The sequence below is a fragment of the Ornithodoros turicata genome, chromosome 2, assembly GCF_037126465.1.
Source record: "Ornithodoros turicata isolate Travis chromosome 2, ASM3712646v1, whole genome shotgun sequence".
In the NCBI taxonomy this organism is placed as follows: Eukaryota; Metazoa; Arthropoda; class Arachnida; order Ixodida; family Argasidae; genus Ornithodoros; species Ornithodoros turicata.
In genome coordinates this window covers 85,535,042-85,679,220 of record NC_088202.1, presented here as the reverse complement: position 1 = coordinate 85,679,220, position 144,179 = coordinate 85,535,042, and the positions used below count along the sequence as shown (strand labels likewise).

The 144,179-nt window shown below is 46.3% G+C and overlaps 2 protein-coding genes across 4 annotated transcripts; one reads left to right on the top strand and one right to left on the bottom strand.

The window, feature by feature from the left end:
- Positions 1-53,264: 53,264 nt before the first annotated feature.
- Positions 53,265-53,855, top strand: LOC135384843 (uncharacterized). The gene has a single exon (XM_064614027.1). It carries the CDS (start codon positions 53,265-53,267, stop codon positions 53,853-53,855), a length of 591 nt encoding a protein of 196 aa, XP_064470097.1.
- A 6,188-nt stretch (positions 53,856-60,043) lies between these two features.
- LOC135385651 (fasciclin-1-like) lies at positions 60,044-135,186 on the bottom strand. Of its 3 annotated transcripts, XR_010420461.1 has the most exons (14): positions 134,924-135,186; positions 86,569-86,707; positions 79,391-79,485; positions 77,671-77,852; positions 76,673-76,805; positions 76,355-76,502; positions 75,195-75,378; positions 74,761-74,917; positions 74,318-74,462; positions 72,399-72,546; positions 67,231-67,402; positions 66,959-67,067; positions 60,913-63,447; positions 60,044-60,702 (listed from the first exon to the last, which is right to left on the bottom strand). XR_010420461.1 is itself a non-coding variant. In XM_064615103.1 (13 exons), exons 1-13 carry the CDS (start codon positions 135,026-135,028, stop codon positions 63,248-63,250), a joined length of 1,917 nt encoding a protein of 638 aa, XP_064471173.1. In that variant the 5' UTR covers positions 135,029-135,186; the 3' UTR covers positions 60,044-63,247. The 3 variants fall into 3 exon arrangements, 2 of the variants coding, with proteins under 2 accessions (XP_064471173.1, XP_064471174.1); XM_064615103.1 differs by having other exon boundaries at positions 60,044-63,447; XM_064615104.1 differs by lacking the exons at positions 86,569-86,707; positions 134,924-135,186 and adding an exon at positions 80,521-80,597 and having other exon boundaries at positions 60,044-63,447.
- Between the last annotated feature and the right edge of the window lie 8,993 nt (positions 135,187-144,179).

Genomic DNA, 144,179 nt, shown 5'->3' with positions numbered 1-144,179 from the left:
GCTCCGAAAATGTGGTGTTTCCATTATTATTATTTTTTTCCTTTTTCAATCCCTACTGTAGCTTTAATGGGCTCGACAAATTTATGTGAATGACGAGGATAAGGTTCGAGCTACAGGTTTAAAAGCGTTGTGTGGTACATTGGCGTAACATATAACCCTCGTTATAACGAAATCGATTTTTCGAATTATTGCTGTATTCAAAGTTTCATGCAATCAGATATCAGCAACATGATGTTAGTCATTCCAAAGGAATCAGGCGATTGGCTTATATGTTTTCGGAAACGTTGCAATAAAGAGGAGGGAGGGCAAAACGTCAAGTCGGATCAACGGTGAAAAGGCAACGAAGACCGCGCACTCCCGATTATTCGAAGTACATTGCCAGTCGACTCCATTTAGTGCGATCTGCGTGCCAGTGAAACCCTGTTGTGTAGCAGGTACTGTGGTGCCTTTTAAAATGTCAGTTAAAATGCTGGCTAAAGTTTCCTTACAACGCTGTGACGCTCAGCTACGTTTAGACTGAAGAGGATATCTTACAGGACAACATGATGTTGCAGGCATTGGTAATAGAATAAAGGACAGCACTAAATAGGCGTTGAGAATATGCGCCGTGCACCGAGTGGGCCAGACTGTCAAGATTAACACGTGGCATGCTGGAACACTACGCTGTAGTATATATAAAAGTTCGTAATATGCACAAACTCCTCGTTACTTGCTATACACCATGGAAGTTCGTTTCAGAAACGGGCCGCGAGCATAATACTGACGGACCCACGATCGCTCAACACTAAATACTGGTATCCTTAATTAGCATATACAGGACGATTATTTGGAGCCGGTGACTTGTACTTGTAGTACATGCTTATTCAAGCCATATTGGCTGTGGCTGTTAAACTTCATGGCTGCGACGGACAACTCAGACAAAATAGACCTCTCGATGCACTTACAATGAAGTACTAACACAATGTTGACAGCAAGTACTTCAACATGGTCCACATGTGTACAACGCATAACAGGGTTTTACCCTGTAATGCCCTACTCCGTCTGGCTGACCTTTCCTTTTCTCTTTTCTTAATACACATATCCCCCCCCCCCCTCTATACTCGTGTCGGCGTGCCTTGCTCAGCGATTGTTCAATGCAGATAGAACATTGTTTTGTCCACATATAAAGCTCTGAAGGATATTCAATACTGGTAAATTCCGAAGTGATTGGGCGTCACAGCGCAATGTTATTATGCGAAACGTACGAATCCCGTGTTCAAAACAATCAAAATGGCGGTGTTGCGAAGAGAAGTTGACGTTTTTACCTAGACGCACAACTCCGAAGCGATTGTTATTGCTGACTGTTGTTGTTCTTTACTAGTTAGTAGTTGATTCGAATATGATAATGGGAATCTCGATCAGGGGTATATGTTTATTGAAAAAAGAAAGAGAGGAAAGGTTAGTCAGGCGTAGGTCGACTTGCTATTCCTTTAAAAAAAAGAAGAAACAAACAAAAAAAATGCCACGCGTGGCACCAGCAAGAAAGGCGAAGGCGCGATTTCACAGTTGAAGTGTCAGTGGTGTTTGTAGTATGCCTGTGTACAGGGTGTCCCAGAAAACACGCCATTAATTTATAATAAAAAAAACTACCGACGCCTAGAATCACGCGGTCGAAGGCATTTGTTCTTACTAGGTTTTTGCCCCCTTCTGATGTGAATGTCATCTAACTTCAGTTATATTATGTCACTTTTACGAACAAATATAGGAAATTTGCCAAGTAATCGTCACTTTCTAAACCCGGAATCTCACAAAATTGCTTGGTCCCTGGCCACATCCAGCACACCAACGCTCTGCCCTCAAGGCTCTTTTCGCCTTTCTGGACACCACAAGACTTGGATCCTTATTGTGAAGGGGCTCATTATTTCATTCCCCGCATCACCACCAGCAATGGGGCAGAGTATCGCCCCCGGCGATGAAACTCCCGAGCCATCATCCCGTAATAAAGTTGTTGTTGTTGTTTTTTTACCCGCACCAATGTGAAGCGCGTGCTGAATTCACTCAAGGTCATGATAATTGACACGGATATTGAGCAGCTACAGCACTGGAAAAAATTGCAGAACATCATACGCTTCGGAGCTCCTATAACCTAGCGCTTGATCACGTTTTGCGCGCCCTCGCTCTCAGTCCGACGAAAGCAAGTCCTACGCAGTGTCCTCCACGGATGCGGAGCTACTTGGTCTGCTCGCCGCTCTGCGGAATATCGCTGGATCTGTGCCTGATGCGTGGGTCGTTCTCACAGACAGCAAGGCGTCTTTGGCATTCCCGTCAGCATACCACCCGAGCGTCGTGAGTGATCTGCGTACCAAGGTACTTCAGGAGTACGCCCACCTCTCCTCGGTCGGCCACCGGGTGCCTTCAGTGGGTACCCGGGCATACAGGGCTACACGGAAACACCTGTGCTGACGCGGCTGCGAGACGCGCCGCGCTTGATGCGGCCACGCCGGTGCCCCTAAGCGGTAACCGCATACGACGATTTCTCGACGAAAAAACGGCCAACTTCTCCACCGGCATGACAACTCGACGTAAAAACGGCGGGATGAACCGCATGCACAGATTTCCACTGCGGCGGACGGTGGCTTTCCTAGCGTGCGTTTCGTTAGTCCGTGTTAAATTTTGACTTTAAATTAACTGATAAATATTTTGCTACACATAGAAAAGTTATAGTGACACACAGAATAGTTCTTGCGGTCAATGCATATTCTCGAAGCAAGCGCTACAAAAGCGCCCTCAGACAGCAGCGAGCGGACGACAGCATCCTTCCCTCTTCCCAGGTTAGCCATACGGGCATCCCAAATGCCCGCCACTGGTCCGGCACATCCGCTCGTGGAACGACAGCGCGTGGAGCGGTCCTATTGGCTGCCGTCGAGCGGCCGCTTCCGCTCTTCGCCGAATTTTTCTGTCCACCGCTGTCGTCGAGAAATCGGTTAAGTTCCCATTGCTCGCTCCGACTCACCGGAAAAACGGTGACGGTGGCCGTTTTTCCGTCGGGAATTCGTCGTATGCGGTTAGCGCTCTATACTGCCGCTCCGGGTGTCTGCGTGTCGCCTGCTAATACGGCGTCTCTGCGACGACGGCACCCGCCAGTTTCTTGTAGACGCTATCCGACCTCGTGCATTCCTGCAGTCCATCGACCCCTCACTGGAGTTTGTCATCGGCTGCCGCTGTACTTGCGAAGAGTCCCTTCTACATTGTATTCGGCTGAACGTTGCCCTCACCCGTTCACTCCTGTTCAAAATGAGCCGCGTCCCATTTCCCACTTGCCCCTGCTGCGCCGTAGAAGACGATACCTCCCATCAGCTCCTCCACTGTCAGCGTCACCATCATCATTGGGCCGTGCTCTGGCAACACCTCTCAGAGCTTGGGTGCACGGACGGACGGACGGACGGACGTTTCCCTCGCAACACTCCTTGGTCCTGTGCAGCGAGCCAGCCAGTCGAGTATAACAAAAGCGGTGATCCGCTTTCTGCGTGATACGGGCCTCCTCGGCTCCCTGTGGGCCAGGTTTTTTTTTTTCATTTCTTTGTCTTGTTTTTATTTTTATGTATTTATTTATGATTTTTATGTTTTATTTCTTTCTGTTTTGTTTAGGGAATAGCAAGCTGGCGTGCTGCATGGCTGACCTTTCCCATTTTATCTTTCCTTTTCCCTTTTTTTTCTGCCAATAAGTCCCCCCCCCCCACACACACACACAGGGATAGAAGAAAAAGTGAGCCGAAAGATGCCAAGTGAATCTTTTCATTTTCTTGCTTCGGTACTAGATAAAACAGGCATGGTTTATCGCATTTGGCTTCTGCTGGGATCATGCCTTCCCTCCCCCCATTTCTAGAACTGTCACTTTTTCTACTATCCCTGTGCGGGCTGGGTTTAGCTCGACATCCTTTCGTCGGACTGATCAAGGCGCGCGTGATGAAGCGCTAGGTTGTAGGCGCTGCAGGTGATTGTAGGTGTCGTAGTTTTTTAATTACAATTTAATGACACATTTTCGGGTACAGCCTCTATAGAGTGTATTCAACTGCGTCACGTTGTGACGTGTCATGCTCGTAAGCTCTTCTCACTGGTGGTCACTTTTCGTGGTAGCGGCACTGGAAGACGACAAACTGTGCGATTTTTCAATGCGGCCCCTATAGCTTTCGTAAAAGAAAATGGGAGAACGACAACGTCGACGTGTCTTCGGGATAAAAGAAGGAGATGAACGCGACCGGATTTCGAAACACCATTCTAGGCTTCGTTTTCGAGCACACGCTTGGCAGCTGCGCCGAAAAAGTGACCACGACCATGACGGCCAAGCGCATTCGTTCGACCTCATGTGAATATTCCCTATAGAGGACATGAATTACACGATACATTCTACGTCGTTTTTGTTTTGTTTTGTTTTGTTTTTTCATTCGTACAGTATTTATTCGAAGAGGCGAACTACTCAACAGCTCAATGGGTCTCACAGGACCAGTTCTTCTAGGCTCTGAGTATCCTAAGGCTTCCAGCTAACTCATAAAACACTCCTTGGTGAAGGGCAGCTAATGAAATATTTTGACGACTGCGGAGACCTGCCTTAAGGTAACCACGTCTGCAGAGCATCTTCATCTGAATTTCGTCTGCATCGCGTGCAAGCGTAGATCCCTCATGCATATGATGCAAACCGTGTATCTAATATTCTTGGGCTTTAACACTGGTCTCCTTTGCATGCCTTAGGTAGACTCAACTCATATCGTGACTTTTATGCCTCGTGTACTGACATTATCTGGTCATGAGGGGCTTATGCGGTGGCTGTCAGTTTGTGCTAAGGGTGTTAGGCGGCGAACGTAGCTTTGGGAATGCTAAACCATCGACTTCGATCACATTCACCCATCACCTACTCAATTCATATCACATATTGATCAGCGTGCCCTGAAGTACAAAGCCACAAATGAAGTGGCGAATTTCCTGATGTGATGTGATAAAAAAAAAAAAAACTGACTTATCGTCACTCCAGGCATTTGTTGTTGTTATGTTAGATAGTGGTGCGCGGGTGCAACATGTGCACAACGGCGCCCAGACACCCAAGAAAGGGACTCAGAAATGAAGATCTCACACACTGTGAAGTCAAAAACGGTAGCCTTACCCCCATAGTAGCAATGTAATTGGGTGATGTTCTCTATGATACGATGTCCGGCACAATAATACGGCCCCGTATTGCTCTGCGACTGTGTTGCTGGGATGTAGCAAATACAATTACACACTTCACGGACGGTTCAAGGACCATGACCTAGTACACCACGGGAGAATGCGATTGGCTCAGAGCGCCATCTCGAATGTCCTTTGTGCATTCAGGTTTCCAATTACGCTCAGGAGACGACACGGCAGCATGCAGGAACTATGGTGGCTAGATGAATATTGTCTGGTGTGAGGGGCGCCGCAGCCGAGGCGGCCCGTTCGCGGAAGACGCCGTCAGGTGGCGCGCCAACACGGATGTATGCGAAGATTCTCCCGAACGCTCCCGAAGCGCGTCTGCTGAACGGGCCGTTTTCGCCCGTGTGGCCGAGAAGTGGAGCGGAGGAATGGAACGGTGAGAGGTAAATATCAATGGAAAACAAAACAGTAATGGTCATAGCTTAGAACACATTGAAGATCGCTTATTCAAGCATGCAAAGGAACAGGTACTCAGCTTTGTAGTCCCATGCGTAGCTTGGACGTGACAAAGCTGATGGCAATCATCCTTTTCAACTTTTGTATCTCTTTTATCAGGTATTTTCTTTATTCATTCTTACTTTTAGCACCTTTTTATTTTTTTATTTTTTTAATGTCACAGCAACAAGGCCGGTTAATCTTGCTTTTTGTTCCTCGATGCATAAAGTTTCCTATCAGTCAATGAAGACACGATCATCTCCAAATTTCAACCTGGCAATGCCAAAACAAGATTTATTATACACAGCAATAGCAACAACCTGTTTCGTCCCCTCATCATGATATATATGTACATACATATGCACACAATGAAAACAAAGAACATCTGTAGCGAATCTGAATGCTCACATAAGTGTATTTACTGGAGACGCGCCTCCTTTGAAGGTTTCTGCTTTTTGCTCGGCTCTGCGCAAGAACGGTTAATGCCCTTTACGGGGAAGTGCATTCTCATCTCAGCATAGAATTTTACAATGTTCATAATGAGATATTCACTATGGGTTTGACAGCCAACATTCTCAAGGCTTCGCCTAGCCAGTAATGGGAAAAGTACCTCAAAATTATGCTTAAAGTAAAGTACAAAGTACCTGGCGTCATTAATACTTGAAGTACAGTACAAGTACCCAATGCCAAATGTAGTTCAAGTAAAGTACAAAATACTAGGCAAAGTACTTCAAGTACTCTTGAAGTACATTGAATTTAATTTGTATCACATTGCATTTCACTGTTTGGTATATGTGTCTTGTTTGTTTGGCAAAACTGTAGCGAGCATTTTTGACAAATGCTCTAAAGCTATAAAGTCGTAGGTTAATTGCTAACCCGTGAATATGAACTTCATCAGATGACATAATTTGCAGCTACATGTAAGAGGTAATGGGTCATCTGGGCTGTGATTGTGCCTAGTGTTGTATCCGGTACTAATCCTCTGCTATAACAGGCTAGGAAATTTCAAGGGGGAAAAAAGTACAGACCAATGGAGATTATATATTTCTGGGCATTCCATGCTGCTTTTTGAAATACAACATGTTTAAAAAAAGAATATGACGAAAGTAAAAAAGGATGAAGCACAATGTAAGCCATTATTTTTATGCGACTGTGATCTGCAGCAATGTAATCCATGTGACCAATTAAAACACAACGTAAAATGTCAAAAATGAAAGCATGTGTGTCTTTCAGAGTGTTCAGCGTGTAATGCGATCACACAGTGTGATATAAAATGATTATTAATTGCCAATGAAGGAAACAACATAAAAAAGCATAGAACCCTGCATTGGAAGAACTGAAACGACAATTGACCAAGTCATTGTGCTGCCGGTTGCAGTGTCATAATGTGTGGATGTCTGTGCATTCCATTCGTTTTACATAGTCATAGAAGTGTTGATACTGTTTCAACGTTCCAAGCCGCTTAACAATGAATTTGCTTCAACAAATATGCTTTTTAAGAGCACAAAAATCATTTTTGGTAAAATGTCAGACTGGGACTCTTAGTACTGCATCCCACTAAAAGCATTGATAGGCATTTGATGAGCATTTTTGATACTATTTAGTGACTTTTTGTCTGGAGCCCAAGTTTGTGTACTTAAGTACTTAATGGGAAAGTACTTGGAAAAAAGTACTTTAAGTACGGTACAATGTACACGGTTTAAAATGTACTTAAAGTAAAGTACAAGTACACAGAAACGTACAAAGTACTACTTGAGTACTTGGTATTCATCAAGTACTGCCCGTCACTGCCCTATCACATGCCATGACTTCTAGTAGGCTGTCTGCATGCCCTTTATGACATGAGAACAACATTGTGAAGGTATCTTCAAGTTTGGAGACAAGCTTGAAGAGCGTTTCTGAACAGTATCGTAGGCCCCCTGTTGAATTCGTCGTTCATGTACGACGACAGATTGTCTGCGCTCTGTCCGTTTTTGCACGCTGCTTTTTCTTCACAGGGGCGTCAGACGTCTGCTAAAGGTTCGCCATTCCACAGAAACAGTGCACAGCCCACGAGAAAGTAAAATAAAGCACTTCAAAGACGCGACAGCGTCGCTATCCCACCCTCTGATATGTGACGGACGAAAGAACTCCGCCCGGGGACTAGCCAGAGCGCCCAGAAACTAGCATACATCCGTGGAGCAGCGCGCCTGGTGGCCGTCTTCCGCAAGAGTCCCGCTCCGTCGTGTAGGAGGCTGTGTGCGCTCCTCACACCAGACAATATTCATCTAGCCACCATACAGGAACTGCATCACGACGTGTGACATTTAAAAAGGAGCTGACATCACGCGACCTTATCTTCACACCACTGATGGAGACAGTGGAAATAGAGCAACCTGGGAATTGTATAAATAGGTCACCCATTCTCCCTCCCCTTCGGGAGCTTTTGGGTATTTGGGTATGGGGTTTCTGTGTTTGAGAACTCCTTGATGGTTGTCTACTTGTCCCGTGTCTCTTGGGTTCCGTTCTTTAATCATCATGCACCAGTTAGCCTGCGCCCTCTCCCTTTCGTCAACTGAAAAACAGATCATATTTTTAGCTTTTCTTCTTACGTTCCCACATATGTTGCTGAAATTGGCTCCTTCACCACATCGAGGATTTATCACATGAAGCTTATCAAAATACAGTAACTTAGTGGCCTTACGTGAAGAGACAACTATGATCATGAGCAACGCCACAGTGTTGATTAGTTTCGCCCTTGTGAGCGTTCTGTAACCCCCCCCCCCCCCCGAGAAGAGTTTTCTCTTTGTGCTTGTATGGTTGCCTTCAGCATCCTCCTCTTACGCATCAGTTTTCACTTCAGCACATTTGATATATGGCGAACAGGCTCTCTGTAATCCGGGCCGACGCTTTCTTTTCTTTTCTTTTGCAATGGAACCTTATGGCTCATCTCCAGTGGCGTCTATGACATATTTGTTTGTTCGGTGCCCTTCGACAAGGATTTCTAGTTTCCGTGTCGTACAATTCCGCCGTCGAAGGCGCTTCGCTGCTGCCTTTGTAAGCACGATTGCTTACGAAACGGTGTGTGTTTGTTGTACAACAAAGCGCGCGTGGCTGGTGGCGATGGTAGCGTTGTATTGTCGAGCGGTGAGGCCAACAACAGCAAGCCGGTGACCACCAGCACCACCAGAGGCCTGCCTGCCGATGTGGCAGCATGGTGCTCAGGGAGGATCATGTGTCCTGGGCCGACTTCCTATGGAACTGTGTCGACATTTATTTTACAGCATCTGAGGAAAACTCAACAAAAAAAAAACAAACAAAGAAAGAAAAACACCCAGACATCTATGCCGGTGCCGAGATTAGAATAATATATAATACTTTACGTCGCGAGACAACTGTGATCATGAGCGACGCTACAGTGGTCGGGTCTGCAGGTTAATTTTGCCCACCTGAGGATTCTTGAACGTGCGCCGAAATCTCGACACACGGCACACCACATAGCGTCCCTCGCGGCAGACGACGTGCCTGAGCAACCTGTACCCTTCCACCAAGTTGCCACCGTCCACGGCCGGGTTTGGACCCGCGATTTTGAGATCAGCAGGCGGACACGCTACCGACTGAGCCACCGAGGCCGGCCCGAGATTAGAACACGGTTCACCTCCCAGTCTCTGCATGGAAAACAATCATGTTAGTCACAAGACCACGGGGGCTGGTCAGCACGTGTGGAAGCTGGAAGGACGGCTCTTATTGGCAGGATAAGTGTCCTTCGTCATTCGTTGCCGTGACAATAACGTATTCGCACCCCGTAGCTCCATGTGACAGAGATATGCTACTTTCTACTGGGGGAGGAGGAGCTCCGGATGTCCTGACCTCCCTCAATTTCTGTCGTTACATAGAGCTTCAATTGACCTAAGCAGTGCAGTAGGATGCTGTGCAACACATGCCCCCCCCCCCCCCCCCACACACACACACACCCTCCGAACAATCCTATGGGCTGTTATTCGGCACAATATCTTCGATGTTGTTCGCCTCGCTACCTTCTTCAGTATCAATGATCCCTTCGATCCTTTCGAACCACGGCGAGCAGTTTTCATCTTCACCACCACCACCAGTACTAAAGCTGCCTAGTAGCAAGTTTTAGTACATCGGAAGGGTGTTCCTGATAGCAGTTCCGAAAACAGGATAAGCCAAACGCCCTGATTTTCTTTGAGGAGCTTGGATTTAATAACTTCGTTTATCGTATCGTTTTCGTAAAGTTATTCCGATGTGCTAAACTCGCTAATTGCCTCCAGCACTTCCGATACGGATAACAAATATTCCGGTTAGCTGAGCTATGGATTGGCTAGACATGACTGTATCTGTTTTGCTGTACCGGCGCCAAGAAGTTTGGGAGTCGCACCCTGGTGTTCACTGAACGAACCGTGTCATGGGGATATTCCCGGGCAGTATTCGTATATTGCATTGCGTATCAATGCATTGCACGTGTAAAAGGCTGTCTAGCGTTGATCCTTCCTGCTAACGATGCATGACGAAAACGACATACGTGTTCCAAGTATGTCGCATTTTCATTCCAATATGGCAGTTTTTACTGTAAGTGACAGTAGCGAAACCGAAACAAGGATCCCCACCAAGGGGCGGCATAGTTTGATACATATAAATAGTTTGAGACATATAAATTGCTAAATTTTGCTATGCAAATGAACCGAAACCGAAACCACGCAATTCTCGAGCGCAAAAGGAGCGACGACCTTTCGTGTCGGAGGGCCACGTGTTTTGTAACGATGGAACCAATTGGAATAGGCGCTGATCTGATGTCCAGATAAAGCGCTTTCCACCGAACGCCATGTCGTTTCTGTGCTCGATCACTCGTAGCTCTGCTTTCGGCTCATTTATTCGGCAAAATAGTATACCAATTTATATCTCCTCAAAGGACGTGCTCCTTTAAGGATATTTAAAGAAAACAGGGTGGATTCAAATAATGATTGCTTCCAGTTCCGTTGTCTCGCATTTTCCCGACGAACAACAACAGATAAATTGAGCGGATAGTTGAGAAATGGGCATTTTCCAGAAAACACCCAATTAGAAAGTAAACAACTACATTGTCTCGACTCAGAAACCCTACGTCTCTAGAAGCCAGGGGGGAGGGGCATCGGCCCACTTTGCCCCCCTGTGACGGCGCCCATGCACACGACCCTGCACAACGCTAACGCAAGACAGCATCCGCATCCAAACGAGCCTTTCAGGCTACCTCCGATTCAGCTTGGCGGCGCCGTCTCGCAGCCTCAGCCTTCTTTCGCCGCCGCACCTTCGCACAGCTTTCATAACCCATGGCGCGCCAACGAAGACACGTCTGATCTTGTCGATCACTACAGCTGCACTTCCGGCGCGTCGCAGTCTTCATGCGCTCTCTCCTTTCCTCCCTCTCTCTCCACTCACTGCGCATGCACGCATGCCGCATTCCGCGCATGGCTACAGATAGACCACGCCGCGATTCTTTCGTAGCGAGAGCTCTAATGCTAACGCATAAAGAATGAATTTTAGGCAGTTAGTCGCCCAGTAGTTGCATGCGCTTTTCCACAGGATGCATAACCTGCCCGCAAAAAATGGCATCACTGCTACTCTAACTTACAGCTTTCTGTTTTTCTATATAATCTGTAAAGAATGGAAATACACCCTCCACAGCCGTGACTTCTGGAACCACCGGATAAGTAGCTATAAGCACTGCTTCCTGTCTGATGGATATGTTTTATCTCTGTCATTTCCTCGAGCTCCCGTCATAAGTACCAAGTGCGCGAAGTGTTATGAAACAACGAGAACAGCTAATGGAGCACCATACGTACGCCCACAAGATTCCGACTAGTGGTCTTCGTCTACAACGAAAAGCATGCAGGACGCAGAACACTGCCTTACAAACGTCGAGGCCAAACGGTGTAGTTTCCCTCTTTACGAGCTGCTTTCTTTGTTTTCTAAAACTCTGTTCACGCATAAAAACCGCCTCCCACACAGTTGTCTGGGATGAAAGAGATGCTCAATTGAATAATACGGCGCTTTTACCAACAAACACCAGAGCCGCGTGAGCCTTGAAATTCGCAACATGTTTCCGCTGTAACGTTGACACATCTTCAACGGGGTCATGAGGATTTAGCGAATGACATTTCACTTCAATAAGTATACAGGTAACGAAAGTACAATCGGGAGAGTAAAACAGAACGAACACTACGTATGCTTCCACGGTCGTTCATATACGGCGAGTTGAGTTTATTTTGGGAAAATAGAAAAATGTGGTGAGATGAGGTTAGGCATATAGGAAAGAAAATTACGGAGATGTAGAAACATGTGGGATGCATTAGCATGGTATTACTTTACTTCTGCGTCACACTCATGGGAAGGTCGAGAGAAGACAGCAACCAAGAGATATGTTCAAAGTTCTATACGGAAGACCTCCAAACATGTCCAAAAACTTACGTACATTAGCATATTTATTATACTGCTGTTGGTAACTTGAGGTATCGAAAGGATTGCGTAATAAAGAAAAAAATGCGCGCGGTTTCCGTTTCGCGGCTCATTTGCATAGCGAAATTCGGCGATCGATATTTTAACTTACGTACTCGTTTTAGTACCTTTTAAAAAATCGAAATGCATTTAACGAGGATTGTCTCCCATTCCGCTATCTCACTTTTGCACGAAAGCCCCAAATAAAAGAATGAAATATTCAATTGTATGTAATTCATTAGTCATCTAGTACTTACGTACTGTCTTCGGGAGGATATCCGTCTGGCCGTATAACACTCATGAGAAAACGGTATATATCCTGCTTTCATAGTTTGTTTTTCATACAAAATCTGTAAAGAACAAAATTCCCTGCGTATTAGCCCCTTTCCTGTAAAACATAGAATGCAAGGTCACATACATTGATTTTATATTATTCCACATTTGTAGCAACCCTTTTAACCTCGAAGTTGAACATGCGCAAGTTTAAGTAACGATTTTTGGCGCTATGGCGCACAACATACTTACTGGACATCACCACAAGGATTTCGAGAAGAATGGGGATTTATTGTTACGAAGCATGTAAGGAACATGGGTTCTTACAGGTAGAGTTAATTTACCAAAATGTGACAAATATGTGTAATACGTGTGACAATACGTTTAAATGAAAATATATTCTACTAGGTTAGATCAGATGAACAAGAAATATGTTGAGTTGTTAGTCGCGGTACGACGTAGTCAGGACTGACTGGATTCCGGGAAAAAAAATGGTGTGAGAAGAAAGGGTCCCGGAAGAAATGGTCCCAGTTGGCATGGGAGAAAAAAATAGTCCCGTGCCCGCTGATGGTGCCCCTAGACTGCTTCATGTTAACGAGTTAGCCTCGTTTTAGAGCCGATGTTGCAGTTTAGCGGGTTACGTTTTAAAGACAAAAGGCATGTTCTTTGGTGCAATGTTCCAGTTTTGGTATAGGGGAGGACTGGCGGGACAACAGCCGGTTTCCATACCCAGTATGGCCACCTTGTATTATTCGGGAATATCTGCACGTATTTTACATTGTCAACTGTATCTCTTAGAAACCTAAACTATGGTTTTGTGAGCCGTGAAGGGCACAAATGTAAGGGAAATGGAAGGGTAATAGTTTTCAATGCAAACATCAAGTAGACCAAGTACCTCTCACCCGGTTAAGGTAAGAGCATCTGGGCTTGACATTTAATTGGTGACCTGCATTGGGATTGGTGATGCACGTTTTGTGGTTTAACTCAAGGCGATCATTCTACGACAAAACCATTTACTTATAAAGCGTTGGTGCTTTACATCACTGATTATTGTTCAGTAGTGCAGTTTTCCGAAGCAACCACCACAGTGACCGATGTCGAAGCGGTACAGAAAAGGCAATCCGTTTTGTTAATAACGGGTATTTCCGTTCTGGTTCTCCGTCTCGAATGTTACAATTACAAGAAACTTTGCATTTACACAATGAATGTAATCGTCTATTTTGATCTCCAATATCGCAAAGTATGTACTCGAAAGTCTTGTATCAGTTGTTGCGCAGTATGTGTCAATATACATCCTAATCCAATGTATGTAAACGGATTACCAGTTCATCTAGGATAACAGCCACCAGAAATACAAAGACGAAAAGAATCTTCCAGTGTAAAGCTGGAACCGCATGATGCGTATTTCCGCGCGAAAACGTGCCGTATGGTACGCTTGGCGCAAAATTTCACGCGGAGAACCGGTTTCTAGCGCGTGCTCGAGGACACGGACTGCGTTTTTATTTTGACGCTGTATCCACGTTTGTATGGTTGGCATGGCAGGCCAAACGCTTGCCATACTTCAAGATAACGAAAGGTAGGGGAAGGCCCTCGCTGTTGGGATATTAGGACTAAAGAATATAGAAACGTATTGAAGAAGGCCATGTGGGAAGAAATTGCAACGCCACAACAAAACAACAACAGATGCCCTAGGTACGTCTGCATATCGCGGACTGGATGTTTGAATATCCGCCCATATAGGAAATGGCCTGTAGATCCTAGGTATATCCACTGGAGATCCAGGAGAGACGTATAGGTTTTAGAGATGGGTTACTCAGCGTTCTGTGATACCGGCGCCGTGTGTGCACCTGGCGGAACCAGTTCAACATTTAACCTTTGTCTTGCTTCCTAATCTCTTCTTCTCGCACCGAAATCTCTTTCCTGTAGCAAACAAATGTTTCTGTTTCTCTTTTACTGTATATGTTTTACTATGTCTTGCACTGCTGGTGCATATTGCACATGACTGGCAGGTGACACGGGTTCGACACGGCTTCCTGCTGTCCTCTCTCCACCTGTCCACGTCTGTACGCCGCTCATAGCCACAGTTGCTTCGCGGCGCTAACACGAAATAAAAAAAATATTGCACATGTAGTACTGGCAACACTACGTGATTTTTTTCTCTCAGCGAGTTCCCCGTTTCACGACGTGCACTTGACCCCCGCCCTATGCGGTTCCAACTTGACACCTCATCTTCTTTCACGCGTATTCTCATAGAAGAAGGAAATCAAACCGAAACATAAGTCATCGTTGAAAGATGAAAGTCACTGAAAAGGTTAGCCAGCTGTAGGACTCGAACCCACATCTTCTGGATTACCAGTCCAGGGTTCTACCAATTGAGCTAAGCTAACACGCCTTCTCAGCGGCTTCCAGGGTGCGTCATGGTGCGAAGAGACAAACCAGTCACTCTCTCTCACTCATCCTCCTTTCACTCTTACATTTTTGCGCACTCATACACACATTCATACGACAGGGATCGACGCAAGCGCCTTCCAGCCTCAGAACATCAGTTCTCTCATGTTCAAAAGTCATCGTATTTTGTAGAACGCTATGTATTTCGCTAAAAACGCGCCCCCCCCCCCCCCCCATTCTCAGAAGCGATTTTCACTAAAGCGTAAGAGGTCGGTATTTTCCCTGTGGCAGTATTTTCTAATGCGAGGCTTGCTAAATTATAAATCTCTAAAACGAGCTTCACTCTCCTGCCTCTCTTTTTCCCCCCATATATTCCGACACAGCAGCCCAGAGGCACCATCGGAGAGCACGGGACCATTTTTTCCTACCATGCCCGATGGGACCGGATTTTTCCGGACCGTTGCCATTTTTCCGGGACCATCCCAGATAGAGGAAGCCAAACTCAAGGAATAAACATACGAATGTGTCAAGACCTTAAAAAAGGGAATGAGGAAAATATAAATTGACAGATGGCAGCCTGAACAAATCTCGCGTGAGTTAGTAGAGCACTAAATACATGTCCGATGTCAGCAACAAGAATGAAAATAAGCTCACATCCCAAGCAGGACAGTACCTTGTCCCAATATTGGCTGGATATCGGCAGTTCTGCCAATACTGGACCAGTATCGGACGAGTATTGTCAATATCCAGCAAATGTTTCGCCAAGATGTTAGCAGCCAGCGTGAACAGGTATTACATCTTCACTCACTACAGCACACATGATTGTCATCGGCATTGATCATATAACGCATTCCAACCTATTACTATAATAGTTTGACGCGAAAATTGTCCGCTTCCTGGGGTTTTTCAAGTGAGAGCCCAGTGTAAACTTGAAACATGCTTTCCTTCAGAAATTCAGTCGCCGCGGATTCATCGAAGGAGATATATATCACCACTAATATCCACCAAACCATTAATATCCCTGAGATATCCCTACACAATCGCGAACGTCCTGAATATCTGGATATCTGTGCGATATCCTTCAACGACATTTGCGTTATTTACGCCAACAAACAACAGATGCCCTAGGTACGTCTGCAGGATATCGCGTACTGGATGTTTGAATATCCGCCCATAGGAAGTAGCCTGTATCTACTGGAGATCCAGGAGAGACTTATTGATTTTAGAGATCCAGTCAGCAGGCAATCACATTATAAAGACGATAACCTGAATTTACAACACGGTACTTGCCAGGAAGGGATGTCAGGAATGTTGTTAGGCATGCATTGACTCGATGTAGATGGACAGCAATTGCGAAGACGCATCCTCGCCACCGTTACAAACGTTTTCCGCACCTCTATATTTAACAAACGTGCCCCAGCAATTTGTATTTCAGTATACCCTCACTCCAGTTTGCAAATAGATGTTACTACGGGATTTCCCCAGTGCCCAGGTGAGGTGTATGGGGTACGGCACTTATGCTGCTCACACAGTATTGCTGTACTGTGATGAATCTTGTACTGCCACAAACCAAGCCACAAAAACGTCTATTGATATATCTCATCAGAATGTGTAGCATCCCACTGGATAGCATAGGACAACAAATAAACAATATATGAGGCTTAATATTTGTCGTTCTTTCTTATTCAAGTAAGAAAATTATGCAATTTTAAAGAAAAAACATGGTTTAGCAATGTCCTCTTTATGTCTCAAATCCTGTCACTGACGTTCCATGGATATTCCTGGACATCAGTTATGGGGTAAAAGCATATTCCCTCGGATGTCCCATGATGATCCCTAGGCTCTCTGAGAAGTACCCAGGGATATTCTAATATCCATTTTCCAATATTCCATGAACGTCCCTGGGACGTCTACGGTTTACTCATTGGGTTTACTGTTTATATTATTGTCAACTGTCGAAATTTCACAGTGTCACTTCCGTCCATATTTGACGCCACGACATATCTCCAGGGGTCACTGGGCCTAACAAAGGCAGATTTGACAAAGTGACATTAATTGTGCTTTCGAATGACCACATGTCTCTATTGCGGGTTTTTCCGGAAGAAAAATTGCTCAGTTTTGTTGTGTTCCTCTGCAGACTGCCACGTATTCCCGAACACAGTGATCATGAACGGATACAAGAGGTACCTGGGTGGCTTGGCTTTGGTCTGCATCTTACTGCTCGCACTCGACGCCACTCGGGCCGCTGCTCCTTACGGAGAGTACAACGGTAGGTTTTCCTACACGTGCGTCAAGTTCCAATAATGCTCCCTTTAGCTGGCTTCGAGTACCTGACTGATGCCACATGGAGGACTAGGGCGCTATGGTATCCACATATGGAGTCCACTAGACGTGGAGTGTACTTGACATCATCCCGAGGTGTGGTAGGTTCCACGGCCCTCAGAGTAACAAAATAAGGATTTTAAAAAGAGGGAGAAACCATAAATGCGCACAAGTTTGATACACTACGGCTTTCTAAATTCCTGGAGACATCACGTGTAACTAACGCCTCTGAGTGTGATGCGCATTAGAGTAAAAAGAAAAAAAAAACGCATGTCGTGACGATGAGTGGCGAAAAGTTTGGTCAAGTGGAAGATCATTGCTCTATCGTATAATAAACCCCATAAGGCATTCACATTCTACACAAAGACGTGAACTATACATTCTTCCTGCAGGGAAGAACATCATTAGGGCGTTATCCTAGAACCGCAACCCTATCCTCCATAAATGCGATGCCCGTCCTCCATTGATTAAAGCAGTTCATTAAATAGAGACGACTGTTGTGCCTCGAGGCTAAAATAGATAAATAACAATCGGAAACAACCGTCATTGCCCCCAAGGTCCGACATCTCATTTTATTCCGGCGACATCTCATTATCTCGTGCTCCGGAGTTCTGCAGGCAGTCGCGATCCAGGATGTCTCTGGGTAGAAGAGGGGGGGGGGGGGGGGGTGCGGCCTTGGATGGCACGCAACACACGCTACCTTAGGTAAATTGAAGTCCTACTAGTCCTAGTCCTACTAGTAAATTGAAGTCCTAGGTAAATTGAAGAGAAAAATGTACAATTTTCTTCCCACCTCTTTAGAGCTCTAGTGCCACTACATTTCTACTCGAACCAATTTTACCTTTTGGGTATAACTGCAGAGTAGAAACTGTCGTTCTACCAGCTTGGGTAGGAAATTCTAACATTTTTCTCTTAGAGCAAACGTGAGAGAGAGGAAAAAGGGAAAGGGACGCCGCCGCTTATACCCGCGGAGGAGAATAAGCGCGTGGATTGGCCCGAAATGGTAGAGGTAATGTCGTTCTGCCAGCTTGGGTAGGGAATTCTACCTTTTTTTCTTAGAGTGTACGTGACGACAGCAATTGAGGGGTGGGATCAGGACATCCGCACCCCCCAAATCCGCGCCCCGTCGCGACGAAGCATCCCGCTCATGTTCGTCAAAACAAAGTGTCATTCTTTGAACTATTCAAAACAAGGTCTGGTGTATACGCGATTCCATCTGCTGTTCATACGCAGCGTGCACGCGATCGCTTTCCCATGTATTCACACGACCCACATCCGTACGGAACATACCAGTGGAGGAAAAAGCCAGTACCTGCTCCCTGAAGGAGGGGTGGAATATGAAGATTTATTAAAGAAAAAAGGTGGGTCCGCCGCCTCCTTCAGCAATCCCACGGCACTAAAATATGCACGTTTGGCTCCTTTTTTTTCCTTTGCTCTAATAAATATACCCCCCCCCCTCCCACGGGAAGTATGCAATATATGCACGAGAGCACTGCGCACATTGCACACGGCACATCGGCCTTGTCGTACGGAATACCTTGTGGCTGAGCCGTGGGATATTTCCCACAGATAGAAGAGCACAAAAATAGAGAATGCTATGACATTTTGTGCATCTTACGCGGGAGTATTCTGAGGAACCGCGCGTGATTATACGGCTATCGGTGTATTCTATAACAATGATTCCAGTACGGGTACCAACATTTTTTGGGAAAGTTTTCCTTTTCTTCTTCGCTGGATATAACAGCGAAGTCAAGACCCACGTTGTCAGGCGTAAGCACTTCAAATGCGACACAAATAACATTCTCTTCGAAACTTTCGAATTCAGTTTCGCAATCACCAGGTGCAACGGAGTACTTATACGCAACCCACGTGCATCATCGAGTGAGGTCACTTGCATGGAAATCGAGCCAATGCTTCGCACTCGTGCTCGGGTAGCGGCTCTAAATATTTAAACGCGTTTGTTCAAAGCGCAGGTACGCCGAAAGAAAATGCACCCATTCCGGGACCATGTCTGCTTCAGTAATTTAATTCCGGACGAACTAGATTGGGGCGAGCTCCTACACACTGAAACCGAATCAATATGGTCTCCAATGTCCGTTTAGGGGCCTATTCGTCCAGTTGTTGTCAAGCCATGTTGTCTTCGTTCCTTTCGGGTATCAGTGGACTCCAGAATTCAGAGGTCCGGACCTACAAGTTCCTAAACTATGCAAAAACACGTCCAGCAAATACGTTTTTACATTTTGCGTTCTCAGTCCCACGAATAGACGATTTCAGGAAATCCCAGTGTTCCTTGCACACGCGTTGCATCCTGGGAGATTACTGTCACGAGGAAGGGAGAACAGTCATTCACCCCCGTTTTGTTCTCGCTTACCTTTCTCCTCCTTACTGATAAGCAAGTTCCCATAGTTCAAAGCGGTGCTAAACTCTCGGGGATTTTCTGAAGTCCTCTATTATTTTGATGACGATGATGACGCCTGGGATGTTGCATCGCCACAGGGGATAGTGTTTCCCATTGCTAGCGGTAATATGGCGAAAACATGAACCTGACAGTGAGGACAAAAGTCCTACACATTGTCCAGAAAAGTTAGTGATGCTTTTAGGGCGGAGCGTTGGTGAGCTGGATTTGGCCATGGACCAAGTAATTTACTCATAGCGAGGGTAATTTACTCTAAGTAAGTACATAAGTAATTTACTCTAGATGGTCTTGGAAGGTTGATAGTGCAGGCGTTGTAGAAGGGTCTGTTCCAGATTTTCCAAATGACCGCAGCCGGCCTCATGAGTTAATATATTAAGAGAAATATTATGTTCAGTTTCTGCTGCACGTCAATGATAACGGGGGTCAGCCTTCGTCAAGCTACGGCTTTGTAGCTTTTTGCCTGCAGCTTCCTCCAAGATATTCAGTTCAATTCAATTCAATTTATTTTTCCAGAATACAACCGCGGATGGGCTCCGGGACTAAAGGCTGCGCGCCTGACGATGTTCCGGAGCCCACACTGTCCATACAGTCATTCAAAAGAATTTATAACTCAAAATTCAAATAAAAATGAGACACACCAGTTAATGCAATGTAGTGTAGCACACAATGCATGGAAACACACACTATGTGGAGACATCCACAATATGTGGAAACGCAGCATTCATAATAACAGTTACACGTCAATAAAGTCGCATTATTGGCAAAATGAAGTTATTAGTCATTATGTTAACACCCGTCGTGCTTCGTCCCGCGAGTACCCTTTACGCACCGAAATGTTTCGCATAATATTCTTTAATTCTGTCACCTGCTCCCCTTTCGTGGAGTAACACTTGTTTTGGCGCGTTCGTCGTGTGAGGAACAGGGGGCGTCCTTGGGCGTTTGGAATGGCGATGATGCAGTATGTGCGTGATGGCACATAGTGCATCTATACTATACTTGATGGAATACCCTTCCCTTCCCTGACAAGTTGTTCATAGAACAATTAAGAACAGCACACGAACAGTGGTTTTCATGCAGTAGTTGCATCGTGGCATCTTTAGCTCGAAGTCAGCAGACACAACCGCCGCCTCTGAATCGCATTAGCAATCAATATCTGGTAGAAGTAAACCATGTATCAATCCCAGTTGATTGCGCCCAATAATCCGAAAGCATTTTGGCTGAGCGGCACACGGGTTGTTTCTAATACCGTGTGATGCAACACGATAGGTTGTTACGTTTACAAACAGCGTCTGTTTGTAAGCGCTTGAGTGTAACAAGGAGCAATAACAAATGGTGTTTACTCAAAAGTCAGTTATTCCAGTGTTTCGCTACATTAAAAAAAAAAAAAGAATTTGCCTTCTTTGGCTAGTGTGATCTGCTGTTAGAAACAGACGGTACGCGTGATCAGTGTGTAAAAAGTAGATTTAAAGGGACGGTCGCATTCGCGAACTGATCTATGAAACCTATACCACTGTGTTCGGCAACGGCCAACAGTCTACCTGGCTGATTTTGTATTTAGTCCTTCACGCGATCTCAAAACGTGTTTACCCTACGAAGGGAAAGCTGTTCTTGAGTAAAAAGGGGCGAATCAAACGGCGACACAGAAGAGCTCTATCCTGCAGCGTGCGTGACCGACTTCATACCTGCTTCACCCTTTACGGATGACCAGCACATCCAGAATGACGGTGGTGGCCCATCCAGTAAGTGAGCAACAGAAAGGCACGATTTCTTGACAAACGTGGCAAGAGTTCGTCCAGTCGGAGTCCTCTGGTCCTCTGAATGAGCGACAGTGTGGTGAGGATATCTCTTCGCCTCGACTTTCAGCGTCAGAAAGGTTAAATAATTGAAAGAATTGCCCGACAATAGCATATGTATAGGTTACACTCAAACCTTTTTTTTTTTTTTTTTTGCTGGTGACATGATGAACGTTTCAGTGAGAATAACTCCCTTTAGTGACAACAACAACAACAACAATAAATGAATGAAGAAGTGATGATGACATGGGATGTTTCCCCGTGGTAGCTACAGGACACTACCCCATTTCACAGTGGTTAATATGAGAGGATGAATTATGGTGAGAATGAAGCAACGACAGGTCGGAGTTCTGTTTAGAGCTCTTCAAGGAGTCCAGTGGCCTGCATGAAAACAAAAAGGGAGCGAAGAGCCCGGCACTGATGTTCAGGGGAGCTCCATGTGCCAAGTACTTTGGACAAGCTGAATGGTCTATGGTCGAGGAGTTCAAGTTGGCGTCGAAGTACCCGGCGTTCACACGTGTACCGCTCACAGTCCTCGATGATATGGGGGATCGTAGCTGGGGTGTGGCAAGCTAGGCACAGCGCCGTGTTACTGTAACCCAGCTTAGCACGGAACGCAGGGGTGAAGGCGACGTTGAGTCGTAGACGCCGCAGAAGTGCCGTAAAGCTGCGAGGGAAGCCACCTGGCATCCTAAATGATAATGACGGGTCCACTGCATGGAGGAGCGACCACTGAGTGATGTCATGCAGCCATTGCTGGCGGGCCAAGGGTGACACCAACGCAGACAAGTAGGAGCGCCTATCCCCGTTGGAGAGGATAATGGGCAGGGCTCTGGAGATACTGTGGGCCGCAGCAGCCGCCAAATCTGCCTCTTCGTTGCCCTGAATGCCGGTGTGGCCGGGGACCCACTGTAGGGTCACCCGGTGTCCCTGTTCGCCGAGAACCTTGAGCGCCGTCAGGATGCTAACAACCACCGGGGCCAACGAGCCGCGGATGCCCATGGTTCCTACACATTGCAGGGCTGATTTTGAGTCGGTGTATATCACCCAGGAACGGGGAGGGTACTTTGAGACAGACTTTAGAGATAACAAGATGGCATACAGCTCCGCAGAGGTCGACGAAGTGCGATGTGACAGGCGGAACCCACATGATAGTGACTCCTCCGGTATGACAAAGGCAGCGGAGGAGCCATCCGACGTAGACGAACCATCTGTGAACACAGCCGTGCGGCCTCTGTAGTTTGTATCCATCATTTCCAAAGTAGACTGCTTGAGAACCGAAACGGGGATCTGGCTCTTAGGCCCCAGGAGGCCAGGGATGTGTGTCGAGAGGGATGGGCTCGGCAGTGTCCATGGTGCCACTGAAGGGGCGGTCGGGGCAACAGTGAAGCCAGGGATGTTTCCAGATGTTGCTGTAACACATAGCGAGAGTTTACTGTTCTTCCGCCAACGTAGCTTTTGAACCAGAGGATGACGCCGGTGGTGAGCGAGCAACCGTAGGTAGTGTCGGATGTTTCTCTTCGGCGGAGGACATCGATGGGTATTTCTCCGGCGTCGGCGATCACCATCCGTGTCTCAGCGCTGCGCGGGACACCAAGGCACGTCCGCAGGCTGCGTGCCAGTGTACACCGAAGCTTGTGGTCAGACGTGGCTGATATACCGTGCAATACGGGCAAGCTGTATAGCAGGGAGCCGCGAACCAGAGTTTTGTGGAGCACAAGAAGATCCCGCTCAGTGCAGCCCCAGCGCACGCCGGCTAAGTGGCGAACCCTTTAGTGAAGCATATATAGTTAAGCGTTAAATTCGAGTTAAGTGGCTGTTGATCTCGCTTCAAGTGTTAATCGGCGTTGGTAAGGCCGGACCTGTAATGCTTCCTTCGTTTAATTTCTTCTAGCTGACCTTTTAGTGCGCGCCTCGTCACGAACATTGCACAAACTACTTATCGTAGGAATAGCGTTGTAATAATGGTGCCGTGATGTTACCCGTAAGGTTTGTATGCCTCTATAGTAGGGCGACACAGTAGCGTTGTAGCATGCACATTAGTGAGTTTTAGTATACCGTACGCTATCGCCTTTGCGTATGTAAAGGATAGCGTTGGTGGTTCTGCGCACGCGCAGAACATACAGAGAGCTTTGCGCATTGCGCTGAACCGTCACGCTATCCTTTACGTACGCAAAGGCGACAGCGTACACGTTATACTAAAACTCACTATTGTTCCATCTCGATACCGCGCTGCATACTGAACGTAAAGCTAAACGAAAGATCACACGATATGCTAGTGATACCTCGTGATCGCTGCCTTATCAGTGCCCCATTCAGCCCTCTCCTGTACGGTCAGCAGCTTATAGACGTTACGAGCTTTCACTACTTTCCCTATTGTCTCCTTCAGAACTTTCGTGAACAAACAAATGTGACAGTGAAACATAAACCGTGCGGTAGAGTAACTAATTGTTTAGACGTCCGACTTGTAAGAACATACTTTTATCGAAGTACTGCCTACGAACAACACCATCGGTACACGAGTTAGTCCTTCGCTCATTAAGGCCGAAACATGTCGACACCAAACGCGCAGAAAGAGCAATGAATAACTTCAGGCAGCGCGCGGTTTACCAGCAGCACTCAGACGTCCATGTTCCGTTAGGGAAGCAAGCAGGAAGGTATTCTGTTATGAAAGCAAAGCAAACACGCAGAGAGCACTTAAAAGGAGGTGACAACTGTCCAGTGGTCAATACTCCTGAGCCCATGCTTACTACTTTGATCGTCTCTTACGGCGGGTCTACTGCAAACACGCACATAATCCATATAGGTGCTTCGCCCGCGGGCTACGGCGTCTATAGTCAGGTAAACCCCATGAGGGTAAATGCTACATTATCAAACGAACATATGCTGGCAGTCTTGCAGGGAAAGGTATGCGTAATGCGGCCTTCGAACTGGTCGCGATTTATTCCAACTAGAACAACATTGCGTGAATTGCAAATTAGCAGAACATTCAATAAATGTCTTTGAGAGCACGACTCAGTATAGAAGGATGGGAATACGAAAAAACTAAACAAAAAGCGGCAAGAGATTATACAGAGAGGTTGGTCACAAAAGTAAATTTGTAACCCCCTTGGAGTTACTCTTTGAATTGCTTTGCACTACTTTGGAATTCAACTTCATTTTAAATCCGGGATTGATTGATTTTAAAAGAAAAAAATGGAGATGGTAGTCTCGAGTCACTCGGGACTGGCTACTCCAGGACGCGTTATTAATACAAGAAAGGGAAACTACACTAACCTCGACGCTTTGAAACGCTTTGAAAGAATAAATGAGAACATTATCACCGAGCTTGTCACCAAAAGCGAAGTCTCAAGGCACTAAAAACAAATCCGGGATCATTTTGACGATGTCCACGATTGTTATTTATTCACGAAAGACAAGAGGTGACATTCACCAAATTTCTGCGACGCTTTTGCGCAGCGTCAATTGAGGCAGTGTTTTTGCTAAGCGTAGACTTATAGTCGTTTCATTTGTCCTTTCAGTAAATGTTTCCATATTTGTACTGCGTTCCTCAGGGAAGAATTATGAAGTTATGCATCAAGATTATGTATTGAAATAAACGTAACCCGGTATAACTCAATTACTTATAAGAGCAACCGTAAATAAACTACGATTTTGTGATTGTAACTGCACTTCAATTACCTCTTAAAAGTATAGTTTCTGCAGTCTGGTCTATAGTGTTGGGATGGGATTTCACGACTCGAGTGGAACACGAGTGGGGACTCCAGTGGAATACTGCAGGGTACTGATGACGCATCGTGATGAATCGTGACGCATAAGTGGAATAATTACGGGTCCTTTAATTTCTAGCACAGGTTTGGATGACATACAGTCAGTGGCGTAGCCACGGGGGGGCTAGGCTACCTGCCACGGACCGACCCACGGAAACCGTGCAAATCCGAGGAGAAAATAATATACGGGGGTGGGGGGGAGGGGGGTGACAGTGCGACGGTCGCGAAAGTTCTTACAGTTCATGGCGTCTAAGCAGCGCTCTTGAATGGTTTTCAAAGTATGATCTTTTCAAAATCCTTCCAGTCTCGTGGCACCACCTCATTGGACATGACAGCCTATACATGTAATCGTATTGTGCGCGTCCAAATAAATTATTTTCGTTCTGTTTTTTTTTTTTTTTTTTTTTGCATTTTGCGGCGTGCACGAGTAGTGTGTGTTGTCGCACCCAGGATCAGCGGGGTGGGGGGGCGAGTTTTCGTATCGAGCCCCCCCTATCTTGGAGGTCTGGCTACGCCACTGCATACAGTCCTTTGTCCTTATATAGCCCTCTCCGAAGCACCCTAGTAGAGGACGCATTATCTCCTTCCTTGCGCGGTGCAGTGAGGGGCGGGGGATACGTTTATTGAAAACAGAAAGGGAGGAAAGGTTAGTCAAGCGTAGGCCGATCAAAAAACGACACACACACACACACACACAAAGGGGCCTTAGAGGCTGGTCGAGAGGCCGGGGGCATGAAGAAAGTTCAGGAGGGTAGTCTTAACCGCCGTTGTGCAGGACTGGGCCAAGCAGAATGGCCGAAGAAGCGTTGGGGTGACCAAGTTGTCGCAAATGGCGTTGGAGACGAGTCGTTGAGAGAGATACCGGTTGCAGGATAATAGATAAGGCTTAATGTCGGCTTCCACGCAACAAGTTGTGCAATTGGGGGAGTTCGTCTGGCGCATTTTATACGTGTTGGAGTGAGGGTGCGCGTGCAACATTCATTCGAAGACGATGGAGGAGTGACTCTTGAGCTCTATTGCAACGGCAGGTAACAGTAAAGCCATGCAGGGGGTCAATGAGACGTAAGAAGTGATCATATGAGGTGGAGTTCGCTCGGAACTGCCGGATACGGACACAGCGCCAACGGCGAATGTGCAGGAAACAGGCAGGGGTCGTTAGGGCTAGAGGGTAGCAGGGAGAGCTCTGGTAGATGTTGCGAGTCTCGCAATTGTGTCAGCGCGCATGTTACCAAGGAGCCCTACGTGCCCCAGGATCCACTGAAGCGTCACAGAATGGCCAGTGGCCGCGAGTTGGGTGAGAGCTTGAAGTATGAGGGCGTGGAGAGTGCATATTGTGCTGGGGCGAAATGAGAGCAGTAGATCCAGAAGCCTTGCTGTCAGTCAGAAAAACCCACTGTGCAGCCGGCAGGCCGAGCAAGTGCTGTAAAGCCGACAGGACAGTGCAGAGAGGGGACTTTGATTGAGGGGACGCCTGTGAATCACACGCCGCAGCAACCGTCACAGTAGTATCCCAGAGGGGTATCGTCAAGCGTCGAACGGCGTGTGTGGCGCCGTGCTCGTGAACAACAGAAAAACAAAACGAAAAAGAAAGACTGTTGATCACAGGTGTCGGTTTAACTTCTATGATGAGCAACACAAACGACGAATAACGGCTTCCCGCAGAAATCAGGCGACCCAACCAGCGTACGGGTTTGTATCCATGGTGCGTGTCGAGTATGGATTGGATGCTATGTGCAGGAAATGTAGCAAAAACCTGAAAACTGTTATGGCCTCTAGGAAAGATAAGTACACACGTCTCCTTCAAGGTAACGTGGAGCACTCACTTGGCAAATATACCGTCTGGAGTTGCGACAAGCAACTTTTTCTACAACGTTAAGCAGCCAAAGGCATGCATTTCCTGTTGATCATCAAGGTTTCCTGCTTCGGTTATTCAGTTTTGTATGTCTAAGCTTGGTTTCGTCCAGGATTAAATAAATCGCCTGGAGCTACGCGTGACGACTGCGCATAAAACTGTACTGAGCTTCTTGTTTGGGGAGAACGTAAAAAAGGCCTCGTCAGACCGCATACTAAATCACAATGGAAAGCAGTAAGTTATGAAGAATGTTTTGATTGATACGCAGAGACAGAGCGCTGAGGGGACACACACACAAAACAAAAAACGCGTACAAGAAACTTCAGAGTTACTGCACAGATGTTGTGTATGCGCGCTGTCTCGGTTTTATCACAATCCCTCGATACCGTCCTGGAATCCCGGGATTGAAATAATGTACTGGGATTCTCAACACTAGTCTGGTAATAGTCGCTTTGGACCGCGAAAGGGGATCCTTCTTAGATGTGAACAGTGATCGTGGCGGCGTTTCCATCTTACGGAGTTATATGTGCGACCACTGCTCAGCGCAACAGAGTTAGCCAGGGGGTAGTCTATGTGCATATCGATATTTCTTGCGCCACAGCATTGTATGTGAACGATAGTTATATGTATGTGTCCCGCAATAATTAATGCAACACTCTCTTGTTTTTTCTTGCAGACATGCGGGACTTGTACGAGCTGCTGCTGAACAACGAACAGGCATCCCGCTTCGCCCATACCATGGAGCGGAAAGGCGGCCGATCGCCCTCACTCCGACTGCGCTTCGGACGCAGAGCAGATCCAGCGCTTACCGATGTCTACTAGCACTCCGGCGCTGATCCACATACCCATTCCCCACGCCTTGGTACCATTGGCAGACTGAGTCAACTAGACCACCATAACTCATTGACGGACATTCCTTGTAGCACAAGTCCGATTCCGTCACATCCAGCTGCGTTCATTCACGCTTTCAGGATGCGGCTTCCCCGTAGAGCTTTTGCAAGGCCACACATGACGCGCGGAAACAACTTGCGTCGTGTCATTTTGTGCAATGTTTTCTTTTTCGTGAAGATATGTCATGTACAGCAAACGCAGTTTAGTCACCAAATATATAGTTCTTCACTACCAAGCCAGGTTTCTACGCCATTCTCACAAAAAGTGCGAAGCCTTCTTTAGGACTAATGCGGCTGATGAGTCAACTCGTTATTTCACTCTCCCCAATCAGAACAATAAATTAATGTTCTACAGCAGATGCCGAACGAGTTCCCATATGCGTGTACAAGCCAGTACGAGTTCTTAACGGACATACGGTAATGTTACATGGGTTACAAACGCGATTCATTTCAAAATTAACAAAAAAAAAAAGAATGAGAAATAGTGACAGAGTACTAGTGGCAGAGAGTAATAGTGGCAGAGTGGCTCTACGAAGCTTATGAGATTGCAGGTTATTCGTCAAACGGCCCCGTATGTCATCACGCAATAAAAAAAAAAGAAGAAGATATGTGTGAATCTCATGCCGAGCAAATGAAAAACACCTGTAACACAACCACGACGTATACGACATACAATATAATGCGTAACATTTCTTCGGTAATACGTGTAAATCATGTAGAAATGTTCTGTGCTTGATGTCGTATACTCCCAAAGCGTAATGTACATGGTTGTGAATTAACAAGTTATGATCGAACATTGGACAACTTAAAGACTATTAAAAACATGAGAAAGAAAGGGACAGATTCGGTGAAGATAACCTTGACTTTTATTTCTTTCTTGTCTCATGCAAGGAACGCGATCTCATTGACACATCAGCTCGTCCCAGTAATAAGCCCAATTCTGCCGTCAAAAATGCTCTTCTGAAGCCCTTGTTTTACGAGCTCCACGACAAAGCCAAACTATGGCAACGACTACCTTTCACACCGTGTAAATGGAAATGCGCAGACGGAACACCGCCACCATATCAGGCATCTTCTGCGTGCATTTCTTTCCTGTCTCTTTCTTTACCTTTTTCCTCTTTTTTTTTTCTCCAAAGCTTGGCAGGTCCTGATAGAGCGTGTTTTAGCAGTCGCTTCATTCTGTACCATGTAAACTACTGATTAAACCTCTTGGTGGGGCACGAGTGACATGTGTCTTGTCTGCTTCATTCGAGCTCATAGACCACCCGCTGTTTGCAAACAGTCTACCTCACAACGCCAGATGTCGCGTCCCGTCGTTGGCAAAATAAAACCACGTGCGTTGGCAGCCGCCGATCACATGAGTTGTTTCGGGTGGTGGATGCCATTGCGCGAAGGAGATACGAAGGAAAACTTCATGAGGGAAAACTTCATCAATACTACCCTGACCTTGCACATGAAGTTTTCCTTCGTATCTGCTTCGCGCAATGGCATCCACCATCGGAAACAACTCATGTGATCGGTAGATACTACCCTGACCTCATATTTCTCCTATTTTTCTTTTCTAATTCCAACTCCAACTCCAACTCTGACCTCATCTCACCCCCCCCCCCCCAAAAAAAAAAAAAAAAACGCGAAAACCACAAAGTTACACGACGACAACAACCACGTGCGCTTGTTTTTCCAACGATCCACTCTTTCCCAATCTCGTGATATCTTGATGTGACCTGCCGCGTGGGGGGTCTATTCAACACATCCAAGATAGCAGAAGCAACTCCTACTAGATAACAGAAGGCCTGCGTTCTACGTCACACACGGAGGCCTGCGTGAGCCTTGCGAGCTGCTAAGAGCTTTTCTCTTGTTCGCTCTTTCACTGACGTCATAGCAGCATACACAGCACTTCCTATGTGACGCTGTGTCACGTGGGCGCAGGCATTCTGCTATCTAGGAGGCGTTGGGAGGAGGCCTGCGCACTACGTCACACAGGGAGGCCTGCTGTTACTACTGTTGATGCTGCTATGTCGTCAGTGAAAGAACGAACAAGAGAAAAGCTCGAAGCAGCTCGCAAAGCTCACGCAGGCCTCCGTGTGTGATGTAGGGAGCAGGCCTTCTGCTTATCTAGGAGGTGTGGGTTCTTTCAACGAACGAACATGAAACGAACGAACGAGACGCAACAAAGTGAACGAGGTGAAGCTGGAACCGCATGAGGCGTGTTTCAGGGCAGGAAACCGCAAGCCCGTGAAACGCACCGGCGAAAACACGCGTGCAAATCCGCATGGGTGAAGTGCAAGGCGTGAAATGGGGAACTCGACGAGAAAAAAGATCACGCAGTGTCGCCAGCAGGTGTGCAGTATGCACTAACGCGAGACATACTAAACCACATACAGCAACAACAAAATATTTATTTGCTATACACACAAAAATGGGAATGATGATGTGGTGAGTCATTCTCCGCCGTTATGTTTGCTATACACGAAACAGATTTCGGTGTCAGAAGACGCGATTATGAAGCAAGAAGGTTAAAGGAAAATGGTTAAAAATTGGGCTGTTCGGGGATTTTTATCACTTTTAAAGGTTAAAGGAGCACTGAGGTGACCCCCAGTTTTTTGTTTGTTGTTGTTTTTTTTTTTTCGGTGAGGACGACGCACTCCAGCTTTCAGAGTACCACTAGCGCCACGGCTCGGCACTAGCGGGCGTAACCCACCTGCAAGTGCGGCACTTCGCCTTCGTTTGACTCCATGTCGGCGGGATAGAGAACATCAGCTGAAGTTCGTGCTAAACAACCAAAGGAATATATTCCTGCGTGTTCGGGTGTACTAATAACGAATGAGGGCCTGCAACGCTGTTCCACGTATGCATTTAATCCGAGACCGAGCGAAATGGACAGAAAGCAATGCTGGATAGCCGACGAGATAGAAACAGAAACTACTACATTGCTCAGGGCTCAGGTCCGAATCCACGTGGAAAGTGCAATACCGGGCATCAGGATATGTAACATGCTGAGTACTCGAATACGCGTGGCACTCCAACCATCTACGGACGACATTTTTCATGTGTGCTGTGTACTCACAAATCTCCAATGACCGACACCCCGCCATGTGGAAGGATCAAAACATGCCTATCATTCTTGCCAAATGTCCATTATCAGTGATGAAAATTGTCCCAGTATGAAATAAAATCATTAACCCTGGTAAATTACGGCAATTTGAAGCTATAAATGCTTAAACATCCGGGTTCTACTTACCACGAATAAAGTGCAGACCATGATGGCAGATGATCCCAAGCTTTTATTCTTTTCAGGTGCTAGGTTAAGCTGTGGTGTTCTAATGTTGATACCTAAGGTGATGTGGCACCGCAGCATTCAATCGATAACATATTGCAAGGAATGTTGGAAGATCATAGTACACAGTGATTAACTTGGAATCAGTACAAAGCAGAGATGCGGCTATGAAATCGACTCAGTATTTAAGAAGCTGGAACATACATAAACAATTTGCAACATATATCAATATCAATATATATCAATAAATATATCAATATAATATCAATATTGTTAGGTTGAGACTGGGATATAATGCGTTAAAGGCTCGTCAAGGAATGAATCCGCGAGGGACGTTACTGTTCTGTCTCTATACCTGCCGCCGGCTTCAGCCTTCAACACAGACAGTCTCGAAGAAATACTTCACTCTCTACCTCCTTCCTACGTGCTCTGCGGGGACTTTAATGCCCACAACGTTATTGGGGGAAGTACGCGCTCTGATGCGAGGGGCCGGGAGTTAGCGTCTCTGTTTGCGCGTTTGGATCTGTCCCTCCTCAATGATGTGGGTCCCCAACATTCAGGCAATTCAGGCAATGTGCCTGTCTTCGTGCTTCGACCTTACGGCAGTGTCTTCATCTAGCGCGGCGCTTCTCGTGGCAAGCTAGTGTAGAACTCCTTGGCAGCGAACACCTCCCTGTGCTGTTTAGTATTCGTGGTGCGCAGCGCTCTTCGCATACACGCTGCATCAAGAGCTCCGACTGGAACGCCTATCGGTCCACACTAGAGTGGCCCTCAGAGACCAGCAGCTGGACCATCCGACTTCTTCCTTCTTTGCTGAAGTCGTAGCAGATGCGATGACTCGCTCCACAACGGTGCGCCGTGTCCTCATCGCTTTCTCAGCTATTGCTGCAGAGTGTGAACGGTTGCGTGCTATTCGTCGTCGGGCTGAACGGAAAGCTCGTCGTTCTGGTCGCCCGTGTCACATCGCTGAAGCGCGACGCATTCAGAAGGCCATACAGAGACACCTGGACAACCTCGCCAGAAACCGTTGGCGGCCTTTGCGAGCTCTCTGTCTTCACGGACGCCACTTTCCCGAATATGGAGCATACTCAGGGCACTCTCCGTACCTGTTGCTCAACGGCGCCCTTTTTAAGCACTCGCGCTAGCAACCGCACGTTCGGAAATCGACGTTGCAAACCAATATTGTACCCGTCTATCGACAGCTTGGATGTCACAGGGATCGTCAGCTCGTGCCATCCCGGTTGTCCTGGAATCCTCACAGGAGCAATCTCTGGATGTTCCGTTCTCCTTCATGGAGTTTGAGGCTGCGCTAAGGAAATCACCCCCTCACATTTCTCCTGGGCCTGGCTCTATTACGTACAAGGCGCTCCAAAATCTGCCCTTCCATGGCCGACACGCCCTCCTCAGGCTCTACAATGATTGCTGGCGGGATGGTGTTTTCCCAGCAGAATAGAAGAATGAGATGATAGTGCCGCTCCTGAAGCCAGGCAAGTCTCCGCACGCCATTGATCCCAATCGCCCTCACCAGCTGTGTCGGGAAGGTTATGAAACGGATGATATCCGCACGACTGGACTGATATTTTGAGACTCCCGATTCTTCCCTGAGGCCTTGGCTGGCATCCGGCAAGCGCGATCTGCAATGGACAATCTCATCGATCTCGTCTCCTCTATCTAGCAAGCAAAGTCTGATGGGCTCCTAACTGCCGCTGTCTTCCTCGATGTGGCGAAAGCATGCGACAGTGTTCTCCACAATGTCGTTGTTGCATCGCTTCAAGAAGCTGGTGTGGGCGGCTGTTCCCTTGCCTGGTTGCAAGCCTTCCTCTCCGACAGGTCTCTTCGTACGCACAGCAGAGGGTGACAGTGCCAACTACTCTGTGTATCGTGGAGTTCCACAGGGAAGCGTACTCATCCCGCTACTGTTTAATGTCATCCTGGCACACCTCCCTTCTCTTCTGCCCAAGCATACCCATATCACGATCTATGCTGATGACATTTGCATATGGACCTCTGCAACGCGCCGCGATGCCATCCAGCGTCGTCTGCAACATGCCTTAGACCTTATCGAGGCGCATCTTGCTGGCCGAGGGGGGGGGGGGATTTATTGGCAGAAAAAAAGAAAAAGAAGAAAAGAAAGGGGAAAGGTGCTGGCCGTGGGTTGTCTGTCTCGCCGGCTAAGACAGTAGCTATGACACTCACGCGCCGCTCCTTCTGCAAATACCCCCTGCTGCTAGCTGGCTCTAGACTGAACTGCGTCTCGCACTATCGTATCTAATATCTACTGTAATGTGCTCCGGCACCTCTGTGGATCCACATGGGGCCCGTCCTGTGCTGACCTCCGTCGTGTACATTGTTCCCTGTTGCTTGGCATTACGCGCTATAGCCTGCCTGTCCTGTATGGGATCTCCAACACTCACGAGCGGGAGCTGCTCAATATTCAAGCCCGAAGCCTCCGCCTTTGTTTGGGAGTGCCAAAGACTATACGGAAACTTTCTATGTTTTGACGGAGGCACGGGAGCCATCGGTGCTTATTCTTCACGATAGTGTCGTCTTACACGCATACACACACTATCTTGCCCGCCATCCCGCTCATTACCTCTGTGACATTGCGCAACGTTATCCCGCATCTGCATTCGGTCAAGCTATTCTTCGTTTGCGAGGCAACATCCCCTCAGCCTCGGCCCGGACCTCCTATGCGCCACCCATGTGGACACTTCACTACCCTACTGTACAAACGTCCATTCCAGGTCTTAGGAAAAAGAATGCCGTACTAATAGTTGTTGCCTTTCGTCGCAACGTGTGTTCTTCTCCTTCTATCGCCTCGCTTCAGGAGATGTTGCCTGCCGAATGACCTTGCACCACATCCACAGCCACCATCGGCATCGAACCCAAGTATACACTGATGCTTCAGTCTCTCTTGTTGGGTCGTCTGCTGCCTTTTGCATCCCAGAGGAGGAATTGAGCACGGATTCAAACTCTTTCTTATGTCATCTGCCGAGGCCGAGGCATTCGCACTACTGGCCGCTTTGAGACACGTCTCCTTGTTGGCGCCCAGGGCCTGGACGATCCTCACCTCATCTGAACCTCATCAGCGACACCTAAACCACAGTCATCGCCCTGCACTCCGAACTTGTATCCCTGGGACACGGCGTGGTATTCCAATGGATTCCGAGCATGTCTGACTTTCTGGCAATGATCGTGCTGACGCTCTCGCTCGGCAAGCCCACGACACTGAGCAACCAACTGTCCTTCCCCTTGCGCTCTCTATGTGCCAGCCGAAAATCCGCGGCTTTATTGCTAACTGCACGCAGCTCTTTCAGCAAGAAGCGATACGCACCAATGCCTTCCTTAAATCCATTGACCCGCTAATGACACATGCTGTGCCTGGCCGCATCCGCGCATCGAGGAATCGTTGCTTCATCGGCTGCGGCTGAATGTGGCACGAACTCCACTCCTCCTCTTTAAGATGAGCCAACATCCATAACCTCTTTGCCCACGTGTCATGTAGGAGCTGACGTGCCACACATACTCCTTGCCTGCCAGCGGTACGAAGATCACCGGTCCCGTCTCCGACGCCGTCCCGCTCATCTAGGCTACCGAGAGCTCGCGGTACTACTTGGCCCTACTCAGCACGCTGAAGTCACGTCGGCGCTGATACGATTCCTTCGGGAATCTAAACTCTTGTGCACTCTTTGATACCTCCTATACGACTGTCTGCACAACGATTAGTGAAGAAGCTGCCTTTTTCTGTATTTCTTCATAATTTTCTGTGTCTCTGCTGCTTTTATCTTCATTTTGTTTGTTTGTTTACTTTGGGGAATAGAAAGCCTATATCGTGGCTAGCCTTTCCCTTTTGTTTTCCTTTTTTTTTGTCAGCATTAAACATATCCCCCCCACCCCCCGCGAGGGACGCGAGTGAAGATCAAGGTTACGAATGTGACAATGCAGATGAGGCTATTACCTCCGCATAATATGATAGTGTTGCTTTGGAGTTAAATGGAAGGAGAGCATCTAACATATTAATATGTGTTGTTCAATTTAGACTAGCCGATGCAAATCAGCCTTTATAACTTGAGCACAAGTTCAGAGAGTGTGTTCGTCCTTTTCTAGCACTATGTCCACCTGCTGCTTTACTGAGTAGGAATATAAGTGGTAATATAATAGCTACGTCTGACCCGAAGATTTGTTCTTTTACATTATAAACGCGCCCAGATACCAGTATCTCCTTCGCTTTTCGACATTGCCGCTTGAAAAATCATTTACCTAGGCGCCCAACAACGCGCAAACATGTGCGAACGATACCAATCAACCGACATATATGCCACAGGAAATGTTTGCACATATTTCCCGCAAGAGGCGCTGCACGCCAAGGAGCACATATTTCCCGCAAGAGGCGCTGCACGCCAAGGAGCACCAGCGCCGTTTGTGAAGCGCGTCGTCCCTATAAAATGAGTTCCTGCGAAAGAACGACGAGCGTACGTGACCTGCAGAGCGAGCGCGAGGGCTCTTTTTCGCATACCTTTGAAAAAATCCTTTTCCTCGTGAAAAGAGCGCATCGCCGAACGAGAAGAAGAAAGCATGCTGGTGGGCACTATCAGATTTATCAGCCTATCAGCCGACGCGTTTTTCCCGCTTCTTGCTAACCACAGCAACATATAATCTCGAACCGGTCTTCTCGTGACGTCACATGTTTGTAAACTGAATGTCGTCTATGTATACACCCAATGCGACGTTGCCTCTGCCGAACTGCGCGGAACGTGAGCAGAACTCTTCCAACCCCATGCGACGGATTCTCGGCGAGCGTGGTTGGTTTGGTGACGCGTCGGCTGCCTACTGTGGACGCGGTGGCTACATGTACGCACATAGTAGTTGCATTGTAGCTATACTGACAAAAACACGCATTGTAATCTGTTTCTACTTTCGTAAAACTACGAGCAGTCAAGATGTGCGTCCTCTTTTGTGCATCTGCGCGCCCCTGAGGCGCTTCTGGCTTCCCCTGGTTCCAGCCAGTTACCTTGTTTCTGGTCCTGCTGCCACTCGCTTGCTTTGCGTTGCGATATTATGTAATCACGGCAACATAATCAGACTAAGTATACATGACAGAGGCGATCATGTGCTGGGAGCACGCAGCAATAAAATATGACAGACAGCTATTTATTATTTTCACTCGTAGGTATCTAATTTCAGTCACGCTCAAGTAACCAAGACGTCAAACCGGGACTCATGTAATCAGTCATCGTATGCGCATGAGACCATGAAGAAAGAAGGCACACCCACGAAGCGTACTGTCAAACAAGCTTATTGATTCACCATACATCTTGTTTAAAAGCTCGCTCAAATTTTCTTTCTTTGTCGATTACACCATCGACAGAAACGGGCGCCAATCGACCCCGCTCTTCGAAAAGTATAAATACATTTGCTTAAACGTGTAAATACACTTACGAGTTGGTCCGCGAATTTTGTCCAGAATAAATGATGCGTCACGTCTTTGTACTTCTCCATCTTCACGTTCCAAGCGTTCAACCTCGAACACCTCGAATCGAACAGCCATGTTTCCTGTTTATGTGCAGTGCTCGCCGTGCCGGAGGGAGGGCGGTCACGTACAGTTCCCTTTCGCTGCTGACTGGCTGGCCCGATTCCGCTCGCGTACGTCACTGCCGAAATTTCTATCCCGCCAGATATGAGCGTTTCAGCTGTGCGCCTATTGTTCTGCCGTTCGGTTGCATTCTCGGCGCACGCCAGACTTGTACGTATTTGGAGTATTGTATTCAAAATACTGTATTTTAAATACAATTTGCGGTATTTTGGTACTCTACTCAATACTTTTTGTGTTGTGTATTTGTACTCTATTTAAAATACATTTTGTGGTACTTTCTACTCAATACTCTAATTACATATTTTGGATCTCCCTCTCAAACTTTCTGTGTCTCGTCTTTCCATTATCTTGCGTGTTCAGTGGAAATTACCTGAGTCTCTCGGACTTGACCCGGACATTGGCCCTTCTTGGAAGTCTCCATTTAGAAACTGCCCAGTGTGTCCTAATCCTTGGCCACTGAGGGTTCTATTATGTGTGCCCTGACGCGGTGGTAGCACCCCGATTCGTCCAAATGTTTATTTCGTCCAAGTATTCACAACGTCCAAGTACTCAGCACGTCCGAAAAAAATTGGACATAGTGGGCATTGGACGAACTGAACCAAAGGGGGGGAAACTTGACCAACCCGTCCAAATAACCGTACCGTCCAAACGCTTGTTTCGTCCGAAAAGGGAGGGGGATCTCCAAATGCGAGTGAACAATTGCTTCGTTTACGATTGAAGGTAGGATTTAAACATTCACAGCCAAAGATGCGATGCCATACACCAAGTAAAACGAAAAACAAATGCTCAGCCTGCTCTGTTTATTTATTTTTCTTTCTTTTTTTTTTCATTCCAACAACTGACTTATTAGTTGAAGGTAAGATTTAAACATTCCCACTGAAAGATGTTATACACCGAGTAAAACGAGAAACAAATGCTCAGCCTGCTCCGTTTAGTTGCTTTTTTTTTTCTTTGAACAACTAACTTTTTAGTTAGCATGGCCCAGCAAGTGGGACATGCGCTGCAGGTATGCCTTGATAACATGAGCAAACTGCTCTGTTACGTCTGTGAAGGGTGCTTCGTTTCCCAGCATCATTTCCCCTGAGCTGTATTTTCCGTACGCCCATGAGGAGGAAGAGCGAGCCTCTTGTATCGTCTCCTGCTTGGCGAAGCCCCGTTCAACAGCAGCCGAATGCGTACCTGCAAATGGCAGTAAGAGGCATGAATACAAAGAGAGCAAGCGAGGAAGTATATATGCTATGTTCTATTAATTATCATGATCAGGGTGTCTACCAAACTGCAGCCTTCAAATTCCCTGACTTTTCCAGGTTTTCCCTGACTATTTCAAGCAACGTCCCTTACAAAAACAAAAGGGAACTTGGTTCCTCGTCCTACGTTTTGATACAGGACCCTCATAAAATTGACCATTTATTAAGTATTAGTGAGGCTATCCTACTTTTCTGCCTTAGAACTTGTCATACTGGTGAACTGCTACTCGCGTGCTGCGGCATCGCCACTCAACCACCGGTCGGCACTCGAGATCCACCAGGCATCATCACGGTACTTGTCTGCGATTTTCCCAGACTTCAGCTGCTTTTTGGCCAAATTCCCTGACAATCCCCTGACTTTTCCAGTTACTTCAAAATTCCCTGACAATTCCCTGTTTTCCAGGTTGGTAGACACCCTGCATGATGATGTTCTCTGATTATGCGAATTTGTTGCTTACCTGGTTGTGCTTACATTGTGTATGGTTGACTCAAATTCGACGAGGAACTTCGAAAACGTCATGTGGGGTTGGCTCTTGAATTTCATGCGCAGCGAATTATGCCACCCTTCGGCGTGATTGTTTGTGCGGAGATCGTCCTCATCCGCAAACTAATTCCAGAGATGAACGTTGGTAAGCCACTGCCGCTCGAAGTAGTCTACGTAAAGGCAAAGGACCGCAAGTTTCCTTTCAGATCCCTAGATGTTTCCAAGAAAGATCACTGACATTGGGAAACGCGGTACGTAGCGAGAACACAGTTATAGAAAACACTCACTGTAGGTCAGCGGTCCTGTGAACGGGTTTGTGTTTTCTGTGATTCCCCGTTTGGTCGATAATCCATTTGCTTTCATGAATACAGTCACCTGCCATTCACCCAGTGTCAAAATGGCCTGTGCTTTCATGAATGCAGCCAGGCAGTCGCCTGCCGAAAGGAGCAGAGCCTTTGGGAATTCCCGCATTTGGACGAAACGGGCTATTGGACGGTACGGGTATTGGAAGTTTCTCCTCGCCTGTTCATTTCGTCCAAGTGTTCAGTACGTCCGATTTTTTTCGGACGAATTAAATATTTGGACGTTGTGAGCACTTGGACGAAATAAACGTTTGGACGAAATGGGGCGTAACCCTTTTTGGGACTTATGTTTAGATGACTCCTAGTCCTATCACACAGCGTAGTGCGCGGGGTTTAGGTGATTCATGTCACATAGCGACGGCTTGCCGCATTGAGCAGTGACCGGTGACTTTTTGCGCTCAAGGATAAATAGTATCTTAATTGTATTTCAAATACTTTTTGAAGTATTTTGTACTCTATCTTAATTACTTTAATTTTTATGTATTTATACTCTATCTTAATTACATTTTAACGTTAGTATTTATTATCTTATCTTAAATACATTTTTGAGTATCTTGTACATGTCTGGCGCACGCTCCGACGGGACGCACACCGGCAGAACTTCTCTTGAGGGGCAAGTTGAAGACTTCACTCGATGGAAAAATTGAGCAGCGAAGGCCCCCTCCATCAGGGTTGTGAAAGAAATCATTATTTTTATGAAAAAAATCGAAAAACCTGATTTATTTGATTTAGATTGAATTTCTCTAAATCAGTTTTTTAACCTGGCTTTTTGTTCGAACCATGTCAAGGTTGATGGAACGGAGACCACTAAGAACATGGTGGAAAGTAGCGGTTCTGAGTCTGAAACACACAGCAGACGAGCACAACACGAACCTCAAGGTGCCTAAAATGTCAGTTCCCTCACCTCCCTTCTTGCTCCTCATCCTCTATCCTACCGGAAAGCGTCCGCTCCATGGTACATAACGCGCCTGCTACTGATGTTCCAGTTGGTATAATGGAGGACTATCAAGATCTCGCATCTACATAAACAACGAGAATTAGCCGAGGCAGGCTACAAACATGGACGGCACCACAACCACATATAAGTATCTACATCTACGCCGCAGACCCAGCCTCCTTGTCCGCTTCAACATGTTTGATGCCATAGCTACAGGAGAAAGCAGCGCTTCGCGCGTTATCTCTACACTCGGTAATCCTCAAACCCTTGGACGTGGCAATAAGAACGATAACTAGACGAAGGAGAGCCACGGTGTTCATGTTACCGCCGTTGCGGAATTGATATCAACTAATGAATAATCTGCTCACTCTACAGTGGAGTCGTTATTCTGTGCTTGATGGAGTACGGATGTACATGCACTTTCCTTCTCGGGCTGGTGCCCGAGAAGGGCACACACTTAATACAATACACTCCTTAATACAATACACACTTAATATAATACACACTTAATACAATACACTCCTTGGTGTTCGGGTTGTGAAATACTTGAAGTGCAACAACAACACATAAATTAATGATAATGAATGGAGAAATTCATCAGCAACACTGGTGGTCTTAGCCAGCTACTTCCCTCAATTATGCCACCTCAAAGATATCTGGAGAATTTATTGCAGCTGGTGATCTCCATTCGAATCACGTTATATGGGGAAATATAACTGATGTACATGGCCGTGCACCGCGGAACTGGTGGAACTGGTGGTGGTGCTGGTGAAAGGGCTCGCCGTTGTCGGCCTCACAGAGGTAGGCAACGTCACGACTGACGCCTGGGGAATGTACGTCCTGGGCCGACTTCTAAGGGAACTGTGCCGTTATATATGTCCGAAAGCGTCTGGAACTGGATTTCCCAACATGGCGCTTCAATATCCAATGACGGAAAGCCCACCGACGTTGCCTGCCTGAGCGTGGTCGACTACGGCAAGCAGTTCCATCACCACCACCACCACGGAAAGCCCACGTTCCTACGTCGATCTGTATACGCTGTACTGGACCTCACCTTGTGTTCCTCTCGAGTTCGGCTGTCAACGTGGAAGACAGTCTACTTAAGTACGAATGGCGATCACCTCTTTGTACGTGTATTTTGAAGTTATCCTACCACGATTAAGGTGTCTATGCAGACCTATTATAATCGCGTCCTTCACGAGCAGAAATTGACATCCCTGTTTTGACACGGTGATGACCTTCAGCAGGGAACCGGGCGGAATATGCCCTTTGTGCTATCTCTTGATCAATTGAACAAGCTTTGCTTCAGGGTAGCGACACTCAGTATCACTGGCGAGCAAGAAAGGCAAGGAGAGGCCATTTTGTTTCCGTGTCACCCTAGCGTCACCAAACGGCCCTCACGATGCCATCTATCGAGAGCGCTCCGAAATGTTGCTCCTGCTGCAAGTAGCTCACCAATGTAGATACATTGACAGCCTTGAGTTCACCTTGACCTCGTTTGGGACGGGCTCGTGGACAATACATAGATAATGCCGCACGACAATCACACATAAGCTTTCCTTACCCACAGCGTCTCCACGGCGAGCATTGTTGCATTAGCTGTCTCTGCTCCTCAACTGGAAATGGTGCTGCTGTGGAGCAGAAACAAAATTGCTTCCCTGGTCGCCTGTGGAACTGAGTGTCGCTAGTCTAGTGAAGCGCTCTTCGTCAGCGCGTGCCACACTGGTGGACTGATGACTGTACAAAAGTCTACAGACGACCGAAGGCAACCTGGAAACAAGTGCTCGTCATCATGCACTTCTGGGAGCACTTTCAGCCCCCTCAAGGCTGTCTTCAAACGCACGGTGGCCGCTGCAAAATTTCATAATGAGTTTCATAATGAGCGGAACATTTTTCTACCTCAAGTAGCAATTGGGCTGGTTGGTACATATCCATTGCACTGCGGCGAAGGAACCGGAGGCCACGAAAAACACAAGCGTCAGGAAAGACAGGGCTTCCTGTGTTTTCGTAGTCTCCGGTTCCTTCGCCGCAGTGCAATAGGCTATGTCGAAGACAAACCTGCCACCTGAGACGTGTGCGCCGATGGAACTATGACCGGCGGTTGCGTCATACCCATTTTACCACCGGCGCGGCGGCGTCAGCAGCGCGAACAAACACAAGTCAAAAACAGCACAAAACCGCAACCTACTGTCATCGCTATCGGTAAATCGGCGAATACGTGCGTGTGCGAGATGTATTTACGTCGTGCCTTAAACTTGAACAGTTTCCGTATCGTTACAAACAGACAAAAGCAAATCCGACTTCGCGAGAGGGCTGCAATGCGCGTTTTCGCATCCGAAAACAGGTGCGAAAAGGTCACAGGGGTGGCATCCAATGTATTGCTCCATAGACGAAACCGTGCACGCCGAACACAATTCATCCTGGACAGGTCCTGGTCGCACGTCACAGCAAACGTCAGCGCACACGTTACCTTAAAGATGGCCGCGTCCGTGATCGGCGGCCAAACCGTTTGTAAACAACGAGTCTGTTGTTTCTATACGACGTTTTGGATTTGGACGTCTTTCGACTACGGTAATTATCTTTATCCGATAATCTCGCAGTAAAACGTTGACGCTGGGGCCACAACGACTAACTTTCCGGAGGGTATAGCTGTCGTTAAAGAAGCTCATCCAGGACCACGAGGTGGGTCTCACTGTCGGCACTAGAAACTTGTTCGAAGAAGCTTTGGCATTCAGGGTCTTGGCATTGGAGATCACGTAGAGACTGTCCCGACTGCGTGAGAGCACATGAAAGAAGCGACAGATAGACAGCAACTCACGCAAAAATTTGAGCTGGAATCCCAAGTAGATCTACTTGGGTTCCAACTCAAATTTCTGCCTGGAGCTACATTTTGACGAACCGGACGGTGCTGGACTGTGAATTCGAACTCGACAAGACATTTCTCGTCAAGTATGCGACTGTCCAGTTATCGGTGATCAAAATGAACTTCTTGCCAAAGAGGTAATTGCGGAACTTAAGTGTGATGGTTCAGAGAACAGCTATGCATTCCCATACGTTGCTATGCAACAACTTGCGCTCATCTGGAGTGAGGCTTCTGCTGCATATTCGATTACCACTTCCTGGTCGTTTTGTGCTTGGGAAAGAACAGCACCAACTGCTGCACCTGAAGCATCTGTAGAGACAGTTGTTGGGGCTTTGGGTTCGAAATGATCCAAGAATGGGGCTTCGGTCAGTGCACGGCGAAGAGTCTGGAAGGCTTCTCCACACTGTTCTGTCCAGGCGAAGTCAAGCGACTTGATCAAGGTTTGAATTGAAGCTGCAACCCCGGAAAAGCTGGGAATTAACATGCGGTAGAAATGTGCGGCCTGGACCCATGAAATGACTTCTTTCTGTGTACGTGGACGGGGGAACCGGAGCATAGCTTCCACTCGGTCCGGGTCTGGCTTTTTCCCTTCACTGGAGAGAACAAATCCAAGGAATCTGATGCTGGGGAAGCCAAAATAGCACTTGTTTAGCGAAATTTTCAGGACATTATACTGCAAGAGATGAAGGACTTCATCGGAAGGCTCTTGAAGGTGCCAAAAGGAGTCAGCATAGATCAGAATATCGTCCAGAAAAGCACGGATGCCATGCTTGCTAGTATGAGGCTGGAGGTCCTGAAAGACAAACTGCATGATACGTTGAAACGTCGACAGGGCATTTTTCAATCTGAATGGCATGCGAGTCCACATAAAAGTGTCACGGTGGGTAATGAAGGCGGCCTTTTCATAGTCCTCTGGGCGAAGGCTCACTCGCCACTAGGCGCTTTTTAAGTCAAGGGAAGCGAAGAACCCACATCCGGCAATGTCTTGGATGATGTCATCCACATGAGGCAAAGGTTGGACAACACTCATAGTACGTTCGTTCAAAGGCACATAGTTCACACAAAGTCACTTTGGGTTGTGACGACAACGACGGGGAACGCTCAGGGGCCTGTAGCATAACGTATAATGTCTTGAGACAGGAGTTTCTTTGTCTGTTCCTCCAGAAATTTCGGTCATCCGGAGCGTAGCGGTATGGGCTGCGGCTATAAGGCGTGCTATTAGGAAAAAGGTCAATTCGATGTTCAATACCCGTGTAGTGGCCTATATAATCTTCATGGCAGGAGAAGACTTGATGACGACCTGCTAAGATGGAAACTTCTGACTGTTGGCCTGGCGACAGATGAGCTCCGATTGCGACTGGTGGAAGCTCACTATGAATTGGAACTGAGATAACACCGGTGGGTTAGGCTGAAGGCTGGGGTATAGTGTTGGTCTGAGTCATGTTGAAAGGTACTTCCTGGTTGAAGGCTTTTCAGGGAGGTTCCTGCTCAGAAGGCAAGGGATCCGTTTGTAGACAGTCTTTAGGAATGGGAGCACCAGAAGTACAGGCAAGGGAAGAACCTTGGAGGGACAGCATTTGCCACCCGGGGTGCACCCTTGGGACGTGTTTGTACGGTACTGCCAGAGAAGTCATGCTGTAAGTAGGTTGGCATGGATGGCTCGAAAATCAATCGAGCTTTGGCATTTTCGAACCAATCTTCACCAATGATGAAGGGAAACACATTGTTAGTTAGAACTACTGCTTTGACTAAGGCAGAGACGTTTCCGATTGTGATCTCAAGGATGGCAGTACCTGTGGGCAGCACTGAGGAACCATCTACTACATCCAGAGGAGGCTGGGTCTGTGGGAGGACCATGTGGGCGGGAAGAAGCGATTGGGACACGAGAGTGAGCTTGGTGAGTGGCATCCGGGAATGCGTCATGTGTACCAAGGCCTGTGATGGTGGCCTCAAAGAAGGAACACTGTAGCTGGGAGCCATCGGCTGGGTGCTGGACTAGTGAATGCTGGATTCCCGAGGTAGGGATCCGTTGGTCGATGCTCCATGTGAGGGCGCAGTCTGGCTTGGGCTTGAAGGACTATCACTATAGTGGACGCTGGATTCCCGAGGCAGAGAGCAGAGATCCGTGGGTCGACTGCGCCATGTGAGGGTGGGGTGATGATGGGAAATGGAGTGATGATGAGAATGATGGATGTTAACAAGGCTGGAGACACTACATATTGAGCTGGCTACATACAAATTGAGCTGGCTACATATTGGGCGTGATATTGGCGAACAGGAGCGTGCGTCCGCACGCGAGGCAAAGCAGCAGAACAACACTGGCAAGCCGCGGGGGAGAGGGCGAGACTTGGCACCGGAGCCAGTCCTCCTCAGGTAACCGAGGATGCGGCTGTAGAGTATGTACCACAGCGCCAATCTACAACGTTGCAAGCTCATTGGACCAGACTGTGTGCGCGCCCCGATTGGTCGACAACGTTTTGAAATCGTATTTTGTACGCGCGCATGTGTGTGCAGCGTCCCGGCGGCCGTTTCAGCAGTTTCAGCATAGTTTCGAAATAGCGCGCATCGGTCGGCACGGCGTCCGTCCTCTTGCGTTCCGTGTTTCGGTGATGTCAATCGGCAGGACAGTTTGTGATTCTACGCGTGTTGTGCTGTTCCTGGGCACGAGTATTATCCCACGTACAGTCTACCAACTACGGAACTGGAATGCTTCGTGGGTTGGAGCGGTTGGAGAGTGAAGAACGCGTTCGGGCGCCGTTGGATTTTGAGGCCTGACAACAAAGACAGGATTACGATTACATGCCACACAAGTGCCTTCCGCTCTGCAAGCAACGAAAGAAGATGCTCATCATAAAATCGGCCGGCAAGGCGTCCTCTTGTGTTCCGTGTTTCGATGATGTCAATCGGCAGAACTGTTTGTAGAAGTGTTCCCTGGTTTATTCATGCGTCGATGTGATTCAACGTGTGTTGTGCTGTTCTTGGACACGACTATTATCCCACGAACAGTCTATCAACTCCGGAACTGGAATGCTTCGTGAGTTGGAGCGGTTGGAGAATGAAGAACAAGCGCGGGCCCCGTCGGATTTCGAGAGCTGTGTTCGTTTTGCTTCAAGTTCGAACTTAGTTACAGTGCGCCAGCAACGCAGTGGACTTTGTATTCACAGTGCACCCATGTATCAGATCTTTGAATCAGTGCTTTGTGTCAAATAAATATTTCTTTTAGCCAAAAGAAGCTTCAGTTATTTTGAATATCGGGTAACGGCGGTAGGCGTGAAATCCGATAGAAGTCGATGGTAGCCAGAACCGGTCGAAAGGTCAGCCAAAGTTAAGGCTCCTGATTGGCCGACTGGCATTGCATATTTTCTACAACAATGTCCTCTCATTGGTCGTGTGCCCAGTGTTGTGTGAATTATCTCAAACTATGGGCTCAATGGGAAGCTGTTGGAGCCTGCCGGAGCACCGCAAGTGGTAAGCGGGAGTAGAAGGTACTACGCTCACAGCACGCGGAGCGCGCCGGCTGGCCGGAAACAGGGGGGTCGGACTCGCTCAAAAAAGCGTGACCACACGGGAGCTGCCATCCGTTGGTCATGGAAGGCGTTGCCTTCCGTTGGCTGCTTCATTCCGCTAAACTTGACGTGCTCGTTTTTCTAAATTCATCACTTGCTATCTAAATTCGGCGTACTATGCGCGTATCTCATACGTACTCGTTAAACAAATATGCAGTGAATGTTTTCCCAGTACATCACTTGCTTGTGTGCTGTCGTTCATTCGTCACTTTATTGTCACGAAACTTGACAGACCAGAGCATGGAATGGCGGGCGATTTCGTTTTTGCCATTTCCGGTTCCCGTTGGTTCGCAGAGCAGCATGAAAATGGCGGTTTACTGTGTGTATTCATCTTTGTAATACTGTTGCCTTCGGAAACACATACCTACATTCGTTACGATGGGTAACGATTTATTGATTTCGCTCGCAAAGCACACAAACGCCACATCAACATGCCATAGGCGGTAGACATCTTCATCTGTGTCGGTGGAAAGCAAAGGGGTGGCGGTGTCGCAGGTAATCTCATAGATACGATTCACGTTTATTATGACGTTTACCTTGTGATTCTGATCGCACTACTCAATTCCGCACGTAACCCGAAGATTCGTACGTACTCAACGCAATTACACGGCATGCCTAGCATCCTACGGTGGACGTCGTTCCCTCCATTGGCTCGTTCCCTCGTTTCTCATCCCACATGACTTCACCGGGTTGGCAACAAACGGAGCAGCTCCGCTGTAGTTAGGGGGCTAAAATTCGTCCACTAACACTGTCCATGACCAACGGATATCTGCGCCCGTGTGGTCACGCTCTGGGATAGGAGAATTCCATTGACGGCGCGCCAAGTATACGTTCTCTAGAGTCTTCCTATATTAACTCTATTGCCGGAAAGCTGTTTGTTGACGCACTTGTGGGAATATCGTTGTGCGCATGCGCGTAGCCAGGGGCGCGTTCCTGGTCATTTCATAGCTTCGCGAGTTCGCATTTGCTCAGTTTGCGCCGCGTGGAAAGCCGTAGAATGGTCAGAGGCGTGTTCACAGCCACGTCGCAGATTCGCAAGCTTGCGTTGACTCCGCAAATCGCCATAGCAACAGGCGTGCCATGTGGTACGCTTCGCGGGTTGAGCGCTAAAGAGCCGTTTCCTGCTAGCCCATGAGGCTATGATCGCCGGCGTTGGGAGAGGAGACTGAACGGCACGAATAAGTTCGATGTAGATTCGTTTGCGTTCGAAGTAAATTTTTATGTGCTCTTAAATAAGGAAGGCATCGCCCATGACGGCCCAGTGCGCAAATTCCGCACTCATAACGATGTCTTCGCTACCATGTGGCGGAAAACGAACAAAGAGAGCATGGTGACAAAAGTATTCCGAATGAATACTGTTGGTGCTGTGTTAACACAACCCAAGTACGCTATGTGTCGTGGACAAATGACACGACTTAAATATCAATCCTGCATTACATCTTTCATGCAATATTTTCGTGAAGCTTCAGGTGGTGGTGGTGGTGGTTCAGAGATCGCGAATAAAACACAAGCAGTCAATGGATAATAAATGTAGAATTCAATGCTTTTTTCTCCACGCGCTCTCGTGCTGCTCGGCGTGGAAAATGTCACTTTCACTGTCAATGCTCCAAGACGGTTCCACGGTTGGCGATGGCACGCGCTCTAGTGCAGCACAACTGTTGGCGACGGTGATGAGCAAGTACAAAGCAATGGTCTTTTCTTACTTTCTTTTTTCACTTGAACTATGGCTATGACCATGGCCATTGGACAGCCTGTGGCATAGCACTAGCGAGGGCGGAGCAAACGCGAACTTGCGAAGCTAAGAAGTGGCGAGGAACGCGACCCAGTGGAAATTGCCGACCATCGGTCAGTGGTGGGTTTTTGGTCGGCAAACGACTTCGTCGGCCACTGCACCTTGGACCAACGTAGGTCTAATATATCGCTCACGGTGCTGGTTGGCAAACGGGCGTTGCGGGCGTGCTATTGAGAGCTCGGCATAATAAAGGCGGGCCAATGTCTGCCCTGCCCTGCAAACAAACTCGAAAACAACGCATCTCCTACTCGAAGAAAAAATAATAAATAAAAGGCGCCGGCTTTGTAGTTCTCCGAATTCAATGTATCCCAATCAATTTCTTCCGCTTGCAAGATTATTTTGAGGCAATGAAGATTGACTTCCGATCGCCCTTAGTGGATCAGTCGATAGCGTGCTGGCTTCCTGAGCTCAAGATCGCGCGTTCGATCCAGGTTGAGGACGGTAGCAATGTGGGCCTTCGCTTCGAATACCTGGTGTCTATGGTTTCGGTTGCACGTTAAAAAATCACAGGTGGTTGCTGTCCTACCCTCCGGCACGTGCCGCATATAGCTACACAAGTGTCGGATAACCCACCTTACTTGTGAATCTACTTCCAGTTATTAGCAATAGTGAATCAGTTTTGTGAGAGCCAAGGCGTGTTTTATTTAATTGTTATTCTCGAGTAGCGATTTTATGCCTCTATGACGGACACTAAGCGAACACAACAGAACGGCATCGGAAGCTGCATGGTACCGTACTGCAATGGAATCAAAGTACCACATAACCATGGGCACTGCTCCTTACTACAAATGATCCGTAGTTGGCCCATCGTTGCTGTTAATCCTTGGGCCGCTGTCTAGCCTACTAATGGCCGGCTACTGCCCAGACTTCATTCTACAATGGCCCTGTGTTGGCCCCATGTCGTATAGGTCGATCTGCTACATTGGCCCAAGGTCGGGCGCAGTGTCAGGCCAATGTCAATCGCCAAGCTTGGCCCAACTTGTTTATTTCTTCTTCTTTTTTTTTTTTTTTTTCAAGCACGGCCCAACGATTTTTAGGTCGGTAGCATACGTCAGCCCGGCATTTTGCCGACGTGTTTTTCCCCTTGGGAGGTTGCTGGCTTCGTCAGACAAGCTTTGAGTAGCGACACGGTTTCTGCATGAGGCCATTTTCGTCCATGATCTCACGTGGAGGTCCCAAAACAGCAATAGCGTGAGTTCTTGGGAAAACTCTGTGAAGCAGTTTCGGTTGGCATTCCTGACGTTTGATTGGAAAGACGTGTCAACGTGTCCTCAATGAAATGTAAAAAAAGGGTGTTTATCGAACGTTTAAAAAGTTCAGATTGCAGTCGTTTTCTGGGCAGCGCGGCCTGTCTTTTTTTGCGTCTCGTTGAAAAAGTACGCCTGGCTGAAATAGCGTGTCACGTTGAAACACGTGGATGAAAATAAACCTCTGCCTGTTTGTAAACAAATGACGTCATAGTGTTCGACAGCGCCACCAATTTGGTAGAGTTGAACTACGCTGGAAGCTAGGAGCGAACAAGGTCACGCCCGAAAGCCACGGTCTTAAAGGAGCATGAGAATCATTTGGAACGTACATTTTTCACCGCTTGATATGAAGATACTACTTTCATAAACTGTCACACAAAATGTTTCCTTTGAAAAGCGCGAATTTCCTGAGAAAATTAGTTTGCAAGAATGCGCTCCGCGGCGACAGTCTCCCCCAAGCCGAGTCTGGCGTGTGGTGACGTCAGGCGGCCGAGCACTTCATTGGCTGCCCGAAGCGTCGCGTCCCGCCAGAATCGTCTGCTAGCTCCGGAATCGTGGCGACTTACCGACTGACCAGCTCCGGTGGCGCAGCGGTAACGCGTGCGCTTGGAGAATGGGAGGTCCGCGGTTCGAATCCGCGGGCCGGCTGTGCCGTCTGGGGTTTTTCCTGGGTTTCCCTCAGATGTGTAATAGGCGTATGCCGGCAGTTCCCCTGAAGTCGGCCCATGGACGCAGCTATCCTCCCCTCGAGCGGATTCCGCTCGGTCTTCCACTTCACCCTTTCCTCTCCACCACCTTTCCCTTCCCGAGAAACATGCCGCCTAATCAGGCAGGCAGACCTCTCGGGTTCCTCCCAACGACACTCCTCCTCCTCCTCCTCCTTACCGACTGAGACGCGTTGCTATTTATTTGCGTTTGACATTCACTTGCCTTCTTTCATGGTTTTGTCTCTACGTTTCGCATAAACCAAGACTTCGGGCAGTGTAAAAGGTGTGGCTAGGCCTCTGTGTTGCCGAGACGGCCCGGGTTGAGGTGGGTCGTACGCGGTTGTGGTTTCTGTTCCGATTGTGCTGAGGTGTCTTTACTTAGTGAACAGTATTGCGCCTGTGTGCAGCATATATATGATACGACTAAATACATTCCTGACAGTTAGAGATTTGTTCCATGTGCCACTGTTGTATGCTGCATATCACCATTAAAAAAAAAAACGCTTATTTAGCCATGGGTTTTGGGGTTTCCCACAGATCGCGAGCAGATGAGCCCTACTGACTTTACTTTGGTATTCATGTTGTTGTGATTGTGGAGATGTTGCGCTCCTGGTATCAGTAAGATATGGTAAGTGCAATGTTACACAGCTATGCATTCATCGGTCCGCTCTTTCGCCTCGAAGATGCCAGTGTCTATGCGGTTCAGAGCCCATGGTGTTGACCAAACACGGAGAAGTCAGGATGGTCGACGACCTCTTCAAATGAGGACAGTGGTTACTGCGCCGCATCTTCATGACTACGCATTTGTAACCAAGAAGAAGCACTATATTTCAATCCGAATGTTTGTTCATACTTAGCAGCATCCAGTCTCGTGTGGTGAAATCGAAGCTGGCGGAGCTTAGGCTCCAACTCCATAAAAAGTTTTGTCAAGAAGAGCAGACGTGTCGCCTGTAGAGTGTTCAGTTCATCACCTGTCCTTTCCACGACGTCCGATGAAAAACAACTCTTCCTGCTCGGTCGGCTTGCCGGCGCCGTACAAATCGCAAAAAAGAAAAGAAAAGACGGCGCGGCCACATGACGTCAGCGGCTGGCAGCCGAGACAGGGGGCATTTCTGCCGCGAGATTCAAAGCTCCCTCGCGCGCCAGGATTGTGCGCTACGCTCTAACTTTTTGTGCGAATATGTATCACAGGGCTCGGAATCGTAATTTCTACTTCTCCCGTCATATTTTATTCCGATCATTTCCATGCTCCTTTAAGGGGATTACGATGGTCTGTAAGGGACGCGACCTTCGGTCCTACTTTTCTTTCAATAGGAAGCAGCGAACAAGTGTGCATTCGAGGAACTCATCCCTTCCCTTCCTTTCCAATTTGTTTCGGTTTCAGTTTGTTTTTCCAACGTGATGACGACGTTTCTCGGGTACAAGTCTATTGGAGAGCCAACCCGACAATGGAAGCCGAGAAAAGGTTCCCGAAAAAAACGTCCCCAGCAGAAAGGTCCACGGAGAAAAGGCCCCCTCAAGAGTCCGTCCCATATGGAGTTATATTTTATCGCTTGTAATTTGAATCAGTGACTGTTAGAGCGCGAACTTTCATGTCGTTTTTTTGAAATTGTTGACATGGTTTTGTACTTGAGCGCTTAAAACACCATTCTGGTCCAAACCTGTGGGACTGAGTAGAAGAGTTCCGCAGGAATGTAGCAAGTAGGTTGAAGAAGAAACAGCAAAAGAAAAAGCAGCGTGGAACTTTCAGCTACCGCGAGCATCGAAAGAGGGGAATGTGCTGCAGCGACGACCACCTCGGACTCGACAACACGCATATTTTGGATTTTTCGACGCATTATTTTTAAACTGTTCTATCGGATAACTATCTATCGGATCGGACGTATGTTCGCTTCCTAGTTCTGGCTGTTAGCTCTATTCCCTGAACCAGGTCCCAACGGCCAGATGACCTAGGACTCTGCCCTGTCAGGTATATTGGCCATTGCCACAAAGAGCATCATGATCCGGAACCCTTGAGCAGGTCAGATTATCGAGGCCAGAATACACATCTTTCTCCCATATTTGTATGAATAGTCTCGGTAATTCTAATATAAACGAACTGCCGTTTTAACGAGTATGACACGCATAGGATAGGATATACGTGGGGCCGGAATGATTCCCGAGCGGAATGGCCATAGTACGAGGACGTGAGATTCTGTGTATTGGGTGCCATGCTTTCATAGCAAGTTTGATATCTTCATATGCAATATCTTTAGAGATTTCAGTTCATACTTGCATATATATTTCAGGAGCTTTTAGTGCACGATTATACGCACTTACATGGTCCACCACTTTGTTACCCATCCCTCCGTGGATGGTACAAGACAAGACTGTGTTGCCAACAAGCGCAAACCAATAAAAGAACAAGCACGAAGCAATCTTGGTGGGATGCACTTTTGAGGGGCCTTTTCCCCGGGGACCTTTCTGCTGGGGACGTCTTCTCCGGGAAGTGGGACTGCCAACAAGTGGAGATACTATCACTTATTGACGTCAGTAGGGAATGGCTCCGCCCTTGTGTACAGTCTGGACACCTTACAAAGTTCGAATAAATTGTGGCAAAAAAGCTGTCCAGAAGGACGAAGTGATGCGGTCCTGCATCAGAAGGCGGTTCCCCTTTTCCGTTGCAGCCTGTACTTGATCATCATTGAAGATCGCATTTTAAGCAAAATACCTAACACACAACCACGACCACGAAAACAGATTCCCCGTGATTAACAGGGTGGTTGTATTGCATTCAAAGGTTTCACTCGCGAAGCTTTTCGTATATACATAGGCATGCAAGGAGCAGAACACATTTTGAAAGGGTAAGGAGCATAGTTCATCCGCAATGTTTTAGATGTCCGACATCATCTGCGTATGAGGTCAGCCTTCGCTCGCAGACTTTTTTTTTTTTTTTCGCAGACAGAAGTTTTTTCCCTCTTCGCCGCGTTGTCAAAAACAAAATTTCTCGCGCATTCATTGATGTGCTGGAGACATGAACATGTGGCGCCCCGCTTCGACGGAGTTGGCGCCACGCTTTCTCGTGGCGCGTTTGCACGATCTTTTTTTCACGGGCCTTGCTGGCCGAATAAACTTCGGTTCCGATTCAGCTGTCGTAGTGAGCACTGCTTTAGCTTAGCCACTACAATCTGGTGACCCGAAAGGAACTCGCCTCCTGCAGTGACGCGCGGCAGCAGAGGCACGTCTTCATCGTCGTCCACGGGCCGCAACATCACTCCCCCTTCCCTCCCCCCCTGGAGAACCCAGGCGATCCCCCAGGCACATCCGAGGAACCTCCTTTTCCTCCTGCCGCTGCTCCTGCACCTGCCCAAGCTATCCAGCCAACCCCACCTGCAATGGGCCACATCGCCGTTCGGCTGCCGCCATTTTGGCACCGTAGCCCGTTCATCTGGTTTCAGCAAGTTGAGGCTCAATTTCTCCTCGCTGGCATCACCAACCAGTTGACCCGGTACCGGCACATAGTCGCTTCTCTGCCGCCCGAGGTCGCCATGGACATCTCTGACGTCATATCGGGCCACACGGCACCACTTCATAGGACCGGCTCAAGGCTGCCGTTCTCCAGCGGACCACACTATCTGATTGAAAGCGGCTTCAACAGCTCGGCGACCGAACACCGTCTCAGCTCCCCAGAGCCATGCAGAATCCTGACAGAGCAGCCACTTTTGATGAATGAGCTTTTTTTTATTGTGCTCCGGGAACTGTTCCTGCAGAGGTTACCGGCTACTGTCCAGATTGTCCTCTCCACCGCCGCCAGTTTGCCCCTTGCGATACTGGCTAAGCATGCAGACAAGGTGATGGAGGTTGCTCTCCCTGGATTAAGCAGGCCGCGGTATCCGGCACCAACAGACCGTCTCGCGATCCGGATCCCCCTCTGCACGACCGTCACCGAGTCTCACCTTCACCAGATGAACTCGTGGCAGAAGTAGCTGCCATGAGAACTGAGCTTCAGCGCCTTTCCGAGACTGTGCCTGCTCTGCACTGTCCTGACAACCGTCCACGATCTCCACGCAGATCCTCTCGTTCTCGCCGTTCCCCCGGCGGCGACAAAGCCCATCTCCACACGACAGTGCCAACCCACCTTCGTGTTGGTATCACGAGCGCTTCGGCGACGCGCTATCCGATGCACACGTCCTTGTGGCAGGTCTTGAAATGCCCCCGGGTACCGTTGATGGCGGCCAGCGTTTGCCCGTCTCAAGCGGCAAGTCGCCTATTCTTTGTTGTCGACCGCACCACCAAGACAAGGTTTTTTGTTGACACCGGAGCTGCCGTCAGTGTCATACCTGCGTCCTCCAAAGATTATTCCATCTGATAACAGTCAACAACACAGCCATTCCCGTTTACAAGGAACAATTCATCCGCCTAAGCCTCGGTCTACGAAGAATATTCCTGCATGGGTGTTCCTCGTCGCTAATGTCACGCAGCCGATCATCGGGGCGGACTTCTTGCACCACTTCGGCCTTTCTGTTAATGTCGCCCGCCGCCTGCTCGTCGACGACAGCAACGCCTCTGTGTCCGAGCCATCCCCACCATCCCTTCACCGCCCTCTGCCATCCGTAACGTTTGCCACCTCTCCGTGTCATCGCCTTACGCAGACCTCCTTCGCGAGTACCCTTCGCTTACGCAGCCCCCGGACTGGACGAAGCCCGTTCATCGTGATGTTGTTCACCGCATCGACACCAAGGGTGCACCCATGTTCTGCCGTCAGCGTCCCCTGGCTCCTGAGAAGCTGAAAATTGCGAAGGCTGAGTTTCAACATATGCTGGACATCGGCATCGCCTGACCTTCTTCTGCTAGTTGGTCCTCGGCCCTTCATATGGTCTCCAAAAAGACCGGGGACTGGAGGCCCTGGGCCTCCTCGCTACTGTCCCGGATAGATATCCTCTGCCGCGTCTTCATGATTTTACGGCACACCTCCACGGGATGAAGACGTTTTCAAAGATTGATCTTACGAAAGCCTACCATCAAATACCAGTTGCTCCCGAGGACATTCTGAAGACAGCCATCACCACCCCGTTTGGTCTCTTCGAATTTGTCCGCATGCCGTTCGGCCTTCGCAACGCTTTCAGCGATTTCAGCGACGTTTCAGCGATTTCAGATCTGCGCAGACGTTTCACCCCGCTTTTTTCGCCACACTTGATTAGCATTTTGTAAGGTGTTGAGACTTGCACGCAGAGGGGGAGCCATTCCCTGCTTACGTCAATCAGTGATAGTAACGCCCACTTGTTGACAGTCCCATTACGCCTAATGAGATGGCACGACAGTCCCATTTCGCAAATGACAGCCACCCCTCTCGCATTTTTAATCCTAAATATCGCATTGGGCGAAATGGGAATAGGTGAACTTGTAAGTAATCCATACGAAGTGCTTCACAAGTGAAAACTTTGAATGGAAATGTTGCGTCGTGTAATAAACTGGTGTACCCTAGGTGGTATATGGGCTAAGTTCCCACCATGCGTAGGTTGTCGACCGGAAGATGGCGCCGCAATCGAGGAGGTAAACAGTCCCATTATACCCTTCCGCAAGGGGACGCTGCAGCCATGTGGTAATAATAGGTCGTAAGGTCATGTGGTAAAATACCACATCCTTGTTGGGAAAGTGATTTCGTGTTTGTAGGTGAGGTACGCATGATAGGAGTACAAAGAAAAAATAACCATTTTGCTGCCACGGAAAAAAAAGAATTCAGACTTCTTTCTTCACGTGAACGCGAAATGGGATGCTTGGCACATATATTAGGCGAACTGGGGCCCCGAGCAGTTCCGAGTGAGGGAACATGGCGACGGATTGGGAGATAATCTGATAAAACGCATTAGACGAAATGGGAATAGGCGAAGTGGGGAACACACGCTGGGGATCAGCTTCGTGAAAAAATTGAAGCCTTATCGCAGACACAAGCGATGTGGCAGCGATAGCTGTATCCAGTGATTTATTTAGACCCCCCTACACCCTCTCTAACCCCCCAAAATGTGGGAGACACCCCCCCCCCCCTAAAATTTTGTGAGGTTACTCAATATTTCGTCGAAGAGCATATAAAAGTAGTGGGAGTATTCTGCATGTTGTGACGTCACCCTCCCCCCGCCTTTGTGGAGCCCGACACACGCCCAGGGACGAAATTCTGGCTGTGTATCGTTGGCTCACGGTTCTGTTCGGCACGTAGACAACTTTCGGGTCCACTTCGCTTCGTCTCACGCAACCGCTTTGCGTTCCCTCACTGGTGGCTCATGTTGTTGTGCAGCCAATACGAGTCTGGTTGTTTGTCCGCTCTATGTGCTATACCGTTCGCGTTCTGCAGCGGAGCGCCAAGCCAGACTCTATCCGCAGACGCCATCGCACACCTCGTGGCCGCCACATACCGTGTGATACCCTGCCTGACGACGCTTGCATTCCCTCCCGCTCTTCCCTTTCTTTTCTTTTTTTTTTTTTACAATAAACAAATCCCCCCCCCCTCCCGCACGGTTGCAGCTCTTTTTTTTTCTGTAATATTAATTTTTGTGCTCCACGCCGATCTTGACAAAAGTTTCCCTCATACAGCTATCGCTGTAAAAACAGATGGGGGGGGGGGGGGGAGACGCCAAATAGACGACCTCAGAAAATCCCAGAGAGCTTAGCGCCGCCTTGAACTACATGGTATGGGAACTTGACCACAAAGGAGAAGGTCTCCACGATGTGTCGCTTCAGAGTATCGTCACGGTCCAAGGAAGAGCAGGAGTGCCATCTTGTTTCCGCGCCACACCGGTACCATCCTCATTTGAGGATCAAAGACGGCTAACATAATGCTCCCTGTGGGATAGAGAAGTGTGTATGATTGTTGTGCAATAATTTATGTATTGTCAACCAGAGCGTCCTGAGGATGTCAAAGTGAGCTCAAGGCCGTCAGCCTTGATGAACTACTTCGAAACGAAAGGGACCCATGCACGATAGATGGCATCGTGTGCTAAAGTGCGCGTGGGTACCGTGGCGCGGAAACAAGATGGCGCATGCTCGCTCTTGGAACTCGGTGTCGATACTCTGAAGCGAAGCTTATTTAGTGACTCTAGGTTCCTTCTCTCTAGACCGATTGTCCATCAGGAGTCAAGGTCAACGAAACTCAATCCCTTCCTCAATCCAGTAATCTCCCAAGATGCAATGCGTATGCAAGGAGCCCTGGGATTTTCTGAAATCGTGTATTATGTAAGGCCGGTCCTTCTCGAGGGCATCCAGGAGGCAGAGGCCAGTTTAGGCATCTTATGTTTATGCTAGGTAGAGATTTCTACTAAGCTTACTCCACTAGTCATTCCACATGTTATTTCCATATTATGATCCTTTGGGAAGAATAAGGTAACATACAAAAATTTGCGTTGAATCTAACTGTGAGTTACTTTTATGAGCACTTTCTACACGTCTGCAATCTGCTAGCCCAGGGTCAGTTTCACACAGGATAGTATACTCGATGAGAACTAACATAGAACACACACCGTCCTCGGGATGTCCTCAAAGTGTCATCACGTCCACGTCCGTGATGGGATGAACGGAGGAGGTCCACAGACTGTCATCATAGGAGCTTCCAGTGATTGTCATTTGCGAACATCCTGTGGTCGTCAATCGGAGGACAAGCACAGGAGAAGAAAATTGTTTTAATACTGCGTTGTGCATTTTAATACCTGTTGACAGTAATCAAGTTCCTGGTTTATTTCTCATTACCAAATGCAACCAAAGGAGTGCTCATGCATAAATTGCAAGAATTACAAACAAAAAATATTAAATAAAAACAGATATAGCGGTGCAAATACAGATTGTCGGATTTTAAAGGAATCCGTTCATGTACTGGGTTTGACGTGCAGTAAAATATAGTTTGCAAGGCATTTCACTACGGTCTTGTTGCATGAGTGTCCGCGAAGGGTCCCTGGCAGGACGTTGCACGGAGCATTTTATTTCCAAAGGGACAAAAAATAGTGTTTCCCATGATGTTTCGTGTGTTTCATAGGGAAATGATAGTGTTTCGCTCTCCAAGCTTCCTTTACGATGCATGCCTCAAACCAAGGCAGTAAGAAACACGGACCTTACCTTGATAGCGGTGTAATACTCCTAGCAATTTCTCGATTCATTGTTGGTTATGTGCGAAATCAAGTTAAACTTAGATAACTCACCCTTCATTTTGACTGAGATGCGAAGATGACTCCCGAATATGCGGAAGTTCGTAAGACAAGCAATAAGTTGTATCTGTTCTGTCTGGAAAGGAACTGCTGCTCCAGCATATGCCTTTCTAAGTGGGCCCACTGGTCTTAGTGGCCTAGGGGACATTTATATATCTCTATTTTTGCTTTTTTAAACTGTGACACTCATTGTTCGTGATGAGAAATACGCTGAACGAATAAAGATGAGAAACCATGAATGAGAAGCTGGTGACCGAGGTCGAAAATATATCTTAAAGGACGACGGAAGCGAAAATAAGGTGCAAAGCTGTTTATCTCATATTGCGGTGTGTACCAAAACAATGCGGAATTCGACTTAAATTTTTGCCGCCATAATCGCGATATAAAATTAGGCCGCGGAGCACTCTGAGCCCCTGCTGAGCGTCGCCGTGCCGCCGTAGCAGACCACGGAAGTGACCTTGCGTTTGGTAACGATATGTTTCGGAACAAACATGCTCTACTAGTCCGTGGTTGTTTCCGTGGCCGTATATTGGCCATTGGCGCTCGACTGGCAATCGAGAGATGCGTAGTTTAAATTCCGCCGATGTCTGACGTTTTTTATGACTGTCCTGTTTCAATTGTTTCCGAAAGACAGGAAACATGTTCTCGCCGCGAATCCGTCTATGCCTACTTGGAGACAGGTGAAACACGACAAGTAGTGCGCAGACATATTGTTGACGAATGGTTCAAAACAAATAGTCTTGGCTTGTCAACGGAGTACATCAGGCTGAGAGAAGAAGCGGCCCCTTCTGTATTTTCACGGAAACAGAAGGCACAAATCTTTACCTCCACTTGGCGTTTCGGCATCGCGGGAAAAAAAAGAAAAAAAAAGAAAGAAGAAACATAGGTACGAACCAATCTCTCATCGGATATATCGCCTTTAGACTTCCACGAGATCTCCGAATCTAACATCATGAGGCGTTGTTCGGAATTCGCCGCGTTTCTCCCGTTCACCTGGCAGCCGCACATGGAGCTCCAGGGATATTTGACGTCACGCGCTCCTCAGATTTTCCCGCAATGCTTCGCGACAGCGGGCGCGCTCCATGGGCGATCGTGTCGGGTGGGCGGCCCAGCGGGCTCGTAATCGTCAAAAATATGCCCATCCGTACATCGTACCCACAAAATACTAGTGGCACCATAATTCTACGTAAGATTTACACCTTGTTCGGATCCTTTCTTGAAATTGACAAATTTCGCTTTCGTTGTCCTTTAAAAAACACACACGCTGACTGGGTGCTACAAATGTGCCCTCACTTTTCAAAATCAATAATTCACTATATCCGGTTGTGCTCCTGAAGCCGCATTAGCAGTGTCCTTGGGGGATTTGCCGGGGAAGTTCTGAGGATCATACGCGGAGTCTCATTCTAACACTTTTCTGACAAATTGAGGACCACTCGGGGACGTCCTAAGGATGCCATTCCTATCCCTGTGTGACATCCCTGGGATAGCCTGGTGAGGTCAGTGTGTTCTTTGGGAGTTTAAAGGTAGCTTCCAATGACAGCTTAGAAGGAAACACAGAAGTACAATGAAAAGATGGCTAAGAAGCAAGCGAGCTGGTGAAGCTGATGCATAATGTAAACATCCCAAGACTAGGGAACACGAAGGGACAGATACAACACGAAGACTTATTGTGTTGTGTCTGTCCCTTTGTGTTCCCTAGTCTTGAGGTTTTACGTTATGCACAGAAGGAACTTGTGAAATGATGGTGCTAGTTTTCATTAAAATTAGTCAAGCATCCACGCTGCTACAAACCTAACTTTTCTTTTGGAAGCTACTTAGTGGGCTCAACGCATTACATTCCCTGACCAGAAAGCAGTCCAAGTTCACAAAGTGCATTTTATTGCATGTTCAACGTCTAAATCACGTAGCAGCTGGTTATGACAAGCTGGTAGGGTCATGTTACACTATTTCATCTTTTTTGAATAACACTCACTCCAACACAGAAAGCGGATGCATGTGCACGTTTTTATTTTTGTTTTTCTTTCTCGAAGATACTCTGTATATCTCATGCACTCATAGTGAAAGGGCCCTTTCTATAGAAGCATGTAGACTAGGTTATATATCATAGATGACACAGCAGTTTAGTGAGAAGCAAGGAATATCAAATCTCGCAGAAATTGTCGGGCTTCTGTTCTGAAGAGACAGGACTGCCAATAAGACAAAGACCCTCAACCATTATTATTTACTGTTGGGCGTAAGCCCATAACGGCACACAGTTCTCTAGATGCAGTAGCTTCAGTAGCACAATGCTACTGCCATTTCCCCAATTCATGTTTTGTACCATAGCTGTCATGCTTCATTATCATGACATCTTGTAACATGGCAGAAAGACAGCATGCAGTGATGAACTATACGATAAGAGTTAATCTCCATGTCGTAGTAGTTACCATCTTGCCGCTGTTATACCTTGAATCTTTCAAAAACGTACAAGTGCCACATTGTGTTCACATTGCAGACATTAGCATGGATGTACAGTAAAGCGAACATCTCAAAAGTTGACATGGACAACGCGCTCAGTTTTTCCTTTCTTCCCCTTTGCTTGTTTCGTCTCGCAACCCTCGCACACGATTCTGTGTTAGTGCAGGACGCTAAGGATGTCTCGTTCCTGTCACAAAAGAACGTGATGATTATTACACGTTCACATACACTGTGATGTGAAAACACGAGACCTTTCCTAACCCGTAGCGCCCCCTACAACCACGAAAAATGAGCTGTGATGCATCAGGTGAGAATTTGTCCTACGGACCCACGACACTTCAAATATTATATGGCAGTGTTATTTAAGTTTTCTTGTAAGTATCAGAAATACTCTTACGCTTCCTCCTAGTATCGATGGTCTGCATTTGCACCTCCTACAGTGTCAAGCGGGCCTTTCCACCACAATTGCCAAACTGAGACATGTTCTGAAGTAAACGTACATACATTTGTATATCGACACCAGTGGCAGTTTTGTCAAGTTACTTTCTGTACACTGTAGGCCTCGAAACATCTCGGAATGCTTGAAAAACACAAAGTCAAAGGTGAGTAGCGTTAAAATCAAAACAGTGTTATGGGGGTGTGCATACACAACGACAACTAATCCAAAGATATACAGAGAGAGAGGAAGATATAGGAAACATGGGATCAAGTGGGTGCAGCAAACAATCAGAAAAAGGCGCTGAGCTTTCATTATAGCAATATCTTATCATATATAGTCTGTTCACTACTCTGACATTCTGTCTTACACAGGTCGGGACCATATACCTCAGCACATCGAATTAGGAGAAAACCTTGGATATTTCATGCACATCATTACAAACACAACAAACTTTACATAAATATATATCCATCTGTCTATATTATCTTTGGTCAGCACAACTTCGGCAAATATGCACTAGTTCAGAAAATCTGATGAAAAATCGAAATTTATCAACATTTTCAACTAAATGAAGGGACACACCAACAGCTTTGTGTCTCTGCTGAAAAATTGAAATACAGAAACAGCAATGGGACGACAGAAGCCAGTAAGGTACAGCCCGCATCATAGGTCTGTAGTAGCTGACACAGTTAACATCTGATGCATATGAAAGTGGAATTATATATATGCATGAATATACTATGTGTAAAATAGCAATTGAATTGAGCATAGAAAAGAAAAAGGTTTCATGACATTAACACGTTCTACTGTACACAAAGCATTTGTGGAACAATTCTTCAGTAAAGACCTATTCCACCAGTCTCCAGTCTTCTGCAAACATAACTACAATATGTATCATTAGAGCCTGAAGTTTTTGGGAAATATTCTTTTCTAAATTCAGGGGGTAAAAATCTGGTAACTAAATTCATGCGAATTCAGGTGAAAAAACTTCCAGTATTCTAAATTCGGGGTGAAATCGGGCTGAGTTACTCTAACTGTGCTGGTTTGGTACAAACGGTGATGTAACGAATTTGCTGCCAAAGAAGTTAGTGTGCATTCCTACAGACGCCTCACAGTGAGGGTAAAAATCAGGTTTCACACTAAAGAGGCAACCTTCAATTCGAGGTGCAAATTTGGGGAAGAATAGGGTTAAACCCTAAAACTTCAGGCTCTACATATCATTCAGAAAGACCATCATAGAATTCCAGAGTATGCATTTCTGAAAGGACAGAGCACATGCATGCATCACTTTTTAGCGCAAGAACCCGTTATTATTAAAAATTGTCTGATTTTACGAAGTGATATTCAATTCAGCATGACTTGTGACCATATGAAAATCCCATTCCGTTAACTGTCCTCGCAAAGTACTGACTCCATGCTGCACTACAAACAGAGTTTGCAACCTTTCACTAATGGACAACAACACGTGCACATTCCCTAATGTTCCATTGCCCATTGAGGTGCACATCTAGCTGCTTGCTGTGGATGTAACAGCATATAACAAACAGTGATAAAATGGAAAGGTTCTCCATAGAATGCTATGAGCACAACCAAAAAAGGTTTTGTTGAAGTGAATGCTAATCCAAAATTGAAGATGCACAACATAAAGAGTAATAAAATTACCTGTACGAAGACATAATACACTTGTATTTACATAAGAACATTCGACCTAGTGACATATGATTGTACAGAATGAAATAAACTTGCTTAGCACACAGTCTAATGAATGCTTCATGTTGATTGGAATGGAAACCTTGGCAACAGCAGCACTAAACATGGGAGAGAAGCCCACCCAGGACCGCAGACATTTTGTTCAGTACCCGTAGCAGTCTTCTTGTCAGCATTCCGGAAACACGAAGCCCTCATTAGTGTGGCTTCAAATAAATCCATCTTAGAATATTAACAGATTTTAAAAAATATACAACTGGGTCGAAACGTTGCTTATATGCAGGGCTGAATGTCAGTCTTGCAAAAATGGTTTCCTAGAGGCACCCCACCAAGCGGCTTTAGAGATGATGGTGCCCTGAATTACAAGGAAACATGTTCTCTATGGCAGCAAGGCTGCTTGCCCCTAGGATTGAGTCACGAAACGATTGTTGGTCATTTTCCCCATGTAATTCCTATGAAATTTGCCCTGTAAGGTATCGAGCTCTTAAACTAAACCTCAGAATCCTGTGGTCAGCCCTGTGCCAGTGAACACAGTGTTGTTTTTCTTTCAGGGGGGGTGACACAATCTGTGAAAACCCTGTGGTACCTAAATCAGCCTCACAGTCCTGAGCATGAGCATCAATGAAAGTAGCAGTGTTCCAGAGATTCCTGGAACTGCTGCGGCAGATGTCATATCTCTTTTCATCATCATGACTTTGCTGATGACATGAATTACGCCGTTCGTGGCTTGGACATCTGGACGAACAATCACGGCATCCCTGCCTTCCCACATCAGGTGGATTTTGCCTTGAAAATAAATTGTGTACAAAGGATTAGTCTTCCAGCATAACTTGCTGTGGCATATGCAGAGTGACCTCCATGGAGAAGAATATGGTCAGAGAAAGAGGTCCTACTGACTGATAATGCGGCATAAATACAGGTATTTTTCAGTGAGTGATTCCCACTGTACTATACATAAACATGTTAGACATATTCTATAATCTTGGTCCCTTCACAGTTTTTGCTTTCCCGTGTATCAGCCTCGCTCAGCATATTCTTTGACAGCACCGTAGATCACATTGCACATGTGTGTGCATTCTACAGCTGAGAAGTGCTCTGCACTGCTGCTTGACAGTCCCATATTCGCACAAGTACAATATTTACCCGCATAATTTGTGCACGTTTTCTCCCAAAAAAAGTTAGAAAAGCTTGGGGTGCATAAATTCCCGGGAGCATTTGTAGGAAATGACATGATATGTACTCCTAAGTTATTAGTATACCAGTCACGGGGTCACGGTAGAGCCTGTATTAATGTTATCGCTGCAATGCGCAGACATGAAACAACCGCTGGTCGGGAGGCGAAATATCGGACCCCGTACTGCTGAACATACCGGCAAAACGCTGTGAAATCGATAGCAGAACTGTCATGTTCCAACTATGGTGGCCCCTTTACTGCAGCGTGAAACTGCTAGGTGCATTGACAATTGAAAGTATACAGTAAACCTCGTTAATTCGACGCCCAATAATTAGGAATTTTGGATAATTCGGGCTGCCCACGCGGCCCCCACAATCATGCATACAAAGGTATAGGAATGGACGCTCGCTAATTCGGAAGCATTTGGAGCGATTAAGGATAATTCGGCACTTTTGACATTCGCTCATGGGGCCACGGAGTCAAGTTGCGCGAACCTGACAAAGCCACATTCGAGTGGTGGCGCCAGTAAACAGCAGCAAAGTGAACTGACGAAGCACCCATTGCCATCACTATGATCATTGGCATCATGTGGCGTCTGCCCTTTGTCATAAAGACCAACACGTGTTTGCACGTCTTTGTGTGTTTGGTCTCTATGGTCTCATGAAACTGCTTTCGGCACTGCAGTTTTGTGTACCAACCAAGCAGCGAGGTGTGAGGCGAAACGGCCAGCGAGGACGACGATCGCCATTTTGGTAGCGTCCTGCCCGCTGCAATGTAGCTTTCGGATTACTTTGCAACTGACGAGGGTGTCGCCGTAGCAAGACTGTTTATCGTCGACGATGCCCTGGGCATCAATGCACCAGACGACGAATGTGAGTGGGAGAAACAGAACATTACACTCCGTCGCACCGTCAAAGAAGCCGCAGAGGATCTTGCATTCCTCAAGGACTTTTGCAATGGCACACCTGGCAGCATTCAGGCACATGAGCACCTATCCGAGACAAGTGTTTTCAACGCAGAGATTTTGTCCTGGAAGCAAGCAATGCTTACGCAGTTTTTCTCTAAATCAACCTGCGTTTACATGGGCAGATATAACTAGCATTTTGTTGTTCTTTCGTTATTTCGACACTCGGATAATTCGGACGTGGGTCGTAGATCCCGTGAGATCCGAATTAACAAGGTTTTACGGTACTATGTTTTGTCCACTTTGTTTATGTCACATTGCATTGTAAGTTTATAGCATGTTTGTCCACCATTTCCTTCCATGCCTGTTTTGTTGCTCGAATGAGAGTATCAATCATCCACCACAGAGTATCAGTCATCCGTTAAAACGCAGGGCAAAAATTAAACAAATTTACAGTAGCAACTTTGGTAGCACTGATGCTGCTGTTGGCATTGGTTGAGAAATGGGTACACGAGGAGGGCGTGGTGAAGACGGCATAGTGGACATGGTAAGCAGAAACCAGTCACTGAAACACGATGGGCCTGATAACCATGCACGAAACTCCGGGTGAGCAAATTACAGAATATTTTCTTTTATCTGCATTTTTGGTACCAAACTAGGGCTGCGCAAACTATGCGAGTAAATACGGTAAGCTTTTACACTAAAATCTCGTTAATTCGGCCCCCGTTAATTCGGAATTTCGGATAATTCGGCTCCTCCAGTTGGTCCCGTCAAAACAACCATGTATTTCTATGGCAGGACGTACTCATTAATTCGTCAAAAAATTGAGCGGGCTCCGCATAATTCGGACTTCGTGGCGGACAATCGTCTGTCACAAACGCAAAAAAGAGCGGTACATTAGACTCCCATTGAGATCCCAGCCCGAAAATCGGCTGTCGCAAACGCGAAAATGAGCAGCGCAAGCTCCCATCGAGAGAGAGAATCACCCGATCTCCTTCTCTCTCCCTCTCTTATTGCACTTGCGCTGCCCTCTGCCCTTCCTCGCTGCTCCTCATGGCGTTCGTAACTCAATGGGAGTGTTCGGACTGCACATGGCCATGATTGCTCACGAGAATGAGATGCCACGGCCGCAGCACCCATCCGTGAAGGACGCCGCTCGGGCCCTAGCCACCCTCTTCTACGGCGGCCCCGATGGCGCCTGTGCTGAGGAACTGCTTGCGGGCGTCCGGAAACTCGTTATTCGCGTGCAAACATCTGGTAAACAGGCAACTATTAACCAGTTTTTTTCGGAAATAAACCTGTGTGAGTGCAGCGCATGTAAAAAAAATAAAGAAAATCGTTTTTTGACGTAAATTCGTTATTTCGGACACCCTGATGATTCAGATTTTTTTTGCGCTCCCTTGAAATCCGAATTAACGAGGTTTTACTGTATTCAGTAAGTTCACCCAGCCAGCTTATGGGGAACTGTCAAAATTTGTAGTACAGTCAAACTCCTTTATAGCGAACATCTTTTTAACGAAAATACCACTACAGCAAATTTTTTTTGCGGTCCCGCTGGAGCCCTATAGGTCCAATAATGGACATCCTTTTTAATGAAAATACCTTTACTGCAAATTGTTTTTGCTCTCCCCTGAGTTTCGTTGTAAAGGAGTTTGACAGTACTGATAGGTTACTCCCAATGCCAGTTGTAGCGGAAGAGTGGCTGTCACCTAAAGGACTGTTACGGTTGTCGAACATCTATGTACATGTGCATTAACATTGCATTCACTCATATTTCACATGGATAATGAGTTTGTCTGGGCACTGTCCTAGTTGACACTTTGGGATACTGCTGTAGTGTTCTCACTATAGTGTTCTTCCCACATTGACAAGATCGACTAGAATTTGTTTACTGTCACTACTAGTATATGCACTTCCCTGAGATAACCATGTATAACAGTGGGCTCAAGGAAGACTGCTTCATGCTGTGCATCATCTCCTGTTTTTAACTTGTAAAATGGGAGGAATCATTTCCTCACAAAATCCTTATGCAACAAGGTGACGTCGAGAAACAAGCACAGGTGCTCACATGATTAGAAAAGAGGCTCAATTTTGAAAATGGAAGTGGAAGAAAAATTTTGTATTCAGTACATACAGCTACATTTTTATTTCAGAGCAGCCACACCAAAACAGTGCACCAAGTGACATCTAAGGGTGTAATTCAAAATATAAGGTAGTACCATTAATGTTTCGGACATCCATCTTTCCACGCATGGTCTCAATCGAGTTCACAGATTCCAAATCGTGCTCAGTCAGCTCCCGATTAACAATCAGGTGGCGTTCCATGATCTGAAAGACAGGAGCAATATGTAGTGAGCTGTGAGCACCGAATGAAGAACTGAACTGTGATGATTATAAACATGTGTGTGTTTAAGCAGAGCTCCACAACCATTGTATTGCATGAGGATGCTATGATATAAGCAGAGTTACAATTATTAGCAAGATGTAATACCTTTTCAGCATGGTATGCGTACTTGTCCATGGACAGCTGCAAATACTCTGATGGCATTTCTTGCCTCAAATCCTGCCATGCCTTATCACTGGGTGCAAAGAAGGTGTATCTTCTGTCTGTAGAACGCAAAGTGTCTATCCATCCCTTATGTTGACTGAACCTCAAGGTGTCCCTGCAAAGCAAGAATATAGAACGTGCAATTACACTCACGCTTAATGAAGCGTTGCAAAATTTCTGTCAAATCTACACGTAGTATAAATAGGGCCTGACTTTTTAGGGTTAAACCCGTATCCGCCCGATATTTACCCCCCGAACGAAATCTGTAAAATCCGGGTTTAACCCGAATCTACCCGAAAACATCCGGGTCGCGTGGCACACACATAAGCGTGCATTAAAATAAAGTTTGATAACATTGCTAAACATTAGTTCATTGTTAAGACAAATTTTTATTAAACAAAAAAAAATCACCCGAATACACCCGAATTCCTGACGACAGAATATGCCGTAACGGGATTTAACCCGAATACACCCGAATTTTCAAATGAAAAATATCACCCGATATTTACCCCCCGAATTTGGCCAAAAATAAAACCCGAAAAAGTCAGGCCCTAAGTATAAAGTGTATGGGTGAAAAAAGGCTGCAAAGACAGTCGTTCTGAGGTGCGAAAATTGTCGGGCAGCCTCAGTTCTGCGTCAAGAAGCGACGCGAGAACAACAACCTGCCTCATTAGATTTGTTTTAGAAGCTTCTGCTGATGATGGCAGCAAGGTTACAACATCACAGTTATCGGAAACAACAGTGGGAAGGAAACAGGAAGAAGTGGGTCACCATTTTCTTTTATCACTTTTTACACTAACCTGATGCACTGAGCGCGGCCAACAATTTGCACATCTCAAAATGACAGGTTTCACAATTTCTTTTTCTCAGCTATTACTGTTGCAGTAGGGAATGTATTTTGTATTGGAATCAGATTAATCTGTCGTGCACTTTCTGTTTCTGGGATAAAAAGATTGCACTGACCTGGCAAGTTTCGGAGTTCATTTTAATAACTAAATTTATTTTGTTCGAAAATTACTTGCAGCACATGACAAAGGTTCCCTAAAAATGGCTTTGATCACACATTTTTTCCATAGCATGCTCTTTTTCACTCAAATGTTTTTTCGTGGTTAGTGAAACACAGTGTACAGTGGAATCTCGCTAAATGGAAATCGTTTTAACAGAATTACCATTTAAACTCAACAACTGGCCCAAAACTGTTTGGTTTTGTATTCATGCAGTGCAAAAACACATATATCATTTTACTGGAAGCAAAATTTTTGCACCTCCGGGTAAACGAAACTGACTTGAATGGTTTTCCGTGGCGTATCCGGGGGCGGGGGGGACCACATCATCCAATTGTATATTCAATCACGTGCCAGGTATAGAAACTAGGGGTGTGCGAATATTCGAATTCTTGAATTCGAATCGAATACCAAATGCTCGAACTATTCGATTCGCGAATCGAATATCCAATATTCGATGTTTCGAATATTCGACTATTCCACGAATATGAGCGACACAACCCGAAAGTGGGCTTCACCTGATGCTTCCGTGCATGAGGTGAAGCCTCCTTTACGAAATTGCCCTTGCTGCAGGACCAACACAGGCCGGATGGTGTTTAGTTTAAGATAACATTATCCAAAGTTAGTTTTGTAGACATCGTCTGTGGAAGGGGCGGCGCCCCTCCCACATGCAGTTTATCGGTGCCGACGAGGGACTTTGATTTGATGTCTGTGAGGTTGCCTTTAAAAAGTTAGGACTTTTGAATAATGACTACAGCCCACGAACAAGAAGGGTGTCTTAAAGATGTCCTTTACATCTAAAATTTCAGTAGTGCAACTTCCTAGGACGAGTGCAAAGGAACTAAAGTGTGTTCATGGCAAAGCTGAGGCAGGATGCCAATTAGTTTGTTTCACAAATGGCCTGTGGTTGTCTGAAACAATTACAGCCTCATCCGTATAACATGCTACTGCCTGACAAAATTTTGAAATGAGGTAACCACTCCGGTACTCCAGTAAGTGTAGGCTCACCTGAAAAGCAGGAAGCACTCTCATGTGAAATTAAAGATTAGGGGCTTTAAACAGAAGAATTGCATGTCTCTCTTGTGACAGTTAATGCCAGAAAAATTACACTAAAGCCATGGGCTACAAAATGGAAACTTTTAGTGCGAAAGTCACATATTGTAAATTTTGCACGAATATTCGATATTCGATTCGGTATTCGGAATTTTTTCCCTCATTCGATTCGATATTCGATTCGACTTAAAATATTCGGATTCGCACAGCCCTAATAGAAACTGCAAGTGTATAATTTAATGGCTCGGGAAAAGAATGTTTTCTCACGAAGTTAAAACTAATCGTGACGAGAGGATTTCGTATGTTCAATCATGCGCCAGGTATAGAAACTGCATGTGTACAGCTTAAAGGCTCAGGAAAACATTGTTTTCTCACAAAGTTAGAATGAATTGTGACGTGAGGATTTCGTATATTCAGTCGTGCACGAGATATGGAAACTGCAAGTGTATAACTTAATGGCTCGGGAAAAGAGTGTTTTCTCACGGAGTTAGCACGAATTGTGATGTGAAGATTTTGTATATTCAATCATGCGCCAGATACGGAAACTGTTTATGCCAAAATTATCACAGAAGCCGTCAAAAGATAAATATTGCTGTTTTCGTAAAACTTTTCCTCTCTAAAAACGCGTACTGTGCCGAAAAATTGGTTCACGAGCCTGTCGACCGAAAAGCTGCCATGTCGCGACATTCGGCAGTTTATGCTTTGAGCGAAAAAAGTCGAAGCTGCACACAGCACAATTACAATAAAGGAATTTGAATGTTTCCTAGATGCAACATCTGTAATTTTAGTCATTTAGGTTCCCAACAATAAATTACCAAACTGAAAGAATGAGTTCAAATGCTTGCTGACGCAGAAGTCTGTCCTCCTTCATGAGGCACATTGTTCTCGAGCTGCGGAATGAGTAGTCACAGGTGGGATGATGGGAGTACACACGTGGGATCTTCCTCATCACTGATGTGAACAGGGAAACCTTACACCATTGAACGAAAACAGTACCAACCAACCATGTGATTGGCTCGCGAGACCAGTTGCCGCGGCTGCAGAGCAGCACGCCAACCAAAAATTTCATGTTCAAATATCTCATAGGAAGAAGCCTGCAGAACCAGGGATATCCGTCGGAGATCCAGGAGAGCAGGATTTGGGCACTGATTGAACTTCACAGAAACATTACCAGGATGCCGTCCAGAGATATACGAACGAATGTGGGACGTTTATAAAATCTTGTTCCGAATGTCAATTTAATTGTAACTTTTCTATAGTGCCGGAAGCAACCAAAAATAACTTGTCTGAGCATGAGATATAGGGTGACAAGTAACAGCTTGTAACAAATAAGTAACAGCAATGTATTTACGTAGCACTCTTCGAGCAACAGAGGAAACATATTGGTTTTACAGATCCGCTCAGCAGGTAATCACACTATATAGAGATGATAACTAGAGCCTGAAGTTTTTGGGAAATATTTTTTCCTACATTCGGGGGGTAAAAATCGGGTAAATAAACATTGCACTAAATTCATGCAAATTCGGGTGAAAAAACTTCCAGTACGCTAAATTCGGGGAGAAATCATGCTCAGTTATTCAAACTAACTGTAGCGGTTTGGTACAAATGGTGATGTAACTGCAGTTTTCTGCCAAACAGGTAAGTTAGTGCATTCCTACAGACATACCAGTGAGGGCAATTTGCCGGGTAAAAATCGGATTTCACCCTAAAGAGGCAACCTTCAATTCGTGGTGCAAATTCGGGGAAGAATCGGGTAAAACCCTAAAACTGCAGGCTCTAATGATAACCTGAGTTAAAAACACTGTATTTGACAGGAACGGATGTCTGGAATGTTGTTGAGTATACTTTGGCTCGATGCAGGTGCAGGGGAATCGCGAAGACGCTTCCTCGTCACCATTACAAATGTTTTACGCCCCACTACACTTAATGAACGTGCCCCAACAATTTGTATTTCAGTATATGCTCCATCCAGTTCGCAAATGGAGGTTACTGCGGTTGCCCCCAGTGCCCAAAGCTTATGCAAGCATAGTGCAAGGAACGGCACTTATGCTGGTCGCACAGTGTTGCTCTACGTGATGAATCTTGTACTGCCACAAACCTAGCCATAATGTAGAGTGACAAAAGCATTTTGATATATCTCATCAAGAGGTGTGGCATCGCACTGGATAGCACAGTGCAACATCTATGAAAGAAGACAATTATATTAATTAAAATCAAGCATTTTAGAACATCCTGTGAATATCCAAATATCCCGAAGTTATGTCTGTGGGACATTCCTCAAACGTAGAAAAAGTGGGACAAACCATAGTTGCCAGGAAGTACACGCAACATCTACAGGCTCTCTGAGATAATCCCTGGGATATCCAAATATCCAGACTAGGATATCGCACGGACATCACCTGGACATATATGGTTTACTGGGAATTATGAACGGTATTATTGTGATCATTTAAGATATCAAGCGTTGCACATTGTTTGTTTCCACATCTGTTTACTTAACTGCTGAACGCACATAGTTTTTCTTGCCTAGCTTGTTAAAAAACTCATAATGCCAGAATTTTATCAACTTGCCAGCATTGTCCTAGCAGTGTCGAGTGAGCGTTGAAAGGGAGGTGGTAGGGACAGAGACACAAAACACAACTGGACAGGACTGACACTGATATCATCCTTGACATCAGCTGTTTACAGCTGTTGTAGTCAGTGCAACAGATGGATAGCACTGACGGTTCTTATCATGGAGGCCTCCTGAAGACATAGGGGCCTATGGAAATTGCTCTACCAGTTTACATGAACCTTGGGTATTACGTTAACACTTTTTTTAAGTATCAACTGTGCTTGTCAAATCTGAAAATGTTTGACCTCATTTTTCTTATGGCGCCTATAAGGCAAGTCGTTTTATTCGCTGCCTATAGTTCACATAACTGAAACTTGACACTCGAAATATCAAATACGGAGTATTCCAAATAACTGGGTACATATTATGCACATAATTAAGTATTTGTGACAAGACATAAAGAAGAAGCTAAATATTGTAAGCTGAAATTGCAAGCATACTTGAGCTCTGGATCATTGTGAATTTTCTCATATATGGTGTGAGAAGGCATTCCAAGGACTCTGTCAATTATGTGCACGACACCGTTTGTGGCTCCAATGTCACCTTGTACGGCAGTTGCATTCACGCCTCCACCTTCCACTGTCAGTACTAGAAATGACAAGGAATGACAATAAATCGCAAGTATGACCAGGACAACAGCTGTGGAACATGGTCAGCATCAAAGAGTAGTAAAAGTAAAATACAGGTGAAAATTGCAATTACACAACTTCAGCAAGTTGGGACAGGAGGTGAAATGACACTGAGGAATAACAGCATGAAAGAAATGATAGACAAAGATGCAGACATAACACGACACTGGGGTTGTGCATGCAGTGTCCTGTCTACTTCTTTGCCCTTCATTTCCTTCACACTGTTATTCCTCAATACAGCGATCCTACATCTCCTTATATAAAGAAGAGGGGGATAGTAATACTTTGTCCCCTAGAGAATCATCTGGAAAAGTGCTGGAAGCACATGGCAAAACAGGATTGTTCTGTTTCATTGTCTTGTGCGCACTGAGGTACCTAAAAGTTGCACCAGATCACTACTTCCACTAAGGAGCAACCTTCTGTCTAGAATGGCCACAGAGGCAAACATTTTTTGTGTGTATGTGTGGAGAATGATTAAGGTAGGTAGCTATTCACAAAGATATGTGAATTCCCAGACAATTCAAACTAACACTACACAGCTTGCACAAAATGAGCACTCTTGTAAAGGGTAATCTTATATCCGTTTTTCTTCTTTGTCCTGGTTCACAAAATGCCACCCTTCCCCTGCCAAAGATAATCTTCCTATGTTATTGAACTGGACTGACTGTCTACAAATACAGAAAACATTTTTCATGAAGGAATGTTTATCACATGTGTATCAGGTGAAAACAAGTTATGAGCACATTCACATGACGGCACCCATGAGAATAACAACAATTTCTCTGAAGGGTATTCAAGGCAAGGAGATTTCTGACAGCTTGTCGTGTATTATTTCGTACTCCTTATTTTAAGTGGGGGCCTAATTCTAATGTACAAGAAAAAGGATGTGTAAGACAAGTAATTTTTTGTTGATGATGAAAGATGAGTCACTGAAAAGGTTAGCCAGCTGTAGGGATCGAACCCACATCTTTTTTGTTGTCGTAGCAGTGCTGTTTGCTTTCTGTACTGTAATTAATTAAAATATTAATTATCATAAGGTTGTCCAATAGTCACAAACTATTAGTCTTGCAATGGAAAAATTAGTTGGTTCATACGTTTCTCCCCCAGAGATAGCAACGCGGCTCACATCTTGAACGAGCAATGAGGTGACATTTAAAGACTAAACCATGTTTCTTCTCAAAGTGGACAAGGATGCACAAATGACATACAAACTGCCTACTTAAAATTTGCTGCACATTTGCTCCATTTGCTGCACACAAACAGTAAGATGGGATGAAAGCAAAAGCAGCCTTGCAACTATGTCAAGGAATATCCAGATTTCGAGATTTTTTCGCAGTTTTTGGTGACCGTGACCACAGATGTCTCTAAGTTCTGCAGCACTGCAATGAGCATTTTTGCAAGGCAACTTCTCATTCTTTTTGTGTGTCGTTTCACAGTTATAGCTTTTTTTTCTCTAAATTTTGGGCACTGACTTTTCTGTAAGATATAAACAACACAAATTTTGAAAACGACATATCCAAAATGCCAAAAAATTAACTACGAAAACCTGGAACCCTATTATAGGAACTCTAATTGTGATTACACTTGAATTACTATAATATAAATTTTATATACATCTTAGAGTAGAAATTAAGCATTTAAGTTAAGTTCTCTTTCTAGTTGTTACTATGTACCTCTCACCATTGCCCCTTCTTTGTCATTCCCTCATAATATAATTATTAATTGCTTACTGCGTCCATGATCGTGGCCCACAACGCGCATGTAGAGCATACGACGACTGCTTGCAGATTCTCGTTCAAAGGCCCTGCCATTGCCGCTCTTCACGATAATATCGGACGTAACCGCCTCGCTCTTGATCATGTGCAGCCGCAGCAGCTGTAAAAAAATGAGTGAGAAATATTTTACAGATTGTACATTCACATACAGTCACCGACTGATAATTCAGACTTTCTAATTTTTCGGACAAAACTGCTGACACCGTCAAATGCCCTATAGGACCAATGTATTTCCGCATTCAATAACTTGGACAATTTCTCGGAAGATGTGCTTGATTATTCGTACTCATTTCGCTTTAAACCTGCATGGTTTTGGGAATTGTGTACCGCAGGAGAACATAGTTCTCCTGCAACCAAAAACAAGGAACAAAAACAAGGTAACTTAGCCATCAACGTACCTTTGTAAGGCCAGATGTATTGGCCTTTAATGTATCGAGGACCCTTGAAGGAATCACTTTCAAAGCCTCGTTTGTAGGTGCGAATATGGTCTTCAACTGGTTACTTTCAAGATCCATGCGAAAGTCGGGAGAGTAGTCCACAAGCCTCATAAAGTCTCTAAAATAAAATACAAATCTTTTAGAACTATCTAGTTCTTGCCATGGAATCATTAAATCGAGGAAATGTAAAATATGTTTTCTTTCAACAAGATCGTGGGAAAATTAAAACTGATTCCTTCGCTTTCACAGTCCACCTCAACTTATATCTCTGTTCCATCCATTCTATTCTCTTCACTTTCTAGTGTTTATTTTGTTGCTTATCTGATACATGTGTGGGTGCAGCCGACACTAATTACCGAGTCCAACAACACATTTGAATCCAATGAAGTACTTACTCTAAACGTCCATGTCGCTCACGTTCCAGCAAGTCAAGAATGGCTGTATCCACAACCATCAAGGGTTTCTCAATGAGGTGTACAACGCCATTCTTCACACAGATATTGGGCTTAACAATTTTGGCAAGCACGACACCCTTCTGTCTTTGAGGATCTGTAGACATTGTGTTGCTCTGTGCAAATACTGCAAATAAACGGGAAAACAAGGTTTCGTTAACACAGTCAAAGTGGTTATCAAGTTGTTCTGCAATTTTGTCTTTGCAATTGCAAATGTCTTTGTATCAAGAACAAGCAGGATCAGTGTAAGTGTGGTCATTGTGTGCTTTATCACTAGAATCCGAAGTTTTCGGGAAATATTTTTTGCTAAATTCGGGGGGTAAAAATCGGGTACATAAACGTTTGCACTAAATTCATGCAAATTCGGGTGAAAAAACTTCCAGTATGCTATAATTCGGGGAGAAACTGGGCTCAGTTACTCAAACTAACAGTAGCGGTTTCGTCCAAACGGTGATGTAACTGCATTGTTCTGCCAAACAAGTAAGTTAGTGCATTCCTACAGACATCCCAGTGAGGGCAATTTGCGGGGTAAAAATCGGGTTTCACCCTAAAGAGGCAACCTTCAATTCGAGGTGCAAATTCGGGGAAGAATCGGGTAAAACCCTAAAACTTCAGGCTCTATTTATCACACATTTGTTTGGTATCAGGGCCTGTGGCATTCGACGAAAAAGTACCAGCATTCTGTTCTGCACAGTTGTTGCAGCACACGCAGCACCACATCCCAGAAGGCAAGGACCCCTATCTGTCACTGTTAACGGAACACCATTAATGAAAATAGAAATTTGTTGATAATCTGCCCTTCACCTGCAGTCTGTTTAGACTGGACCGTCAGTTTGGACTCGGGGTGTTGTAAGAAGTTGCGCACCCCACAAAGTAAGAGTCCATTTTTCCCATCGAACAATGAGCAGTCTCATTGAAAATCATAGGGCAAGGTTTCAACACATGTATATCACACAGCATATAACTTTCAGGTTTCACTTCTCTTCATGCGATCCACCCATTCACATTTTTACACTTGCACCTTTCTGCGCTTTTGTGGCACAAATCACCAGGTAAATATCTGGCTAGAGAATGGGGACAACGCCACCGACTGAGATACATACAGGTATATTCAGCTCCAGAGGAATCGGTTTGGTTTGCCAAGGAGAGCTCCACTTTGACATTCTCGTCCCAAGCTGCAGACATGTATGTCTCGTTCCTCATTGTTCGTGTGAAGAGGACACGGTTTGGAATAACATGACCTTTTACTACCTGTAAAATAAATGCGTGTGGACTCGTATAGAGGCCAATTTAGAATGCAAACGCAGCAAAAATGTCCTTAGGCTTCAGGTCAACATGCACACAAATACTGCAAATAATAAAATGGTATCCTCACAGATACAATTAGATAAACATGTGACCTAGATGCATCTAATACTTACATAATTATCTATCTGGCCTGTGCGCATTCTGTTATACTGTTCTGATGAGCCTACTGGCATGAAGAACGTATGGCTCTTTTCATCACTGAACAAAGCTTTCTCATCAGTCAACGACACACGGGTACTGAAATATCTGAAATATAATACAATGAAGAGTATGTACAACGAAGTGCTTTCAAACAACCTGCCATGTGACTAACTGTACAATGACAGCATTGATAGAATTGATGTCTTAAACTACAAGAGATTGCTTGATAACACTACATGCTACATGGATTTTAAAGGAATACATCTAACAAAAAACATGTGCACAGCCTTTGGGTTCCAGATTTGTGTGTAGGCTTACGAGGGCACCAGTTTTCCGTCAACTGTAGTTTACGGCGCCATTTGATACCGAAGTTCAAGGTAAAGTGCTTTGTTTGCTTCTAAGTAGTGTTCAACTTAAGAAGGAAAAATCCGTCAGTCAGCTCTCAAAATATTACTGAGCTGCAGATCGGACACAGAGATTCTCCCTCCTCCGCCATCTAACGTAATCCATCACACTCACTCTGCTTCCGTATTGGCTGCGAAGACTGGCAGCATGACACTACGCGAGCCCTCCCCCATGGTGGCACTGCAGTATTTCTCCCGGTGTGCTATTGTGTCTCCTTACCTCCAACGGCGTATGTAGATGACAGACTAGATTTCTTTTCCTTCTTCCCTTGAACGCAACTATACATATTTCTTGGTTTACTTTCTTGGTCTAGTTTGGTGCATTAATTGGGAAAGGAAGGGAAACTGGAGCTTTGTCATAATAGCCATCACCGTGTGGCGGTAGCGTTAGTGCCGCGTTAGGCTGCTTGAAATACACGGGAAAGAGGTACCAATGTACATGCATTTGGTTACTCCAGTTGGGTATCTGCTAGTTCCACGAGCATGTCAACTATGCAAGTAAACATGATATTTAGTGTGCCATGAACCTATCAAATCGGACAACCTTGTGGAGCACATGTACTTACGATAGTGGCTCCTTCAGACCGTAAATGGTCGGTTGGTTGAGGAAGGCCAATGCATTTGGTGTGATGCCCTGAGTGGGGACGAAAGCCTCCAGCACCTCATCAATAATGTAGAGTTTCTGGCTCTGTCCACTGTGGTGAAGCTCCCTCTTTCGAATGACTTTTGCATTGTTGACGAAGAACAACTGCGAACAAAGCCATTACGTGATCATGGGGGGTCAGACATCAATGTGCACACTACTAGTATAATATTATATGTATCATGAGATACAATGTCTGTTGTCCTATGGAAACATGGAGGAGAACCGTGGTTCAGGTGGCAGCTCCATGCCAAAGGATTCTCGGCAACCAATAAATTATTTCGGGGCATTGCTGCAATGTGTAACATTTACAGGATTCAGGATGTCTTGCAGAATAATATGTGGACGACCCCAGGTGAACAATGCCTGCAATTCCAAATGGTTTATGAAACAATTTCCACCTTAAACCATTTATGTACAAAGTGGTTCAAAGTGGTTTCAAGTATGCGGCTCATAGATAGGGCCTGACTTTTTAGGGTTAAACCCGTATCCGCCCGATATTTACCCCCCGAACGAAATCTGTAAAATTCGGGTTTAACCCGAATCTACCCGAAAATATCCGGGTCGCGTGGCACACTCATAAGCGTGCATTAAGATAAAGTTTGATAACATTGCTAAACATTAGTTTCATGTTAAGACAAATTTTTATTTAAAAAAAAAAATCACCCGAATACACCCGAATTCCTGACGACAGAACATGCCGTAACGGGATTTAACCCGAATACACCCGAATTTTCAAATGAAAAATATCACCCGATATTTACCCCCCGAATTTGGCCAAAAATAAAACCCGAAAAAGTCAGGCCCTACTCATAGACCACTTGTAACTGCAAACAGTTTACACCTGGGACACAATAAAGAACAGGGACTTGAGGACAAGCGTCATAAAACAGTTCACAGACTTTGTATACAACTTATGTAAGTATTCATAGAACTATTTAATGAGAAGCACAATAATGAAACAAATGGAGTAATGGGGTAGGTATCACCCCTGGCGATGAAACTCCCCAATCATCTTCCCCAAATAAAATTGTTTAATGAAACAAGCACAGACATGTTCTGGTAACAAGTGTGGCAGAGAGCCACGCTTAAAAGTACAGTCCGTTGACCGATTTTGAAATTAAAGTTGCGTTAGACTAAGTTACGTGTTTATGCCACATGGAAAACTTCATTCAACCTTGTAGTTTTGGGGAGGAAGAAGAAAAACGAACAGCATGTTCGAATGCAGGTTTGATATTGTGTTGACATCAACATGAGCTATCACACCATGGCAGTCAACTCAAGGGTGTGCTACAGAGACGAACCAGATCAACCAGCTTCCACAGTTGTTATTCACCTTGAATTTTTGTGCGACTTTAAGCTTTGGTTGGTTGAACAGAAGAAACATGTGGATATGTTGGCCGAACTCCATGTTGAGACGGCTACTCCAGTTTTCGATGCATCTACATAAATAGGTAGTTCTCCAGTGGATGAAAATAGACTTAAAATCTCGCTTTGATGCAAGCTCACAAATGCGTAACTATTATATGCTCATCTAAATAGCAAGGTCCCTGGACCTGGGATAAACAACAATCAGACATGCACAGAAGCCTCGCAACATGAAGCATTACATACAAATATCACACCAACCCCATAAAACTCACCCTATCATCTGTTTTCGACAAGTATAAAAGAGGTGACCCTTGCGCTATCGTCGGGATAGAAGATGGCAAGTTCTCGTCAGCCAAATTCAATGAAACTGCAAGGACAAAACATGCTGTGGTTAGCTCATATGACATATCAAGGTGATTGCTGCACATTTCACACTCATCTTTGACAAGCCTGTCTCAGAATAGTGGCAGCGCCACAACTTTATCAACTTCATGCAAGCAAGACGTCGATGCTACAAAACGCACACAATGATCAGATCTAGTCATGATTCTCATTTATGTACACCGAAATAGACAACTTTTGATCCGTATATAGTGAGCTGCTCCATATATCGTGTCAGGTTGTCCTATCTCTGATCACTGCTAACACCTGAAGATGTGCTGGATAGCCAGCTCTTATGTGCAAGCAGAAGTTCCCCCACTCCTAGTACACTGTATTCTGTTGCATCAAAGCAATGCAACCCACACGAAGCAGGTATCGCATGCCTCTTGCACGTGGAAGGAGGAGCCAAGGATGCTATGCGACATTGTGAGAAAGAGAGTCTCTCTCATCACAGCCCGCGTGGCCACCGTGTTGAAAACATGACTCATAGGTGGCCCGGGTTAAAATCCTTGCACCGACTGAGCAGTCAGATTGCTTTCATCGGACAAACTCAGAAAAATGTGCACTTCCCTATGAAGTCAGCCTCGGTCACTCCCCACACCGAAAGGCAAAATACTGCCATATCGACATGACAAACTTCTCGACAAATGATGGCATTACTACCATCACCGAAGCGATGCGTAGCCTCTATATATGATTCCATGTCTGATCGATGGCCAGCCATTCATGTTCCGGCGCTATGGGCATTTTTCAGACCCCACCCTTTACCCTTTACCCAACGTCGTCTGTGATAGCTCGCCATCCCTATGCACGCATTTACTCACAATTTTCACTCCTTCCTCCTTTTTCCCATATTCTTCTTAGCAGGAATGAAAGACATATCAACGTGTGCAACCGCATACATAGTGACTAGTGTTTGTTACTACTATGCATAACACAGTACCTCATGGCAGAGGTTCAAAGATGTTCACACCTTTACACGGTTGGGGGAGTTGAAAGACGGGAGGAAACACTTAGTTACCGAGCTGCACCATCGATGACAACAGAAATTTCGAAGTCCAAAATGGTTCAGGACTCAGTCAAAACCATTCAAATTCAAACAGATTCAGAGGTGATGCCGATGGTGCTGGGTCAGAAATGACGATGAGAGCATTAAAGTTTCGGTTTCAAGCTCAAGCGAAGACAGCTAAAGCCTACGTCGCGCGACGTAAAGCTACGAACTATCACTGCCACAATATTTTTTATAATCAATTCAGCTATAGCTATGAAATCTAATTTGTGCATTTTCTGTTATTTATAAGCTCAGACTGTCTTCACAGCCAGGGAACTTGCACAATCCAGCTTACTGGCTGGAACGTCCCATTTCCAGCTGAGCTTCAGCAGAGTAAGTTGCCTGGTTTCAGAATGCAAATTCAAGCTGCACTATGCCCAGCAAGCCTTTGCCAGCCCAGCTCCAGTCTGTGTTTCCAGGCTGATTCCACAGATTGATCCAGGCTGTTCTTGTTCCTTTCTTTTTCTTTCTGGGGTACGTTCTTATGGACTGGTTGATTAACTATAAGCAGGGTTTCCAGCAGTGCTAAATATCATTTCACTGCTTCTTTAGTGGTAAATTCCGCTGGCCCATTTCTTGCAGCGCAGTCTATGGTGTGCAGTTCAGTGCCGCAGCTCACCGCTTCGTCCATCCGAACATACTATGCAGTGCAAGTATCCAAAACTTCTCGTCCATCCCGCGTTGTCTATCGTGCGTACTAGAACCTACCAAAGGCCTATATGAACTGCATTCACCGTCAAACCAGAGGAACGCGCGCGATTCCCCGGCAACCATTTTTGTTTTCGGTTTGGATGCCAGCCGGCGACCGGAAATGAGAGCCCGTTCCGGTGTATACGTCAATATTTTCGGTGAAATCAGCACATGGAAGCAAATGCCCTCATGATATTTGTCCTCACCCCACAGCAGTCTTTCTGCTGAAAATTTTCCTGACCTCAATATTTATCACTGAAATTTTCATCTTCACCTGCACCTTCATCTTCACCAGCGAGAGAAATTACGGACCCCGGGAATGAGTCATGCTCGGGCCCCCTCCTCACGTCCCCGCCTCCCGGTGCCGGCTGTGCTGTCTGGGGCTTTCCTGGGTTTTCCTTAGACGCTTTCAGACATATGTCGGCACAGTTCCCTCAGAAGTCGGCCGGACACACATTCCCCAGGCCATAAGTCGGGACGTTGCCCAGCTCTGTGAAGCCGACAACGGCGAGCCCTTTCACCATCACCACCACCCCTCCTCACGTCTCGATAACACAGTCCAAATATTTCTTTTCTGATTACGACATGCCTTGGGTCCCGTGGGCCCCTGAAGTGGCCAGGGTCCCGGGGTGCCATTCCCGGCTGCTCCACCCTCTCGGCGGCCCTGCTCACCTGACCTCAATATTTTTCGTTTAAATTTTATTGGCCTTGTGTCACGTCAATCATTTCACTTGTTTGTCCCCTCCCCCATCCTACGTTACACACGGGGGAGAAAAAGATACGACAAAAGTATGCAAATGAGCAGTAAGCCACCATACTTTACAAAGTGCTTTAGAGGGTTCGGGGGGGGGGGGGGCACGTTACGAAAGCAATTGGCGGTTCGTATTTTAATTAATAGAGATGGGTGAATTAACTTTTGTAACGTGGCTGTTCTCAACACACTGAAAGCACAATAAAGCACACCACCTGGGACAACAGGAACGGTTTCTCTTTCGAAGATATGTCACGCGTAAGATTTAGGGGCAATCATTCTCGATGTTCTGTAACTATAATTATCATTACCCTATGCCTGTTATTTTCTTTTCTATTTCTGGTTCAGGTTATGTCACTGATGAAGATCTTAATGTTTTTCGTTAATGTAGACGTCTTTTTCTGGAAAACTCATCTCACCTCAACGTCCGTGAGGAGCGGATGAGTGAGTGAGGGTGAGGACGCTGCTAGGAGGCTACACCGGCGTTACACCGGCGTTACACACACTCGTCAGCGTAGGTCGTCCAAGCGTCAATTGTGGTTCCTTTCGCTCGCACATAACGAACGACATAACGAATGAAACCCGTTCCTTTTGTGTTGGTGTAAAGGGAGCAACATCTTTCATTCCACGAGGAGAAATTTTTTTCCCTTTAGCGTACACAGTTTCACGTGTCATTTGAATGTCGTGCGAAGATTGTTGAATGCGTCGTTGCAGTGTACAAACCGCTTGTGCGAAAGACCACTATACTACCGCGCGACACTGGAGCTGTCTGTCCGTCTAGTTTGAAACCGTACATCACAGATCGGCATACATTGTCGACACGTAGTCACCGAGATGTTTTCGTCTTGCAGTATGGCAGGCGATATGTCAATTGTTCTCGATGTACTCTGTCGGCTCATGAAAGAAGATTCGTGTATTCCTTCTGCTAAATGATACTTCTAAGGAGCGAATGTGTTACGACACCCCTAAATAATGTCGTCCAACCAACCAAGAATACGACATGGAAATAGTCAGCATTTATATGCGGTTATTCGAGAGTAAGGAAGAAGGTTAGGCGTAAAATATAATATAATTCGCTGCGGTCCTTCATATATTGGAGAAGGGCCCCCTGATAACGCGGTCCGCCCCCGGGTGGGCCGTGCCTTTGAATGTGCGGCCTATAAAACGGTCGTCGGGGCAGTACCCTTTGCGGTGCTGTTCCCGGGAAGATTTTTTCCTAAAAATTCGCTGCAGAGAATGCCTGCTATACAGTGCACAGTACACAGCGCCGTGGCGTCCTAGATTGCGTCGCCAGTCGTCGCGAGAGATCGAATTTCAACACTGGTTTAAATTTGGGTTGCCCAAACATAAGAGCGAGGATCCTAAAACCGCTTAAAAGCTTTTCAACGCCTTGTGATTGTATGACCGTGTGTGTGATTAAGTTTTTCGTTCTTCTTTTTCTTTTCTTTTTTGAATGGCAAGTCGAACTCTGTCTGGCTGACCTTCCCTTTCTTTTTTTTTTTTCGTAATAAACATACCCTCCCCTAAAACCGCAAAGGAAAAGCAGGCCAGTGTATACCGTCAAGTCACATCGTCCATCCGAAAAACGGAAAAAAGAACAGTGACAGCGCCTAGCTGACCCTACAGCGGATTAATTGGCAAAAATGTTGCAACAATTTATGAATTTTTTTCATAAACTCATACTGAACCGTTTCATTATCAAAGCTAGATGGGTAGAAATCCAGCGAACCGGTAGCGATGTAGGAAGGGAGCGGCCATTCACTCGGGCCGTAGAAGCCCGTACGGACCCTTTCTTCCCTCGGGGCTGTTGACCCACAATTCGCATGAACCTTTAAACACGTCAGACCTAACCCTTTAAATACCATGCCAATGATGAGGACGGTGCCCAGAAGAAGAACAGTCTCTGTTCGAAATATCGGCGGCTCCAGTCCTGAGGCAACTCCCTTCCTACATTATCAAAGCTGAAATTTTACTTTCTCCTCGTAGTATGTCAATTGGTGGATGGATTAATTTGGATGGCACGTGCATTGAAATGACAGAGAAAACCTGTAGATGGTTAGGCTACAGTCATTGGCCCCGTTTATATGTGCGCGCTAGAAGCGCACCGAGTCGGAGCGCCCCGACGTGTGCAACCAGCCAACCACCCACTGCCGTGTCAGATGTTGCTCGCTTCCTCCGATACTCGTCCCTCCATGAGCAATGACGTCATTAGTGGGTGACTCTTTAGACACTGCACGTGAAGCAGTAAACGGGTATACTCATCAAATCCACCCCCGCGAAAAAAATATCCTCACCCATACCGCACCCGCGCTCTTCCTCAAGCCCACGTTCACAACGGAAGCTTTCAAAAAGAAGCCGCATCCGAGGAACCACCGTAGCCACCGCGATTTGCGTACATTCTGATTTCTAATTAGCTGCTCGCCGAATGAAACGGTGTTTTATCAGTTACAGTACAGGCAGTGCGTACGCCGGGTATGCCGCAGCGATGTCATCAAATGTGCGATAAATGAAGTATTGGGATGGCTTTCGATAGTATTGAAATGAGTTATGTATTCGAAAGGGGGTGCTCATTGCTCGTTACCTACAAACATCACTAAGCTTCGCGCCTCACTCACGCTGTCTGTGTACGTGTACCCAGAGGTTGCGTAGGTCCCTACATGTAGTATACCGATATATGTGCTTTAAACATACGAGAAAATAAGTATGAAGAAAAGAGTAAGCATGGTTAGAACGATGGAGGGCAGTTAGAGCGATATTTCAATGTTGTTTAGCGCAGTACTCATTTTCTTTCTAACGTCTTCTTCTGCGTCGTAATCTTCTTTCGTCAACTCATTTTCATTCAACTTTTCCTCCATAACAGGTATCAATTCAATTATGGAATTATCGCTATGCAAAGCTGCCAGCGATCCAGAAAGGAAAAAGCCATCTCAAAGGACCCGAGGAAGCTGTCCTCTAAAAAGAATTAATGGGTGATTAGCAATGACACCAGGTTTTAACGCATTGTTTATATGTTCGCATGGTGTACAGTGCTTCTCCTGTTCATGCTTTGCAGGATACGCGTGTGAGCACTTCTTTCCGCACATGAATCTCAACAAGTGCTTTTAGGTACTATATGGAAGAGAATTTGTTCTGATTCTGTGTTATATGAAGGTTTTGTGCTCATCTGAAACTGAATTGTTTTGCAAATGTACTCTAGTACTAATTCTGAAATAATACTAACTTAAAAAGTCTGAGTTGCGGTTGTGTCCATCTTCGAGCGCCACTTCATGACTGTAGAGAAGTCCCTTCACACGAAATTGGAAAAGAGGAATTCCACTTTAATTTTTTTACGTATCATATTAAGGTAGCAAGCCTGAAACCATCTAGTGTCAATGAAACCAGTCAAATATGTTTCCTGCTCGCTCTCTATACTATTTATTTTTCAAAGTTAGAACCCTCAAAAGGGATAGTTCGCTCTCCGAGCATCGATTCGTTGATTTCTGTTGGAGACGGTATTGTATTTCCAGTTTGATCACGCCCGTGGCATTAGTTTCAACAGCTCGAGCCTTATGATTTATTGTAGGCATCTGAAAGCAACGAGATCCACGCAAGTAGGCTTTCCCGCGGAGAAGGACGCGCACACGGCGTCTGTCTGAGAACAATATAACGTCAAGGGGGCGGTCCGTTCCCCCGCCATCGAGATACGGCTTCCTATCGCCAGCCCTGAAGCAACGTCACGAAATGTCACGCGAGCCGACTGCCCATCTCGTAATATGCTCCTCCCCCGAAACCCGGCCGCGCTGCCGATGCCCACAGGAAAATACTGAAAACACGGAAAATAAGTACGTCGATTTCGAACAAAAGGGATTCACAGGGAGTAGAAGTTTCACGATAACTTTTCCGAAGACATGATAAGCCAATCGCATTATTCCTTTGGAGTGGCTGACATCACATTGCTGATATCTGATTGACTGACAGCGATACGGAATCGAAGGGCGCTCACGATTTCCTAACTCTCTATTGTCTATTACACACGTCGAGCACGTTTTCTCTTTTTTTTTCTTTTTTTCAGTTTCGTTAGGGAGCGAACTGTCCCTTTAAGCAATGGCGACCATACAGTTAGTAAAAATCAGGGATGATTTTAGAGCTTCCGAACAGAGACATAGTATGCCAAGAATGATACTCGTTGAAATCGTTTTTGTTTTTTCGATGCCTGGTGCGTCACATTCAGCTCTACACTAAGGACAGTGCATTGGAATTTGGAAGTGCTTGTGCGGCAAGAACGTCCACACTTACTTGAAATACAAACTATGTATTACGTACAGCTCAAGACACTTGCGGAATAGTAAAAACAGATATCACTAATTGCTTGCTTCACTGCTTGCGGATGCACAGTTTCCCAGAGGCAATGAACGAACAGAAGAACCAATTAAGAGCATCGCATCTATTCTTTTGTATCGTTCACTCACAAAGATGTAAGGTCACCTTCTTTTGACGACTCCTCCTATTCATAAAAGTCCCACCTCATGTGGAAAAAAGTACGAAATGCCGAAGTGTACACTTGGTACGAAGTGTAACACTTGGAAACAAGAGCTCACCTGCATGGTACCTAACGTTGATGGTGCGTCTCGATTCGAGGAAGTTCCGCACGGCGTCGTTCCTCGGTGCAAATACTGTGATTTGAGTCTCATCGTTGTAGGCGGAGAGAAGTTTGTCATTCTTCATCAGGTCGTAGAACTGCAGAAAAAGAAAGAGGCGGTATAAGGCAACGCTACGTTCTGTGCGCGGCAGTTTCTAATTCCATATTTATTTATTTGTTTATCATTTTACTGGATTACTGAGTTTGGCTCATGGAATCGACACAAATGTGTTTTCTTTTTCGCGCTGCCTGTGTATGCGCACCTGGGATTTCCCTACACCCCCCCCCCCCAGTGGGGGTGTACACCCTCCCTGGATTTTTGCAACCCCCCCCCCCCCTGAAATTGCTCAGGTGACCCCACCCAGCTCGACCATGTAGTGAGTCCGGCGCAGCGAATTACATCCTGTACTGTCAAGTTTAGGTTGTATGACCACAGTCATGCAGGTGATCGTACCATGCATTTGTCCAAAATCATTTGAAAGTAACTGTTAAATGCATATGTTGCGCACATATACGAGCAAAAATGCGTGCGGGCACTCACACTCAATGTGGATCATCAAGAACCATTTGCGCCGAACTCAGTCAAGCGAGCTGTTCTGCTTTTTTTCGTCTAAGGTTTCCTCCGTTGGTTGCTAGGTACTCATTGGGCTTCGTGAGACAGGGTGCTAGTCTTTTTCCTTTGTCGGTCATGCGATTATGCATTATGTTAAAATGCCCTTCATAATGAATCTGTATTCTAATGTATTGTGTTCTAACGTAATAACATGTACAAATAAAACGGGAAAGTTGTGCAGATGTCACCATCGTGCCACAATTCCTTCTGCGTCTAAGAAAACTTCCGTAAGTGGAATCTTCACCAAGCATTCCCCCCCCCCCTTGAAAGGTCGGCACCCCCCCCCCCCCCCAGCAGTGAATTTCTGGGGAAATCACTGATGCGCACACAAATAAAACCACTGTTGGAAAGTAAGTGAAATTTCCCACAAAACTCGATCGTTGAGGGTTCCTTGATTTTTGTCGACAGCTAAGGAATTCGTGCATTCTTTCTATTATTTAGTTATTGGAATACGTACAGCGCCAAAGGCACTACAGTAGGGAGGGTTACGAGACAACAGAAGGGGGAAATGTTACAAACACACGGCATGAATAAACAGTTAGCAACAGGATGACGTAAGGTACACGGGTTTCTATCAATGCAACTTAGAATAAAACAAGTTAGCGTTCGATTCAGAGAATATTAGACAAACTGTTCCACTGCGATATGGTCAAGGGGAAAAGGATATTTGAAAACATCTGTCCGAGAAGCATATTCACAAACTTTTTTTAGAATGGTCCACTGTTGAAGATACATAGTCAGGTGGTGACAAATATTGGGAAGGTTATTGATTGAGACGTGAAAAATATGGAGATAGGAAGGGTTTAGGACAGTCTGATTATGATGTATACCATACAAAATTAAGTCTGGGATTTCCTCTACGTACAGAGAGCAAATCCCATCCCAGAACGGTCTTCATCTCCATACCCGCACCGACAACAGACAAATCTAGCATCATCGTTTTCAATTTTCTCGATTTTGGTGGTTAAAAACAAGGAGTCCCATTTTCATGTTCAAACACCATGTTCAAACACGGGACGTATAAATGAAAAATGTTAGCGTTTATTTTATTTTTGCGGGACCATTCCTAATGTTTCTAATTAACAACCACAGGGTATACCACTGGCTTTACCAACTGTAAATATAATATGGTTATTCCATATGTTAGCGGAGCGCAAAGCGCACGAACAGACCGCGAGACGCTCGCCCTCTCTTTATCGTTCGAAGCCTCGAAAACTGAATGCTTTCACGAAAAAAAAAAAAAAAGCCTTGAGTTTGAGGCGACACAAGAGTGCAGACGGACACTACGAAGTGGAGAGGACACTCCTGTCCACTTCGCCCTGTTTGTCCACCAGGACAGACTCCTACCTACCTGTCCTGTCCAGTTCGTAGTGTTTCTCTGTCCTTTCGTGTTGCCTCGCACGAAATTATGCCTTTTTCAAGAACACACAAGCTACGTTGTCCTATCTTACTTTGTTCATCTATGTTCCCTGAAGTTTGTTATAGCATGCACGCAACATCTCATACAGTACACAGGATTTGTCTCGGCAATGATTTCCAGTATACAATACAGAAGCGTGGTCACGTTGTTAAAAACGAATATCTAATATACGTGCGCACGCATATCTGCATAACACTGAACTGAAAGGAAGAAAACACAATGGGAATCCAGGCACAGTATAGGTCAGTTGTGTAACCAAGAGGCTGCCAAAAGTTGAGAATATCCGGGTTTCGAGCACAACAAAGTCTCGCCCATCCCAACTTCCCTTAGATTCCCAGGAGACTCCGGAAATCACCTCATTTGCATCAGTATCGATTTCCCTTTCCTCTCTCACGTTTATATCGATCCGTTCAGGTATGTCTTATCTGGCCACCTCTGCAGGGCAGCGCCTGTTAGACTTTCAAAGCGAGTCAAGCAAACAGGTTCGGAAGTCTTTCTTTTCGGCAAGGTTTCTGTTGAGCTGAAAAACGCAACACCGCAAGCGAACGCATACCGCAAAGTTGTAAATTGCTTGCGATGTGAGTAAAATTGAATGCCCAAGCCGAATATAAACGATTTGTTGACCAAGCGCAGCACCTACATTGGGCAACTAACTTGGAGTCCATGGGGAGCGATCATGTACCAGTGCTTATTTCACATTCATTAATGGCTACCCGAAGCCACAGAGTGCGGGTCACAGATTGGAAGCTATTTGAGATAGAAGCGGATGCCACAGTCCAGCGTGCTGCCAACATCGCAGCCTTTGAGGCCCAGATATCTGCTACGGTGGACAAAGTGACAATCCTCACTTCAGCCCCAAGAGCACACCAGTCTGTGGACGTTGAGTACCAACGTCTACGGGCAATTCGACGCCGTGCCGAGCGCCGTTTCCGTAGAACTGGCCGTATCGAAGACTACAAAGAGGCCTGTAGGGTTAAAGTCATTATCCGCAGACATCTGGGGAAGCTTTCCTCCAAACGGTGGAAATCTTTCTGTGAAACATTAAACCCACATGCCACTACAGGACACATGTGGCGAATTGTGAAAGGCTTAGGAGCACCGGTGAGTCAGCTTTTTCCATTCCGCGCTCTTACCGTGCATCATGGTACGTCAGAAACAGCTGCTGGAGAAGAATTTTGCGCGTTACTCCTAAAACCATCGACAGCGTCCCTAACTTCTGGGTACCAGGTGTCAACGCAAGAGGCACTTTGCGCTGTCGACTTAAACCAAAATGCTGAAGATACTGCGATGGATCTTGACTTCACCCCTCAGGAGCTGGAAACAGCCATTCAAGCGTGCAATCGCCGGTCGTCCCCGGGCCCGGATGGTGTATCGTACCAAATGATAATGCATCTTGGCCATGTGGCTCGGAATGTATTGCTTCGGTTGATGAATGACCAATGGCAAAAGGGAACTATCCCTGAGGGCTGGAAGGTATCGCGAGCAATACCTATTCTGAAGCCGGGGAAAGCACCAAGTCAAATAGACTCGTTTCGCCCAATAAGCTTGACAAGTTGCTTGTGCAAGATTATGGAACGTATTATCTTATCTCGGATTGAGTGGTATTTGGAATCTCGCAATCGTCTGCCGAAAGAGATGGCGGGGTTCCGAAGAGGAAGGTGTACAATGGATTGCGTACTGGACCTAGTATCAACAGTTGAACAGGAGCGATTGGGTGGACGATTGACTGCAGCTGTGTTCCTTGACATCAAAAGGGCGTATGACACTGCAAGTCACCCTCATGTTCTGCATGGCCTCTACTCCCTCGGCATAAGGGGGCGAGCGCTGAGGTGGATTGCTAACTATTTAAGTGGCCGGGCGGTGTTCATGCGTACCAGCACCGGGGATACACAGAAACACTCAGTGACCGCAGGAGTGCCGCAGGGAGCAGTACTCAGTCCCATGCTTTTTAATGCCCTACTGGCGACACTCCCGTCCCTGTTACCACGAGGTGTACGTCTGAGTATGTATGCCGATGACTTATGTCTGTGGTCGTCCGGGAAACAGTGGCCAGCGCTTCGTACACGTCTTCAGGAGGCACTAGACAAAGTTACCATCTTCTTGTCGCAACGGGGCATGGATGTGTCGTTAGAGAAAACAGTAGTGATGCCGTTCACGAGGAAACGTTTACCGAACTTTCAGCTTCAAGTCAATGGTCAACAACTCCGAAGAGTAACACATCACAGGTTCCTTGGGGTCATCGTGGACAGAGCTCTGTCCTGGTCAGCCGAAGTTCAGCGCATAAAGGAGAAAGCTACATCCGTCGTTAATGTCATGCGCTACATCGCAGGCAGTCGATGGGGAGCGTCTCCGACGGCTATGCTCGGTCTGCATCATTCACTAATTCGTCAGATGTTGGCGTACTCCCTGCCACTTCTACAAGGTCTGTGTCCCACCTCAGAATCTATCCTCGAGAGTGTGGTTGCAAGGAGCCTAAAAGTGTGCTTGGGGGTTCATCGGTCAGCTCCTAACCAGCTCACAGTTGCAGAAGCGAAAGAACCTCCGGTCCCAGCTCTAAGAGTTCAGGAATCACTTCGTCACTTCATACGACTGTCAACGCGTCATCGTCGGCACCACCTTGTTGAAGCAATTAATAAGAGAGATAATTCCACTTTTCACCAGGCCATTCTGCCATACCGAGGCATCTCACCATCATATAAACGCATTCCAGCATCGCCTTTGCCATGGTGGAGTGTTGTGCCTCTCAGAGTCAATGCAGAAGTTCCAGGCCTTTCGTCGAAGAAGTCCTCACCCCCTTGCATGCAGCGACAGCTGAGCTTAGAATTGATCCAACGTCTGGATGATCGCACGGCAGTATATACGGATGGCTCCACAATATCTACAGGATCCGCCTGTGCCTTCGTTGTACCAGCGTCGAATACTGCGCGCAGTGCTCGACTATCGCATCGTACTTCGTCGACAGCAGCAGAGCTACACGCTCTTCTTCTAGCCATAGAGCATATCTCGTGCGCGCCTTCCCAGGGAAAATGGGTGATTTTCTGTGATTCTAAAGCCGCTTTACAGACCCTTATGACACCGGGTACACACCACCTCACAGCTCCTGTACTGAATGACATACTAGGAGCGCACCAAAAAGCAGTGATCGCTGGCCATGACGTGATTTTCCGGTGGATACCTGGCCACTGTGGGATCACCGGACATGATGCGGCCGATCACAACGCCGGGAAAGCACATGGAAATAGTACATTCCGCAGTGTTTACTTCACGAAGCTGGACGCCAAGAGTGCCTTAAAGTCTCTGAGCCATAAGCTGTCAAAAGATCAATGGTTTTGTGGCGAGGCTGGATCTTCCCTTCTGCACCGGGTTGACCCCGAACTAGCTCTGGTCCTCCCAACATCCATGCCACGGCAGATTACGTCATTGTTTCACAGGCTCCGGCTCAATGTACCATACAGTGCAAGACTCCTGTACAGGCTTGGGAAGGCGGACTCTCCTAACTGTCCAGTCTGTGGCTCAATCGAAGACGTCGAACATATTATAGTTACGTGCCCAAGATACTCTGAGTGTCGTGACAGACTTGTAGCCGCGTTAGGCCGGGTTGACAATCGACCCTTCGGAGTGCAGAAGGTGCTGGGCCCATGGCCAATGAGCACTCAACTGCCAGCTTTGCGAGCCGTTACACAGTTTTTAAGGGACACCAAGCTGTTAGATGGGCTATGACCTGTCTGTGGCGTTCGTCGCCGCTTCGCGACATCTCCAGTGGGTGATGGTGGATGTGTCTGGAATTCCTTTCCTTAGGTGATCTGGGGTAGCCGGCCCTCGTGATGAGGGCTACAATCCCCATTTTTTTCTTTCTTTCAATCAATCATCAATCAAACGATTTGTTCCCGTTATCAACAGCAAAAAAATTGTTGTTATCCCAACTATCGCACACAAATATATATCTCGAAACTTCCGTTTCAGACCATTATATTTACGTGTTACGTGCATGGAATACGTTTATGCTCGCAAACGTTACATTCGTGAAATGGCCTCGCTGGAGAAAAGTTCAGTTCCTTGACCTCATCCCATCGTCACGCATGCAGCTGTTGTCAGTTCCTTGAGAAATTGGCTGAGCAAACGAACCACCACACGAGGACAAAACGAAATGTGCGTCGTTAATTTAATTTGTCATTTCTCGTGTCGGAGCTCCGAAAGGTTTGTGGGCAACTACACACGACCGCACGAGCCACCACAAGTGGTACGTGGAATACGCTGAGGTTCTAGGAAACAGTCACGCCGGAGGGCACCAGCGGTACGTAGTTTTGTTGTTTGTTTGTTTGTTTGTTTAGTATGGGGTAGTTTTCCAATGTATCATAACAGCTGAGGTCAGTCTCAGAGCTGTGCCCATTATCCTCTCCAACGGAGATAGGCGCTCCTATACTTGTCTGCGTTGGTGTCACCCTTGGCCCGCCAGCAATGGCTCCATGACATCACTCAATGGTCGCTCCTCCATGCAGTGGACCCGACATTATCATTTAGGATGCCAGGTGGCTTCCCTCGCAGCTTTACGACACTCCTGCGTCGTCTACGACCACGGCGCTGTGCCTAGCTTGCCGCACCCCAGCTACGATCCTCCATATCATCGAGGACTGTGAGCGGTACACGTGTCAACGCCGGGTACTTCGACGCCAACTTGAACTCCTCGACCCTGGGCCTGTCCAAAGTACTTGCCCCATGGAGCTCCCCTGCGCATCAGTGCCGGGCTCTTCGCTCCCTTTTTGCTTTCATGCAAGCCACTGGACTCCTCGAAGAGCTCTAAACAGAACTCCGACCTGTCGTCGCTTCACTCTCACCATAATTCATCCTCTCATAACCACTGTGAAGTGGGGTAGGGTCCTGTGGCTACCACGGGGAAACATCCCATGTCATCATCACTTCTTCATTTATTGTTGTTGTTGTTGAGGTCAGTCTCGAGGGTGAAAACTTCGGGCTTCCCGTGTGCGGGCAAAGGACTGTGAAATACCTACTTGCCCTTACCAGGTGTTCTACATAGTTACTTTCCCTACACGTTTTGCCACGTGTGCGTACGCCTACGTACTTTTGCTGGGCAACTCACTTCGACATATGCATATATCTAATTCAAGGTTTCCTGGGAATTTTGGATGAAGTCAGTCCATAGAATTTCACATGCAAAATCGTAGAGAGAAGCGTCATCGCCGCCTCCATTACTATCTCCAAGGCCTTCCCCTGCGCCTGGGTCATGACCGCTTGCAAATGACTGGCAAGCAAGAAGTGACACACAACACGGAAGTGTGGCACGTCCTTGGAAGCTCGACTCCGTATTGTATTTTGTCTCAGCTCTGACGTCATTTAAGATCGCACAAAACAAAGCACGTTACGGGGAGACGAGACCATTGACGTACGCATTTCCGTTTATGAATCAGAAGACAATCATGCGGCGCAGTGATGAAAGGCGCAAAGATACCTGCGGGATGAAGGGATGATTTTTCTTTGTGCCGCTTTGCTTCTCAAAACGAGCGGTGGCTGCCGAGCCGGTTGTAGGGGACACGGCTGTGTAAAATCAGCACTCCGTGGTTTCTCTCATCTCAAACCTCCAGGTGTTGCAAAGATTATTTCTTTCGAGTAATAAACACATGCATCACACGGTCCACCTTCAAATACAGTATCGGCACAATACTTTCAAGCGCAACAGAGGTAATTTGGGACGGCGAAGTACTGACAGGCGCTTTTAGCTAACCGTGTCCCCAACAGTACATGTTGTAAATTATGTAACATCACAACACTTTTCATGAAGTTCTAGCCGTTGGCATGTCCGAGCGGCTCTGCTGACCAGGTGACAGTTGAGTTTCCTCGTATCTTTTCCATCTATATCTACGCCATGTCTGCGGACATGCCCCCGCTACATGTCGCAAGAAACACGTTGCTTTTATTACTCCCAGCCATCCCTGAGCGGGCCACTAGTATCCACAATCCTTAAAATACAACGGCATACCCAGTCTTAATTATTCCTTGTGAATTCTAAGATATGAATAGCGTTATTATGTAGCGATCTCAACCCCAGACATATGTAATGAGAGCAGAGTGTGGTTCAACGGATTAAGTACTTACATCCACTCAGCGCAGCGATTATGCCGCAACCTGAATCCGCACAAGGGTGCCCGAAACTACGCACATGTCGGCGCATTACAAGAATAGGGCCTACGATTGGGGCGAATATAAAACGCAGCTTTCGTAACCGAAAGACTCCGGGGAACAATTAGTCTACGACGATAGCCGCGGGCAGAGTGGGACAGTGCTTAATCCATCATAATAATAGTAACTCAATTTTTCACGTCGATATGTACAACTATCATCCCGAGCGACGCCACAGCGGTGGGACCGAAGATTATAGTTTGCCAGTTCTGGTTCGGACATCTCCGCGCACCTTGTTTTTCGCAAGTGGTGCTCCGCGCGGGCCATTCGCATGGAAGGGTTCGAAAAATATATGCCAGGACGACTAGAGTATAAATTAGGGCGAGAGTAGAAATTATAGGACTTACAAGCCTTGGGATACACATTCGCACGAAAAGTACGGGTACAGTGCGCAATCCTGGAGAGCAAGAGAACGTCAAATCTCGCGGGTCAGAAAAAACTCATTGCCTCGGTCATGTGGTCTCAGCTGCGACGTCATGTCAGCCGCCCAATAGTGAGGCGCGAGCCTTCTTTTTTTAATGCGTTGGCATTAGAACTCCCAAGTTGGAAAATCGTGACCGTCTGATGGATGTGTGAAGCCTCGGAGAAAACCTCTCTCCTCCCTTCCTCCTCCCAACCTGCATGCTGCGCACGCGCATTAGTAGAGGGAAGACCTCTCCCTCTCTCTCCTGCAGCGCGGCGAAGGCGCGAAGGGGTCAACTCACCGAGGAGGAAGAAGGCTTGCGCCGCTGTTGTGGTTGTATTGTAGTTAGTGGCAGTGAGTGATAGTTAGGGGTGGATAGTGGTAGTGGGTGGGTCGGCTGTAAACGAAAAAAAAAAAACAATACATAAGAGAACATGTCTAATGCTAACGCATTTCCGCCGCATTAATTACATTAGTCGTCCTTCAATTTTTTTCTTTTTTGCGGTTGTGTTTTGCGCCGCCCTTCCCGTGTCTGGGTCTGATGCAGAGCAGTCGACTGGTCGCCTTGCTCACGCGCCGTAGCAGACGATTCTAGGCAGCCAATAAAAGTGCTCGGCTGATCTGGCGTCACGACACACCAATAGGAGCTTGCAGATATTACTGCCACTGCACGCACTCTTGCAAACTAATTTCTCAGGAAATGCGCGCTTCTGTCATGAGTTGAATGCCAAGAGACAGTGCGGATATGTGGGTCAGCAGCAGCGATACGTGCATCATAGGCGGCAGAGAACGTGCACCGATCCTCGAGATGATATTCTGTGGCAGACGGGAGCGTCCTTGGTCCTATCCGCAGTCCTACCCTGCGGCACGTGCAACATGTCGCCACACTGCGCAGGCAAACCTTACGTGTAACATCACAGTACCATTACCCTATTACCTTGGACCCTTCAGACCTTCTTGACCGCTTCGACATATATTTCGGGAATCCTTTCAACCACTGAGCCCCACTGCCTCAAATCTTGGTCATAGCTAGATATTAGTGTTTCAAGTTCCAGTTTTCGTTTTATCTGTCGTCATCTTCGCAATGCCCGGATTCCGCTTGACTTGAGTTTCTACATTGACATCTTTCACCAGTCACCGGTATTAAACCCATTGATTGTTCCCGTGTCGCAGTTACTGATCGTGTCACGCTAGTACCTCGTCCCAACCTTCAGTGATGGTCGCTTTGACCGGCCACCCTACTCAATAACATCACAGCTTCCCAAAAGGTATTTTGCGTGACGGTAGTACGTTCATATCACGAACAACGAATATTTATCAGGAGAGCTCCGATTTTTCCATGCAAATGAGCGCTCCCGGGTACGTGGTCTAAAACGTAAGCATGAGGCAATTTTAGAGTGGTGTCCGCATAAATGTGTGTCGTCCACGTAAATCCATGTTTCGCCTCGTATGAAGAGGTATGCGCGGGTGCATGTCTATCCCCGGCTACCCGCTCATACCTGCACTATCTTCCGCTTTGCGGGTAAAAAATGCCACATGATACGGGTCGCGGGTAAAATGCGAGTACACACGCGTTTCACCCCGGGTCGTGCGGGTACCCGCACTACCAGCATCCACGGTAGTGCTGTGACATGGTAGACCACGAGAAAGTCTTTCCTTCGTTACCAGGGGCTGCTGCGTTTGTAGATAGTATCCCTGCATCGAGCGCGCGTATAGTGAAACGTTGTTTTCTATGGCTGGGCATACTATTCTCCAAAAGACGAGAACAGTCCTCAAGCCAACTAAAGTGGACGACATACTCTTTTTCAACAGCTTTTCTCTAGATAAAGGCGTAAAGGAATAGACTTCGGGAGCGTTTTATAATAATTTGATTATCGTTTTTCTCAATAGTTACATGTGCGCATTCTAACTTGTGCTGCTCCGCTGCACTCCCATGTGCAGTGCGGGTCCGCGGTTACACGCGGACAACCCGCGGATGCGGGTAGTTCTATCAAAACTCGTGCGGGTGGGGAGCGGGTCGAAATTTACATACCCGCGCGGACCTCTACTCGTATATGTTCGAATTCAAGATGCTGCTCAAAAAAAGTGAGGACTATACCACTACGGAAGTATTAGGAACTACTACCGAGGAATACTACTACAGTAGTACTTCCTCATTTCCTTAAACTGCAACACAGATTATTCGCGGGCTTATAGGCATGCGCTGTGGATGGCGTGCGCTGCACCTTGTTCTTTCTTTGTCCACGTTCCATATTTGCCATGCATTATTTCTGAAACAAAGGCTGACACGGATGTCTTTTAACAGGAGCTTCCTCGTGCAATGTAAGTTGCTCGTTCTTACGCCACGCTTTACTCATTGGCGACCGTCCTCGCTCACGGGTTTTTCATGCGAAATCTAGCAGAATGACATAGTGCTGCAAAGGAAGGTCTGGGCAAGCATTCATGCTGTATTGGCGTGTGTCTATAGTATAATTCGCCAAGTGCTTTTCTTACTCACTATGGATGACGTACTCTTCCTCGTTCATTGTTTTCATTCAACCGCGACGGAAACAAGCGTGTCCCGACGCAGAGTTAACGAATAATTGGAAGGCGCGTTCCTCTTCCTGGAATTCGAAACTCCTTTCTTTTGAACTGCGGGCGAAGTTTTATTGCACCGTGCCGTTTTACGGCGTCGGGATTCAGACCTGGACGAGCCATTGCGCTCCGCTCCATTTACTATTGGCGGTTCGAGTCTGTCAAAGTTTTGTGCGTTCATAACAAAAAGAAAAAAAATTGTATTTAGGAAATGCTCTAATAATTCGAAATACGCCTCTGTACATCACTCTGCTACATTGTAACCTCGTACTCTGGGAGGATTCGAGGTTACAACCTCATTAATGACTTGAAAATGAGAAGAAGGAATCACAAGCAAAAGTATACTCAACAAGATTAAAATACTAGATATTGTTTTTAGTGCGTCTGATCATTCCCAGATGTCGCCAAACGCATGTCGCGTGCTACGCTTTGTGGACTACACCATTTTTGCGCAGAATGTATAGCCTCGCAGTTCCTGAAACCGGCAGCTACAGCCTTTTACTTCGGCCATCTTGCATGCAGTAACTTGTAATTGCACATGTTATTTTTACTTTCTTCTTTCGACTTCACTCGCGGATAATTAATTTCGTTGCCATCTAAGTTTAATGTGGATGGATGAGTGGATGGATATATGACGAAACACACGGACACGACCGCTTGGGATTGTAGTTGAAACGAAGAAAAATTAGTCTTAACAAGTAAGATAAAAAAAAGGTGAGGAAACAGTTAAATTACTGTAGCACGAGTGCGCGAAAAAAAAAAAAAAGAAGTGAGGAAGCGAAAAGTTAATCTGTCTTGTAGGAAGCGGTAGGTGACGCAAGAAAATTCACCGTGAACATTTCGGCCAGTTCCATGAGCGTACTATAGTTGAACCTACAGGTGAACAGTGCGCAAAATGTGTCACCGTGTCTGTAGTGTGAGCCGGCCATGTGGTCAGTGTTATCCGCCCGCTTCACGCGGCACTTCTAGCATTTCGCACTGCATGCATTCAGAGAGAAAAGTGATGTTTGGTGTTTAATGGCGCAACAACATCAAAGGTCACGATGCCTCAAAGGCCTGATAAAATCTCATCAGAGATCAGATCAGAGATCAGTGAGAGGAGAAAAAAAAAACTAATTTTCTTTAACACCTAACAGCTCCTGCGCTTTCCTCGCCTTCTCGATCCAGCTCGTACACGAAAAATTGCTGCCTTATTCCATTCTGTTTTTCTAGGAGTCAGTTTATACTACGCATGGTAATCGCTTGAACCTTTCATCGTAACAGAGAAGCACAAACATGCACGCTGCCAAAAGACCACGGCGTTCCATTAGAGATTCTTTTTCATCTCAACTGAGCTACATGCACAGCATGCATTCTCAACGAGACATCGTGACTGCCACATAACATTTTTTTTCCTCTTGTTTTCAGACCAAGCCGACGACAACCACATTGCCGCAAACTCATAAGAACCTTGCACACCCTCGCTTCCCTGGCAGAATAACGCGCGCTTGCCTCATTAGGACCGCCGCGTTCGTTCGCGGATTCCGAAAGTAACGCCACTATACCGGCATTCCCAAGGGAAACGTCGCTCCTCGCGTAAATGTACTCGACATTGCGCTACGGAGACGCCGCTTTCGAGACGAATGTCTCGGTGATAATGTGAGCATGCGCTGAGGGAAGTGTCCATGCGTCGCAGCACGCGAACGAATAGAGTGAGGTCCTTCACCCATCGGCCGTCGTGCCGCTGTCCGCCCACCCGTCCGACGATCTTTCCGCTCAGTGGAGAGACTCCATTGTTGGGCCCATTGCGTACTGTGTTTCCGGCGGACGGGGAGAGAGCGGATGACAGAGGGATTCCACGCCCGCTTAATTTTTCCCAATCGTAATACTCAAGGACGCTCGTCGGCACAGAAGAAACGGAAGCGCATGCGGCAAGATAGAGCAATTGTGGAAATTTGTTATTGCGCACGGTTTCTGTTCGATGCTTGCTACCTGAGCTGTCTACAAGAATCAGAAGAGAAATCGCGTTGCGCGCAACAAATCATTCAGAGATTACGATAATGATCCAATCACAAGACGTTAAACGCGATAAAAATCATATCTTTTGTGTTTTGAGTTCACACAGTCAATTGTGCATGTCATTTGTGGTGCATGTTGCACGAGAAGGCGTATCTAATCGAAACAATGTTGAGCTTAAGAACTCACTGTGAGGAACTCACTTACAGCAGGTCTACCATCCGGTCCAACTTCTACTTCAGTCCATTACCCGTCCGGCGCTCCAACCAAAGTGAACCAAGGCGCGCCCTGATTTGCGTTGTGCGTGAACGACAAAAACCGTGACGCATACACATTAAAACCACAGATGTGGACCACGCAACTGCCAAATATAAAAAAAAAAATCGGAAGTAAACTTTTTGAAACAACGAGTTCAAGAAACGAGGTTCTGTTGCTCCGGATAAACGATTGCTGTCTGGATTATTAGACGTCATGCACACACACATGATCGCTACTCCACGGCACTGCTTACACATGGACACTATATTTACAATTCTTCATGATCACCCTACACTTTTCTCGCATGATTATGCGTGACATGTACAAGCGCCAATGTTTACGTTTTTGACACGTTAGGGATATTTGATGCCGCTATCGCGAAACTAGGCCGCGCAAACTCCTCAATCGTCATTTAAAATAAACAGCTTGACTTGTTAATCAAAATAATGTTGTTGTTGTTGTTGTTGTTAGACTGCGCTTAGGGATATAAAGTCGATACCACAATAGTACACCGCCTTCTCTACACGGTGATACACTTCTTGTTTTTCTTAACTTGTACATAAGCGCCAACCGGAATGCGAGCCAATTCCGGCGTGAACGCAAAGTTTGCGAATTTTTAAAGAAACGACGAAAATACATTTCACGCTTCTGTACGTTTACTTTAGAAGCAGTAACATCTTGGGGAAAGAATTCAGAGCAGTCCACGCACCCGCTGACGAGAAACAAAAGGTTAAAATCGCAGTCTCGGACGATTCAACGCATCTCGACAGCGGGGTCATTTTCTGTGATATGCTTTTGTCTCGGTACTACGGCAGAGAGAGGCAAAATATTTTCTATTCCACGTTGTTATGCTATAACATATACATTTTTCAAAGAAGAATCGGTGGTGATGGGCTGAAGACCTTTCGTGAGGTTCAGATGGAATTGCCCATCCTGCGAACGTTGTGAGTGTACTTCTTTTTCGGCCTCTCATATTAATGCAGGAAGGTGCTCTACGAATGCACGATGAAACGTACTTGGTTTTGCAGTACAGCTCTATGTAGTATACCGTTGTCAACAAGCCAGTGCGATACCTCCTCCAGCAAACAAGTTCAGATTTCTTCCCATCCTGCTCGTCTGACTTGCCGTCTCACGTGCCCTCCATCAAGCCCACATGCAATCGATCATCAGCGCAGCATAAAGGGAGAAACGGTCACCCTATTATGGCAACGTTCTTCAGAGCGCCATATCTATCGTATCAGTGACAGAAGATCAGCGCACATACGAAGCTACACGGTATCACATGGCGTATATCGAAGGTCATTGCCGTCTGGTACGGGCTATTGGCGCTGTGTATTGTCATAAATTGACAATGGGAAAAGGATGGACTGGACAGCCAGACGGAACTGATTGTATTATTCTCGGCATATGAACCGCTACAACCGTTGCCAGACTATATCCAAAAGACAGCGGTAATGCATCTTCCGTAATTGCAACTATGATACAGTTGATTTTCTTTCATTTCGCGCAATCAATGTCGCAGTCTCATAAAGACGTGTAGCTATATTTAGAGCATCACATCTCTACTAAGAGAAAGTACTAACTCTGCGTCCCTTTACAGAAAAAAAAAAAAAAAAAAATAGATGGCGGAGTGCGAAGTCTGAAAACCTGCACGGAACACTTCCAAGCCCCACTACTTACGCATGCGAAAGGAGGCTGAATGCAGGGATTCTGAAACCACTTTACCCGTCGTCTTTTCACGCTGAATGCAAATAGTGCCAGAAGCGACCACTGGCCTGAATGCCAGGTATCGAGCAGAGGGAAGAAGTAAAAAGAGAAAACGAACAGGAGGGCATCTGAGGGGCATAAAAACGCACTTCCCACGGAAGCTTTGACAAACATCTGGCACCCCAACGGGCGGACGGTATGCAATGTGTGTGTGTGGGGGGGGAGAAGCCCCTCGTATCAGCGCAGCCAGCATCGTGCGGTTGGGGGTTCCGCTTGGCTTCCACAGGGTCGCTGAAAAGCCGATACCGTTCACTGGCTTCCATGCTACCTTTGTTCGAAATAACAGGGAAGCATGCGGCACTGTCCTGTCTGCACAGTGACGTTGACAGGAGTAAGAGATGAAGAAAAAAGAATGTTCGGTTTTGGGCATATCAAATATATTATGCGACTTCTGATGTTATAGACATAGCTTGATAGACTGACCTACCGATAATAGGCTGGTTAGTCGACCGTTTGTAACGCCAACGTAGAGGAATCGTAATTACCTGAACCAACAAAGCGCGTGACTCAGACCTTTGACTGGGCGCGGTGGATGCGGTACTTCGAGGGCCACGTTGTGAACGTTATACTATCCTCTCTAATACCTAATTTGAAAAAGAATTCTGACGCCCGATCTTGGTTTTCTGCATTTAATCGCATATCGCTTACGCAATTGCTTCAACCAAGCGACAGTACCGTTTCTTCAACTATCGCTAATGACCATAGTTGTCCCGCGACGTTAAGCGAAGGGTTAGCACTATCAGTTGTTACCTGCAACTGGAATGGTGGCACCGTATAGATTTGTGAAGAAGTCATAGGCAAGATCTGCCGAAAGCAGCCAAAATTATAAACGTTGTTCCTTCTGTCCCAATAGCAACGATGTGAACACTAATAAGCAGCGCCCGCTTCCCGAAAGAGTTCTCCCACACTTTCGCTAAGCATTACATTCTCGCTTTATAAAGCAAGAGGAGGTTCACAAATCAGCAGAGGAACAGGCCACAGAATACTTTAGTTTAATTTCATACCAGATTGGAAGTACCCAATTTGCTCCCAACAAGGCGCTCACGTCAGTCATTGTGTAGTACCAGAATATAAATAACATTGAGCCCTTAAACAGGCGCTTACCTTCTAGTTATCACTAGTGATCGCTATACCTCCAATTGCCGTAATTCATATCAGTCAGAGTCAAAATCAAAACATCATCGGGTAATTGATCACTGCCATACAACTATTTAATTATTTTTAAGTAAAAGACCCCGGGGGGCGGGAGGGGTATTACATACGGAGGGGCTAACGTAGTTAATACTCCAACTTGTATAAATGTATACAATACACACAATACAATTTTTTTTTCACCAACAAGCATCTAAAAAAGTATAGAAGATATGCATTGAAGTGATCTTTTGAAGTGATCAGAATCAGTTCCGACTTTCCGAGGGCAATATGTTCAGGAAGAAGGTTCCAGTCATTAATTGATCTGGGGAGGAGAGATTTCCGAAAGGTACAGTTGTAGGTATCATCGTGACACTGTGAAATAGTCGGGAGCAGTGCCGTGTATGCCAAAGGGAGTCTGGCCATTAATGGGACCGGCCTATACCTGGAGCTCCACCCACTTTTGAGCTCTCTGGCTAATCACGAGCCAAAACACAGTTCGCTATTAATCCCAGGCTATCCAAGCTATATATTACCTGTATTCACTGGGTGCCGACATTTTCGGGAAACTGGATTGGATTAGATTGAATAGGATATCCCCTGACGACCTACCAACATAATGGATTTTGCGTCCACTTTTAAAGGCGCCATCCGGATGGAGAGGGGCATGTCGGGAAGACGCAGAAAGGCCGAAGGCAGAACGTGTTGGGCAGAAGTAGCAGAAGTGCTTGCTAGCAGCACTGATTGTGCGGAAGAACCGCTTATTGGAACAGACTGCCGTTATTATACGTATTTTAAATATGAAACATAACAAGATTGAATCAAGAACAGGCAAAGGTGTGTACACGAATAAAAGTATGTCATAAAATGCAAATTTTTGGCCATCCGTAGCGCTTGCTATTTGCCTGTGATCGCTGTCTTTACTAGGCCTAACAAGGACGACGAAACATATTATTTTCAGGTAAACATCAACACTGAGCGTAATTTAAAGGGGATTTGCAAGATAATTGCAGAATGTACATTTACGGAATAAAATTGAAGTAATTTGTGAAAAAAATTTCTCATGAAATCCTCGCTTCGCTGTTCCAAGCTACGCCACCATTTTCGGGAAAATTTTGGTGTTATGGCGGCCCGCATAGGAAACAGCAGCCAATGAAGAACGCTCAATTTGATTGACAGGTCGAGCCTCTTTTTTAGGCTCCTCCTAATGGCCAGACTCCCTTTGGCATACACGGCACTGGTCGGGAGTTAATAGAAAGCGCTCTCTGCTGGACATGTTATATTTTGTGGAACAGAGTCAGCCGAGCAACGAAGCGCTTGTTAGAAGGAAGTTCTATGTCAGGGTCAATCTTAAATCCTGAGACACTTGAAGTAAAACGTACGATACGGTTAGGCAGCATATGTCACCCCATCAGTTTCATCACGTGCTTCTACATAATCACTGTAGTGCAGCTGGTGAGGGTATAGATCCCGCTAAGTAGGATATATATTCCCATATTGATTTTTCGTTTCGCATTCTCCTCTTCTCTGTACCACCACAATGTTCATCATCATATATAATCCTTAACAACTGTCCTGGATTAGCACTGCCCCTCCCAAAGTCATATCCACATCATCGTCATCATGTATTTCTCTCTCTCTAGCACTGCCCACACGATTGAACCGACTGACCCGCCAGAAATTTTAAGTCTCCACTTGCGGTGTATCCTCCATTTGCGCAAGTTAACTCGCGAATACGAGAACATTCCAGTTGGTCATCATCGTATTCCACACACACCAAAGGGAAAGACCGGAGTGTTGCACAATTTCCCCTTCCTGGTGGCCTCCCTTCGACGTCTCGTGTCATTGTTGAGTTTTTTTTCCCCACCGGAGTGTTCGGGGCTTAATAGACCATGTATTCGTCGAAAAGAAATATATTGCGCTCCCGTAAATAAGAGCTCTCTCGGGGATTCGCTCGGGGTCATTGCCCATCGCCCTTTCGCATGTCTAGTACTACGGCTACGCTGCCTCAATCACACCGCAAAGGGAGTGTCCGAGGAACCATATCACAGGTGCAGAGCACTGACAATTTCACACTGCCGTGGAAACCTTGCTCGAGAAATGCATCATGTGTAAGGAAAGATGCACTGGTGAGAACAATAAGCGCATCCCTCGAAAACGAAACTTGAATATTACTGCAGAATCGAACAAAATAGTCTGCCCCGCTAATATGTATAGATTATTTTGTCTATGCTAACCATTTCACCAACCATCCTTCTGTTGAAGACTGGAAGATGGTCGGAACAAGAGGGAGACGCAGTGCTTCACCGACCACACTAACGTTCAGCGCCTTCTACAAAGTATGTGGAATGCATGCTCGTCGTTAAGTTGAACTAAACATCTCTGATGAATCTGTGATATTTAGATATGATCCGGTATACAGTGCCAGCGCTGATCCGCGTTTCGATACTTCCATTGTAAAAGAAAATATATTCCTACCAAGTTCAAAACGCGAGCCTGCTCCATTACAAAATTCGACATGTGTTACCGAGATAGCTATAGCAACAGGCCTCGCAGATGAAAAAGAAAAAAATAAGAGGCAAAAGTCTGTGAGCTACATATTTATTTATTTACATGCCCTCAGGGCCTATGGAAGGCATATAACAAACTAGTACAATGAGAGTCAGCAAATCCTGGAGGAATTGAAAAGCAGGAATGCAATAGAGGTGCCATACAATACCCAAGGCCATCGGTATATGCGCGAAAAGGAGGGAATAGAGAGTGAACAAAAAGTACAGGGCGCATACATTCCAAGATGTTGCAAGTGAAAAGCATGGTTGTATCTTCCTGAACAAGGTGCAAAAAAACGTCGCAGTGAAGAGTGAACGAATTGAGAAGGACTACGTTTTTTTCTTCTCTCTCTCTCTCTTTGTACATGAGAACCAAGGGTTTTTACATTTTAACGCCGCAAAGTAAAGGAGAATGTGACAGGAAGTTTGCAAGAAATCCACCAAACTTGGCCAATTCTGTATAATCGAATCTATCACAATTTCTGCGAATGATACGCTATTAATTTCTGGTGCCGTCGTGGTTACAGATGCTAGAGTCGTGAAAAGAATGTGGCTTCGTGAAAAAGCAACGGTTTTCGTGTTGTGTTGCTTTGTTGCCAAAGGCGTGCACCAGGATGCATGCTAAACATTCGGGAAATGTAAATGTTTCTGTTGGACTGTCTTCATAAATGTATACTGTATGCGTGCATTAACACTGTTACTTCATCCTGGTGAAAAAATAGTACTCCAAGGACCAAAGATGATTCTTTTCTTATGAATGTAGTAATAAACGCCTACCGGAAAAACACATGCTGGTTTGTGCACGAGGTAGGCAATTAAAAACAAAACAAGAACAAAAACCTGATAATCGGTCGCCGTACGAATTATAATTTTTATATGTTAGTAATAGAAGTGGGAAGGTCTACTGTGTCCTATACATTCGACGAACTTCGAATGGCAGAATTTTTTTGCGCTGCTTTCAAAAACAAATAAGAAAATGCTTGCTGTACCTTTCGATTTTCCTTGTCCTTTTTTATTCTACTTTTTTTCGAGTCCTAAGAAATGGCTACATATTTTCTGCAGTCGGGATGCTCCCTATAGACTGGAGCCCATACGCGGATCAATACAGTCCCTGCTACTTGCCAATACTGTAACCATCTGTTGTCTAAAGTCGCTATTCATCATATCACGTGAATGAACACTCCAAACTACAACAAAAGCAATAATTAAATTATGAATTATGATGTCATGGGGTGCTTCCCCGCTTAGGCGGCTGTGGGACACTGCCCCAGAGCACTCCAAGCAGCACCACATCTTGACCAAATATTTGCTGGATATTGGCTATACTGGTCCAATGGTCCTAGTGGGCCAAGACATTGTGTTGCTTGAGATCTCTTCACACAGAGCTTGAAAACGGGCCTACGTATGCCCACAGGCGACGCTACCGTCATGCGTCAACAATGAACCTCTGGCATGTCTCCTTTCTACCAGGCGTGCTACCAAGAACGTTATTACAACGTTCGCCAGCGAAGCGCGGGTGGGTGACGCGCAAGATTAATATAATGGCACCCATGAGGCCCACCAGCGTCACTACGATGCCGCGCTGGTATGTGCATTGTAATATGGTGATCCTAAAATATTATGAATGCGTCCAGAAAATTGCCATAGACTGGCGGTGTTACGGAGACGACGTTCCCGCGCGAAACTGCCCTGCTAACGTGCAAGTAGCATTTGTGCCTCTTGTATTGCCGAAGGAGAAGAATGGAAGACGGGAAGGGACATCGTGCACGAAAAAGAAAGAAAAAAAAAAGCCCTGGGCAATAAATAATTAGACGGCACGAACACAAATCAACGAATTCTAGTTATCGGTGAAACATCTTTGCGAATTCTTAAGTGCAAGCGTTTCCTTCGCACATTTCACTTTTACCGTCGGAAATTTGGCCCCTGAGAAGATGACCGAAGAGAATGAGGTGAGAGAGGAGACACCTTACATTGTGGGGAAAAAAAAAGGTGCCGGATGCGGAAGCACCGTTTCCGGTCTTCCATTGGTCTCGTCTGCAACGATCGTATACGCGTTAAAAAAAAAAAAGAAAAAGGTTCGCGACTTCGTCGAGCATGGTCTCTCGGGGAGACCATCCATATTTCTACGTGGAATGACAGAAACTAATACAATGCCGCATACTGCTACTACACAAATAGCAAGGCATAAACCGAACCGATCTCTCACTGTTAGGTAACATGAATGGACAGTATTGTTCATTATCGCACGTACTTTTGTAAGATTGCAGGTTCGCGTCGCCGTTGGAAAGTGGAACTATTGACCGCTTTAGTAGATCGGAAGCGCACTAATGTGGTGGTGTTGGTGTTGGTGGTGGTGGTGCCGGCTTGCCGTCAAGCACATTATAAACACCTCTATAGGCTTTTTTAAACTTCGTACTTTGAAAGCGCGCGCAGTGCATCCTTCATGAGGAATTACCGCGCAGCATTTCGCTTTTTTCTACCACACAATTCCGGGGGTATTTGTGTGCAACTAGTGTGCATAGAAACAAAATCGTACTTGTAACATACACAAGAACGCGCTTCGACGCACGTAGTGACAGCACAAGATGAGCTTTCCACTTCAACTGTTCAACAATGCTGCAACAAACTTGAACAATGCTTGCGACATCCCGGCCATTACCGCTGTCGTCAAGCGCGAGGACGCTGACAGAGCTGGGTCTCTTTCACCAGGGGACGGGACCCATCAATCCGACAGAAGAGAGTTTTTCTTTTCTTTTCCTTCCTTGGTGCCGAGATTGATCAAGGAGGTACTGCCCAGTACAGTAGGCTAGACGGGGCCCGAAGTATTCTGGTAAAAGATAATTCGCGGTTTTACGTCGGGTGGCAGCTTTAGCGACGCCACGGTGGTCGGTCGGCGGATTCATTTTGCCTGCCTCTTCATGATCCGTAATAGCAGCACTGTGTGTGTGCATAGCTTTATCTGGTGGTAGGTTTCGTAACTGTCAATTGTATCCCGCGGCAGTGGCCGGCCCGCAGCTGAAGCGACACGGATTCAACGCAGCTACCATGCAACCCATGCAACCGTGGCAAAAACTGAAAACCGGACGGTGATTGCAGCCACGGCGGCAGGTGCCAGGGGGAAGCACTGATAGAACAGCGTCCGCGTCCGCTCGACATCTGCCTCTGGGGTACGATTCATTTCAAGGGCACACATTAGCCGAATGCACGCTTAATTGCACAGTATAAGGGAGGAGTTATTTTGAAATAAGCGATTATGCCAGTGCAACGAACGAGTCGGGAAAGGCTGGGGACGACATGAGGGTGCCATCGAAAGAGGGAAGGGATGGTCTATTGATCTTTACATTGTGTGAACTAACCAGGAAATTACTGGAATGCGGCGTGTCTTTTCTTGTCTTGTTACGTAACGAAGGGAAGCTATAATTATCATCATTCATCCTTCCAATCTGCATTGTTCCCATAGGGGTTACATACGAGTACATACATACAGGCTACGCTATTTACAGGCAGGTTACATACAGGCTACGCTATTTACAGGCAGGTTACATACAGGCTGCGCTATTTTGCAGCTGACTACATCGACACGCAAATGGAAATTCTGAAGTAATTTGCCAGCTTGTTGCATGAACTGGCAACCAGTGAACTCTTTCCAATGTTTGTGTCCCGTCAAGTGCCAGACGACAAAAACAGCCGTCGATGAAGCACTTGTTCCGCTTGAGATGAAAATCGATCTTCGCGGCTTTCCGTCGCCTTACCTGAGGTGGCACGTTGCTGAAAAGAGGCTCCGCAGGTATGACGCGTTTACGACAAAACTATTTTTATTACAACGGCAATATACGTATTTCAGAATGTTTGCGCTGCGATGTTGCCGTGGCATCACAAATGAGAGTGCACGTACTACACCACTAATCAGAGTTGTAAAGCGATACAAATATCGCATCCAAAGTTGTTCGCGTTCACGCTTGAAGCGATTCATATGAACCGGTAACCGAAATCACATTTTTCGGTTCAGGTTACGGTTTAGATTAATTGCCGATGGTGAATTGCGGTTACGTTCCGGTTACGGTTCTTGAAAAAAATTTGGGTCCCCCCCCCCCAAGCGGTTTTCGGTTCCATTCTGGTTTCAGTCCCTGATCTTGAGAGCATTGGGCTTCCGCCGCTCACAGAATACCGACCGCCGTTGTTAAACTAGCTATGCTACAACGACGTAATTTATGACGCAGAAACAACAACAACAATAAATGAAGGAGAAGTGATGATGACATGGGATGTTTCCCCGTGGTAGATGCAGAAACAGGCGAAAGAGAACCTGTTTGTTTATCTAATTTCAGAAACTAGTCGTATATTTGTTCACTACCTGCCGCTGATTGGTATTCAACATGAAAGTTGCTCTCTGAGAAATACAATTACAGTTACTGGTTAATTGCTCAGTAAGTACTTGTAACTAAGTTGCTTCCCAAGACTGAAATTAAGTACTCGAGGCGCACACTGGTACGCCAAACTGGCACTCTCGAATACATGGGTTTTTGAAACTAGGCCTTACTAAATGCAGTGCCAAAAAAGGTAAATTTCCCACTTGTCACTGTGTCACTTTCCCAACATTGCTGTGCAACATCGGGATCATGTCTACTCCGTCATAAAGTTACCACCCTTGCGGCTTCGCTCAAAGCAAACGGAGAAATAATGACGATACAGTATAATCGTTATTCTGACACCTACCAGACTAGGATAGGCCACATTCTGCCAAAGAGAAAAAAGTGTATTCAAGGTATCGATTTTATGTATGAAGCGAATGATCGATCACAACGCTCTGCCTTGTGACTCCATCCACGAGCCTTCACTGCCTGGCCTGAAGATCAGCAGAATGGCTTTTACACAAAAAAGAGAGAGAGATAAACTATACGCAACCTGAAAGCAGAAATTCTTAATTTCACATCTCAGGTTTCAAATTATTACCGCATCCTTGCACTTGGCAAATCGAAGCAAAATTGGGCCTATCATTCTCGTTTCGCTAAAAGAAGGCTTCAAGAAGAACAAATTCAAACTTGGAAGGAGCACTCTAATATCATGCTGAGATAACGACGTGCTGGCGACCTGTGAGCGCTCTCTAAAAAGACCGGAAGAAGGGTGTCCAAGACGACGCCTGGGAGCCTCCGCGGTAACGAAGCTAAATTGGTTAACCCTAGGGCCTCTTCCTTTGCATCTCAAGGCCCCACTTGATTCATAAAACACACTCCCCGTGACGAAAAGAATGGTTCATCCTCCCCCTCTGATGTTGAGAGACACTATAAAAAGATGCCACAGTCTACTAGACGACGTTCAGCCAGAACAACGCGTCGCACCAGGACTGCCTTCTCACGAGCCCCACGTGCCGGCCGGTCGTGACCTCCGTTGGTGTCTGACGTCGTGGAGCTAGAGCCAAGTGACGGGGAAAGTGTTGCGTGCATTGGTTGGACATAGAGCGGGGTGTGCACAGGAGCGACCGTGGAAGCACGAAACAGGTGGAAGAAGTCGTTATGCATTAGGCATGAAACAATAGGGACGGTAACGAGCGCGGAATTGAAAACCGGCATGCGTGACAGCGTCCAGTGGAAGGCCTTGTAGGTGAAGACTTGATTAGGGGAATGTGATACACGGTTGGTTAATATCGACGAGATTCAACGGACTTTGTGGAAAGAGTATGACTAGATTAATGACGCGTCAAGGTTTAGCGTCAGTATGCAGCCCTCCCAGTCTTCTTCTTCAACTACAATAAATGATGGAGAAGTGATGATGACATGGGATGTTTCCCCGTGGCAGCCACAGGACGCTACCCCAGTTCACACAGATTAATATGAGAGCATGAATTAATGGTGATCGCGAAGGGGGCAAGGACAGGTCGGAGTTCTGTTTAAAGCTCTTCTTAAAAAATATTAACAAGAAATGAGGTTTCCATAATTTGTTTTCTTTCAGTTCCTTTTGTGATTTGAGTTTTGCGTGTTATAGAAGATCGATTGAATGCGTCGCCCGACGAATCCTGCTACCCCATAATGATCCCCCTTAAAAAAAAAGAGGAAAGAACTCCTCCCTATTCCCGCACTCGCCTCCCCGAACTACATATCCAATATGCATATGCATGCGAGAACGCATAACTGCATCCCATACGAGTGCACAGATACGCGATAACGCAGAACGAGGGAACAAGGAATTCGGTAACACTTGCCCATATAGTACGCGGGCCTTGCAGACTTTCGTTGACACAGCTCACTACAAAGTTTACCATAAACTATATAAAGCTTTGTGGTTGGTGATATGCATTTCGGATTTCGCATAGCCGTGTTATCATTCAAGTCACTCTCATAAGTAATGAGCAAATCTTTAACCTCTGATCGTAGCGTTCGATTTAGTTAACAGCGCGCGTTACGTTAGTCGTGATGCCCAACCATATGCTTTTAATCTCAGAGCTTTCCAAAAGATTTCGGATAAAAAGCTTGTCATTATAAGTCAGGCCCAGCATAACCTGGGCATCGTATACCATCGCATATTCATTGTTTGTCACCAGTGCTGTATTACGTAGCATTGGTTCCCAATCGCGTCCAGGTATACTGTGCGAGCTCCCCGTGTGTACCGCTTCGTGTATCGAGCAACCACGCGGCAGATGGATCTGAGAGCCAGATGGACGTGAATCACGAACGCTTGCACCCATACATGTGCCCACCCTGTGCAGTCATCGAAATCCTCCATCACGATTCCGGAAAGCGAGCACTTATGGCGCGATCCGGATGTAGTTAAAGCGTAGCGGTGAACAGAGGTGTGTCCTCAGCAACGAAAGAATGCGCGTCGATGGGAACTAGACGGGCGGAAGTCTTTCTTTTCCATATGCAGTCACCACATTTTGAGAGTGAATACGTCCCCTGATGCCGTGCTTTACCGTTGCAGTGTACGATATGGATGTGGATTAACACACACACACACACACACACGAGAATTAACACTGCGGCACATCAGAAATACTTCAAATAACAGCGAACGAACAGACTATCTTGGCAGAGACCAATGTTTCCTGGAGCCTATAGTTGTGACCGCACCGCTTGATATACGCCGTTAGAAATACGATAACAGATGTATGGAGAAGAAAAAAAAGACGCTAACGTACAGGGGGGGATATGTTTAATGATCGCACGAAAATTGTCCCCAGATGTCTAAACTCCAATCCTATCAGTCATAGGTTATATTCAACCATGTAGAAGGAAAGCGGTACATGAGGAACTGCAAACCAAATGATACTAAAATTAACTTACAATTTCTTTGTTCCCTCTGACACTTTCCTGGATGTCATGCTGGTAGAATAAATAGAAATCGTGGTTCTTCAATCACCGAAGAAAAGCGACCCTCTAATATTTCAGAAAGACTTCCAACCACTGAGCCACCGCAAGAAGGATCGATGCAAACAGTGACGCTAGCTCATGAAGACGTGCTTTGTCCCCTTCCGTCTCTCGCCACGAGCGCCGCGATATTTTGCAGTTGTGCAGCCTGAACAATGCAAGAACTTGTAACGTCCGCAACGTTCTTGTCTAGGAGACAGGCACAAGGAAACGTGATTTAGTGTTATGTGACTCGTAACGATTCCGGGGATGAACAACTATATTGTAACAAGGTCGCGTAATCAGGGTATATAAGGCTTAGTAAAGTGAGCAACGAGCGTGCCGAAGTAATATGGCCAATTAACTGGTAACTCCTCTTGAAAGCGATTATGTCTGCAAACAGACATTACGATGATGACGATGATGGATCGGACTTCACACAACACAGCTAATCTCTTGTCCAATACAGTCGAACACTGCCAAGCTGTGCTACCAATGTGACCTGGCGGCTCTCTAAGAATGGAGCACAGTGGAAATGCAGAACAGGAAATGCAGAACAACAACCTGCAGCGAACGTATTCCGAAATTACATACGACCATTTAGGAAACGGACTGCTTTCAGTTTGACGGCTCAGCGGATGGAATGCTTTCAGTGGATACTGAGATTATTCCTACTCGTTCGGTGCAGGGAGAGGAACCTGGAAGTCAGCGCAGTATTGACCCTCCAACACAACTGGTGGAGCAAATAACGGCGAATGGGCTACGAAATAAGACTTCTCTGTTTCATCTTCGTGCTTCTCACGAATTTTTGCTTCGAAGAGACACGAACGAAAAAGGAGGTCCTTGCAGCAAACAAGAAAGAGCAAAACAACAACTTTATTTTGAGATGATGAATGGGGAGTTTCATCGCCAGGCGCGATAAGCATGCCAATGCTGGTGGTGATGTGGGGAACGAAATAATGAGCCCCTTCACAATAAGGATCGAAGTCCGATGGTGTGCAAAAGGTCAAAAGAGCTTTGAGGGCAGAGCGTTGGTGGGCTGGATTTGGTCAGTGACCAAACAATTTTGATAGAGACAGCCGGGGTCGAGAGTCCGGCTGATTAAGAGACCCGCAGATTAAAGAAGGGGAAGTTAAAGGCACCGTAAGGCAGGAGACGTGCAATCTCAGAAAATGTATCTATTCGATAGCCTCAGCGCACTCAGTACTTTTACCTCACAATTCTCGTCAGAATGAAAATTGAAACCTACGTGTAATACTGTGTCGAAGTTGCCACCAACTCGCTCATTGCTCAAGTATGGCGGCAAAACTAGAATGCATATGCATAACACTGGGTATAAAACGAAAGTGGGGGAAAGTCGGCTACGCAGCCACCAGGAACAGCAAATCGGTATCCGGATATGGGACCACCATGGAGGGAGGAATGAGAGGAAGGGCCCTATTCCACAGACAAGTGAAGGTGGGGGCAAAACAGTGTGACGGGTCGTGCTGAAGACTGGGAGGTGGTGGGTTCGAATCCTACCGCCGGCTGTGCTGTCTGAGGTTTTCCCTGGGTTTTCCGAAGACTTTCCAGACGAATGTCGGCACAGTTCCCCCTGAGGTCGGCCCAGGACGCATACTAATCCCCCTGTCCCCCACTCCTTCCTGCTGTCCTCTCTCCGCCCGTCCACGTCTGTACGCCGCTCATAGCCACAGTTGCTTCGCGGCGCTAACACCGAATAAAAAAAAAACAGTGTGACGTCACTGCTCGTAGTCCGGTGTTGGTACAGTTGTCTGTGGTTGGCCCGCATAGCACGGTTTCGGAATGCTTGGATAGGTGTGATCATAGCATGCCAAGGCGGCCCCCAAAGTGCCGTGTGCGCAGGACCTCCTCATTGGCTTTCTCAGGTAGCATGACCCTTACATAGTCCGTGGCTCCCGTGGCTCAGTGGTTAGCGTGCTGGCCATGTCACGTCGAGACTGGGTTCGAATCCCGGTGCCGGCTGTGCTGTCTGGGGTTTTTCCTGGGTTTTCCTCAGACGCTTTCAGACATATGTCGGCACAGCTCCCTTAGAAGTCGGTCCAGGACGTACATTTCCCGAGGGCGTGAGTCGTGACGTTGCCCACATACGTGAGGCCGACAACGGCAAGCCCTATCACCACACCACCACCTGAGCACTGAGCGAACACTGAACAGGACACGACAAGGCAGCTCAAACTCATTCACCATGGCTTATTTACCATGGAGTTTGTCCACCAGCTTGCCTGCATATATGCAGTTTTATCGATCCCTGCTTCGAGGAAGCTAAACTCATCCCCTCTACACCTTTCCGAAATAAACGTATATCCCCCCCCCCTCTACATACGTCACTTGCTCCACGCTTTTCTTTTTTTCTCTCTCTCCCTCTCAAATGCACTTAGGGCACCTCCTCTTATTCCTTCTTCAATGGGTGTCATATACTCGTATCATAGATCAGTGTTGCTAGACAAATTGCCGATTATTTCCCACCAGACATTCGCCCCGAGCCCTTATACTGGAATTTTGCGTGCAAATTGGGTATATTAAAAGTGCTCTGTCACATGAAAAACTCGTTGCGCTGGGTTTACAAGCAACAAACTTTTATACTACGCCGCCAATATAAACTGCCTCTTTGCTGTCTAGCAGTACCTTGGAAGACATGTGCTCGAGATGGAGATGTTCAGGAAAAAAGAAACAATAAAAAGGTCGCGTGAAGCAACCTCACCGTCGGGGTACGAACGCAAAAGAAACATTAACAGAAACGTAGCTCCCAGGAAATAGCTTTACATGCCAGCCAGGGCTCAAACCTAAATTGTCGGTGCGTCGCCTGAACGATCAGACACGGCGTCCATTAGTAACGACCAATACGGATCCGAAATCATTCTCCGAGACGAAGTCGCACGCGTATCACGTTGTTCCGTTGGATGATAGGATCCCAATTTGTCAGACCACATTAATGTAATTTCTCGTAAAACACCCATACACACCTCTACCCTGTTCACATCTGCGAATCCATCGCGTAAGGCGAGAAATAGCGAAGAAAATGACATCATCGAGGAACTCACAACGGCGGAGACATAAAATAGCGAAAACAAGTCTGTTATGCGCCGTGGCGGATCCGGGTGCGTGTGTGTGTGTGTGTGTGTGGGGGGGGGGGTGATCGCTTCATCGGCTTGTATGTATCACGTTTCTCATTTCGTGCAGAGTTTCAAAGACAAAGCGTTCACAACCTCGTATTGTTCGAATATGTGACCAAAACGCCAACCGACGTACACGTGCAAAATTACTTGGTGCGTGGACAAGTCCCCCCCCCCCCCCCCAACGCACTGCCTTAAGACACTATTGACCGTTTTAGACAGCGCAGGACTTCAGTCCTCAATGTTCGTCTCATCAACGAAATTACCGCAAGGCAGGAATTTCCCTACACCCTCCCTGGATTTTTGCAACACCCCCCCTGAAATTGCTCAGGTGACCGCACCCAGCTCGACCATGTAGTGAGTCCGGCGCAGCGAATTACATCCTGTACTGTCAAGCTTAGGCTGTATGACCACAGTCATGCACATGATCGTACCATGCATTTGTCCAAAATCATTTGAAAGTAACTATTAAATGCATATATTGCGCACATATACGAGCAAAAATGCATGCGGGCACGCACACTAAATGTGGATCATCAAGAACCATTTGCGCCAAACTCAGTCAAGCGAGCTGTTCTGCTTTTTTTCGTCTAAGGTTTCCTCCGTTGGTTGCTAGGTACTCATTGAGCTTCGTGAGACAGGGTGCTAGTCTTTTTCCTTTGTCGGTCATGCGATTATGCATTATGTTAAAATGCCCTTCATAATGAATCTGTATTCTAATGTATTGTGTTCTAACGTAATAACATGTACAAATAAAACGGGAAAGTTGCGCAGATGTCACCATCGTGCCACAATTCCTTCTGTGTCTAAGAAAACTTCCGTAAGTGGAATCTTCACCAAGCATCCCCCCCCCCTTCCCAGCAGTGAATTTCTGGGGAAATCACTGCCGCAAGGGACGGGGTAGCGATGAAGTAGCAGTGAGTGCGAGCAAATGCAAACCTCGTTCCTCGTGAATGCAAATGCAACATTTTCGTATTTACACTTTGAATTCGCGAGCCCCCGCAAAGGCTTGACTGCAGGAGTAACGCACGCATTAAGTCTGCACAGTAACAGATTACGGCTGCATAACCCCGCGCATACTAGCTGTCAACTCAGAGGCGCAGAAACCGTGAAACGATGACCCTCAACACACGGAACTTCGTTGCGTGAGCAGTGTTCCGTTTCACAGACGCTACCTCGCCGTTTCGCGTCGCTTGGGACAGACTGCACACCTGGCGGGACATTACACTGCTCCACGAGGAGGATGTATCAGTTGCCTCGGGCGGTTCCCGACATGCAAAAGTACAGCACTGTTTTGCGTCGAGTAAGATATGTCAACATATCAAAGCAAGCGTGAAGGCAAGGAGGACGCGTCACTGTTACATATTGAGGAGATGTCAGTTACACGAATATTACCGAGCATCACTGTGGCATCATTAACGGTAGAATTTCCAGAATCAGACCGGTCTCCATGCAATTCTTCGTTGGTAACCACGGTACTCGTTGCTACCGACCTGTGTTTTTCACGTGACCCGAACGGTCAAGAAACTGTGTCCGTGAGTAAGACAAAACGGAAATTGTTTCGGTGTGCTGAGAACCTGGATACACCGACCAACGCAAAATAAATCAGAAAAACGCTGTTCAATTGCAAAGATCTGCCACACTTTTTACCTCCGTAGAATGGATTCTGTTCTTTTTTTCTTTTGTACAAACCTCCTCAGTCCCTTCGCGTCAAGAAGCCCCTTCAGCGTCTAAGTCAGGAAGCCCCTTCTGTTGTGCTACGCACGTGAAATCAACTCCATTATGCAGAGTGAAAATATGCCCGCAACACGAACGACACCCTGGACTAAACGGACCATATAAAGTTTACGTGTCCAAAACACAGGGAGATAGCGGTGGACAGAGCCATATCAGTGACAAAGCGAAGTCTTTGCGGCGTGGCGTGACTCAGTCGGCAGGCGGCGCCGCTGTCGCAGTCAATATTTGGCGGGCGCCATTTTTATGCAGCACTGGGCTCCACTGGAGAAGAGACAAAAATGAATAAGCGGGAGAAAGTGTGTCATTCCCCCAGCAATCGATACGTCGGGCAGGAAAGCAGCATGAAAGCAGCTGCACGAATGCTTCAAAGGACGTGTTGCTGTTTTGTGAACGTGGTCAAGTATCACGCCATGCACCAACACACCGCCGTCACTACAGGGGCTTTGTTTGCATCCGGATCTCATTTTTAACGTTTGTCTGTCGGGAAGTCAATATAGGAAAAGAGTGCTATTGGTCAATGGCACCCTAGGCATGGTAGCACAGCAATACACCGAAAGAATATACGCTTAAAATTGGGTGAAAAGGATGAATGCTATGATGGAGAAAACAGAAGTGGCTGCCAAGTGAAAACTAAAGCCATCGATAATGTCACAAGTCACAATGGTGTGTTCGCGTATGTGTTGAGGGAGGGAGGGAGGCGGGGGGGGGGGGGGGCAACAAATCTCACCGCGCCTGGATCGCCGATTGTTGACCTTAAATGCCGTCATTAAATCTACGAATTCGATGTTCACGCTACCTTTCAACACCCCCCACTTCCTCCCCACTTTCCCACACGAACATACAGAACCGCGGCGTAAAAGGAAGGCTTCAAATTTAACGTGGTGACGCGCATTGTGGATTGTCGGGAGAAGCAGTAGACTTCAATATCTCCTGTCTCCGATGTCCGTAGATCCCACCGCGCTGCCAGCAACCTGACCCGTAGTCCTGCCAATGAGTCAACAATTTCACTTTTCTTTCTTTCGTGCGAGAGATGTCAACCGCTTCCCACGGTGTCGCACACCTGGCATTCAAGCTAATGCGGATGGAATGAAAGGAAAGCAAGACAAGAACAATAAGGTAACCTTAAAGACAACAATCGACACTGAATTATGATGCAGACCATCGTTTTCTTTTCTTTTTTTTTTTTTGCCTGCCAGCACGAGGAGCTATTCCCTTTCTTATGAGCAAGTTACGCTGCAGAAAATACATGATACATTTAAAGGGATATCTGAGAAACATGAGATAAGATATGTATCAGGTGGTGGTGGCGGTGAAAAGGCTCGTCGTTGTCGGCCTCACAGAGGTGGGAAACGTCACGACTAACGCCCTGGGGAAATGTGCGTCCTGTGCCGACTTGTAAGGGAACTGTGCCGACATATGCCGGAAAGCGTCTGAGGAAAACCCAGGGAAAACCCCAGACAGCACCTCGACGTGACATGGCCAGCACGCTAACCACTGAGCCACGCGAGCTGGTGAGATAGATATCAAACGTCTAATGTGGGACGAATTTGCTGGTGTGTTGACCAACCAGCGAACTTGCTTTTCCCCGCCTGAACAATATTTGCAGCATATTCCTCTGCGTTGCCTTTGCGTAGTATCGTGGTTACAAAGTTTTCTCGTAATCTTCGATTTTATCCTCAGCGTTTTCGTTTTGTTTTGTTTTTTTTTGTAGCGAAATTCAGCATGGAAATATTGAAGTACCAATCATCATGCCCCTGACGAGTAGCAGTACACCCTCCCCAGCACAGTCCCTAGAAGTAAAGCGAGCCTGGCAAAAGCTCCGCCAGCTTTTAAGTTAATTTACTGTTTTCAAGATCTCAGACGATTGTTGTGTGGCCAGCAGACTGTGGATGCGGCGTGTCCTGCCATTGGGAGCTTGGTCGCGTACGTGGTGACGCATAGGAATATGTATCAGGGTTTGAGGAAGTCTCCACCGGATTACGTTTTCTCTTCTATGTACTTGTCTGACACCCCCTAGAGGGAATCCACGCTCCATTTCATGGGAACTTCGGCTACGCTTTTGATGATGGTGGTAGCTATATGCTCTTACATTAATACTGCAATGTCCTCTTTCCTTCTAGCAGACAAATGAGTGATAAAACTTTAAGGCGTCTTGGTGTCAATCCGAGAAGTACACGTGATTCTTATGACAATCTGGTTGCCGTTTAGAGGGACTTTCACACCCACGGATACAAGTTGCGCATGGGCTGCTGAAGAAGCCAACTCGCCGTGAGGCGACATGGAAGCACATCCGTCGACACACGCAATCAAGCATACATATTAGCCTTCCAGGTCAGCGGTAATGTCTAAACGAGATACAACGACTGAACCGTAAACCAATGAATGAGCGACCATCGTTCACCAAAAACAAACAAAACATTTCGGTCAGGTTTATGTCAGCTTCGCGAAGCGCATTTGACGACAACGGATTACCCCTGCGGCCCTTTCGCGCCTTTCAAACTTATGAACGTTAGTAGCTTTGCAGACATACGAATAATTTTCAGTTGTACGTGTGTACGTGACTGAAAATGTGAAAACCGTCAAGTTTGCTGTACTTCTGCTTTGACTAGACTGCATGAGGTACGTGATGTGACATGTCCAATCCTCACGTGCCACGGCAAACATACTGCTTCATGCGTTTTGTTGTACGTCACAGGGAGTGCCACTGCACTTGAGGTGACAGAACTAACTGTGTGGATGTTGCCAATGTTATGGGACGCATACGAGGTCGCTGTCTTGAGCTCTTGACACGTGCATAATGCAGCACTTCTCATGTTTAATGTGGTACAAGCGAGGAAATAATCAAAACAGGTAAACTCCGATTACACAGTGATTGAAGAATCAACAACAACAACAATAAATGAAGAAGTGATGATGACATGGGATGTTTCCCCGTGGTAGCCACAGGACCCTACCCCACTTCACAGTGGTTAATATGAGAAGATGAATTATGATGAAAGTGAAGCGACGACACACTGTCGGAGTTCTGTTTAGAGCTCTTCGAAGAGTCCAGTGGAATCAAGATGGTCATATTACACTGGGTTTTCAAGATATCACTACAAAGAATCAATTTATCATCTTCCTATAGAAATAGATGAGACTAAATAGTTTGTACTAATTCAAAAATAGTATAAGTGCTTCAGAGAACCGGACTACTGCAGAGTAATCGGACCATAACACAAGTTTATCTTTGTACTAGTTATACTCTTTAATAGTACTAGCGAGTTTTAAGCAGTTAGTAAAGGTGACACGAATGAGTTGCATCGCCTTAAACTACTCAAATAACTGGAGCACTTAGGCTCTCAGTTACACTAGGAAGCAATGCGATATTACCCTCTATTCCCCAGCAGAGAAATTTACTACCGAGAGCGTGTAAAATCCTCACAGCTATGCAGAAGCGCGGGCCATAAAACTAAACATGGCTCTTAATTTTATTCGTGCGGCGTGATCCTTGCTGCGAGAAGTGTACGCGACTACAACACATTTACGAGCTAGCATAGAGTCCAACTGTGTTTCACTTGTTCTCAGGGGCATTTCAACGGAATTGCAAACCAGTGAGTAAAGCAAAAATTGCATTTAGCGTGCAAAATGTGGCGCGATAAGTGACGCAAATTTATTTCTCGTTAGCCGAGTGTCATCCTCTATCTCATTTGCCTCGCTCCATCCCTATCTTTCTTTTTCTTTATCTTTTTATGTTTATTACGAGTTTTTCTTTTCAACTTTTTTGTGTGGAATAGCAAGCCGGCATCAGCTTGGCTGACATTTCCTCTTTTCGTTCTATTAAACATATACCCTCTATCTCATTTGCCTCACTCCGTCCCTCTATCGTTTGTCTTTCGCCCCTTCGAGAAGCCTGCACCATGTCGGTTTCTGCCAAGGCATGGTTAAAAAACTAACTCAGAACATTACTAGAATAGAGCTTGGCTTATCAAGTATGGATGACTATGGGCACCAAGTTCGCAATGTCCAATGTCAGTGCTGTACAGTCCCGGCTGAATGTAACAGTAGAAAAGAAGAGAGGGGTAGTGGTGGTGGTCGTGGGGGGTATATGTTTAATAGAAAGAAAAGAGAAAATAGGAAATGTCAGCCAGGTTACTAGCATTGACCGCGATGCAACGTGGGAGCAATTTGTTGAATGCTCGCTGAAGGAATGTTTACCCCCTATCATGTTCCAACAGGAAGTGCATTAAGTAGACCGACAACGATCTTAGCTGCGACATGTGACTTGAGGGAATTTTTTTTCTTCTGTGTGCTAATTCCCTCTTCTAGTCTAACCACAGTGTGACATCTCATAAGTACGGCTCCAGGTTTTTTGAGTTACTTTCTTGGCATATTCGGAAGAGTGTTTTTCGGAGTTTATAGCTTTCCGAGAAGTCAGGTTTCTTCGCCGTTTATTTTACAGCTGAGTTAACATCCGAAATTCGGAGAAGCGTGTTCCAAAGACAATTTCCGAGGGGTGGGGTGGTGACCTGGGATGAGAGGCAATCTGGACACAAAACGATAAAGAATCTCGCCAACCCGACATCAAGGCACGCTTTTCTTGTTGAGCTATCGATTACTAAAACTTCCAAATGCGGACTTTTTCGGATAAATACGAGTTCCCTCTAACTTTGCCAGTGTATGCTTTACGATTTTTTTGAGTGTGTGTGTGATAAATCCGAAAACCGGTGCAATTGTAATTTCCCGGGGAATTGGTGCAGCCGGACGTATACAGGGTGTTCCACGAGAGGATGTCACTCACTTCCTAAAAATAGGTTTTACTTCAAACAATTATAAAACTACTTGGAATAACTCGTATCTTGTGAAATACCCCATGTGCGTGTGGGGTGGGGTGGATCTATTTTGGCAGGAAAAGTGAACAAGAAAGGACGCCTTGCTATTCCTTGGTAAATAATTCCTTAGTGGGAAGTCAAGTTGCCGGGGTGATTTTGATTGGAATAATGTGTTGTGGCTATAGGCTTCCAAATTCAAAACGAAAAATGCTGCCTTCACTTGGCAATTTTTCGAGTTTCATTATGCAAATGAGCTTAATTAATAAGTAACACGAATGCCAACGGCCTCAATCTGTGGCATAAGTCTGTATGAGTCTGTATTCCAAGGAGTTTTATAATTTTTTGAAGTACAACCTATTTTAGGAGTTGAGTGATATACTCACGTGGAACATCGTGTTGTTTGCTCTAACGTGTTCAGGAATTTTATTTAAAGCGAGCGATAAAAGAGAAACGAGCGCTACTTTTCAGCTACTTGACTAAGAAACAGGTGCTGCTAGTGAAGCAGTACCTGTTTCTTACTCAAGTAGCAGAAAAGTACCACTTGCTTTTCTTTTATCGCTCGCTTTAAATATAATTTCAGGACACGTTAGAGCAAACGCCCTTTATATTCAAGGCAACCGAAACCAATTTTCATTACCACCTTCTTGCAGACAACGTAGCAGCCGCAAACTGTTCGTTTCTTTTTGGGACTCACTCACTGCTGAGCGGGATATCACTCTGTGCTCGCAGGACGAGCCAGGAACAAATTTATACGCACAATTTGCATACCCTTTCGCCGCATCTGGCAGCCAAGGAATACGAATGTTAGACCGTCTACATCGTGTGTTTTACATAAAGGGAGAGGCAATAACGCGTGCCAGTGGAACCTGAAGAAAGGCCGACGAAGCAAGGCCGGCTAATAATGTGGAAGAGCATGCTTGCGAAGCTTCCCGCCATTTCGGCATCATAATTAGGGCAGAATTCAGGCCACGCTCCGTAGAGGTGAGCGTGTGCCTTCTCTACGGCGGAGGTCGTATACCGTCGCCACCGCTGACGCTTGGAATGGGCGAATCAAGGTAGTACAACTACAAGGGCAACCGCACTGGGAGAGAAGGATTTCGATTTGCGCAAGGGGTGTGTAGGTAAACAAGTATCCCGTTTTACTCGAACGTGTGTCAGAAAGGATTCCGCTCTTGATTCCTTTCTTTGGTCTCGCAACTGTCAACATTCTCATATCACTTGGGGAACGTGATAATAAGTTCTACTCCTGTGAAAGCGCGTGGGCAAACACTTCAAGGTGATATCTGTGTTGGCAGTGTGAGACACGAAAGTAACAGAAGACCGAGAAGGATGACTCCCGTCTCGGGTGCCAGAGTCAGCCACTCAGTCATTTTGTTATACGCAGATTAAACAAATACGAGAGACAATCGGGGCCTGTTAGGGAAAGCCCTGTAATACAGTCCCTGAAACAAGGATATGCAACCAACAGTACCTGTCTAGCGCAGAAGACAGAGAAACGTGGAAGCAATCACAAAGAACAATATTGTGAAACACTGACAAACTTGCACACGAATCCAACAACAGCTATAGAGAAGTGGACAAACAAGCGCAGGTTATTTATCCAGTCTCAAGGTCGGTCTTGTGGGTGGAAGAATGTAACGTGGGTATATCGTGTCTGAGAGTCTAAGGAATAATGCGGTGTCAGACAAAAGTCAGGAGACGTTTCATTAAAAGAGTAGTATAACCCAAAACCGGTGTTGCGCAATTCAATACCAAACGAGACCGTGTACATCACGAACCTTTGATAGTGTAAATTCGAAGACCGAGTCGCAACGGTGGAGTAGCATCATAATGCGTAGAGTTCACTCTTGGACCCTGAGAAGGCTATTAAAATTGATGCGATATGTGGGGCGAAACACTGGGAGCGCGTAAAAAATACTGGGCAATAGGTATCATGGATGACCTCGCCGTCTGGAAGCCCTTCAGAGCGCTGTTTCACTCTACTCGCGTGACATGTGCTACCCCTAGGACACCTCCACAGCATGGAAGAGACACGGCTATCGCGACAATCCGATATAATTCTGCGAGTGAACGTGTCACAAACACCAAGCTTGAATATAACCTTTCCTCCCTCTCTTTTTCAATAAACATGTTCCCCCTCCCTCCAGTTACGCATATTCTTCTTCCTCCTTACAGATATTGGATATCTACAAAGAGAATGGTCAGAGTTTGGCATTTCCATTTGTTCCAAAGGCTCTTTCACGGAAAGACACTCCACAATTCGCAGCCTCGTCTACTTTCTCCAGGAATCTGGCCTCGCTCAAAGGCTATAAGTAGTGCTCGGACTTCTCGGCAACTCTGCAGTGACGGCCCTAAATCTTAAATTTCGGCCGTCATCATTCCTCCAGCTGTTAGCATACCAGGTCATCTCATCCTGGCTACAGTCGTGACGCAGCTCACATACGTGAGGCCATTGCAACAACGGCAAGCCGGTTCGTCACCACCACCTCTATGATTGCCTTTGTGTTGTAGCCTTATCTATTACTGCCTCTTTCCCTTAGAACAGTTCCCTTAGAAGTCGGACCACGACGCACATTCCCTCCAGAGCGTTAGTCGTGACATTGAGTTTGAGAGTTTGATTTGGAATTTTCTGGCGCAAAGATATCCGAGATCATGCTGCGCCGCACTAATTATGTTGGTTTGTTAAAGGCTAGCTGGTTTGATTCATTGCATATAACGTTGTATCACTGGGTGTGCATGTGTCCACCTCAGGTAATGTGTGAGCAATGTAGTTAGTCGTGACATTGCCCATCTCTGTGAGGGCGACAACGGCGAGCTCTTTCACAAGCACCGCCGCCGCCACCACCACCACCTCTTTCGTCCGCAGTGGATATATACACTATTACTTTCCTGCTCACGCTATTTGAACACATCGTTCCTGTATTGTGCGTTCTGGTATAGCCGCTGGTTAGCGTGCTGGCCATGTCACGTCGAGACTGCATGGGAGGTACCCGGGTTCGAATCCCTGCGCCGGCTGTTCTGCCTGCTGTTTTTCCTTGGTTTTCCTCAGACGTTTTCAGACATATGTCGGCACAGTTCCCTTAGAAGTCTGCCCAGGATGCACATTCCCCCAGGGCGTCAGTCGTGACGTTGCCCACCTATGTGAGGCCGGCAACGGCGAGCCCCAGCACCGCCACCACCTCTGGTATAGCCGGTCGCTCGTGCATGGTGGCGCTGTTTGTCGCTCTGAGGGATCATGCACACTGGACCGTATCTTCATAGGGAACTGATGCGACATTTGCCCCCACAGCGTCCGAGGAAAACCCAGGGAAGACAGACTGCTTGCGCGTGTATGCGCCCATTTTCATATGTCATCGTAATCGACTATATGCTCCGAGACAAGTCAAGAGCTGCAGTCACAAAAATGTGTATCTCCGCCAGCGGATAATGTAGTCCGCACATCGAGAATAGGGCGTACGAGAATGTGGCCGTTGTCAGGCACGATTCGTATGTTTCGCTATCGCGAATATTTTATACGTTTGCTTTAAAAGCATGCAGATGCGCTCCGAGTACGCCGTCTTCAGGTGTTTTCACAACATGATCAGCGTACAAGCAACGGTTTGATACATGCTGGCGCACTGCACTGTGACTCGGAGGCGCTATGCCTCTGCCTAAGCCAATCACAGACGTCTTAAGATTGGTGGATCTTGTCGGTTACGTCGGGTCTCATAGACGGTGTTCACTACTTTACTCGCTCACTAAAACTTGGCACCGGCAAAGCTAATCGCGAATGTTACTGTATAGCCAGGTGACGTAAATTAGAATGCGCATGATCAAGCAGTAATGACGCGCACACACGTGGCCGGCCACTTTCTCGTTGCCTATGCCGCGCAATTTTGCATACTTGCACGAAAGAGCCCTTGTTTGAGCGGGAATAGCAAGTCGGCTTCTGAAGCCAGGCTAACCTTTCCCCTCTTTTTCTTTTTGCAATAAACTTATTTTCCCCCTCCCCTTGCTTGTTACAGCCGCCTGTCGATGGATACTTCGGTACACTTGTTCGCAGGCCGACTTCTTAATAGTTTTTACCGACACAGTTTTTCGATCCCAAGTGTCATCCCCCCTTCCTTTCATGAACGAAAGATTTTTGATTAAAGCTTAAATTCTCCTGCACGCGTGAAGGTCTTTTCCATCAAAGTGCCATTGCGCAAAACAGCATAAAGGCAAAATGCAAGAGACGCGAGCTTCATGTCACACATACATCCCGTTTCACACATCCTTTCTGCCACACTGATGGATGAGCGGAGGAAAAACGCGCGCAGCCGACAACGGTAGCGAAGACGAATGAATATAGAATAATGTGCTCCGGTTACATGCCTGAGGAAAGACATATTGAAAATGTCTCCCATTTTCATTGTCGAGCACTTGCATATGAAACGAAATCACATGCATGAGCGTAAAAGTAGCACGTGTACGAGAGACATGTCAACGGTGACCGTTGATTGCCTCAGTTGGTGGACTTGCATCGACTTGTATAAGTGCCACAGGTCGTCGGGGACCCTTCCTCACCTGCTTTATCGCCGTGGGGGGGGGGGGGGGGTATGTTTAATGCTTATAGCAAAAAAGAAAGGAAAGGTTAGGCATGATGTAGGCTTGTTATTCCCAAAAGGAAACACAAACAAACAAAGGGAAGGAAGGATTTACCCGTGAAGTTTGGATTGAAGTAGCATCGTGTTAATCATCAGTAGTTGCTATAGGTCAGCAGCACCTCCCTGGGGTCCGTTGACCAACAATTGATAGGTTTTCTCATGTCACGTGTTCCAAGGGAGAATGATTTGTCCTCTTTCCGTTCATAACGTTGCACGTACTCCGTCACTTTCGTTTAAAATGCGCCAGCCTGACACTCCAATTTGCTGTATACATACAACGCGCAGAAGCTGACGTACTACACCTACTTATCTACTGCCAGTGGTACAAGACCTCCCGTGACACACTCAGGATTCGTCTAGCTCACCTGAGATATATGGACCTTTTGCTTCCAACCTACACAAAACAGCAGCGCCGCTGAACTACCTCAGCGACGCAGGGGAAACTGTGAGCACCCATGTGGACAGCGAACACCAGGAGCACACTGACCAAGGGCTTTACCTGGGTTTCGTCTCACGCTCCTCATCCTTTCGCCCTCAGTCTCTTTTTTAATCTATATAGCAAACCGATCGTCTACCTGATTTTTCCTCACTCCTAATAAAGATATCCCCCTCTCGATCAATAGCTGTACAGCACAAGAACAAAGTCGCGCTCCCAGCGTGTGTACACGAAACACTTATCTCTATCTGCACGCATAAATTGTGTCTGGTGACAGAGGCGCCACAGTGTGGAAGCCCTGTATGGACGGTCCCAGAATCAACTGGCGGACGATCGACTTATTTGAAGAGGGATGACCTCGGCCGAGAACCGGCCCGAGCTCCAACCAGGAAATAATGCTTGGCGTCTCCACTGATGCGGATATGAGGGTGCTACTCACTTACGCGCCTTTCGTGCCCCCTCTTGCAGCACGCCCGAGAAATCGGTTCCATCCAAGCACGCACTCTTCTACTTCCATCAATTTCGAGATCGGTATATTTTGCGAACGTGAGGGAATAGTATCTTCCGATTATTTCGCACGGCGCGACTTTTTGTTGAGGCGTCGTTTGGAAACTACGAAATTCTTTGTAGGACCGCTAACACCGAAATGTGGACTTGTTGGTATAGGAAAGCGACATAATCAAACAAGGAGCCAAGGACACACAAATAGGACACAGGAGCTCGTGTGTTCGGTTTCTGTCCTGCGTGTCCCTGGCTTCTTGCTTGATGATATTGTATAGGGCCACTTTTGCCATGAACGCTATATTTAATTTTCTCACCAGCATTCGCGATAGGAAAGGCAACTCGCATCCCTGATCGACGAAATGAAGTACGAATCACAACGTGACGAAAAACACGCGTGTTTTCGGCGCACACATTGCCCCGATTGTCGAGATATACTGTTAGAAATGATGGTGGTGGTGAAACGGCTCGCCGTTGTCGGCCTCACAGAGGTGGGCAACGTCACGACTGACACCCTGAGCAGACTTCTAAGAGAACTGTGCCGACATATGTCTGAAAGCGTATGAGGAAAACCCAGGAAAAAACCAAAAGACAGCGCAGCCGGCACCGGGATTCGAACCCGGGTACCTCCCAGTCGACGCGACTCTTAGAAATGAGCCACCACATAGTACGCTCCTAGCCAGCCATCATCCAGAATGACAACGTTCTCTCCGACGGGGAGGGGGGCGTACGCCATATTTCTGGTAAATATGAAATGCAAAATGCTACAAAAATGACGTACGCCCCCTGTTTTTCGAGTGTAGGTGTCATGTGTGTAAACGCGCGAACCGTGCCGTTCAGACTCAGTTGTGTGCAAACAAGGGAAATCGGCAACCACGTAATGCACACCAGGGCCCGGAGTAAATGAATGAAGGCAGCGGGTGTGAAAACGCAAGCACAAATTGCGGGATCCACTACACTACCTCTGAGGTTGTGATACGGGGGGACTATTCATAAAGAAAACGAGAGAAAGCACACAGTGTGAGTTCTCAGGGGCCAGAGATGGGCAACAGTAAAAGGTGAAACCGTGAGAGCAAATCGGCGCGTGTCTCCACAGGCACGCATGGGCTGACTCAGTACGATCAATATCAACTGGTCACGGGAAAATGTCGTGGGGCTGACCTACAAATTTACAACACTAGTACGGACACGATATCAATTTCCCACTATGACCCTTGTTGAAAGTGGTCAAGATCTTGATTCGCTTTAAGTCGTTTATGGCTATAAAACATGGAAAGACGAAAACACATGAGCCTTAGCTCAATCTCTCCCTAACTTTTTTTTTTATCAACATAAGCCTCGTGATACCCACTTATATTTCATATTTCAACCAAAGAACGACAGGTGATACAAAGGACACGGGTAGTGAGATTCAAACAGGACTCCGTACGGGAATCGTGACAGATGAACCAAATGACGAATTTAGTCTAAGGGCGGTGATCGCTTCAGGGAAACTGTTATGCATATATAGTAACACAGTTTTAATTGAAGAGTAGCAGGTGGTGAAAAGGCGCCACCACTGCGATACGAATCCACACACTCCGATTTTTTTTTTGGGGGGGGGGATTTGTTTAATTGAATGAAAAGAAAGGAAAAGAATGGAAATGTCAGCCACTCTAATGCAAGCTTGCTATCCCAAAAAATAAAAAACAATCAAGACGGGAAGCCGGCAGTGCCGCCTCGTTTGTCATAACTTGAGTGCATAGTTGCCTGCATAGGGTATTTTCGGACAGGTGTGATTCTAGCGTGTCACAATGGCTCCCAAGGTGGCGCGTGCATAGCCTCGTCATTGGCTTTCTCAAATAACGGTCATCCTCACAGGCTTTTCAAGGAAGCTAAACTCATCCCGTGTTCACACGCCACTTATCCCACGCGTCTCTTCTCTCGAATATTCCTTAGGGCACCTCCTCAATTTTCCCTTCCTCCATGGGTGTAGACAACTTGGATAAATGGATTAGGCACACTAGTCCAACGTAATTGAGAAGGCGCTCAAGAAATGCATAGACAGCCACATCGGGCTTCGTGTGGCTCCGATGGTTGGTTGGCTTCTTCTGCGTGCAGTCGCGAGTCACTCTGCGACGGACGCTGCGTCTGGCTCCGACAACGCGAAAAGAAAGGGAAGAAGTATAAGAAAAATGAAAGAGATCTGTCAGAAATGAAAGGTTCTTTACGAGTTGAAGACAGGAGCTGAAAGACCTCAAGAGTGTTGACTGAAAGAAATAATCCGCGGGGAACAGCCATGATGTCATATTACAAACTGCGTTTTAAGCACGAGAAGCTCAAATAGCAAATGATATACTACGCAGAACAGCCGTATATATTTCTCGTATTTGAGAATATCATGAAATTTGACCGCCTCTGCGACAGTTTCTTCTGCACTTATCTCCACTTTGGACGTTCACCGACTGCGCCATTGCAAAACCGCATGGGACATGTGGAGATTTATGAAAACGCAGCGGTGAATTCGGGTGGAAATAGAGAAACAACGACGACGCTTTAATTCGGTGAGTCGCGTGTGCCATCGTGCAAAAAAGAAAAGGAAATGTGGTTGCAATGAAAACAAGATTTGGAATTGTCGCATTGTCTCTTCTTTGTTATCATTAAACATATCCCCCCCCCCCCCCACACACACACCATGACATGGCAGACACTACCTTTCAGACGCATTAATCCGGATGAGCGCGTGTCAGGTATGGAACATTCAGAAGCACGAACAGGATGTCGCCACCGCCCTTAAACATCATGTTGACTGCCTGTGTACGTTAAATGTAGGTCTCCTCCTACCGTCAGTTTACCTAGCTGCTGACTCCGCTGTAACTGCGATAGCTGGGCGGAAAGCGTGGGAGAAATCGACGCCAGATGAATTTTCAAACGAATTCTCTTTTACTAGAAGACGTCATCGACATGAATCGAAGATGATGTGACTCAGAACGTGTAATCTGGACGCTTCGTGTCTCACTTCCGCCCACCCATGGAATGTATGCCTTTACTACGGGTTTCCGCAGGCGATCAATACCAGGAACTTCCATTTAAATGTGATTCCCTATGGGTCACATTCGAAGCCGCATTCATTACGCGCGGCATGAAGGGCAAGACCTCCGGAATCAGCAGTGTGGTTACAAGGCTACGTAGTTTGATCCGCACAAGATAATAATTCGTGGGTTTACGTCGCGACACAACTGTGATAATGAGCGAATCCACAATGGTCGGTGTGTGGATTAATTTTGATCACTTGAGGGATCTCTAACCTGCGTTGAAATCGCAACACATGACACACAGTGTATATAACGTCCCTCGCGGAAGACGGCGCGTCAAAGCAGCTTGTACACCTCGCACCAGAGTGAACTTGAACGTCATTCCGGCCTGCGGACCCTTGCGGTGCTTAGTAGAAATAACGTCGGAGGGTGTTTTAGTCTCGCACAGGAATACACGTACACCCACTGCAGCTAGAAACCATGATAACCCGAAAATACATTATCAGCCCATGTCACGATTGCCTGCAGAAAAAAGCGTCCAAGCTCGCAATAGTTTCGGAATATATGCGCTTGTAATCGCGGACTCGCACGCGCGGCTACACTGCAACCTGAGCTCTTGAGCGGCCGTTCTTGGTACGAAACAAACCCAAATAACGGGCTGTGCACAAAAGAAATGGCGGGAGCTTTCACTACAGGATGTCCGTTCGTCGCAGCCGAGCGCGTTTCCACAGAGACTTGCGACACGTAAACGTTTATTTCTCGTCTGCCTTATTTCGCCACTAAACAGGCATTCGACTCCTGAATGCGAATCAAGAGAGAGGGAAAAAAATCATTTTTGGAACGTTTGACATTCTTAAAAAGTGCTGAAGAAAGGACAGCAAGCAAATGACTCCCCCGTCTCTTGGCCCCCGAGGAAAGTGATGGTGCAGTTCATGGTCGTCGAACTTGGGAGGCCAAGGAACTTCCGCTCTTTTCTGGCCGCAGGACGGAGGAACCAGCAGGGCTTTGTTCGGCTACAGCCAATTCCTGCTGCCATTGTAAAACCGGGCCGCCGTTACAATGGAGATGTCTTTCAAAGCCAATCCCCGCCGCTGGCGTTCCTTGTTGCGTGCTGGGGTCGCAGAAGATAGCACGGCTTCCAAAGTGCCAGTTTTTTAAGTCAAGTTCGGGGTTCTCTTTTTATTATGACCTTTATGGGGTGCCTTAAAACGGTCACATGTGTTTGACTCAGGGATGATGGAGCCGGGCGTTGGCACAGTTCCTGATTGCAGATGTGTGCCCTGGGACGGGATATTGAAGGTACCAGGAGAAAAAGAGGGCCAAGAGGATTACGCAAAATCACTGCCTCCAACACGTATCCGTCATGTAGCACGTAAATTCCTCGTTAGCCATAGGGGAACAGAAGAGCGATAATGTGTGCGCCGAAAATGCTCCAATCCAAAATCCAACAAACAATTCTTAAAATATGTGACATATGTATTAGTCACAAAAGGTGAGAGTTTATCGTCGATATTACGTGCTATAGTAGATACAACGACGTTAATTTCAATAAGGCCTGTCTGTCCGTGTACAACCAATTATGGAAAGCCACCTTCCTAATCTTATGGAGAGATGCGAGTAGGCTACACTTTATGAAGCTTGTGCCCCACCTAGAACTATGCAGCGGAGTAATATGACTAAACCAAAACAGCAATACAGAATGCTTCCCACAGCAGCGCCGATCACAGACAAAGCAGCAAAGCTCGCCATAGGCAGTAAGGCTTCAAGTGCGCGTGATATGTGTTTCCCAAAGAGTGCCAGCCAAGGATGTCACAATTTTGCCTGAGGGGTTCTTGTTTTGCTGATACGCCTGCATGCATAAACGAACGTGTCTGCAATTGAGATCATATTGCGCGAACAACTTATGCAGGCAACGCAATTCCTAAGGAGAGGTCGATGTTTTTCCGCCGCTAGAGCCGTATAGTATATACAGGTATTTTGATAAGAACGGTAAATGGAGAAAAGCAATGAATATCTAGCATTCAAGAAGCGTAAAAGGTTCGCAGAAATATATATGAGTGCTGTTCATTAGGAAGATATTTACTTTCACCAGTAGGTGAAGCCATAAGAAGCTTGCGCATCAGTGATGATTACTGACAAGAAATATCGAGATACCGGTTCAACCACGCTCCATCCTTGCCCATCGAGTGCATCCTTTGAACACCATTACCGCAGAATATTTAAAAAAAATTAAATGAAAGGGACCAGAGCAAGTCCTCCCGAACCCAAGAATGTGTCTTGTAAGCGGAGGGCACGCACACTATGGAAATATTTTTGAAGCCAAGGGGCTTTCCCCTGGCCCTGGTGTAAAGCGGGCCAGTTCCCCTTCATCGGGATGCAACCCACTCCGAGCCTCAGTCAAAGTGGGGCGCGAACACCAGAGGAGCCAGCAGCGGCAGAAAGGCCATGCATGGGAGCGCACGGCGCGCCTCCTGAAGCAGAATCCCGAGCTCGTTCGATCGACCCATGAGGAGGTGGGAGCATGTGGTCGCCATGATGCTTCTTTCGATGGAAGGAAACACGGTGACATGGCCGTCGGTGCTTCGCACGAAACGGGCATTCGAAACGCCGAGCCAATGCACGCAATGTCTGCACGAACCGCGTCTGGCCATCAGTGGTTGTAGGCAGACAGTCGTTAGCAGAACGCCGTCACTATGGGTTACGCGAGGCCTAACGAGTTTGGAAAAGAGAAGGAAAGGAGTGTTCCAGTTTGACGTCTCTGTGATATGTGAAGATGCAGTCTTTGTGGTCATAGACAGGCAGTTAAAAAACGGGGACGAAATTATATTGTGCCGTAAGCTTGAATGTGCATCAAGCTGGCTGATGGTAGCGACTGATAACCCGTTCGCGCTCGCTCTGGGCGACCATTAAGTAATGGAAAAGTGGGCGCGGTTTTGTCAAACCGCTGTCGCACAGAGCATTCAGAAAAGGGTTTTGCTTATCCGTTCACCCAGAAATGCTTGTCTTCACATCTTCGAAGGGTGCAGCTAGTAATACGAGGGGTATATCGTGTGTTAGCGGTGAAGTGTATCCTTCATAAGCAGCATAAGCCTAAAACACTATTCGAAGCAATATCGGCTACCCTGCGTGACGGTCAAAATGGAACTATGCCAGTATACTCTAATCGATTACATTCACAATTTTGTGCAGGTTACTAGTGCTACCATTGCTACGCGTAGTGTTTACTCTTAAAACAACAAATCAATACGAGAACTGCCCCTTCATAGGCTTTGTGCCCTTGACCTCACCCACATGAGGCATCTCGTTCGCCAAGTCGCAGGTCGCCGGATAAGCTACGGGGACTGACGCATCCGCTGCATATGATGATTCACGGAACTACCTGGCTGCACAACAGTCATCCCTTCCGTGCAAAAATGATGACCTTGCTCCCCACAAATTTTTTTTCTTGCTTTCGTTAGAAAGCAGCCGTAACCGTTGGTGTGCTCCAAGCACCAAAGCAGAGGAGGGGGGATGAAGGGAGGAGAAAGGGAAGTGCGGAGAAGCTTGTTGAACGGGTGTACACGTAACTGCAGGGTGCCCCGAGTATCCCACGGCGGGCGAAGCGCCAACCGACCTTCCTGTTTTGAAGCCGGTCTCCCGAGGGGAGCCTTCGGTGGTTGAGCTTCGGTACCGCTTCGTGTAAGACGGGCACCACCGCTTGATTCACTTTACGCGTGCCATTTAACCTTTCAACAGATCACAGAGGACGACATGCGAAGAGGCGGTTGTTCTTTTCTGCTACGAACAATGAAAGAAAGATGAGCGTACATACCTGAGAGAGCGCGGGATCATTCCTCATAGCATCCAGGACGCTCTCCGCGCGGACGGACGCCAAACACAAAAGGAACAAACATAGTCCGTCGAACATGCACTGCATCTTGCTGCTGTTCGTCCTGAGAAGCTTCCAGAAAACGGCGAGATGTTGCAAACTCGGGTAACGAGCGAGCTTTCCGTTTCACATCCACATAGTCCGCGAACTCCGCTTCTCCTTTGCCGAGCGCTGATCACAGTATGCGACGCGCAGTGTGGGGGAAGGGGGTATCCTAGTTGCGCGAGAGCTGCTACAGAGGGCGCCGCACGGTGGCGGAGGTGATGACGTCATGCTGCTATCTCTCTCACTCTTTCTCGGCGTCATTGCGCCGTGCTTCGCAAATTTCATGGCTTGAGCAGAGGTGCAAGGCTAGAGCGGCTGTCAATTAAGTAGGATTTGAAGAGGGCGCCTCAAAATAGGGTTGCGAGAGGCAAATTTTACACCTGGCCTTGGACGGGGCTTGAGAACCGAGAAGACTATCGTGTGAACGTGGTTTTGTTATGATTCCGTCCATATTAATTAATAAAATACAAATGAAAAGACAAATACAGAAAGTTGTATGTTGTGATATGCACCAGCAGCACCGAAATTGTACAGTTGTCCAGCGAACAAAATAACGTTAATAATATTGGCATCACGAGGAGCCAATATGTTGCTCGTTGCTGGTACGTCGTTACCCGTTGCACGAGAAAGAAGAACGATACTTTATTTTGATGATAATGATTGGGGTGTGGAAGAGCATAAACACAAAAACGATGTTTGAAAAGTAACGTAGGCATAGTTCCCCATCAAACATGAGCGCTAAAGAGAACTAGAGATGCAAAATTTCCTGATAATTTTTGAACAGCTGAAAAAAAAAAAGCCTTTTCCATGTATTTTTTTTTTTAATTTGAACAGACGCGAAATTTTTACTCTTGCACAACTTAGATTTGTTGGCGAACGCTAGAGAACAATCTATAGTGTAACGTAAGTTATATAGATTTTATTTGTTTAGAAGCAAGAATGCGGATGGGATTTTTTTTGGGAAGGGATGGGATGGTATTTCATGCAGTAGGGATGAGAAGAAACAAGAATGGATGTCTGAGGAGAGACAAGAGTACCAAAAGAAGTATGCAGACAGAAAAAGAGGAGCCAACTTGAGAAGCTTTCAACCGGGGCTGCACGTGAGGCAGCCACGGCATGTACCAAAAGGACAACCGCTGTACTCAAAGCCACTGAATGTGATTGCAAAACGAGGTGCCAGAGCTTATCTGCTTGAAGATGGTAATATATGGAATCAATCTAGATTTACGCTGGTTCACGAGGAGCACCTGTCGCCTTTCGGACAACCACCCCCTCCGTAGTAATTGATAAATACCAAGGGACTCAACAGCAGTTCTTGCTGTGGGATACTGATGACTGTCAACAGTCTACTCGGACTCAAAAGCCAGCAGTGGTAAACAGAGAAGGAGGAGACGCTTTTCTCGAAAGGGCAAGTGAGCAGTTGATTATGGATCAATCATTAGTATCGCAGGAGAAACAATCATCTGCTCCAAGGACTGTAACACCGACAAGATATAGCACGCCAGAGAGACGTGAACCTACACGATTTCAGGACTACTATCGCTATACTAAGAGTATGTGTATGTCGGAACGTACCTTGGGTGTACAATTGTGTTGTACTTATTTGAATTTTGGATTTACGATTTGAGTTGGCATCACCATTGCAGGAGTTTTCCACCAAAGTACAACAACAATAACATAGATGAATGGATGATGATGATGATGTGGGACGTTTCCCTGCGTTAAGTGCAGGACCCTACAACCAAAGTAACTGGTGCAAGTGATGCGGAGTTGCGGGCCTCACACTAGTGAAGCCAAAATCTCACTTTTTTTTTTGTAAAATCAAAACAATTTACGAACCTATTGGATTTACTTAATTTTGTTATCGTTAACCCATGTTGGAGATGCACATTTATTCATCATAAGTTTTTCGTGCTTTTATTAATCTTGTTAAATATGAAGCATGTACTGTTCAAGAGGGGAGTAAGATGTGGTACCTAGTAAACCTAACTGTCATCGTCATCACCACCTGTATATAAACTAGTAAACTTGTTCAATCGCTGCTCCCGGCTCGTACCTTACAGACGCCGCAGCTATAAAACAAGAAAGACAGCAGCGAAAGTCAAAACGTTATTAACAGTTCACAGCAAGCTACTGCACCACAACCATTCCATTCACAATGAACGTCACACGATGATGATTGGTTATCTCAACGAGGCATATGTTTCGTTGATATTTTCTCCTCATTTATGCGTTATATTTTACGATATCTTTACGTTTTTATTTTCTAGAATGGAAATCTTGGGCAATTTTTCCGACAACGCGGAAAAAAAAAAAGAAGAAAGAACGGGCAAAAACTAGTTTCCCTCCGATTTTTCCGTTCTTTGTTTTTCATTCATTTACTTCTTTTTTTTTTTTTGGGGGGGGGGGGGCTTGCATCTCGAAACAGGACACAAATCAGTTGGATTAGGGAAAATATTTCCAGGAGCAGTACTGCAAGCAATACTGCCCCGCGACCGTTCGGGTGTTGCAGTGCATGGCCTTGAGCAGGAAGTAACGAACTGTCAAGTTTCCGCACCTGTCACAAAAGTTCAAGCGAAACAGGGAGACACGTGTACATGGTGGAGAAAGAAGGCCGTTAGTCAGCAATGTGTAATGATGAGGTGATAAACGTTTGTTCCTCTCCGTAAAGAGTGCCACAGGAACTGTAGAGGGCGCCAACGATGTAACGTAATGTTCGTAATGTAATTCGTAAGAATGTGACGCGTAACGAATTTCGTTGCAAGAACTGGTACCTCGTCACCCCAAGTCAATGCCAAGTCATCCCAGACAACTTGAGGCTCGTATTGTGTTTGTCCCTTTGTATGTTCCAGCCTCAGAACAATTTCTTGCCATCATGTACCCCATGTGCTCCCAGTGCTGGGTAAAAGCGAAAACAAAGACAACGCAGGAACAAGACACGCACTGCATGGTCTTTGGTTTGGTCGCTTTTATCCATCACAGCGGGTTTTGTAATCTTACACCATGTACTAACCCCTGTCCACCTAACTAACCACGTGTCCAAGTTTTAACATTGTTCCTTTTCGTTTTGTTTTTCGTTTCTGCTTCGTCGCAATGTGAACTGCAAAAAGGAATAAGCGCATACAAAAGGGACAGTGAGAGGGAGCACACGCACACCAAGCGCTACTTACAACTAATCATAGTTTTTTGCAGCTATACACCAACTAGCCGAACTCACTTCTGCATTTCTCAGCAATATGAACGACATGAGCGACATCCCATGTGCATACAACATGTGGTGACTTGACCTGGACGTCGAGTCTGCGGGTTCCTCAGACCGCCACTGGTGTCGTTGACCACGTAGCGCCTTCTTGGAAAAGAACCACGTTTCTTTCTATAAAATGAATTATGGCGGCATTATTATTGTTATTTAATAATTATAATAACAAATTATTATTATTATTGTTTATTTATTTTTGATAAGGTGCCCATAAACAATCCGAAGGTCTGGGAAATGGTGCGCGAAACATGAATAAATTAAAAAATGCAAAGATCATAAATACACATAAATACAAAGAAGCTACACAATAAATACAGTAGACAAAACAGCAAATGTTGAAGTCAGTCGTGGGAAAAACGAAACAACTAAACGGAAGACAACATAAACTATACATGAAGAATCGTCTTGATGGCATTAGTAACATTAGAAAAATGAGCGAATATGTCTACACCTTGATTCTCGAACAGTTTATTCCAGCACGTTAGTAGACGACTGACCGGACTTAGCTTGTATATACGCTCGACATGAAAGATTGGATGATATCTAAGCAAATGAGAAGCTGCATGGAGATTAATTAAGTGTCGTAAATCAGGGGAGTTGAAGACGGACTGGACTAGTTTGTACAAGAAGACACAATCTTTATTGACAAGGTTTGCAAGCCAAGTTTCTCTGGGATATGCTCGTAACTGTAGTATACTCTGACATTAATATGTCGGTCATATAGAGAATAGAAATGAAGCGGCGTTGGACATGTTCAATATCGTCAGAAAGCGCTTTGCTTGTACAGTTCCAGGCGACAGTGGCAAATTCCAGGATGGACAGCACAACACCAAAGAATAAGCTAAACAAACACATTGGTTGAGCAAATGACTTAGTGATGCGTACAATGATACCAAGTTTGCGCATCGCTGAACTTGTTATACTCGACACGTGTGGCTGAAATGTTAGAGAGCTGTCAGTGAGTATCCCAAGATCACGAACAACGGAATCTCTTCTTATATAATTGGAGTCAAGTGTGTAACAGTGAACAATGGAATTAGCTTTTCTAGTGAAGGAGATAGCGAGAGTCTTCCGAATATTCCACATATGAATGCGAGAAATGTCCCCTTGCAGTAGATCACAATCATTATAACTTTCAATGCATCTGTACAACTTGATATCATTAGCGTAGAGGAGTACCGATGAGTTATGTACACAGGCTGGTAAATCATTAATAAACACATTAAAAAGGAAATGACCTAAGGTCGACCCCATGTGGAGGCGGTCATTTTCACGAGAAAACGCACCGAGATAATTGACGGTCAATTTGGGCAACAGTTATTGCTGAAACTCGAAAACTGGAAGATCCAGCGATCAGGTGAAGGTAGCTCGAAGCAAAAGCCTCAGGTCTGTAGCGTCGATATTTTTTATTTCGAACAGAGACTGTACTGCTATTGGTAGAGGTACAGTGTCTCTCCGAAATTTCGGCCGTCTTCTGAAAGGGAATTGAACGGAAAATGTTAGTGGAAATAAGGCACATGGTTTTTTGCACCAGGGCTCCGTGGAATACCATTGTAACATACAAGTACCTCCCCTACCTACGGGTAACGAGAACTCGTTCCCTCTGCTTTTTCCCAACGAGCAACGTAGTTAGTTCCTGTCTCTTTCGGTAACGTTACAGAGTGCTTAGAAATCACGTAATAAAAAATGTTCAACTTCCATATTACAGTAAATACCGAAAATTTATAAACAATTCTTTTCTGTGTATTATCAATACGCTATTGTGCCATTTTCTTGAGCTGCTTTAGGTGATTTTTCTTTCTTCATTTCGTCCTTTTTCTATTCTGTGTAGTACAGCCACCCAAAACACCTGAATTGTGCGGTGAGTTACCCACCTAATATCTCACATGAAACACCCTATGTCGTTGTCACCTGTATTTGTTGTCGTTGCTCTTGAGCTGTTGGGGCATGTGATTCTTTTAAACAAATTGTAGAAGACATAAGTGTGTGTCATATTTCCAAATTGTAAGAACGCAAAATAACTTTCATCTGAGATTCCCCCCCCTAAAAAAAAAGTAATCTGCTAGGAAGGCCAACAAAGCCAGAAAAGTCAGCAGATGTGGGTGTCGCACCCTCCTACAACCTCCACCACAGCCCTCTGAAATTAAAATTCTACCATCCTAAGTAAGCTTCTCCTGTTATGGAACAACGCCAACCCGAACATACCCGAGGCTTAACAGGCGGTATATAGGCATTGGTACGGGTTTTTTGTTTCACGATTTATCGGCGATGACAATTTTTACGTGAGTTTATAGCCTATATTGCGTTTTATAAAATATAGTTTAGCTATCTAACGCCTTTTCATTAATTTGATCCTCACTGCAAGCCCCGTACTTTATCTTGCGTGTGCGTTGTACAGACAAAGGCTGCGGAAGCATTCAAGGGGATCAGAGAGATGGACTCAAACTTCTGGAAAACGATGGCTAGTGTGATACGAAAAAGCGATATTTCACTTGACGCGTCAAACAGTAAAGTCCAATAAAAATATGCTATGCAAGTAGGTTAGCTGTCTGCGCAGCTTCCCAGTTTCCCTCTTCCCCCCATTGCCTGGTGGAGCGACCTCATTGGTCCCAAATATTTCAAGGTGAGGCGGACGTGCTTTGTTCTGTGGACACATGCGGAGCACCATGCAGGTCTACAAATACCCCCTTACTGTTGCCTTGTGAGTGGACGGACACTTCGTCGCGTGGTGTCTCCGAACTTAACTCCTTTTTCTCAATTCCATGTTAGCGCCGCGAAGCAACTGTGGCTATCAGCGACGTACACACGCAACGTGGACAGATGGAGAGAGGACGGCGCGGGGGATAGGGAGGGTTAGTATGCGTCCTGGGCCTACTTCAGGGGTAGCTGTGCCGACATTCGTCTGGAAAGTCTGCCGGAACACCCAGGGAAAATCTCAGACAGCACAGCCGGTGCCGGGATTCGAACTCGCGTCACCTCCCAGTCTCGGCGTGGAAGGCGATCATGCTAACTACCAGAGAGGACCAGCTCGCGTGGCGTATACGCCATGCGAGCTGGTTCCCTCTCCTGCGCAGAGACAAGCTGCTGTATAATGTATATTGTTATTGGTATTTTAAGCATTAAACTTGTACTTCATGCCCCATTATGCTTTGGGGTAGTGGGCCGCACCTTACGTGGCAAATTTCCCCATTCATTATCAATAATTTATTTGTTGTTGTTGTACTTTATGCATTACACGTGTATTTTATGCATTAAACAAACACTGTCACGAAAGATATCGGGTTCGAACAATATTTACAACAATTCTTTTGTCACCTGCTGCGCGCGATCTTACTAAAACATATAGGCTGAAACTATACAGGCATAATAAATAGGAGGCACCTGTGCTCTTTAGTGCAACAGTAGTAGCTTAACAAAGAAAGAAAGAAAGAAAAAGGGAAAAGAAGAAAGAAAGAAACAACATAAAAAGGCGCAGCCTGCATGTAGGATTAATTGGAAACGTCCAGTTCATCATCAGGCAAAGATTGCTTACGAACCTTCACTTGTAGTGAACAGACTATCTCGAATGTTATCTAACTTGGGAAGCGATCACTGTTATCGTGTTTTCTGTACCACCGCTGCATCGCTCTCAGATTGCGATAACATAATCATGTATGCCTTCTCGGAACGTGGTGTAGGGGGTGCGCACACGTGGTTGTGATGTCATGTATGGGCAGGGCTTTTGGTATAAAAGCGAAGCTGCGCGTGCAGCACGGAAGAGAGGCTTCCCTGGGCCTATCTGGCTTGGCACGCAGACAGTTGCTCCGGGCGTTTGTTTGGTCGGAGAACGGTGGGCTGGGTTGGATCCGGTATGGTAATAAACTGTTGTCTATTTGTTTATTCTTTGGTTGCTTGAGTCCTTCTTCAGCGGCAGAATGGACAGGGGGACCCGCGAGTGGGATAAATATTCCCACACACTGTAGGATGAACATTAGCTCCACTTTTACGATGTTTGGTATAAACCAGATTAGCCGCTGGGTAAGCACACTCTAAGAAAAAAATGAGTAAAATGGGGAGTAATTGCAGCTCCTAGTCCCCTAGACTGCAATCACTCCCCATTTTAGTCCCCTATCCCCGACATTTACTCCCCAGGACTGCAAATAGTCACCGAACTTCGCAAATGGTCCCCTGAATGCAAAGGTCTATACGTAAATATGTGCTCTTCGTGAATTGGGTGAAATAAAGCTATATGACTTAGCTGGCTTCCATTACAATTAGCAATTTTCCACCGACGCAGAGGCAAAAATAGTTAGCGGTTCTTTCTTGCGAATTTGTGCCCTATGCATGTTGCAATATTTCATATCACTCGACATATCACGCTGCACTGTTCAATTCGAAGTATTTCCATTCATGCACTTCGCGAATTGTTTCCTGAATGCAACAGTCTACGTAAATATGTGCTCTTGATCAATTTGATGGTATAAGGCGTACAACTAATCCAACTTAGCAATTTTCTACCCACAGAGAGTAAGAAACAGCCGCTTCTTTCTTATTATGTATTATGTTTCTTATTTCTTATGTTTATTACGAAAAAAAAAGGCAACCAGAAAGGAAAGGTCAGCCAGACAGAGGGCTTATAGGGCACTCATAGGGCTTATATAATGAGTGTTGAGATGTCAGAACATCGTTGTATGTTCGCAAACGGCTTATCCTATATACGATGTGAAGCAGGAATCTACAATCATCTCTTAGGAGATTCTCATGAAAGCGCACATGGAAGCGTTGCACATGAAACACACGTTGAGGCGTATCAGGCAGGGTGTCGGAGCGAACCGAAAACCAAAACCGAAAAAAGCGCTATTTTGGTGCGAACCGGAACGGAATCGAAACCGTACAAGTTTTTTTTTTTTCGCTCTGGAGGGAAACCGAAAAATTTATTTAAAGGTTTTTGGTCCAAGACAAAAACTTCGCCGGTTTGGACTATGAATAAGCGAATGGAACTGACGTCGCGCGTTCTTAAGTCATGTCACGGATACTTTACGAGGGTTACGGGTACGGTGGAATGCATGCCGGTATACTATGACCCTTAGGCTCCCTTTGCAACGTTTTATTGTTCGGGCACTTAGACTTAGAGGTATGTGACCGGTTGTGACTCTCTACCAATGTGCCGTAGTGTTCGTACTAATTTCATCCGTCCATACACTTCTCTCTGGTTACGTTCCTCTTAAGAAGAAACACTGGACTGCTTCGTGAAACGGAGGACGAGAAGCGGGGTAGTCCGGCGTCTGAAGAGGAAAACGAACTCGAGGCCATGCCGAGCCCATGCATTCCAGTGTGTGCTGGACAATTCTGAGAGCACGCTTCTCTGGATCGTTCTGGTTTGCTGAAAGGGATGAGGTGCACCGCTCACACGCTGCAACTTGCAGTCAACGACGCGCTGGAGGCGCTGAAGGTTTCGGGTTGTAGCCATCTTGTTGAAGAGTCCCGTGCTCTCGTGAAAAAGTTGCGCGTCCAACCTGTTATGCCACAGCTCATGCTAAAGAAGCCAGTCATCGACTGCCCGACGCTCTGGATGTCCGCTCTGGACATGACCGTCAGCCTGATAGAGATAAGAGGATTCGCCGAGAGAAGAAAGCTTACGATGGACTGAACACATGTGGGCAGAGGTAGAACAGATAGCTGCGGCGCTCCAGCCTGCAGAGGAAGCGACGAAAGACTTGCAGAGAGAGCAGCTGACTATAGGAAACTTCTATACGGCACATGGCTGCAGTGTGTCATGGATACTTCCCGAATTTCTTCCCCATTCGCGGAGGCATTAACCCAGTCAATGAAAAGAAGAGAAGGGCAGCTTCTTGAGACAGATATCTTCTGTGCAGCGATATACATGGATCCTCGGTACCGTGTTCGCCTCGCTCC

Excerpts from the sequence above, each read along its gene's own strand:
- LOC135384843 (XM_064614027.1), top strand. The coding sequence starts at position 53,265 with ATGGGCCACATCGCCGTTCGGCTGCCGCCATTTTGGCACCGTAGCCCG.
- LOC135385651 (XM_064615103.1), bottom strand. The coding sequence starts at position 135,028 with ATGCAGTGCATGTTCGACGGACTATGTTTGTTCCTTTTGTGTTTGGCG. Across the intron at positions 77,853-79,390 it reads TGTCGAAAACAGATGATAGG|TTGTTCTTCGTCAACAATGC; the intron begins GTGAGTTTTATG and ends CTTTGTTCGCAG. Across the intron at positions 67,403-72,398 it reads CACAATGATCCAGAGCTCAA|GGACACCTTGAGGTTCAGTC; the intron begins GTATGCTTGCAA and ends CTTGCTTTGCAG.